Genomic DNA, 143,451 nt, shown 5'->3' on the forward strand with positions numbered 1-143,451 from the left:
TAGACCGACAAAACATGACAGGGTCCCTTATGTAGCACGGCTGTTCGGCCTTTCCTCCAGTGGGCACTGACACATAGCTCTGCCCTGTAAAACTCTGGCAGACACACACCAGGAAATTTGCCGCAGTGTCTCCTGAGGAGGCGGCTCCTGGGTTGCTACAGTAAATCCATAAATCCTATAGAGAAAAGCAGAGAAAGTCTGTCCTGGAGAGAGACTGGGGGCAGAGAGGAAGAAAGAGAGCTGCACTCAGGTGTAAAATAGGGTTTACAATTTTATTAGTCTACCAGTGAAAATGGAAACCAACTACAAAGTACATAATACACTCGTTTAGAATCAGAAATCTCTATCAAAATGAAAACTTTACAAAAATGTACAGGATTTTCTTTTTTTTAACCTTTTATTTTTACAGTAAAAAAAACAAACAAAACAAAAAAAAAATCGTAAACTAAAAGCCACAGCTATCTCATTGCATATAAATATTACATTTGGTCTGCCTTGTCGGCATTAACAAAAGTCCCTGAACTTTTCTAATAGAGGGTCCTGAGAGGTGGGTAGGGAGAAAGATTTGGCGAACTGGATTTGTCCCCAACACGCAGCTTCAGATCAGGCCAATAGTTACCAATACACCTGGACAGCTGCAGGTAAAATTACCTGCCACATGGAAATGAACAATAAAAGACTGAGCAGCAAAACCTGGGAGGACACACCTGTTCTGGAAAACAAAGATTTATTGCTCACTTAACTGTGGCCTGGAAAAAATGAAAACAAAAGAAAAAAAAACTGCAAACAAAGAATAAAAAAATAAAGTAAAAACTGAAAAACAAACAGGTAACAGGTTTGCAACACTTCTGTTTGTCGGTGATGTAAAACTGACATTTTCACATTTCACAACCAGGTTCAAAGTTTCCATTTATTTATTTTAGGATTTACTCAGATTGCACCACCGCTACTGAAAGTCACAGGTGAAACCACCTGTAGTTTGGAGTTGCCTCCTTTAAAAATAAAATCCTACAGATTGCACTCAAGACTGAGAGACAGAAGCTCACTAGCACTCCCCTCTGGATTAATTCAGAACTAAAATTTATATATTTTAATTATTTGTCAGGTTTCCAAATCAACCTGAACTTTCCAGGAACCTCAGGCAAGAGCCACAGATTCCATCTCAGTGTGGGAAAGCACAACATTGTGCACATAGGAGGATGGGCTAACTCATTGCATGCTTTGGCCTAACAGGCATGGGAGGGAAGACTCGTGGGCCTCAGAATCCAGGTCGTTGGAACAGCAGGATTCCAGATTAGGAGGAGGAGGTCATCAAGAACAAGGCCAAGTAGGCCTTTCTGGACTCTTGGCTGGGATGCAAGGCTGAGCTTGTCTGAGATGGGAAGGGTACAGTCACAGCCACTGAAGGCAGACCAGCACAAACTTACACTGAAGCACCCTTCCTCTGTAAAATAGCACCTGTAAGGAGACTGGAAAGGCTTCTGAGAAAAGTCTCCCCACTTGATACCCAAGAGACCAGAGTGCAGTAACTGCTCGCATCCCACACTACTACAAAAGAAAAGGAAGACCAACATAACCAAAGAAAATGGTCCTTCCATATTCTTACAACAACAAAAATGTGAAGGATGAGAATTAAGGTTTTGCCATTAAAATGTAGAGCTTCTACATAAAATAAAAATATGAAATAGAAATGTACTTATATATATCAACACCTCAAGAAGAATAACTCCATAATCCACAGAGGCAGCACTAAACCAAGCCTCCAGCACTCCCTGGAGATTCACCATGTGGCAAAAATTATATCTCCCACTGAACAGCTGGAGTACACAGAGCAGCCATCTAAGCTCGACCCAAACGGTCTCTGCGCAGGACTAGTGGTGCTGCAGACTGGCCACAGTGACAGGAGCTCGAAGTGGTGCTCTGTGGTCATGAGCGATGCCAAACCTGCCCTAGCTCCTTCTCTCTATTTATCTACCCCCCACCACCTCTCCCTACAGAATTCTGGGGTTCAGTTGCCAAAATGTAACAGTTAAAAAAGTCCTTCCTCCTAGTCACCCTGGGCTGGCAGGCCAGGAACAGGAATGTGATGGACAACACGCAGCACAAATCTTTAACCGGTGTGCAGACAAATCTTTCCCATCGATCCTCACTGTGCACATCAGCCCTTATAGTTACTTTTATTGAACAGCAAGGTCAACAAAGAGGCTAATATTGGATGAGCAAAGGATCGGGGAGGAAATGAGTTCCACGTGTTGACAAATAACTTCAATCTACCAAAGCCAAATCAAAGCTCCTTCCTAAACTCAAGTCGGCAATATTAAGGTCCTGAACGTCATCCAGTACACAGCTCTCTCTAACTCGGCCAAACCCATCAACAGGAAAAAAACCTCAATGCTTCCTCCCACCTCTTCTTCCTCCTCCTCCACAGAAAACCCTTAGCATACTCCCTGATTAACAGCAGACTCAATTTCATTTAACATTTAAAAATAACGACCGTGATAAAATAATTTTAAAATCACACATACATTAGGCAATGCAACAGTATAAATGCGAGTATATAATTAAAAAAACACTAAAATACAAGATCTGAAAGACTTTTCATAAGAAGTTCATATACACAAAACAGGGAAGAGGGGGAAAGAAAAAAAATGTAAACAAAGTGACTGTGACTGCGCCAACACAGGCTCACAGAGATTGCTCATGCTCTCCCTGCTCACAAGGGGCACCACCATTACCTGCACACAGCTGCCAGGCTGCTTCAGGCTTGTACACACTTGACCTGCTCACACCTGCTCGTGCTCTCGCTGGCAATGAGTAGCCAAGTCTCTATGCAGGAAAACACTGCTCTGGTTGCAGACATTGACTGGGCACCAGGCGGAGCAGACAGCGGGGACCGTCTACACAATGCTGTAGACTTCAACAGTATGCACACAACACACACACATGCTTTTACACACTGACCCCTGGACACACAGCTCTGCATCACTTCCAGGTCCTCCACATAGACTAGCTTGCAGTTGCACAACACACAGGCAACAGGAGTGCACTCTTAATCAGGTTATTCCTACACTTTCACAGCAATGGCCATCCCAGGCCTTCCTGTACACACAACTACTCTTCTTCTCATAGTGCTAGCTGGCTCAGGAGAGCCACACACACACACACACACAAATACTCTCACACTCACACACAAAGCTACCATGTTCATTCCTGTTCATTAACACTTAGGTCTGAAGAGGTCATTCTTGCACATGAAGCGTTGGTCTCTCTCCACCTGGCTTCACCACACAGCAGGGCTGACCGACTCCAGTCCAGCACCCTACACTCCCAAGTTTGCTGGAGTTGTGTGGTTTTTGGTTCCAACTAAAATCTGTCAATAATCTTAACTGAATGAATTATGTTCTTAAATTGGACACACTTCGTAGGGTCTTTTTTTTTTATCATTGGTTTATATATATTTCTTAAAAAAAAAAAAAAAAAAAAAAAAAAAAAAAAACTTTCCCAATGGTACAAGCCGTACAGAAGCTTTGAAGGCCTGTGCAGAAAGGTTATACTGATGTGAAGCAGCAAACAGGCTTGACAAATACGAGAGCTGGAAGTCAGATGAGACTAACTCCTGAGGTCTAGAGGCTACCTGCCCAAGCTGGGGAGAAGCAGGAGATCCTGTTTTTTCGCTGCAGGTTTACGACGGCACCGACCTGCAAAGCAACTGCAATGCTTGAGTAAGAGTCCAGAGGGAGGAATGCACTGCTCTGCTGGCAACAGCCTGAAGGAAGTTTAGTTGAAAAGGCCCAGCAGATCAGCCAAGAAAGAGAATGTGTTCAAGAACAGAAACACACGGCTCATTTTCAGCAAACTGAACAAAGGACTCGAGAGAAAGGAAAATCAAAAAACAAAACAATAAAAAAAAGCACCTTTTGAGGTCTTTAAACCACCTACACGGCACATTGAGAGCCTTCATTGTAAGGGTCTCATCTGCTACATCAGTCTCTACAGTAGAGAGAGACAGGGCTGTAGCTCGGCATGGTTTGACTGTTCATCATTGGAGTTGTACCCAACCACCCCAGCCCCTCCTCCCTGACACACCCTCTGTGGTAATTGCTGAGAGCTGATGAAGAACTGAAGGTAATGCTCTGTACACAACTGAAATTTAATTTGTTAATTGTTCATTTAATGCTTGAAGGATATTTAAAAATATATATATACAAAAAAAATATATATACAAAAAAAAAAAAAAGTGAGAAGCCCTGATCAGACAAATCTCTGAAGTTGGCACCATTTTTTTTTTCCAGAGTTCATAGATTCAGAAACGAAATAGGCAGTTTCAAATTGAAAACAATTATAAAAAATAAAAATAAAAAACGCTACAGTTTAAAAGCCCCTTTGTGGTGACAATTAAAAAAAAAAAATGTAGTTATTGATCACAAAGGTACCTGCCAGGATGAGATGAGTGAAAAAACTAAACCCTGAAGGAGAACCAGCCCAGAGCGAGTGCCTCGTCCTGCTGAGCTGCTCTTCTACTCTCCCTCCCTCCCCCCCAGCCTGGCTTCTCAGTGTCACAGCTGCCACGTACTACTGAAAATATTGTGCAAATGTCATTATCATTATTACTCTAGAAACAATTGCAACGTGTATAATACAATAGTGTAAAATATAAATATTTATATATCCAAAAAAAAAAACGAAACAAGTGTTATGCTTATTCTGATGAGTTCTGTAGGTATGCCGTGAATACCCACAGTGCACCACAGTGTAATGCAGACAAGGTCTAATTTCACTGCACAAAGAAAACATTAAAAAAAATCCTTTTAACTTCGGTTTCAATGCTTCAAAGTAGTTTGATCTCCAATCTCTTTAAACCTGTGGTAGGGCAAATACCTTTTCTTTATTCATTAGATGAGAACAGTCTAAATGGCTTTGACTGAACGACTATTGCATGAATGCACTCTGCTTTAAAAACAATACATAAAAAGACCCTAAAGCCAAGTTTCCATAGCGCTTAATTTGAAATGATTTGGTACGTCTGATTAAAAACCACAAGGTGCGTGAGAGAAAGAGAGAGTGGCCTTCACCTTGACAGCACCAAGACTGAAGACGGCAGGACAGCCTGACAGACTGCCACAGGGTCCCCAAGTCCCACGATCATCCCGGCACACAGACCGTCAGGGGCGGAAGTGACTACGGCCAAAGGGAACCGAGTGCCAAGCAGGAGAGGAGGCTGCCATCTAGATCCCACACATAGGCAACAGCTGATCTTATCGCGAGAAGTGGAGTTAGTATATTTGGTATCCCCACACTCCTTACGGGAGAAACGGGAAAACGGACAAGTGTACGGGCGGGCCAGAGGCAGCAGAGCGTGACATTGCGTCAGTGAGGGAGAGCGTGGAGAGGGAAAGGGGGCAGGGTCAGTGCATTTTAAGGCTCTGCAGTGGGCTAAGGCTTGTGTTTAGCTGCTGGAGGATTTTGTGAATGGGAAAGAGGAAGAAGTGCATCATTGGCAAGAACTGTAGAGCACCACTGTCAAAGTAGAAGTAAACAAATTTCCCACACCTGCATGCTTACCAAAAAAAAAAAAAAATGTAGAAAAAAATCCCTGCAGTATAAAACGTAGTAATTTTTCTTTTTTCCTTTCAAATTCCATTTAAATAAAGTGTCTTGTCTTCTAGTTTAAAAAAAAAAAAAAAAAAAAAAGGTGGCAGGTAGAAGAAAATAGATGAAGGGACTAAATACATTTTTTTTAAAAAAAGGATCAGTGGTTCCACCCCATCAGATGGCTGACCCGAGCCTTCTCCGTCATCCTGCGTACCCTGCCGGAGCGAGACATGCCCAGATTCAGGGGGTCCCCCGCGGGCGCCAGGGTGTCGTCCTCCGAGTCGTCATTGTACAGCACTGTCCGGCGACCCTGGTTTCGGGTGTTGATGCGCGATGCTTTGTGCTGCGCGGGACGCTTGCCACCGTCTGCCTGCGGTCGGCCTTGTACCTGCTGGCACTCCTCCTGTTCCTGCTCCTCTTCCTCTTCGTCTTCCTCTTCGTCTCCCTCTTCCTCATCCTCCTCTTCCTCTTCCTGCTGCTGCTCCAAGTTCTGCCTTCGTGAGCGTTTGGCCCGGCCGCCGCGTCCTGCCGCCGCTGCCTGTACCGCTGCTGCCGCCCCTTCATCCCGCCGCCGTTTTCTGTTGGTGTTCTTGGCAGTCTTCCCCCGGGCTTTGCGTTGCGGGCGCAGGAGGGCAGCTTTGCTATAGTCATGGTCGCCACCGTCCACAAAGTCACATTCTGACCCCTCGCCGCTGCTGCTCCCGGAGGCCTCACTGTCAGAGGAGGAGGAAGAGGATGATGATGAGGATGATGATGATGAGGAGGAGGAAGACTTCGAGGAGGAGGAGGAGGTGGAGCCCTGCTTCTCGCTGCCCGACACCTCGCCCTCCTCAGGACCCAGGCCTAGACGCCGCCTGGCCGCTGCGCTGAGGGACCGTCCGCCTCCATTGGTCAGTGGCCCGTTTATCAGAACATCTGCAGAGAGGGGGGACAGAATTTCAGTGAAGGTCTGTCTACATCTCACTTTCTGAAATCTAACCATAACAGACAGTAGAAACCTGAAAAGACTCCCATAATTTTAAAAAAGTTTCAAAGTTGCTAGGCTGTGCATTTATTGGAGGGGGGAGATACCCGTCTTGACTGGAGTGGCTCGACTGCGTGTCACCCTGTCTGCGCCGGGGGCCCTCTGCCTCTCCTCTGCTATGGAGTTGGAGGAGGAGGGCTGGCTGTCCGCGTCGTCATCCACCACCGAGCCGCTCGCCTCTGTGGGCTCCGAGGCTGCAGACAGAAAGTCACAGTCACGCCAGGCGCTCTAGGCAAATTAACAGCATTCCACTTTCCTCTGGGGGTAAAATCCTTGGAAGGTTATCAAATTCTAAAGGCCTCCATTTCAGAATGGCATGTTACCTTGAGATGACCTCCGCGAGCTGGTCCTGGTCAGAGACAGTGAGGTATTCTGGGTAGTTTTGGACTGAGTCTTGCCTTGCTTGTTCTTCCCTTTCGGGCTGGAGAGACCGGGGACAGAGAGGGGAGGTGGGAATATCAGAACCAGGCTTTCACACTGAGTGTTTCCATTTACAGAGAACCGGGGGGACAAAGATAGTTAAAGTGCAGAACCTAGAGACCCATAAAATGTTCAGGACTGCCCCCTCCGATAAAACGGACTGAATAACTGGCCGATCGATGACTGATTACCTGGAGGTGCGGCTGGTGGAGGGGGAGCTGCTGGTACTGCGCAGCCTCTTGCGGTAGCTCAGCCTCTGCTGGCTCCGGCGCTGGTTCTGCACCGCGGACTTATAGTCTGAGATGATGGACAGGATCTGGGTCTCGAAGAAGGCAGACAGGCTGAGAGTCATGCTGTAGATCTGAGGGAGATGCAGACAAACATACACAGGCCATTCATAACCAGGGAGGAGAGTGAGTGAGTGAGTGAGAGGACAAAAAGGAACAAATAGAAAGAGGCAGAGATGGAGAGAAAAAGGAGAAAGAGAAAGAGCTCTGGACCTGTACAGAGATATGCACAATGACTACTCCTGTCCTGAAAGCTAACCCCTGGTAATTGCCTGACTGCATCTTAGCTTCTCTGCTGCTAATGGCACTTTAAAATCAAGAGGCATGAGCACAGCTTTTATCTTTGATTCTGCAGCCCTGACACAGGCTATGGCAGCTGGACCTTCAGCCCACTACAGCAAAAAACAAATAGCTTCATGCATCTGCAAAAGCCTTTGATCCTCAGCCTGTTAATTTTAGGGTTCAAGACCATCAAAGAATACAAAATAAACTGAAAACTGAAGAAAAAAGAAAACCGCAAAGAATTATGAGTTGCGCTAAGAGGAAACGGCAACAGAATAAAGGTTATTTATTTATTAGAAACTAATAAAGACAAAACCCATGTACTGCTGGTGATCCTGTCTGTTCTATTTCATCAAATGATATGAAGTCCCGCATGGATCCAGAAGATCCTTCAGTTTACCTATTGGAGCTATCCTTGCCACAATGTCACAGAGCACCACTCCTCAACAAGGGCATCCTTGCCAACCAGATAAACAGTTTGATAAAAGGAAGATGACTGGTGATTCATGCAGCCAGGAACCTCCTGAGAATAAGTCTCTTCCTGCAGGTCCTGACCATGCACAAAACCGATGACGTTAACTTTGACCTCCTAGGTCCTGCTCTGGTCATTGCATTAAGCACTGAACTGTGAAGCCAGAACAGCGTCATCCTAAATTCTTTCGTAGCGGAGAGAAACACAAAAGAAAAAGGGAGGGAGGGAGGCTGATAGAGACAGAGGAGGGGGGATGGGGTGATGCAGCAGATTTCAGGCCTCACCCGGGATTTCTTGTTGGGGGTGTAGGCTTTGGAGTTGCTGAAGATGAGCCGGACGTCCTTGGAAAACTCTATGGGGTTCTCATAATTCCCAGCGTGCAGCGTCTCCGACACTGTGCCCAGGTCCATCGGGGTGTCGATGATGTCACGGTAATCCTGTGAGGAGAGAGGAAAGGCTTTGTAGAGACAAACACAGAGACCGCAGACATACAGGTGCAGACACGGCACGAAGGAAAATGGCAGTTTCAAACTACAGGAAGCAGTGAAAAGCACTAGAACATTTCTGACTCAAATGTAAATCAGAGAAAACTCAGGAGTAGCTCAGAACATTATCAATTAAATGGCAGCAGTATAAATAAGGCCATACGTGGTTATTACAGGTATCTCAGGGAGGTGAGTGAATGGTGCCAGTGATGGAGGAGAGGGAGAGGGAGAGCAGTGGAGAGTTACCGGATAGGCAAAGAGGTCAACAGGCTGTCGGAATGGCTCCGAGTCCTCGGACTCCAGCATGCGTGTCAGCAGATCCCGGCAATGCCGCCGCCATGCCCCAACGTCCAAGGGCACCCCCCGTCGCTTCACTGGGGGCTGTGCTCGCTGATTCGGGTGGGGGGGGAAACAACAGATCACAACACTGTTACACAACTCAAAAAGTCACAGTGCCCATTACATTGGCTCATGTCTGGAGAGAGCACCACACCAGGCTCTGAAGTACCATATTATGGTACAGGTCTCTGTCATAGGAGGGTCATCTGGGTCTGGACAATGGCAGGACCTGTGAGTTTTGGCTTCTCAATGGCCTACATGGAGGCCAATGAGGAGCCATTGTAAAGCAAGGGGTCAACAGACTGACAAGACCTGCAGGAGCCAGTGACCCCGTCATGCTACTGACGGGCGTACACTATGAAATACACAGATTAGTTCTAGGATCCCCCACACCTGACCCTCGGGACACTGTCCTTCTGACTTGCATTTTAATTTGCCCAATTGAAAGCTTAACTAAATGGCCAACTTCTCTTTTTTAAAACGCCACGAAACACGTGAAACATGGGAGATTAATGGCAGGCTCCAGACCCTGCTGGAGCGGATGAGCTAAAAACTGTACCTGAAGGATTTAAAATCAAAATTAAGTAACTGACAGGTCCGCTGGAAATAGGGGGGGGGGTGGTGGTGGTTGGGTGAGACGTGGGTTGTCAGTCTTGCAGGGTGGTGGTCTACTCACCCGATGTCCAGTGGAGGTCCCAGGAGTGTCCGAGTCCACGTCCACCTCTGCCTCCTGCAAACACAGACACCTTCACAACACTGGACCATACAGAGCACAGGGGGTGCACACCCCAATGTCAGGTCACTTTACGGACAGACTCCATTTACCCACACTGGATTGCCCGTCCCACTCCCAAGGACAGAAATAAACATCAGAAAGAAATAAGTAAAAATGTAGTGAATTGCACACACACCACTATACAGATACCAGACCCTCGCTTATCTGCTTTTGGCACATGCACCTTTTTGCCCGTTCCATTTGCTAAAACATTCATGCAGTTACAGATTTCACATGGGAAGCGGTTGTGCACAGGGAGTGTAGTAGTATTGATCTAAATTATGATCCACGCTCACAGAGTCCTCTCCTTTCCCCACCCTTCTCTCTCCTCTTCTCCTCTCACTCTTGTTCTCTCCCTCCCCTCCTTCCCTCTCTCACCTCGTCCTCCTCCTCCTCAGCGGCGCTGCTCATTTCCTCACTCTTCATCTTGTTGTACAGCTCCAGGATGTCAGTGCAGCTCTGGTCCCTAAATAAGGCACACAGCCCTCATTAAGGAAAGCAATGGGCGTTTGCCCTCATTCCCACTCCCCATGGATTACCCCCGACCCCAGCTCTCAGGAGCAATGTGCCAGCCCACCCTGCCGATCTCGTACCCAATGAACCGCAGCAGCACGTCGCTGACGGTCTTGGCGGCGGAGACAATGGGGCTCTCGGGCTCATTGAAGGTGCGCGCGTTGTGCTCGATGTAGCGCACCTCCCACATCAGCGCGGAGATCCGCCTGCCAGAGACACAGACATAGTCAGGGCTTGTTTGCTGGTCCCACAAGCTGAAATCACAGGCCTAACAATCCACACGGGGACCCCCTAAAAACTCCACATGCTCCACACAAACTCTCTGGAGGAGATCTTGGGCACAAGTCACTGGTTCCACGTGAATCTACGTTTTAGCGAGGAGCCGTGAAATGCTGTTTTATTGGGGCCCTATGCAGAATCTGGAAGGCCTGGCATTGTGAAGTTTGTTGAAGTCAAGTGGATCACAAGTAGATTATCCATTTCTTGTACATACTTATAGTTCTATAAAGTTCAATCAGGAGTAACCCACCATGCTTAGCCCACAAAGTGGACCCCCTCAACACAAGAGCGCCTGCAATCAGTGCAGTGCAGCCCTACCGCAAAAGAGCTGAGCGCCTCAATCTGAACACAGTCACTGGAGCAGTGTCGGGGGCAGGATTGGACTGGGCCGGGGCTCACCTGTAGAAGCGAGCCTCCAGCCTCTTGTGGATTGTGCTAAGGTCAGTGGGGTAGGCCACCACAGTGCAGTACAAGGGGTAATCTCGCAGGTCGACTGGGGAGGAGAAGGCCTTGACAATATCTGCAGAGAGAGAGAGATCAAGGAGAAAGTGGAGAAAGAGAGAATAAAAAAAAAAAAAGAATGAGCATGTGTCCCTACACAGCATTGTGATAAACCTCATACAGATCTCACTCACTAATATCACAAACATATCTATTAGAAATGCATCGAACACAAGCTTCCTTCTTAAGTATCAGGCTTGACGTTTATGTATTTAATGTAGCATAATACAGTCAACACTGCATACATTTCATGATAACAATGAGTTTGTTGTCTGTTGCTGGCATGACCGAACAAAATTGCTGAAGTACATGTATGAAAACAATATAATTCTCAGCAGTTGGGCTGAGTTTTTGTTTGTGGCCAAGATATAAAATCCTGAACACAAAGTGCATCTCCGCTGCAAAGGGAATGCATATCTAATCATCAGCTGGACGCTGTTGGGTTTGAATTTGGTGGAAAATTGAGCCAAGAGAAAGCCAGAGGAAGACAGCCACACCACTAACCATTAAAACAATTAAGAATCCAACACTTCAGAATTCAAAACCACTTCAGGGGAGTGAGAGTATCCTCCACAGAAGCACAACTGAATCTTAGTAATTTATTTATGTCACAATCTAATCAAAGTCACATCCACTCCTGGTCCTAGAGAGCCACAGAGTCATCAAGGTTTTCATTCCCTCCCTGGTCTTGATGACTGAACTGAAACTGATTCTGGGATATGCCCCTGATATGCCCAGGACTCATGTTAAAATCATGGCAGGCTGAGCCCCACACTCAAAGGAGCTGTGTACCACTACACTGTGCGCATTGCTGACAGATTTAGTGCAGAGACAGGGCAGAGCAAACGGGCTCTGACCTGGATGTGGAGAGGGAGGTAGAGAGAGAAGCACAGAGACACAAGATGAGGTAAAAGACCCAGGGTTGAGGCACAAGACACGAGATGAACAGAATGCATGTCAGACATTGCCGTGCCCAGTAAGAGGCAGTAAACAGCAGTAGTAGGAAGTGTGGCAGGTGTGGCATACCCAGAGAGAGCAGATCATCGATGGCCATGAGGACCCTGTCGCACTCCTCATCCCGCGAGCGTGCCCCCCACTCCCCCTGCTGGGGTGTGTACAGCAGTGCCTGCAACTCCTCCTCAGTCACTGGCACCCCGTCGCCCACCTCCTCTGGGAACGACACTGTGGAGAGAGGGAGAGAGAAAGATGAGATTTGGGAGGAGCAGGAAAAGAGAGAGCAATGAGAGAATGTGAGTGAATGTGAATGAGGAAACTAAGAATCACAGACTCCCAGCAGATCAGTACAGGGAGCTAACTGCTCAGTGTCTCCAGTTTTCACTCACCTTCATCAGGAATGGGCTCCATATCCCAAGGACTCATTTTTTCTCTCTCCCCATTGTCCCACCTGTAAACATGCAGCAAGCAGTTTGTCATTACAGACTGGAGTAAGGCACATTTCAAACATTAAATATATTAATGTCCTTCATTTAGCATACCAAACTGTACAACAAATTCTTTTAATACTTAAGTTTTGTTTTACAGTCAAAACAGTTCCTCTTCTCTAAATCCTCCCAAACTGTTGCTCCTGTGTGGGTCAGCCAGAAAACATAATGGAACATCCACCGAACTGTAAAAAAACACTGGCCTCACGAATTCCAGAAAGCTGATCATCAACACGTTTTTTATTTGTATAAGTCCACGCCCCCACCCTCCCGAAACACTGTACAGAAGAAGGGCAAATAAAGCAGATGAGTGTTCCTGCTCCCAGGGCAGCGGGAGGCCTTACCGCACAGCGTAGCACTGGAACAGGCTGTCAGGATACTCTGGCTGGAAGGGCTGCTGGCTTTCCACTGTACCGAACCACCATGCGTCATCAATAATACTGCGGAACCGCACGCCTGTCGAACACAACACGCACACGCACGCAAGCACGCACGCACACACACACACAGTTTAAATTTATAAGTTGCTGAAAACCACGCGTTGCATTTCAACTGCACATCATTATGTGACATCATTGCTGCAGCAGCATGACATCACTGTAGTGCAGGATTGCGCACACATGCATGCACACGTGTGCACGCTCACCAACACACATACCCACACGCACAAACGCCCCCTGTCCCTCTCACACTCCGACCAGACACAGTCAGTTGGCCTACTGACACTCGTTCACAGCCTGTCCTATAGAGAGGATTACATGCACTACATACCAGGCTGCCAGTTGCGTTCCTTGGCTTCATTATAAATCTGCTGCAGAACCAGGAAGTCGATGACATCGGGCATGTCGTGATACCTGCCAACCAGACACAGAGACACGTCAGCACAAAGCCTCAGACGTCCGGGGCGACAGCCATGTGAAAACTTCACCTTCAGACGCAACAGACTTTACACTACAGTCGGGATGCACAAAAACCACACAGACCAACACACACTGCCCCTACGCGGCTCAGGCATCTCGCAAAGCAGCACGTCTGGAATTCTGCTATTCCAGATGCAATTACATTCATTTTTTAAATCTTACTGTAGCAAGAAAGAAGGGAAAGAGAGGGAAAAAAGAAAGAAACCCTTATTGATGCAATGTACAGGGGAGACTCAGACTCACTTGAGAGAGAAGGACTCGCCAGTCATCTTCCCGGAGATGGGGTCTAGGAAGGCCAGCTTCAGGCAGCAAAGCGTGGGTGGCCCCACCTCGTACTTGATCCCTACCACCTTCACTGACTCCTGGTCCTGTTGCCACAGTGGACAGAAAACAGACTCATCAGCCAGACAAGGCAGGCAGGCTCCAGAACAAGGGGTTAAACCAGGATCAGAATCAGATTCAGATAACTGAAAAGGTTTGAAAAACTCAGTGGAAGAGCAGGGCATCAAAGAAACATTTAAGAGAAATTTTTTTCCAAAGAAAAAAGAAAAATGCATCTGTATTCTTGCACTCACCCTCAGGTCCAGTTTGTTCCAGGGCTGTTTCTGGGGGTTGATGACGTAGGACTTGGCCCTGCGCACGGCCCTGACGTATGCCTCGTGGCCCTGCCGGAAATAGATGAGCTGCAGAGAGAAAACACACACACGGTGAAGTCAAGAACACAAACGCACACAGCTGCACCACCCGGCAGGACAAGACTGCAGCTTGGCCGAGTGCAGGAGCATCAGCCCGTTATGGTCAGCTGCCACATCTCAGTGGGTGGAGGTACACTACATGTATCACCAGGCCACCATTACAGCTCAAGAAAACAGACTCCATTGTTCTACACCAGTTGCTGTTTAAACTGTGGTGCAACTGTTGCGCATTCTGGAAAGGGGTTGTGTTGAGCTGACACACCCCCTACACCCTGCATTCCCCTCAGAAACCTGCAGGAACCTAACCCCCCCGAGAACTGGAGCTGCCCCAATCCCGACAATGATGCCAAAAGACATAAGACACAACAAGGCAAGGGTATTGAGGACACAGCAGGAGACCGCAATGCTATACATTGATACAAACCAGCTACAGAAACCACACACAGACATCATAACAGCAGGCACAGGGTACCAACACCACCCCCCCCACCCCAAAACCTGCCTCACCTCATCTCCCATTTGTGGCACGAAGGGTGAGCGACGCGGGATGGTGTCCATGATCCAAGAAGGGGGCAGCCACTCCTCCGCTGCTTCCCCCGCCATCGCCAGCGAGGAGTTGGGTTTCTGCAGAGAAACAGGACACAAGTAAGCCAGTATGTATCAGAGAAGAGGAAAAGCCCAACAGGCAAAATTCCCTTCCTTCCATTGCCTTCAATTGAGCAAGGGCTGTTTTATTAAGAAATAATTCTGTATGTTGTTTTTATATAGGCGTGGGCTAGGACATACCCCCCCCCCAAAATTTACAACCTTTGCAACCTGTCTGCTGCCCACAGTCATTCAGCAGTGAGCCTGAGGTTAGCACACAGCTGCAAGACCCAGTTACAGAGAGATGGCACATACGGGGGCTCTGACACACCGAGCTGAGCACACCACACACCACTGCACAGGCAGGCAGCACACACAAACAGAACTGGGGACTCGCTCCTTGCACTGCAGCTGTTTTTGACAGTAGCTGCCAGAAACAGTGGGCCTTAGATGACAACAGTGCAGCTCCCATCTCAGGAGCAGAGTGGTAGGGGTTTGCTCCACACTATACAGCCAATGACATGCAAGGAGGTTAATGTGAAGACAATGCCTCGTATAGCCACTGTGGCCAAGTAAACTCCTTTTCCCACATTAGCCAGCCCAAGTCTTCCCCACCTTCTGTTTGGTCTGTTTGGGTTTCTTCCGTTTCTTGGGCTGCCTCCTTCTCCTCCTCTCCTCGGTGCCGCTGCCGCCTCCTTCCTCTTCCTCTTCCTCTTCCTCTGAGGAGCTGCTACCGGCCACATGGCGCGCTGGCCGGCGAGTCGGCCTCTTCGGGGGCTGGAGGTTGATCCCTGCATCCGCCGTCCAGTCAGAGTACTCGCTGGAAGAGTCACTGTAAGGAGCAAAAAGGGGTAAAAAGGGTCACACGGAGGTCACAGGGAATGTCAGAAGGGCTCCTGTTAAGAGACAGGAGCTCCCTAGCACCCCATCACTACTGTCCCTGTACCGATGGAAAATTTGCAGTAGTTTATTACACGGGTGGAGCGGCTGTATACATTCCACTTAAATCCAGCTCAAACTGTTCCTGACGCATACCAGCTGTGAAAGCATGTCTGTGCCAGCTTGTATCAGTGAGCGAGTGCATATATAGGTGTGCATCATTGTTAGTGAGCGTGCATTTGTGCAGTACAGATGCTCACCTGGAGCTGCTGTCACTCTGCCAATCTGGCTCTCCCTCCTCAGATGAAGGACCACTGGCCTCCACCTCGTCTTCCACCTGCTATACGGAGACACGTAGGAAACCATCAGAGCCACTCTCGTACCCTAGACTAGCAGAAAAACAACAATTCTCACAGGTAGAGTCACCTGGACTATATCACTCTCAAGTCGTCAGACTAAGTGTAACTCAGGCAACCAAACTACAGGGATGAATGCTAGCCCCCACCCCCCCCAATTCCCCACGGCTGCCTGCGAACGCTCGACTCATACCTCGTCCTCGCTGTCAGAGGCACTACCCCGGGCACGGCGTGAGGGGTCCTGGGGGTGGCGCTCGATGGCGGAGCGGGTCTGATAGGCGTGCTGCTGCTTCCTCCGCGTCCGGCGCAGAGAGCGAGGGGCCAAGTCCTGCTGCTCGCTCTGCAGAAACGCATACATGGTACAAGAAAATCGGCGACCAGCTATGGGCAACTCCAGAGCTCAACGTGACAAATTGGCATCTTAATTATTAGACAAATAATTAGATTGATAAGTCAAATCACTAGACATTTCCAAAAATGTATCAGTCGCTAAGTGTAAGGTAAGTGAAAACTAGAGCTGCTACAATCCCACAATGACGCAAATGTACACAAGACACACAACACTGGGTCACACAGAAGGCTCCATATGGCTCTCACCCTCAGCATGCTGTGGGGGGGCTTTTTCCTCCTCTCTGCGTTGTACAGTGCACACTCTGCCTCTCCTTTCGCCTGCCTGCACTCATCCATCACCCTGAAAACACATTCACTCTGTTTAATGCTGTGTGAGAGAGAGCTGGAATGTGAACAGGATAAAACTTCTAAAGTGGCATTTAATTGTATTTATTGGTAAAAGTCTTTGCAAGACTTATGAATGCCCAAAAGCAGCTCACTAAGAGCACTGCACATTCTGAATCACAATATATCAATCCATGTTTATTTGTATAGCGCCCTTTGCAGGGTAACCACAGAGCACTTTAAAGAGTGGTATATATAAGGGAGCATCATCAACACTAGAAGAAGCAAAAAACACATAAAAAAAAAAAAACTGCAGAACCGTCATGAACTCAGTAGCACAGGTGAACAAATATAACTAAGCAGCCCTGGGTATCTATGGGCGGGGACAGATATAGTGAATATTCGCTCTGGGAAGGGGGAAGAGAGGAGCAGGGCCAGCACTGGCTATGGTCATACCTGCTGACCCCTGGGTGAAGCTCGTTGACCACGACACGGCGGCTCCAGGCCATCAGATCTCGCTCAGTGGCCATCTGGCTACGCGGCGCGTTGTTGTGCATCTGCCGCACGCCCTCCACCTGCCCGCTCCGCCGCAACCCAACCACCGGGAATGGGCCCAGGTCCTCCACCACGCCTTGCCCTGCCAACACACACTGGGGAGTCAGGCCCCCACAGGACAACGCAAACAGAGCCTTGCCAATAGCCTATTTTTGGTTCCCCTCCGGTTTAATTTCCTGAACCTTTTCCATGCCACCCTCCAAACACCCCTGGCTCCCCCAGTCACACCCCAATCTCTCACCATCTGGATGGTCATGTGGTTGCTCCTCCCGGTCCTGCTCTTGCTGTAGCTGTCTGATCAGCCCATCCAGGGGGCTCTCCTCTGGCTCCTCTCCCACAGTCTGCTGACCAATCACCTGCTCCACCACCTCCCCGTCACCTACATCAACAATGGAACACGGCACGAGGTCACAGCAGGCCAGGGCCAGGGAACATTCCACTTACTAAAAATGTTTAATAAATAAATCAAGTAGAGATTTTGGGCTCTATTGGACACTGGGACATCTTGGCAATGACAGTTCTGTTCTGGTGTGCAGTGTTATGAAAATTCCAACATTGGTGCTGGAGAGGCCCAGGTCACCCTTAAATCCTCAACAATTTACACACTTCATTTCTGATGCGAGAATTTCGGTGGCAAAACAAGCCAGGCAAAGACCAATTGCAAACAATGCCTCACCAACCTTCAGAACCACAAGCAATAGGAGCTACTGAACAAGCCTGCTTACAGAACCAATAATCATCAGGCTTAGTGCCAGTCTTTACAACTAGCGGCTGATGCAGTGGTGACCTAGTACCCTGAACTGGGAGGACTGGGGCCTCTGCACAAACAGTACCGTTGGCCAGGTATCCTAGCTGTGGGACAAGCTGCTCCTCCTTGTAGTTCTCCCTGCCAGGCACCAGGCGCTGAAAGCTGGGGGGATGGGGGTTGCCATCGACGTCGACCAAGAAGGGGGGGGGCATGAGGTGGGGCGCCTGTTGTGTCTGCTCGTCTAGCACGAAGTTGTTGGCATCTCGGATGAGTGGGCGGAAATCCGTATGGAAAAACATCTGATCGGGAATCTAGGGGGCAGCAGGACAACAGAGACGGGGGTGTGAAGCGAAAACAGACAAACACACAAACACAGGTGTCAGCTACAAAGCCCAACTCTACCAAAGAGTGGAGGACTTATTTTTAGATTTTATTATTTCAATTAGCGGTACAGATTCTGCATTTTCATCAGCAGGCACTTAAAAGGACAGCTCGTGCAAAGTGTGGCTACTGCAGGCAATAGCACAGCCTTCTCCCTTCACAGAGACAAACTTTCTATGGGCACAAGAATCATTAGTCCATATCAAATCAGGATTGACAGACAAGCTGCATTAGTACTGGAGCCAATAACTGTACAGGAAAGGGCATAAGAGAGAGCAGGGGAAATAAAATCCAGTAGCTTCTATATAAAAATGTGACTTCCAAATATAACTCTGCAGACAGACAGACAGAGTCCAGAAGACAGCAGTAGGCTTATTACAGTACTGGGAGTTAAAAATAAAAAATAAAACTAAAGCATGAACTTCTCAAGGCCGGTTGCTCTAGGGTTACTACAATTAAACAAGGATGCCCAGGGATACAGGGAGGCTGGTGCTCACCTTCTCGTAGGGCCGGCTGCAGCCAAAGCCGAATATGAGCAGGTGCCCGTGGGAGTCGGTGCAGGCGAAGTGTTGGCCGTCCGGAGAGAACTTACAGTCAAACACTGCGCCATGGCCCTGGCCCTCGATCTGGGGGAAGGAGGGTGCGAGAGAGAGAAAGAGACATTAATATCTGAGCACTGCATGCACTTGGCAGAGAAGAGAAACTTAAGATGTGTTAAAATACCTGCATAGTACTAAATAATAAATACAATGAAATGAATGACAATATTAAGTTACATCAGTTTATTCAATCAGTGCTGCACTAACAGGATGAACTCCATTCCCATTAACAGCTGTTGCAATTCAACAGCCAAAATAACAATAACAAACAAGAGCAGCCTGGCTGATTTCACAACCCTCTCTGGACCGTGAGAAAGCCGGGCAGGACCGGGTGCTCACCATGTTGAAGTAGTTGCGAATCTTGGTGCCCTTGGAGAGGTCCCAGATGTAGATGTTGCCATCGTGTCCAGCCGACAGCATGATGCGCGTGTCGAAAGGGTGGGCCTCCAGCACAAACACCTCGTCATCGTGGCCCTGAGGCAAGCGAGATCAGGGGTCAGATACAAAAGTGTTCAGGTGGTTTGCCCTTTCTCGAATAGGGAGAGGGAAAGAGCATGCAGGGGCTTAGAGAAGGAGAGAGGGTGTGAGCAAAGGGATGGTGCTTGGAGGGATTGGAGAGAAGAGAAAGAGGCAGAGGGAGAAGCGAGAGCAACAGCAGCCGAACGGTGACAGGCTGCCTCACCGAGAGCACGTGCAGCAGCTGGCCGCTGCTGGAGCTCCAAACTTTGAGCAGGTAGTTGTTGACAGCGGTGATGACAGAGCTGTCCCCCCGGTCCCAGGCCACCATGGTGACGTTCAGCTTAGGTGCCTTGTCCTCCACGGGAACGACACTGCTCCTGTAGAGACAGAGACACGCGCTCAACACACAGCTCCTGCAGCACAGAGAGACATGCTCAAAGGAAGACAGCTACACACACTACTGAAGCACCTCGCTGCTGCAGTAAAGCACATTTGTCACGCACTCTCACTTTTACATATCAGGAGTGACCGATTCAGACGCACACTATTGCAATGTACAAAGCCCCGTGTTTGGGGTGCAGCGCGTCACCCTACCCTGGGAGTTTGCTATTCATGTCCAGCACGATGCTCTTCCACTCTTGCTGCTGGTAGTGCCACACTCTAGCCGTGCCGTCCCGACTGCCGCTTACAAAACGCAGCCTGGTGAGAGTGGAGGAACACAGAGACAGGTCAGAACTCCCCCCACTAAGGAGAAATGGCTTCTCTGAAGCTGTGTGGAAAGGTATATACCAGAGATACACAATACAGAACACAGGGACAGAGACGATATGAGGAACCAGGTACAAACATCTACACACGACACAGAGGGACAGATAACACTGGCACTAAGGGCACTGCAGTCATTGCAAACAAAAATGAAACCGCCGTCTTACCCGTCGTTGTTGTTACAGAACTGTACTGCGACGACTTTATCCTGCAGAGGGGGTCAAAAAACAAAGACAAAACATAAAATTATAATCACACAATGGAAAAAAGGTTAGTCCCAGTCCAATCACACATTGATAAAGGGATTTAGTTTTGAAGCGAACAGGGCTCAGCATACAACACGGCATGTGGTCTAAATATCTCTGCACAGACAGAGGGTGAGGAACATGTCTACTGCACTTCCGCTTTAATGTGGACAATCTGAACAAGATCCTGGAGCTGGCAAAACCCTGAAATTAATCATGCTAACAAAGTCTTGTTCCCATCCCTTGTGTGTTCTAGGTCTCTGTTGACTCTGTTGAGGAGAGGTTGGTATGTGATGTGGGTGTCCCTCTCCCAAGCTTGTCTTACCGTATGAGATTCCAGCTGTGCTAGCTTTATGGGCGACTCTGAGCCCAGGTAGTACACCCTGATGACATGATCTGTGCTGCCCGTGGCCAAGAACATCCCACCTGGGAGACAGAGGGAGAGGCAAGAGGTCAAAGGTCAAGGTCACATGGGAGGTAGAGGTATTAAAAAAAAAAAGTTTTAAAAGAACAGGCAGAGCAACAGTGAGACAGGTTTGATAAGGATTTTAAAACTCTGCTATCCAAAACTTAGGACACCCTCATACTTTTCATTTTACATCACCACAGTCAATAACTGACAATTAAGGTATTTCATAAACTCAACGATGGGCTCAGTTAACCCATTAAGAAGCTTGGGAGGAATGGAGGGGGATGTGCAGCTGAGAATTCTGCAACACGCTACGGATCGCCCATGAAACGTTTCCAATTCGCATGGTGGGGATTGTGAAAGCTGGGAATACCAACCACAGCTGAAGGAAGAGCAGGATATCTGCACCCCTGGGCGGGAGCGCTCCGTGAACCGGAAGGGCCGTTCGCTGTGGAGAAAAGAGACAGAGAGGAGATGTTACCAACCCAGCGCACGGCCCGGAGACTCACGCCCCAGGATCACCGTCCCGAGTGAACTCTGTCTCAGTAAACACACAGCCGTGCCTCCCGTGAGTACACTTACCAACTCCCCCCCACCCCTTTCATCACATGAGAAACTCACTTGAATTTCAGGGACAGAGAATGCCACTGCCAGAAGCACACCGTGCCATCCGCTCCTGTGGATATGAGGTATCGAACAGTCCCTTTCGCTGACGGAGAGAACTGGGAGAGAGCGGAGAGAGGGGAAAGGTTTGCCATACGAAAAAAAGGCTTTGTTAACCCTTTGCGTTGAGATCAAGTGTAGTAACATTTAGCATATTCAAAAGCTGTACTAGCTTCTTCAAATACGGCAGAATACTTTTTTTTTTAAATAGCCAGCACTCGGATATCGTGATGTCCCATCCACCTGCTCATCTCTTTCCATCTCTGCCTGATTTGTCACCTGTCTCTCTTCGACTTCCTCCCTGTCTGTTTCAGTAGCATGAATATCCACCCCTCTCTTTGCCTGCCTGCCTTCTGGTCTTCCTAACTGCAGAGCAGGCTCCTCTTTTCCTTGCACGCCTGCTTCTCTCTCCTCTCTGCCTGTGCTGCCTCTCCAGTCCCTGTAGCTACACAGCGATCAAGCCTCATGTCTCTCCCTCTGCTGATCTCTCTCACTTCTCTTTGTCTTCTGTCCGTCTCTCCCTCTCCTTCTATCCTCCATGTCCGTCTGTGTGTCTCTCCCTCCTACGGTCTCTCCCTAACTCCCTTCCCCTCTCCTTCCCCCTTCTCCTCCTGCTGCTGCTGCTCCTCTGTCTCTCTGTCCTCATCCTCCTGTCTCCAGCTCTATACGCTCACCTGTATGGAAGTGATGGAAGCAGCGTGGCCCTGCAGCACAGTGATGGGGGCACAGGTCCTCAGGCACCACACACGGATCACCTTGTCGCAGCTGGCGGAGGCGATCAGGTTGTTCTCGAAGTTCACGGCCATGTCGGAGATCTCTGCCGAGTGCCCCCGCAGCGTCGACAGCAGCCGCCCGTCATCTGTCGCCCAGATCTTCACCAGGCAGTCATCAGAACCCTGTCAGGACGAGGGAGGGGTTAGAGACAGATACAAATACATAGACTTACACAGATTCACATGCTTGCAAAAAATCACATTTACTCTATTTACTAAAATACTGTCACTTGAGAACAACATTATCCACATCACTTTCCAGATTCACAACCCTACAACAACGGCACACAACCTGCGAAAACTGTCAGAGACTCAGAAGCCAACAACAATACCCACACACACTGTGTTGAGCAGTTCTAATATTGAAATGCAGTAAGAGGGGGAAAGGTGTGGGGGCATGTACCGTGAGGATGCGGCGTCCCGTGCGGTCGAAGGCCACACAGTACACGGACGACAGGTGGCCCAGGATGCGGCGGTGCATCTTCATGTGCTGATAGGTGGAGGTGGGGAGGGCATGGCCGAAGCGGGCGGAGCCTGTGCACTGCCTCGCCCCCATGATGTGGACTGTAGTCGAGAAGGAAGGAATAGGGGAAAGTGCACGTCACACAAAACCCTCCATTCAGATCACACACAGCTCCCTTACCAGGTTACACACTCCGGCTCCTGGAGGGGCTGGGGAATCTTCTGGGTTTTGTTCCAACCAGTACCCTCACAATTACTTAGTGTAAAATGTATTAATTGGACATATTTTACAGGATCTGAAAGATTGTTGTTGTTTTTTTAACGTTTTTTTGTGCCACTTTCGTAAGTCGAGCAGTAACTAACAGTCAGCTCACCAACACTGGGGGGCTTCCCATAGATCAGGGGGGGTTCTGGCGGCCTCCCACGGTGCAGAGCTGCAAAGGCCGAGCCGCTCCATACTGTGTGAGAACAGCCTGTGGTGGGCGGACGGACAGACAGGGTTAGTGACAGAGAGGTAGACTGGCAAACAGGCTGCACGACACAGACCATTAGGGCAAGGACAGGGCATGAAAGTGAAAGTTCAAGTGTGTTTATGTGTAAACGTCAGAGAGCGAGTGCAAGTAAAGGTAGCTGCTGAGAAATAAGGGAAAAAAAGTGAGGACAGTAATGTGCAAGAGTATCTATAAAGTTCATAAATGTTTGTATGAGAGAGAGAAAGATTGTGCAATTGTATGAATATGTATGTGTGCACGTATGCCCATGACGGCATGTATAGTTTACCTTTGGTGGTGCGCAGCAGTGACTGCCGGCCAACCCCCAGGAGGGTGCGCACTCCTGGCACGCTGGGGGTCACCTCCTTGTCTAGGAGGGGGCCCACACGCTGGCAGATGCGCAACAGGTAGTCTGCTGGGATGTGCTGATTGAGGGACACCTAGACAAAGACGCAGTACACAGACACTCAGGGCTGTGGGGCACCGGCAAAGCTCACACACTAGAGACCAGTTTTACTGCATGGACCCTCGTCCTACCTGTTATTTCTACAACTGCAGGACTCTAGGCCGGCAACACTACAGGACTCCCCTGTTTAATCTTTCCACCTGGCTACTGCTAAAACCGAACATATTTAAATTAGTTGTATCACTTCTTCACCTGTGGCAATGATGCATGATAATAGTGATTTTAAGAGACCTAAAAACCCAAGCAGAGCTGTGCTTCCCTACACAGCGTTCTCTCATAATGAGTTGTATTTTATATAATTAAAGGGAGTTTGTCACAGCTGTGGTTTCAAGCAAATAATATTAAAGCACATGGCATCATACACAATGCATTAGGTTCTCAGTGTTGGTATGGCAGGGCAGATTTTCAAGTACAAACACATCTGACCTACTATTATCAGTGGGACACTATTTAAAAAACACCTGATCAGTCTCCTAGCAATTGATCTGAAGCAAAACTCCACAGCAATCAAAAAAAAAACGTGCTGCATTAGTAAAGAGAAATGGTTTACATGAGCCCACTATACCAAATAGATAATTCGTTTAAAATAGGAAATGCAGCCCCCTAGAAGCTCAGAGCAAAACGGATTCACACGTGGGGTCCGCAAGAGGTTAATTATATTAAATAATTATCATAAAAAAGAAGATGCTTGATCACAATGCAGTTGAAACATTCTAGAATCAAAATTACACTAGATCTAATCTAGTTATAGTACCGTCTGTCGTTTATAAAACCGGCTCTGATTTGGTTTCCACCATCATGAGAAATCTTATTGAGCTGACCGTTTAACTTAACTTTAGAAATTAAAACGGGGACAACTTTTTTTGTTTTTGCAAAACGTGTATTAAAAGGATAATACACAGAAGTAAACGTAAAAACAGCACAGCGCACTCGAAGAACTGTTGACAATATTGGTGTTGCTGATTTTTAATTATTATTAATAATAATAATAATAATGGCTCTCTTTGTGTCTGTGCGGGTCGCCTCCGCACCCCCACACAAACACCCCACCTCGCCGCATGAATATTCACACACGTACTGCGGCGCGGCGTCTCCTGGCCGTCCACCAATCAGCGAGCGGCTTCGATCTCAACCCCGACTCGCTCGAATAGTAACTGCCTCCCTATTGGCTACAGTCGGAGATCGACGTTCCTTCTGACCGCCCCTCCCCCGCTACCACCCTCCGCTCTACGTGCCCCGGGATAACCCCCCCCCGCCACTGAAAACACAATAATGCGTTCTTTTCCACGCAAAATATCACTTTCCTTCCAATATTCCTACAGATTACATCTCTGACTCACAAGTGTGATAAAAACAAAACACGCCCCACCGAAACACCGCGTACATACGACTACGGCCCCGCATTACGATTGCATTTCTAATGGCAAAAGTTACTTCAACACCTGACGGCGGACGCGAACTCACCCAGTCGGCGAAGCCGCGTCTGCACGGCGTTCCCTCCCAGTTCCATCTGGTCGGAATGAGCTGCGGGAGGAAGCGCAGCGTTACAACCCGGAGCTCTGCAGATACGCGGCCATGGGTGGGTTTCCCGTCCCAAAGAGTGCCCCCCACCACCGCGGCCGAGAATGATATAATATGAAATAAGACAAGCGATATCGCGGAAACGAGCAGTGTGTGCGTGTGTGTGTGCGCTGCCTACCTCGTACTCGTCCAGTTCCTCTATCAGGACCTGCAGAGAAACAACACTTTCTCGTTACTGTAACACGGGATAAACATGCCGGAATTGACAGTGTGCACCGCGGACCCCTCACTCTTACCTGGGCCGACTTCTTGCACGGTCCCGACTGCAGGAACCTGGCAATGAGGTAATACAGCTCTGCGAAGAATCAGACGGAGAACATTGGGAAGAGCCATTGGGACTCGTACACACAAACCCCTCTAACTAGCATCTCCCTGTCTGATAAAGACACTCAAACAAACGCGGCACGACACTCACCGGCTTCGATTTGGGAACATTGGGTTTCTGCCATTTCTCGCCCCGGCTGCCGGTTTGATATCTAGTATTGTTTTATTGGTGTCAATTTAAAACATAATCCTACAAAATAGCCCGTTGAATTGTTCCCCCCGGCTTTCGGCCTTTTCCTTTCTCAGGCTTCCACGGCATCGTTGTGCTTTATGAGCGCCCCCTCTCGGCCACTCGGGGAACTTGCAGTTACCTCTGCGACCGCTGGGAGTGGGGCGTTCATGGTTGTGAAGGAGGGAGAGCGTGGGGGTAGCCATCTTGGTGAAGGAAGGCACAAAGGCATCCCCCACTCCTCGTTAACGTCTCGCATAAATCCAAGCGTGTTCCAGCCCCCCCCCCCCAAAAAAGGTGAGGGGGTAAACTGTTCATATACATATATTACATCTTTAAAATAACAAAATCTATAAAATACAAATATAAAATAGCCTACCAAAAGAGGGAATAAATGTAAACCATTTACTTGGGGGTGTAAACATGTAAATATTGTCAATAATTACATAAGAGCTGACGACTAGCCTATAACGTCACCTGTGCTACGATATAGAAACAGTCGAGGGGGGACTGACAGGTTACACGTATCCCGTTTGATTAGTTGTGGGCATGATCGCAAAGATGCACACAGGCAAGTCTGAATTTTAAACCCGAAGTTGCTAACTCCCCCCAGAACGATTGCACGATACATCTATACAGCTTTCTATCCTGAAGTTATTATTTACCATATGAGAGAGAGGGGGGGGTATGTTTTCAATATAAACACAAATGCATTAAGCCCACTGATGATTTGAAAAGCGTGCCAGCAGCGTGTTGTGCAGAGCCGTATAATAATATAATAATACTGTAACACAGACCCAACTGTAGCTGCTTTATATTCCATCAATACGAACACCTGATGGCAGATCCGCCCCTGTGTCACGACATGGAAGCAGGCAGTCGCGTTGCGTGCAGCTGGGGGTGCGCAGAAGTGACGGCGCACAGGTACGAGCCGGGGGCACACAGCGCAGGGCGTCGTTGGCATAGCTTCAGCCAGGGGGCAGCCTCGGTCCACGGCTGCAGCCGCGATCGTCTCCTCTGGAGGCTTTGGCCAGCGGGTTGTGTTACAAAACATCCACCGCCTTGTGCTGCTTGCGGCGCTCATCGCCGTCTGCAAACAGGCCAGCTTTCCATTGCATCGTGAGAGGAACCCCCTGCCCGCCGCAGAGACAGCATAACCGCACTGTTACAAAAGTGCGTGTCCTTTCCACAGACCTGTAATGTGCACAATGTTTTTTTTTCAGTGCATCATCCGCAAGGGGGTAGTGGGAGTCAGACAAGTCTAGTCAGTCAGCCATCTGCTAGAGCTGGATGATATTTACACACACACGCGTCTTTTCACGCCAGATATTATTCCACGGCAGCCATAATCACAGCAGGGATTATGTCGTCTATCCCTGGACAAAACGCAATGCAGGGACATTTCAGGCCGCTCTCTCCCACGTTAAGGTCTGTGTCCATGGCCTCATCCCTGCCCCCCCCCCCCCCGCTTACCATAAATAGGTCATTTAAACTCTGACCTACTTTACGAATAATGCGTGCCAATATACGCGCACAAGCAATGATACAATGATCGTTTTGTGGCTTTGTTTCTCTCTGCCACCCTGTTGGCATTTTTCAGCCAGCTTTCTGCCTGGTGTCGTATTCAACCTCTGCCTCCTCCTCCTCGCAACTATGTGCAGGTGTTACGCAATTAGCAGGAAGATGAACAGACACAGCACCCGACTCCAACAGCAGACTGCCCAGATGCATTATTGCAATTATCCAATTAGTGGCACACAGAGAGGAAAATAATAATGATTTATCTTTTGATAAGCATACATTAGTCAATACATAATAATGAAGTTCGTAAAATAAAAACAAATGCTAGGTTGTATCGATTAACTTCCAAATCACTTTATTTGGTAGTTTGTTTATGTTTTAAACATATGCTGGACTTTTTCATTTTACACGCATGCATACATATAACTAACACGCTTAATCGCCAGTGTAGAAAATAAAGTGTAAAAGTGTGCTTCGCCAGGACCATATTTTCTACTGGATCAATCCAGATTTACAAGGGAAAAAATGATGGACGGTCATGCATGTACCAGGCCTGGACATTTCTAGTCTACATGGTTCACATCCCTCAGGTAGTCTGGGGACCTTTAGCTGGTGAACTGTCTTGTGATTTTGTAATAGTTTCCTAGGTGAATGTAATTAAACAAGAGGGTGGTAAAAATAAATGAATACACTGCAAGATCCTTATACTAGGGTACTTCAGAAGCAGTGTTAGCAGAAATTAGGTAGTGGTGCCATTGCTCCCAGCAGCGGGGATCCTGCTGCCCCAGGAATGCAGCCCCTACAGGGATGGAGGGAAGTGCTTACGGCCCCGTCAGTCCCCATATTGCTTCTGTATCTCTCCATCATTTGCTGCGGCTTGGACTGCACTGACGTATGGATGCAGCCTTCTGAGTTTCCCTCAGTGTTTTAATTCCTGTCATTGTAAGTATTTATCCAGGCCCGTCTGTCACAATCCCAATGCCCCCATCCCCCCATTTCTGCATTTATAATACCTCTCTTCATGCTCAATTGCTTGCACAGGGATTTGGCTGGGTTAAAATGCCTCTCAACTAGACCTATACACGGTATTGCCTTTAAAAAATGTTTTGTGTTCTTTTTTTTGCCTTCTCTTTGGCTTTCTTTTACCTTTATTTAATTGTGGCTCATATCGTTTCTCCCCAGGGGAGGTCAAAGGTCAGATGTCACTCCATTGTTCAGACAGACATCCCAAAGTGTTCCCTTGGAGAATGTTGGCCTACAAGCTGCAATGCCCCAATTACACACACACACACACACACACACACACACACTCCCCACCATCCTTTCATAATGTTTAGTAAATACAGTACAAAGGGCCTCCCCCGGCTGCTGTAAAGAGACTGGAGAGAGTGCTATTTTTAGATCTGCATAAAAAAAAACTAAAAAAAAAAAACTAAACGAAAAGACAGTCACAGAACAGTGAGTTGATCCAGGAGGAGTGATGGAATTGTTTTGACAGCCAGGGCGGCTGTGAATGAGAACATGTAGCTGCGTGTGCTGCACCAAGGTGGGCAGGGCGGGGATGCGGTCAGTGCAAGAGACACTGCACACCGGTGGGTGGGCACCAGTGCAGTAGTGGTGACTGAAAAGGTGGGTTTACTCTAATTTGACACAAAAGCAGAACCTTTTTTGCCCCTGGCCAATATGGTAATCACCAAAACATGATGCATTTTCTTAATCTTATTATTCACCACTCACCCTCCCCTATCCGCCGAGGAGGCCTTGAGTCAGCTTAGTTTTCAGCCCTGTGACTGTCCAGCTTGTCGCCTATGCATATATGCAATTACTGACAACTGCTGTGTTTGCTTCATAATGCAGTTGATTTAGTATTTTTGTACTTTATGGTGGTGACCATTGGCCCAAGATAGACATCCCCCGCTCTGACCAGAAAGGGACAGTTAAAAAAAGCCCAGCAGATTTAATAGGCAATAGTTATATGCATAGGCATAGCTAGGGGGGTAGGTATACTAGGCAATTGCCTGGGGCCCTGAGCTTAAAGGGGGCCCCAGGTAGCAACAGTTGTGTTAAGTGTTTAACCCTAGTCACTTATACAAGCTTTATAAATAGCTGAGCCTCAGTATCGACACTGATTTATCTAAGTTATATAAAAATAGCTGAATAAATTAATAATAATATATTTCAATATTACTCTTAATCTGATCATCATTGTGTAGCGGTGCTCAACAACACCCCTTTCTGAGTCCCTCAGTTAGCCAAGCTTAGATAATGAAACATAATTACCCAAGCAGCGCTGAAAAATGCAAACAATTAAGAGCTCGTGAGGAGAAAAAGTTGCAGGTATTGGTGAACGATATGAACTGAAATTAGTTTTAGGATATTTTCCATAGTCCGGTCGGTTTGTTATCACAAATTCTGAATGGAATTGTATGATTCCTTATAATAATAATAATAATAATAATAATAATAATAATAATAATTATTATTATTATTATTATTATTATAAATGACAATAGATTGCTTTTAACCTTATGAAACCTGAAAGGGTGAGGCATTGGACAAAGTATGCACCTGATTTTTTGTATTATTATTATTATGCAAATGTGTTTTTTTTTTTTACTTCTATGGCAAAACTTTACAAATACCATGATAAATACAGGTATATGAGTTAAATAAGTATAACGTAGAATTGAATACAGAAATATCAAAAGTATGCAGGATGTAATTCATTTTCAGCATACCATCAGTCATTGCAATGCATCACTCTGTCGGCTTGCGTGTAAGTCTGTGCAGAATCTGCGAGAAGTCATAGTAATAGTCATAATCATGGTCATATTCTGCACAGATTCACATCTGCGTGAGATGAACGCACCCCATGTAAACACGCCGACAGAGTGATGCATTCTGGCCATGGTAGTTTTCTGTAGGAACTGTTTACAGGCATGTAGCCGGAGTTACCGATAATAAGCAGTGAGATTAATGAGTTGAAAAACCAACTACAACTGTCGTGGGTAACTTTAGGATTTAATAAAAGCCTGTTTGGGAATCGATAGTATCACTTGACTGTAATTTTGAACAAAAAAATATAGTCCTACTGTAAATGCCTTTTTTCATGAATTTCTTAACTTTTTGGAAAGCATGACAGTCTTTTGAGCACAGTTGAATTTCAGGCATGGAATGACAGCCATTTGTTGGAGCAAGAGTAGTGTAAAGGGCACATACATGTATAAGAAAGACATTATTGCAGCTCTTGCAAAGGCCAAGGCCTGCAGACCTCTCTCATGCAGTGCAAGTGCGGTATATTTGCAAAATTCAATATTTTGATTTAGGTTACGTATACATCAATAAATTATAGAAGGGTATGAAAAAGGAAAAATGTACTTTCCTAAGAGACAGACTGGACTCTGCATTAATCAAACCTGGCCCTCACTTGCAGGCAGGTTGAAGAGCAGGTTTGCATACAGACAACAGCTGGCTACAGCTCTCATTCTCAGATAGTTTTCTTGCCAATCAAGCTTGCAGACACTTAGGAGTTGAGTGAAACTGTTGTTTCATTGCTTGCATAAATAACAAAAGACCCCTAAAACAAAAGGTATGTAATCTCCTGCTGTGATAGGAATGTGATGTCTGCCTTTGGTCAACCAAGCAAAACTTCTCCTAGCCATTTCTCTCTCTCACCGTACACCAATATCATATTATTGGTTCTGATCGATTAGACCATCCCAGGTCCCACCAAGTACAATGTGTGCTGCAAGTATATATTTGTCTGTACTTCTGCCATTGCTTTAAGAGTTGCTTCATCGCATCATGAAGGATAGGTGGCTTTTCCCTTGCATGCATTGAATAAAACATCCATAGCTGAGAATTAACCCAAGTCCTGAGTCTCTTCAGTTATATCTTCCCAGATTCCCTTTCAACTTAGATGGGCATATAGCGTATACCTGAATATGACCTTGACTATAGCACTGGCAAGCACACCAGGCTGCTCTGGGCCTGGAAGACTTGAGAGGCCGCTTCCAAGTCCTGTGTCTCTCCCTGTGCCCACTTCACTTCAGTCACCTGGCCTGTCTCTGAAGCCTGTAAAAACATGGTAAATAAAAATCACATGGTAAAACCAACAGGGAGTGGTGCTCCTGGTCCTTTGATGAGGTCTGAGCTCCCGGGCAGGGGGATCTGAGGGGCAGTCTGGGCCCTGTGTTTTATGCTTGGCAAGGTGTTGTCTCTCTACTTGAAAATACTCACACTTTCATTAGAAACCTTGTTCTTTACCCTTAGAACAGGGACAAAAATAGTATTAAGTATGTAGTATGTAGTCCAGTATGTAGTATGTACTAGAGCAGGGATTATCCCCTGTCCTGGAGTACCCCCTGCCCTGCTGGTTTTTGTTTCAACTCAGCTCAGATCTTAGTTACATAATTGAGCCTTTATTGCATTGTTAGTTCAACTAAGGATTCAATTAATAAAGCAATTAAGATCTCATTTGGAGCAAAATCCAGAAGGACAGGAGCTACTCCAGGACCGGTTTGGGAAACCCTGTACTAGAGTTTGTAGTCTGAAGATTAAGTCACTCTGAGCCTCAGATCCAGTTAAAAAAACATATTTAAAAATATGAAAATATGAAAAAAGACCAGCCATGAGTGAAGACTTGCCTGTGAACAAATTACACATATCTCTGCTGTGTGGCGATTTTCACCTGTAGAAAAGTTCATGTTTTACATTATGTTAAGGAAGAAGCCTATGGGTAAAATAGTTTATTTATTTAAATAATTGAGTATGTTGTCCTGTACCTAGGCAAAGCTTCAAAGACTGTGTCCTTGGAACATTTAAATAAAACCAAGTCAGATTTTGCATGGGACACAGGTTGAGTTTGCAGATGTCTCTACCAGCCCTTTGTGTGCTGAAGTCATTTGCATCCAAACTACTAAGAGGATTCATAGGAAAATGGAAAAATAACATTCGTTCACCGTATAAACCACAACGAGTGCCAGAATAACAGTGATGTATGGCAAGGCATGGAAGATGTCCTCTTACTGGCCTCACTGCCCAGGCATCTCACAGGAAATTGGAGGGAGGAAGGAAGGAATTTGGGCTTGCTGTAAGCTCCTATTTGCACTGCCATATAAAGTTGTGTAACAGCTTCTTCATTCCTCCGTCTCCTCACTCTCACTCTCACCTCCTCAAGCATTGTATTTGCTGTGTTTCTGTCCCCTCCCACAATACTGATGCAAAGTCTCTTTATCTAATAACCCTTGTCTTACATATCAGGACAGTTTTTTTATATATATTGTAGCAATCCTGAAGCCTCGCTGGGGGCCTGGAACTTTTAGTGAGGCGATAAGGTCGCTGCATTGTGGAATCTTGCTGTGGCCGGAATACAGACGGGAAACAAATTAAAGGAAAAAACAGAATAAATGACATAACATAACAAATGCAGATGCCTACAAGCAGGTGTACTGCATGATACAATTAAGCAATTAACATCCTATCATGCTCTGTGGCATGAATAAAAATGCTGAGCAGGCCCAGTTGACCTCGATTTTGGATCAAGATGGCAAGAGGAAAGGATCTATGTGACTTTGAAAAAGAGGTCATTATTGGGGCATTTATGGCAGGAGCTTCAGTCACAAAGACTGCTCAACTGGCTAGTGTTTCAATAGGAACAGTGACACAACTGTTACACAACAGACTAAAGTTACATCTGCATTTAGATCTATGGGAAAGACATCAGTAAATAGGGTTAGAAAGTGTGGTCAAAAGCTCACATTCGATGAGCGTGATGCTCGTGCATTCCTGCGATATGTAAAGAAAAACAGAAAAGCAACTCTTCAAAGGTGACTGAGAATGTCAATGCAGGACGTGATCAGACTGTGTCAGCAAGAACAGTCTGTCGAGAACTACACAGAGAGGGGTATTATAGTAGGGTTACAGTGCATAAACCCCTCATTACAAAGAGTCTGAGAGTTCAGTGGTCTACAGAGATGTGGAAAAAAGTGATATGGTCAGATGAGTCATTCTTCACCATATTCTCAACAAGTGGGCGAGTGCATGTGTGGCGACACCAAGAGTATGGTACAGGACTGACTGATTGACCCCTACAGTGAGGGGGTCTGGAGGCTCTGTTATGCTGTGGTGGGCATTTTACTGGCATGGTTTGGGTCCACTTGTCCACAATCCTATGGTGAATCATTTATATCCTGATGGGTGTGTTCTCTTGCAGGATGACAATACCCCCATACACAGGGCACAAGGGGTCACTGAATGGTTTGATAAGTATGAAAATGATCATATGCTATGGCCTTTGCAGTCACCAGATCTCAACCCAATTGAACACCTATGGGAGATTTTGGATGGACAGGTTAGACAGCACTCTCCACCACCATCATCAAAACACCAAATGAGGGAATATCTTTTGGAAGAATGCTGTTCCATCCCTCCAGTAGAATCCAGAGAATCTGTGCCAAGGCATTGGAGCTGTTCTGGCAGCTCAACACCTTACCGAGACACTTTATGTTGTTTTTTCCTTTAATTTGTCACCCGTCAATATATATCCTATTTTTAACACCCAATTTCCAATCATTTCCTGGTCTCTAAGACCACGTTCCCCTGGATGTTTTTTCCAAGGTTAAATTGCCCCAGAGTCTCACCCCTGCTCACCCCTGCAGAGGACTTTGTTTGAGTGAGGTCTGGAAGCCTTGGCTACACTGACTATCCTTCAAACAGTCATAGTTTCTGCGGCAAACAAACTACCCTTTTCAGGTCATCCATGAAACCTGCGGCTGGACTGTTGCTGGTCATGGATCAGGGACCAGGGTAGCCCACGTTGCACATGATGCACTGTGCCGCACATACAGGTCTGCATTGCATGAGGAGACAGATCCAGGCAGGCTCCATAACTGGGTCGCATTGCTTCTGCTCCAGTTCCTGGGTGGTGTAGTGTTGCCCCAGGGACTCCTGACAGGGGTGAAGGGGTGTCCTCTGTATCTGCAGTGCCGCTGTCACTCCCCCCTCTCACTCATTGGGCTCCTGTCTTTGTTGGAGACTGCTCTCCACTCCCACATGGTACAGGACACTCCAACAAAGCTCTCTCCTCTTCTGTTCTCTTTTTCTTTTCTTCTTTTATGGGCCTTTTCTTTTGGTACAGTAATTGTCTGGCTAAGAAATCACAGGCTGATTGAGTATGAGTGAGGAACCAAGCTGTAGTGATCTTTATAGCACAATGTGTTGATGCTTTGTAACTTTTTTTTCTAAGAAAGTAAATAATAATAATAATAATAATAAATAAATAATCACCAGAGCTGTCACACAACTTTCTCTAAGCACCATTGAGATCTTCGCACGTCCGGCTTTAGTTACAATCCTGTCACAAAGCTTGTTCTGAGGCTTGTTCTTGATTCAGAGGCTGTGCGGTGTACAGTGGCTCTCAAAAGTATTCACCCACCTTGGACTTTTCCACATTTAATTGTGTTACCACATGAAATCAGAATGGATTTAATCAGGAGTTTTTGGCATTGATCAACACAGAAAATGTCCATAATGTCAAAGTGAAAAATATAACTTGCATATTGTTCTAAATTAATTACAAATACAAAACAAAAAATACCTGAATGCATAAGTAATCACCCCCTTTGCTATGACACACCTGATAGAGTTGTGGTGAAACCAATTGTCACATAATTAGTTGAATGTAGTCCACCTCTGTGCAATTAAGGTGTGTCACATGATTTCAGGTTAAATACACCTGTCTCTGGAGGGTCCCATAGTTGGTTAGGACAATTCCTAATAAAAACTACATCATGAAGACGAAGGAACATTCAATGCAAATCCGGAATAAGGTTCTTCAAAAGTACCAATCAGGGGTAGGCTATAAGAACATTTCCAAGGCAATGACTATCCCCCAGAGCACAGTAAAGTCCATTATTAAGAAATTGAGAGAATAACTGTGAATCTGCCTAGATCAGGCTATCCTCAAAAACTGTGTATCTGGGCAAGACGGGTACTAGTCAGAGAGGCCACCAAGAGGCCCATGGCAACTCTAAAGTTGAGCTGGGAGACACTGTGCATACTGCAACAATAGCCCGGTTTCTTCACAAAAGTGGCCTTTATGGGAGAGTGGCAAAACGAAAGCCACTATTGAAAAAAACTCATATCAAATCTCAGCTAGAGTTTGACAGAAGACACGTGGGAGACTCTGAGGCCAAGTGGAGGAAGATTCTATGGTCTCATGAAACCAAAATAGAGCTTTTTGGCCTCAACATTAAGCGCTACGTTTGGTGCTAGCCTAACACCACACATCATCCTGAGCACACCATCCCTACCATGAAGCATGGTGGTGGCAGCATCATGCTATGGGGATGCTTCTCTGCATCAGAGCCTGGAAACCTTGTAAAGATAGACGGCACAATGGATGCAGCAAAGTACAGCGAAATCCTGGAAGAAAACCTGCTGAAGTCTGCAAGAGACTTGGGACCTAGGAGAAGATTAATCTTCCAGCAGGACAATGACCCCAAATATACAGCCAATATGGTCCTCAATCCAATTGAGAATATGTGGAAAGAGTTGAAAATTGCTGTACACCAAAGGTCCCTATCCAACTTCATGGAGCTTGAGTAATTTTGCAAACAGGAAAAGGCTAAAGTTGCTGCGTCCAGATATGCAAAGCTGGTAGAGACTTATCCACATAGACTCACGGCTATAATTGCTGCCAAAGGTGCCTCTACCAAATATTTACTCAAGGGGTGATTACTTATTGTCCAAGGGGGGTGAATACTTTTGTGAGACACTGTAGATGGGAGTCCTAGGGTCAGTTCAGGAGAACGAGGTGTAAACACTAAATTGCTCATTTACAGTTACTGGCTACAATACTTATTTCATGCTCTTGGCCTTTTGTATTACCTGTGTGACGGGAGGAGGAGGGAGAACAGCAATAGACAACATAATTCTAAACTGGTCCAAATTGTAATAATATTAATAAAGAGGGACACATGCTTTATCTGTCCTAGCATGTGCGGAGCAGCTCCTGTCCTTGAGGGTTGGGGATTACTGCAGATTCTCTGGGCACCTTTCAATTGACATTTAATTAAGACACTACAAAGAACAGGTGAGCTGACTTCTAAATCCAGTAGTGACTGCAATCATGTAATTAAAAGCTGAAATGGAATGAAAACCAGAAGAACAACTTTGGCCCTGGAGGACTGGAGCTGCTCAGCCCTGCTGCCCAGCGCAAACTGCCCATGTTGGGTGGGGGGCTGTCCTACTAGGACAGAGGGCAGAGTGCAGGAAGGACAGCGCGTCCCGGACACAGTTACAGGCTTTTCAACACCAAAGTCACTTCATCTGCACTGCCTGACGGCTGTTTATATTAAAAGGGGGGGAAAAACTAAAGAAAAACAAGTGATCTGCTCCCCTGAATATTACAGAAATTCCACTATAATACAATAAGCAGTCCTGATGCCCAATAAGGATGGTTTAATCACTGAACTGGCTTAGATTAACCCTGTGTGTGCTGTTTTTTCATTCCAGCTGATGTCTATTCCCAAAATTTCAAATTGAATGATACCTTTCATGGTTGTTTTCATGGTCTTCAACAATTGGTGGTTTGTTGTTTTTTTGTTGTTTTAAAATCAGTTATAATAATAATAATAATAATAATAATAATAGTAATAATAGTAATAATTATAATAATAAAATGTTGAGTAGAGCAAGAACAGCTGTCCTACAATTGTTTTTGATGGGAATCATTCTGAACATCCCCGAGTTAACACAAAGACATGAGAGACAATCTGATTAAGAGTTGACTCAGTACTGTAATAATATTATCTTGCATTAATATAGTGCCTTTCATCTCAGGCCTAAAACAGGAGAAAATTAAATCCGCATTTTCAACTAGCCTAAGGTGTCTGTTGGAGGGTTTGTTCCAAAGAATGCAGTGGCAGCCCTACTGGAAATCCACCAAGAAGGAACAATTGGCAAATTTTGCAACTGGCAGGCGTATTGAAGCTTCAATGCCATGGTACACTGGCTGTCACACAACTGTGCATCAGTCAGACAGTCCTGAGTATAGCCAGGGTTTCAGTGCACAGCGCTAGACTTTGGGGGAATTCATTCACCAAGATGGCAAGTCGTGTTCAGTCTGATTCTCTCTCTGTCAGTCTTTCTGAGGTGGCCATCTGCTCCCAACAAACACCTCTGTTTGTTGAGCTCCTCACAGTCCACTGCTCACAAGGTCACTCCCAGTAACTGCATCCTCTCTGACTGTGTGTCTAGTGTCTCTCGGTCTGCCCTGCCAGGCCAGAAACAGTAGCAGGTTATACAAAAACAAAATTAAAATAAAAAAAATATTGGGAGTATCCTCTCATCCGTTTCCACAATTCCACTATTTGGTTTTTGGATTTTCTCTCCCAGACTGATTTAATTTGTTTACAGATTCCCAATTTGCTACATTGAGTAGGAAACCAGTGCAAATTAAATTTACTTGTATTATTGTTATATACTTTTTTTTTTCTTTTCTTCTTCTTCTGGGACACAGTAAAGGGTGTTTCCTTCACAGCTGTGCAGAGGGAAACAGACAGAGCACTGATGTAATGTGTTTTGACAGATGGAACGGCTGTGACGAAACACATACAGCATCCTACACTCAGACAGAGGGAGCCCCGAGTACCGGAGCAGCAACTGAGACAGACCCATTCTTTCAGCAGAAACGCTGAGCGTATGAAATTGCCCAGGGTGCATACTGTGGGATTGGTGGAGAGGGGATGAGATGAACAGTATATGAGAAATAAGCCAGTTAGTCAGACCCAAGATTTCCCCCTGGTTCATCCCCTCGGTGACAGCGAAGAGTCTGCCACTGTGCTTTTGTCTGCTGAAATGAGCTGATAAATGAGCTTGCAATCAAACATACACACACAAATAAATAAAGCTAAAAAGTAGGCAAGGACATAAGCAAAATGTATATTATATATATAAAAATTGGTGACAGGTGCATTTGGGTCCTCTGTTCCTCAAGGGGTGTGGAAATCTGGGACCAGCCAGATCCCCACCCCTGGTTTTCATTCCAACCCTTAAACAGGTGGACCAGGAAGAGACAGTTGGATGGGATCCCTGTCATCTCTAGAAACTTATCACCCAACCTCCAAATAAAAATCAAGACCTGCCAATGTCCTTTATAACATCTCATACATGCTGCTGGCACAAGATGTACCTGGCGGATTATTTTTCTTCATACAGATGTCTATAGATAAGGCATTTAATAATTAAAGCAAACAAGAATATAATATATAATGATGTTCCATTTTTTATTCATATCCCAATATCACAACCTAAGAGAATTGAACAGTTCAAAGGATTTAAATTATCTTTACAGGGGTCATAAAATGTTTATTAGGGGCCGCTGCTCCCTCTGGCTTTCAATGCAACTCCTTCAGGTAACACTAACTCAATATGTGTTGATGGGCGGATTACCTGGATGAATTAAACAACTTCTGTACAGGCTAATATTACAGACAGTGGGCACCTTCAATTAAAAAAAACAATATTTGAAGCCATCAGTTGTAAAGGACCTTAAAACAATATTGGTTTGATAAAATAATTAGATTTAGTATGAGAGACAGAGAGAGAGCGAGCTCCAGCTGGTAGTCATGCATTCAAGACTACACCTACAGATCTGCCTGTCTGAAGCCCATTTTATAGGATTTACTGAAACCAGAAATTAAATAATATTCAACACATACATGCGCCTTCAGAGATATAATGCTAATGTTGTGTACATTAACGTACATGGAGAGCATCAGCTGTTTTGAGCAGGATGTTTCAAGTGTACTTTCTTTGTGGGTTCACCGAAAGCACGAGAAGTTTGTAAAAAATAAATAACCAGATCTGAAACAGAATGAGGAAAATTCCAAGGATTATTTTATTAAGAGACATCCAGAACTTACTGCTTAAAATAGTGGGGTAGCACAGACACCTGCATATTTCAATAGATGTTCAATTTTCATTTAAAAAAACTCTTATCCCATGATTAAAAAAAAAAAAAAAAATCTGCATATGTTGTCGCCTTCTACAAGTTAATATTATTATTTTATGTATTTATTTATTAACTTTGTTTTATCAAAATAATTTTCAACATGGTTTTAAAAAAAGTCAGCCCACATCATAAATCTGTCTGGAATGTTTTCAGTTGTAATTATTCCTCTGTCTTACAAACATCCATTTAAAAAGAAGAAAATAAAATTAAAATAAAACAAACAAAGACAAAGATCAACTCACTGCACATACAGAGGATCTGGGGGCCCAGCCTAGCCGGGCGTCTGAGCAGGGGAAATGGAGTAAAACTCTCACAGTTCAATTCTACCACCTGAAACTCCCTCCCTACACCAGCACAAGCTACGGACAGTCACAAAATGTCATAAAAAAAATCTTTTGCTTTCTTCCCATTTTTTTTTTCATTTTTCAGTTGTGTTCGTCTCATTTTTTGTTAAGTTTTTTGCAGACGCTTGATAGGACGCTGCAGAACTGCAAGGTCTTCCACTTAATTAGCTTTTTTGTGCTAAAAACCTGTACCGATATTTATAAAATCATTGATAAAAATATTCCTCTGATAACAATATGTCAAGGAGGGGGGACACCACACAACAGAGATTGGGGAATCTGGGGGGAGAAGAGAAGGGGAGGAGAGTGGGGTAGGGGAGAAGGGGTGTGGAGGAGATAGGCGGAGGGGAGGCGGTGGGGGGGTAGGGCAGTGTCGCTACTCAGACTTGGCTTCTTTATCCTCAGAGTCCTCGGGAGTCTCCACCTGTCGATCGAGGGGGGGGAGGGAGAAAACACGTCAGGAAATCCCCTAGGTAATCTGCACCACTCACGCAGGCGCATGCCCAGCCTTGGCCCCAAGGTGCCCCAACCCAGCCAGGTTCATATCTGTGAGCCAGAATCATCACTTTCGGCAAAATGCACAATCTGGAACACGTTTGCTTGTGATGAATGAGAAATAGATTGTAAAATAACAAACAAAACAGCATTTTGATTAATTAAGCCAAGTCCAGTTCCACTGTCACCTGCGTCCCAATTAAGCACCACCTGGTCCTGGAGGGCATTCAGACGTTTCTGTGGTGAACAACCTGTCAATCAATCCACCACACCAAGGGGGCGGAACCATTCCCCCTGTTGGAGGGCCGCAGGTGCTTTCTGCATCCCCCAGGTGTTAATTACTGGATTTGGAGTCCTCATCAGTGGGAATTAAGTCAAAATCCAGTTTTTATTACAGCTGTTCTTCAAAAATCTTTTGTGATTCTAAAAAGGCACTCTCCAAAATGGGCAGGCACCCCCCGAGCAGTGGAACTACCCCTCCCTGCTCTGCACTAATGCCTCCACAGCTCAACCCATGCTTTACACTGGTGCCCTGTGAGATTAAACATGCGGCCTGAGCCTCTCTGAGCACCAGGACTGGACACCCTAGAGACGCACCTGTTCCCAGGACTCCCATTACCAAGCCTGGGCAACTCCCCCCCTTCCCCCTGGCCCTGAAGTTACAGTGCCCCCCACTCGCTCCTTACACTCAGGCTTTCTATTACCACATCGCACTGGCTGAGCGAAGGGCAGGAGATTATTTTAATGTTCAACACTTATTTAAGCAAAATCTGATCAACCACGACAATAACATTATATACATATATATATATACACATATATATATATACACACACACATATATATATATATAAAATAATTAACGCAAATCTGAGCAGTTGATCGAGGCGTGACCCATGCCCAGCACTCTAGCAGTCACAACGCCAGACCTCCTGATCCAGCTCACGAACTCGGGGACTTGTTAATTACTTGAAAATTCACCGCCCAATTAGAAGACTGAAGAGGTACTTCTTCCAAACACCTGTGAGTCACCCCGACCCCACCCCCTTCCCCAGAGTATACACCACAGGGTGGGGCTGGGAGGCAGGGGTGACTCCAGTCCCTCAGTCCCACAGTATCTTCAGGTTTATTTTTTTTCCTGCTGAGCTTATAAATAATGGGCACAGCTTAGTGGTTGTTTTTGGTCTTGATGGGCTGTTAAATCTGAAGCAGGGGTTCTTAGCCCTGCAGAGCCAACGCTACATAATTGGACTTATTTTGAATAATCGTCAGTTCAGGTAAGGCTGTCATGGAGTAATGTGAATGGAATCAGCTGCAATAAGGGTGAAGACAGGGTTACAAAGTTTACCCATACAGCCCCCACCCTCTGTACCTCATTGGTCTTAGAGTCTCCATTTTCAGAGTGGTTCTCCTCATTGGCTTCTCCCTCTGCCTTGCCTCCCTTCTTTCCCTTGGTCTTCTTGTCCTCCTTCTTGTCATTCACTGCTTTCTCTTTCTATAAGAGAGAGAGAGATGACTTGGTGAGGGCCAGGCTGCACTGCACACTCATTCAGACTGACATGCATTAAGGAGCTGCTTTGGTTAGCACTGTTTCAAAAGACCGGAGAACACTGCAATGGTGAACTTCGGCAGACATTAGAACACATTACAGAGCACTAAAGAACTAAACACGCGCACAGACAGGTGGACAGCTTACCTTTGCTGGCTTTTTCGGTTTTGGTTCAGGTTTGGGAGGTGCTGGTTTCTGCAGGAGGAAATAGGACATTAGGCCACAGGACATCATTACAAAAATAATAATAGCAATAATTATAATGAATATCAAGCTCTTCCGGTTATGTGCAGTACTGACACTGACTGCAGCTTATCACCTAGACCACACTACACTGTCGAAACAGTTCCAGTCTATGGAGTAAAAACAGGAGACGTCCACTACGAGTGTGTAGCAGACTTATCTACCAACTCATCCACACACCCTTCTTGCTTGCGTTCTATAAACTTTACATTCCGAGTCTAACCGTGTGCCGAGAGAGAGAGAGAGGAGAGCGCATTAATGCCCTGTTGGAGTTCATTACAATGGAAACTGACATGCCACCCAAACTCGTCTCTCAGAGCGAGCTGCACCATGAACATCATAGAACACACATTCTATTTTTCATTTTTAAACGAGTGAGTATCTTATCAGAGAGATGGGGGTGGCAGGGGGTAGGGTAAATGGTGTTAAAGTGTAGAAGGTGCAACACTTACTGCTGATAGCCTCGCAGATCTCCTCTGAGGCTGTACAGTGTGATCAAGAAGAAAAAACAAAAACAAATATAAAATCAGTCACCATTATATATTTCGTATATTTTAAAAACGAAACACTATTTTATGGCAAATCGAAGGGGGGGATTCTACAGTCATTCTTCCCAACATATCTTTGAAACCAGTCCCACCCCCCAAAGACACCGAGCTGTAGAAGTCTCATGGCGGTGCCGTTTTGCGCCGTGTTTATTTATGCTGGTTTCCAGACTCCACGGGGGAAATGAACAAACCTGCAGTGACATCAGAGCTGCTCAGGCTCTTAAACTGAGACTTTGAAACTGCTACAGGACATGAGAATTTAAACATTGGGCGAAACATACGAACACATAAACAAGCCATGAAAACGGGAACAGCTCACCTCCTCCTTCGCCTCTCCTTCAGTTCCCTGTTGCTGCTGAGATAAAAAAAGAGAATGAATGAGAAAGAGAAACTTAGCAAAAGAGGGAGCAAAGGATGGAGAGAGTTTCATTTGTGAGTCAGCTGGATAACTCATCACTGATACCTTATTTTGACTTTAATCTGAAATGACAGTTTTAAGATCATTAAAACAGATCACATGCTTTTGTTATTGTTTTGGTCATCCACGAGAAGACCAAGTGTCCCGTCTTTGGGATATGGGAGGCGCAGCGATTAGGGAAACCCCATAATCTTCAAAATACAACAAGGGTCCATGCTTGGGCCCAGCAGGGGAGAAACTGCGCGGTCTGCCGGAAACATTCGGGGGTTGTTTAGTAACCGTACCACAATGCTGCTCTGGACTGGCGTCTAACCCAGAGCACAACAGTGCGCTGCTGCAGCTACACGCCTGCACAAACTGGACATTTATACCGGCTTCACTGGTGCCAGGTATACCCGAGACATTCCTCCCATATCAAACGCAATTACAAGCGCAAATCCATCAGTTGTGGGGAAGAGTCCAGTATAGTAAGGAGTAATGCTGGAGTAAAACACTTAACATAGTACAAGGTAGCAGGAGAAGTGTAACTCTTGATATACTTATTTCTTCTCATGGTTATTCAACTCACAGAACATTGATCACAGCAGGGCCACTGGAGTACAATATACAGTATAGTTAAATAGAAACGATATTCAATTATACTCTAAGTTTATAATTAAAAGCATTGGTTACATTTCAGTCATACGTATGGGCAGTGCGAAAGTATTCACCACATTTGATAAATACAGTGAATTGAACTATAGCCATATACTTATATATAGGTATTAGTTTGTTGAACACTGATTCAGCCCCATGATACCCTTCCCAGTTAACTGCACAAATCACTGCACTGGAAGGCAATCAAGTTTAAAACCCCTATGTGGCTGAAATTATACTCAGAAGTTTCCTTCTGGAGCTGAGTCCATGTTTAACAAACTGGGGAAATATACATATACATTGGATAAATAAGGTGCTCCAATATCAAAACGCAAATCTAGCATGGAAAAAAGACAAGGATATGCGAAACACGTCTATACATTAAAACCTCAATAACTGCTGTATAGAAAACAAAGCATAGTTTGTGGTGTAATTTAGAATATTTTATCTTTTACCCGACTCTTTATAATCACTACAAGCGACAAGTGCAATAACACGCCTGTTTGGACTTGCAGTTACAAATGTGTATCAAGTTTCACCACCACCACTACTACTACTACTACTACTACATTAGAGAAGTTAATTACATCATTCATTAATTAAGAATCGTATGCAGACATGGATACATCCTCCCCTCTAAATCAAAGCCCCGCTGTGTGCAATAGTTGGGGAAGCTGCCTCCAGTTTTTAAACTCTAATCAGTGACAAAAACGTGTTTAATCTGAGAAGCAAAGACAGGCACAGACTTGGGCGCCTACACCAGGGTCTTCCGCCGGATCCAACACGGAACAAAGAGATCCCGGCTTTTACCAAGCGGACCCGGGAGCCGCGCACAGTCCCTGCCCCCATTACGGACGGTCCCCCTGTCAGCAACGTCCGAGGGGGGGAGGGGGCAGTAAATACATTAACCGCTGCGCCATCTGGTGACGAGAGGCCGGCATAGCAGCCATCTGCCACCGCGAACAAAGAAAAATATATAAAATTATATCTTTAGCCGCCCGTGGAAGCGGATTCCGTGGACGCGGGGCGAAAGCAGCAACGCCGAGGGATTTTTCCCGCGCCCTCGCACATCTCCCATGGGCTCGGGCGGATACAAAAAGTGCATTTCGCCCTTTGCATGCTTTGTTTTTTGAACGCTGCCTTCCCAGAGCTGCAAAGTATGGCTGCTGGATCCTCAGTATGGAGATCCCGCCAGCCCGCTCTCCAGCGCCTCAAGAAAGCTGCGTGCGAGCGCTGCAGCCACATGGAAAAGCACAGCCACCCCAGCCAGCGGCCTTTTCTTCACACACACGCAAATGCTGCAATTAACCGACGCTTTCATCCGAGGCAGCCCGAAAACACGGCTCTCTGATTTCAGAAGAGAGATAAAAGTCGATTGGCGATTTCTAACTACGTACCTTTCTCTTCGGCATGGTAGGATCCTGAATGGCTTCTTAAAAAATTAAAACTAAAAATCTCTGGTTTAATTCAGAGTTCACAGCATGTAAATGGCAAATGTCCCCCTTTTTTCTAAATACTGTAGTAAACACACAGCAACATTAAACCCAGTGGTTGAATGGGGGGGAGGGGTGCGGCTAAGCTATGATTGATGTGGCGGCCGTCCAATCACAGGGCTCTATAAGAAGCCGCAGCAGAAATGGAATTTCAGCGCCGGGAATTTTTTACGCGCGAAATGCTGAATTGTAGGCAGGAGGAGGCTGGCTCGCAAGGGTTAGAGAGTTATTATATTTAAGGGAGGCAGGCAAAAGACACCATCTGTCTGTTTTTATTTCTACGCCGACAGAGAATAACTGTCTTGACTATTTGTATTGTTTTATCTTTTATTTTAGAAGCATGCATTGCTTACTGGGGTACCTCAGCCATACACATGTAATCATTAAGTCCACCCTCACATCAGCTGGACGTGTTTAAATAACATTACTAATAAGCAGGGGCAGCAGCTGGCTCGCCTCGGTCCAACATGGCGCCCCAGCCTACTTGACACATTCTTCTGTTTGGCGGCTTAACCAAATTCCTCCGTAGGGGAAACCTTACCAGCCGGCTTGAGACGGCGCTTATGATTGGCGCTCACAAGCTCTTACCTACCGCTAGGTATGTAACCTCTGCCGTGATTGGGTACTTTGCGGAACAGCGCCCCATGTGGCTGCGGGGTGGCATCACACTGTCAGGGCCGCTCTGTGTAGTGAAAGCTCGTTCAATGCAAATATTGTCTTCTATTCTGTGTTTTTAAAGAGCACAGATCCCTTTCAGCTCACGCACTTTTGCACTATTTTATATGCACCTGTTAACATTATATTTCTAAGTAAGCACTTTAAAGCACGACACTGGTGTGTGCTGGAGTTATTTCTACCGTATCAAGCTTTGGCCATCCAGTGCTGATGCGTCATGGTTTGCAATATCCCCAAAGTCACAGTCTGGGTGTCATATATTTTCCAATGAAGAACACGGCATTCCGCTCAGTTTTGGTCTCTATACTGTTTTAATCACTTGACATTTGCCATGGTTCTTATACTTCAGACTGCTATAGTTCGATTCAGCTTTTATTTGTCCTTATTTTTGTTACACCACTAACTTGTTACAGTTCTCTGTGGGTTATAACACAATTGTGTTGAAAGTGAGTCACCACAAATCAATAAACATCTAGTAAAAAAAAAAACTGGAAAGTATAAATACATTAAATGTTTTGTTTTTGTTGAATGAGGAATACTGGGTTCTAATTAGGCTGTGTTAGAGGACTGATCTAGGATTTTTCAATATGATTATGAATTAACGCCTAACGAGACATACCAAGCTTCCTACAGTTTCTACCTAATACAAAAGAGATAGGTTGTTTGTGCTTTATTGCCTGATATAATCAGTCATTATTGATGTATAATAAAATAAAAAGCAGATCAAATTATTACCTTGTGCACTCCATTGCCAACCAGCAGTGATGCAAACACTCAATATCCAATATGCTGTTTGAATTCTCTGTCTCTGCTTAGCAATGCACAGTTTCTACTGAGATATAAATGCAACTAAACAGTCTGAATGATCAAAAATATATATTTTAAAATATGGTTATACACCGATCAGCCATAACATTATGACCACTGACAGGTGAAGTGAATAACACTGATAATCTCGTTATCATGGCACCTGTCAGTGGGTGGAATATATTAGGCAGCAAGTGAACATTTTGTCCTCAAAGTTGATGTGTTAGAAGCAGGAAAAATGGGCAACGTAAGGATCTGAGCGACTTTGACAAGGGCCAGATTGTGATGGCTAGACGACTGGGTCAGAGCATCTCCAAAACTGCAGCTCTTGTGGGGTGTCCCCGGTCTGCAGTGGTCAGTACCTATCAAAAGTGCTCCAAGGAAGGAAAAGCGGTGAACCGGCGACAGGGTCATGGGCGGCCAAGGCTCACTGAGGCACGCGGGGAGCGAAGGCTGGCCCGTGTGGTCCGATCCCACAGACGAGCTACTGTAGCTCAAAAAAGTGAATGCCGGTGCTGATAGAAAGGTGTCAGAACACACAGTGCATCGCGGTTTGTTGCGTATGGGGCCAGTCAGGGTGCCCATGCTGAGCCCTGTCCACTGCCGAAAGCACCTACAATGGGCACGTGAGCATCAGAACTGGACCACGGAGCAATGGAGGAAGGTGGCCTGGTCTGATGAGTCACGAGTTCAAGGGGTTGACTTGGCCTCCAAATTCCCCAGATCTCAATCCAATCGAGCATCTGTGGGATGTGCTGGACAAACAAGTCCGATCCATGGAGGCCCCACCTCGCAACTTACAGGACTTAAAGGATCTGCTGCTAACGTCTTGGTGCCAGATACCACAGCACACCTTCAGAGGTCTAGTGGAGTCCATGCCTTGACGGGTCAGGGCTGTTTTGGCGGCAAAAGTGGGACCTACACAATATTAGGCAGGTGGTCCTAATGTTATGGCTGATCGGTGTATACAGCAGCTCTGTTCATTCCATATAGAGCAATGCTTATCTTCTCAGTATTCTCGTTCTACAGGGCGATTTCCCATGCAGGAAAGGGGGGGAAAGCAGTGATTGGGGAGAGGGGACCATGGAGGGGATAAATAGAGGTGCCCCTGTCCCTGTGGGCAGATTCAGACTAGTCTCAGAGCGAGGGTAGTGTACTGAGAGACAGACAGACAGACACTTGATGCTGTGCCTGTACCAATGATTTCACTGCCAATAAAGGTTTTGCTCTATCTGATTCTCCTCTGATTATTTATTGGTTTATGAGAAAAGGTGGATCCAGGTAGCAAAGAAGCTGGAAACCTTTTGGTGTTAGCAGTGGGATAGAATCCACGCAGCTGTGCTATGGACAAAAAAAGATTCACTGTGCTCCACAGGAAGAGAGGAAAGGCAGGGTACTGTCCTCTGGAGCTGGCATGGGAAAGACCGAGCGTGGGTGAAGTTTGAATTCTTCAGGCTGAAACAAAAGCCTGAGCAGGCCAATGGGGAGTACTTCTGGGAGCTCTGGGACTCTGGCCTATGTCAAGAAGGAGGAAAAGATGTTACTGAAACTCATCCTCTGGCAGGTCGAATGGGGTGCCAATGACGGACACCCACTAGAGGCAGCAGCCAAGACGGTGAGTGAGGCCCAGCAGCAGTGCAATGGCAGTGGTGCACCCCTGCTGCAGGCAACTAATGAGACAGAGAGCGAGAGGGACACAGAGCAGCAGCACGACCACAGTGAAGAGTCCCGGTGAGAGGGAGGCTACATAGAGCTGGTTTGCGAAGCCCAGTGGTGCCCACAATAAGCAGGCGTTGATAGCGAGGCTTCGCTGGAAGAGGCCTGCACAGTACAGAGGTAGCAGAGTGGAGAACAGGAGGACGGTGACCTAGAGCAGCAGAGAGAGGAAGACACAGAGCCGAGTGCGTACAATGCAGCTGGTGCAATCACAGCTTCTGCTGGAGGAGGCCAGCATCCACACCGAATGGTTGCTTCAGCAGGAGATGAGTGGTGTCAGAAAGAGGGGCTGACTCCATCACTCCTACCAGCTGGAGGTGAACTAGAGGAGTCCTCTGTCAGCTTCGAGGGCTGTGAATAAGGTAGGGGTGGCACAGCCCACGGAAGCCCTGATCCTGGGGAGATAGTTCTCTAATGACATTAATGGGGCCTGGGGATGAGTACAGCCACCTGAACAGACATTAAAGCTGAAAGTTGCCCCCTTTTCGTGTAGTGACTGTAGTGAGTCGTTTTCTTGCCCTATTCCTTCAGATAGAGACAATTTACAGATTGCAATGTGTTTGTGTGCCTGTCTGTGAGTTCTGTGTGTGGGAGGTGGGGCAGACCGTTTGTGGATCTCAATTATCGAGCGGGAACTTGTGGATTCCGGGGTCAAAGGTTGACTCCACATAGGAAAGAGTGGAGAGCAATGACTGGGGAGAGGGGATCACGTGGGCGAGGGAATGAATAAGGATGGCCTGGCAGATTCAGACTAGTCTCAGACTGAGTGTAATGTAGTGTGAGAGAGAGAGACAGCCAGACACTGTACCACTGATTTCACAGCCAATAAAGCTGTTGCTCTATCTGATTCTTCTCTGATTATGTCTTGTTTTAATGCGAGCTGGTGGACTCAGGTAGCAAAGAAGACGAAAATGGTACAACAGTTTAAACAATTGTAGTTGGGGACAGCCAAAATGCTTGCTGTACATTATTATTATGTACAAATATAAGTCATTATTGACTACCAAGTCTGTGACCCAAGAGAAGCCAGTTGATTTTGCCATAATATACTGTACTGTAATTAATGTAATATTGCGTACTATATTGTAATACACTACACTGAACTGTACTGTAATACACTATTTCTCTAATATAATTTGTACTGTAATGTGATGCATGGTACTGTAATACTGTTTTATAGTACTGCATTACACCATAGAATGTAGTTCACAACATTAAGTACATAACTTTCACTTCTTCCAACATCTATTTGATTAATTTCTAATTACCAGCAGATTTTCACATGCACTTTTTAAAGCCATTTTGTATTAACTCTCCTTCCGTGGAAAAGTATAAATTCCACTTTCGGTCGCAAGGGAGCGCCTTTCTACTTCTATACCACAGTCCTGCAAGGCTTTGTGCAGAACAAGAAATGAGTCTTTAGGCATCTATAGAGAGAAAAGTCAGCCACTTGTACATGATCTGAAAGGGTCGTGCAGGACCCCTCTGGATATAATGAGTCTGTTTCTTTTCTGATTATATTCTGCCCCATGTAAAGGTTCAGTCAATAGGCATTATGGCTTTAGCATATTTAACCATGCTTACAAGCTTATTTAAAGTTGCCTTTGTTCTGGTATACACCTCGACCTGCACTGCCCTGCTGAAACCCGTTGACACAGCTATGGGACACCCCTGCCCCGCAGCCCCGCAGCCCCGCAGCCCCGCACTTTGACGCGCAGCCGCTCGCTTTTTGCTTTTGCTCGTAGTTTGTGTTACTGTCGGTGCTCAAACGCGGGGTTGCTGCGTGGTTTCCGACCTGCTGTTCTGCCAGTGAGCACATCAATATGCACATCATTGTGTGGCTATTGAATGAAAAGCAGTTTGTTTCTGCTGCTGAAGTGACGAGCAGCGAGAGGGAGGAGGGGCGGCGGGACAGCTGTACCAATCGTGCGCCGGCGCCGAGCTGGGCAGTAACTGCGCCTCCGCCTGCGCCTCTATTCGTCTGGGGGACACGAAGAGGAAAAGTTGATCTTTGCATCCCAGTATTTACTGTATCTCTCTTGCACCTTTTTTGTATGCTCGTTGGGAAGGACCTGCATCCGGAGAAACGACTTTTAACCGATAAGCAACCATGGTCATCAAAGTGTACATAGCATCCTCCTCCGGCTCGACTTCGGTAAGAAAACTTTCTATTCACCGCCCGTGTGCCCCGTCTGCGCAGCTGCTGCACCCCGAACCGGCGAGCGCCTGCGTGTCTGCGCCGCTTGTGCAGTTTGGCTGTTAATTGCACGCAGCTAAATTGAAAAATCAAACCAATTAAACATGCATCCACAACTTTTTATTATTATTATTATTATTGCACAGATCTCGAAAGGTGAGTCACCGCTGTGAAGGCGTATTTGAATAATTTGAATGCCCGATAAATACTTTGGATTTTGCGCACACGAGCACTGCGTGCACTTTTGCGCCGTTGCTCGGATGTATCCGGCTGCGCATGTGTTATCAGAGAATAGGGTAGATAGCAGGCTGATTGATCGTGTCGCCCTCGGGCTCTCATGGATAAATGTGTGTGTTGGGACGGGAGCAGCGGCGCCGGCGGACACCGTGCAGAAGCGCCTCCAGGAGCTCGGAGGAGACCGGGCTAAATAAGGCGCTGCAGCTGCTGCGCTCCCACTCCCGCAGCGCAGCCCTGCCCGCCCGCCCCCTCCGGCCACTGCGCACTTCTTCTCCAGTGCCGTATACACGTCATAACTAGAGCTTTACGCATCTGAAGACACTTGGTCTGCACTTTGCGACACTACTTTCTGCATGGTAGATCACTTGGATATGGTTTACTGTGATGGTAGTTTGTAATCGAAGTAGTATAGGACAATGTAGGTTAGGATGAGTGTGCATCAGGTATAGCATGGAAAAGTAGTTTGGTAGCTATAGTGTAATAGCAGGTATGTGCATGTTCTGGATAGTATATTAGAATGTTATTTAGTATTTTCTTATTATTATCATCATTATTGATTATGCATTTGAAATAGTCTTTTCCTTATTGTCTCGTATTTGCATATTATAAAGGGGTTATGATGTAAGGAATTGGGCTTTTTCCATTGCATGATTAATAATACTTAAATATACTGAAGTTATAGTAACTTACATACTTTCATGAACAAAAATACCTGCAGCTACTAACCTACTTATTTTTACATGCTGTTACTGATGCATACTACTCCTTAGCTAGATTCTGCTACTACTGTACTACTTCAATTACAAGCTGTCATTGATAGTAACCTGCATACTACAATACAATAATACATATCCAGTTATATGTCATGCAAAAAGTACTGTTGCATGCAGACAGAGTTTAAATTCTAGTTTACCTCCAATGGCTGCTTACTATTTCAAGCCTATTGGAGATTGTGAACATCCACATTCACCGTCTGCACCCCAGACAGCACCGTGACTGAGTTATTAGGAAGAGGGGAAGGAGACTGGGGCCCGCACAGGCTGCGAGTGTGCTCAGCTCAGCCCCACCCTTAATAGACCTTGGTGAATGTCAGCCTCCAGCCTGGCAAGGTGACTTTGCTGCATGTGTACCGTCCTCTCAGTGCTAAGAAAGCATCTTGTATTTTTCCTCTTCATGGTCGGTTAAACGGCCCAGTCTCTGAGCCTGGGCTGGGAGTGACAGGGGGCGCACAGAAATACTTTTCCCCGTGTCTGCTGTCCTTGTCCTCTCAGAGTCCTCTGCTCCCACTGTATCTGTTCTGTTCTGGCTGCTGGCATCTGTCTGGGCCGTGAGGGGAAGTGTTGGTTTAAGCCAGAATAGGGAATGCGCTCACCTGCCTTTGTTACTAGGAACTGTGATGGTGGTCCGGTAGCACAAAGAGTTTCTACAAACAAGGTTCTTTACTAACATTTTATTTATTTTTGTGCAACTTAGCAGCACCTTTCCCTTTGGATATCCTCTGTGTAGTGTGTGTGTTGTCACAGCAATGCCCTCCAAATTATTTGATTGACGTTTTCTTATAAAAAATAGCAAATTCCTCTTTTTCTGGGAGCATTCCACTTTCTCAGAGGAGTTATCCCTGCAGTGCCAAGGGAGTAGTGGCACACTGACAATGGACGCTCTGTGCTGCAGGCTTTAATCCAAATTCCAAAGATCACTACCTTTTGACTGGGCTAGCATAAACTGGCCTAATAAGGAACTAAAATAGCTGGGGTTTATGCAGGAAGTAAATCCTAGAAAATGAGAAATAAAGACCGTAAATGAAAATGAGAGAACATAGCCTAAGCGGGGTCTTCCTCTTTTAAAAAAGAAAAAAGCAGAAGGACAACAAAGCATAACATATTATGATAGAGCCAGGGTGGAGCTTTGCAAACAGCGTTTCTTGTGTCGTTCAAAATGTATTTCCTGATGGGTGTTATGGGAGCCACTAGTGTCTGTTTTTTCTGTGCAATTCAGGTTCTGTTATTGATATGAGTTTACAAGATAAATAAGCAGGAAGTAAGCAGTAATATTAGTCCGAGCATAAACAGACCAAAAGCGATAAGCAAACAATCCAACCAAAACAAAGTTGGTCCCCTCAAAACAGTATGGAAAAGCGCCAGAACTGGCAATTAGCATGTGCAAACGCGGTGAGTGGGAAATAAAATCTCTCACTCTGGAGCGCTATTGTCACCTTTCTCGCTTGCGCTCCAGAGATTTTGTGAAACTCAATCCTTCTCTTGTGCACCTCTGGGGACTTCATAAAGAAATCCTGCATTGGCATGGCTGGTTTCTTAAGCATTCCTTAAAGGTACCTGGCGGTCTTTCTCTGTCACGCATGCACATAAAAAAGACATGCAGCCACGGGGGGGTGCAGTTATTAAATCTATAGATTACTAATCAACCAGAGTGTGCTGTGGATTGAATTCTTAAAGGGAATCTGGGGCTCTGAGCTGGGCAGATTGTCACAGTATATTTGTATTTGGGCCTGTATACCTGGTTTGCCATGATAAAATCTTTGTCCACTTATTGACTTTGTGACTACATTGTGCTAACCTCAATCCCAAGTGAGCTGCAGCTTTTGCGTCTTGAGTAAGTGTATGGATTTCTATCAGCCTCTGTCGGCCTGCATTTCACTGCCCATTAGCTTAGTGCTCGGCCCATTTTGCCTTGCCTCTTCCTCCAGATTGCTATCGTGTCCTCAAAGCTTTCCTGATGTATTAAAATGGAGTTTGTTATATGCCAGCTCTGTGATCCCCCCGTGTGACCCTGCCTGACCCCGGTGCTGAACTGGCTGGCGTCCAGGGCAGCACATCTCTGTGGAGATGGTTTCTGATTAATCTGTTTGCTATTGGATCTAGCGGCTGCTGTCGAGAGGTCGGGCAGCACTGCAGGGGCATCTGGAGCTGCTTCTGGTTAATATTACACAGCCTCACCCCCCCTTCAAACCACCCTGTTCCACAATGTTCCAATGAACTTTCCAAGCCTTTGAAAGGACTGACCTCTCTCACCCTGACATAGAAACCTGCCGGGATGAAGCAGTAGTCCTCAGTGGATCAGTTTGGTTGGGGTCCAGATGGTGTCTGGGTGTGACTATAGTCAGGTTCTGTAAGACTGAATGAGGTAGGCCATGCAATTAATTAATTAATTTATGTATTTATCAATCATTCATTCATTTTGAAGAGGAAACATGACATTATAACACAAACAAAACTAACACAAAAAGATACTGTGTAAAACAAACAAAACTAACACCAAAAAAAACAGAAATGGAACAATTTGCCTGAGGCAAATTTATAACGTCAGAGGCCAGATACACTGATCTTTGTCTGAGGTTTTCACTGTGACCCCCATCCCCCATCACACACACTGTAGGAAGACAGACAGAGAACAGTCAAGTTGGGCAATTGTCCTTAAAAGCAGCAGGGCACACTTCAACACCCAGTAATTACTGCACTGGGTTGTCAGTCGTCCTCCCTTAACGAGTGACTCTGAACTGATACTACTGCCTGATAGCCTAGCCACACCAGTCGGACGGATCCATATTCTGTGTGCGCACGCTCCAGTTATTCAATACGGCTGTCTGCTCCAAGGCCACAGATAAATGGGATTGATTCAGGAGAAAAGAGACTGGCAGCTTAGTCTCCTGCAGGATCCATTTCTAAAATAGAATGTGAGAGACACGTGGCTTCAGTAAATACCTGCTACAGCTGTGCAAGTACAACACTGATATTCCTGTCCTGACACTGACACACACATCACACACACACCTCCACACAGACACATGAGCCTTCCAACACGCAGACATCCCAGCACACACGCCCAAAACCTCAACCTCACTAAGACATCACTGCACTTAAAACAACAGATATCCTAGATCCTCCACACATCCAACCTATGCAGAACTGCACACACACACGCATTTAAATAAACACACATACACATTACTGTGATCGACAATGGTGTGCTTGAATCGCACCACTCCATACTTTGGTGCTGACATTTAAATAGCTTGCTGGATTAACACGACAGAAATCAGGTCCTGTGATGCCCAGATCCTCCCACCTTCTTTCCTCCTTCTCATCTCTAGAGTCTTTCTCTCTCTCACCATACAGAAGACCCAAAACAAAAGGGACACAGATAAATTAGCAAACTTCTCTAGGGTTTTGCACCAGTGTTGAGAGATCAGAGGACAGGGGTGGGCACAGCTCGGCACAACTGTGGCTCAGGAGAGGTAATCGCCATGCGGGTCATTACTAAACTAAACTAGACTAAACTAACTAAAACCGCCTAAAAGTATACCTGAGAAATCCTAACACCCCTACCCCCATACAAAAATAAATCAATACAATTAAAATAATAATTGACTAATACAATTTAGTAATAATTATAAAAACATCTGCAGTACTTCCACCACCCCACCCAGTGTGTATAAATAAGCAACCTCAGTGAGAGTATCTGAGTGGAAATTTCATATGGATTTTGTGGTATCGGCTCCAGTTTCAGTTGCAGTTTCATTAAGTTTGTCTGCAGTTAATAGAGCAGTGCTTGGTTTTCGGAAAGCAAAATTGATTTTGGTTTTCTGTAATACTGCTATAAATATATATTGTGTGTATAGATATTCACAATCAGGCACTTAGCTGGCCTTGGGTGCAGTTTCATGCTTCCCTCTCTGCATCAGCAGAATTTGGTCTGTGCGGTGGAGCGGAGTGTGTCAGGGTCTGCCAGTGCTCTGTGGTTTTTCTGTGCTTAGATCCAAGTGCTAGGTTTATCTTGCTTTACCATTCCTTAACAACCATCCTGTGCCACACAAGCTGAGCCCAGCCATGGCTGTTCCAATGAGAAGATATTTTCATAACAGGAAGCTGATCCAGCCAACGAGGAAGAGCGTGTGCTGCCCAGGGTGGAACTAAACGCCACCATTAATAAACAAACGCCCATTACCAACAGACTGGAGTAGCATGAGTCAATTAAGGCTTGGGCAATTAAAAGGAGATTGTATTTTCCTCGTTGTTAACGGTTCAGATGCAGCCAGTGGATGTTTTAATTGACTAGGTGACTGATGCCCCTAATTAATGTTGGTTGCATCTCGGGAGGAAGGGTAGAGGGGGAGGACGGAGGGGGATGTTGGGGCAAGTCCGAGACACAGAGCCTAATTAGGGCCTGACGGGCATGAGTGCAGAATGCAGTGCAGCCAAGCATTGCTGTGGACCAGGCTCGGTCCCCCAGCCCACACAGACCCCTGTGATTTTACATGCAGACGCTCCCTGTTTATTTTTGGTTCGAACCACAGGAGAGTGCGAACCAGGGCCGCTGCGAGTGTGTGCCACAGCGCATCACTGGCGGTGGCCTCTCCTCTCTGTCTCCGACTCCATCCTTAGCCAACACTGACGACTGTTTCCATGGCTACACCTAATCACAGTGGTTCCACTTGCCTTTAAATGCATTGCATCATTGCCCAGCACGAGCGAGAGAAGGCGGGACATACAGAGAGAGTGAGAGAGAAAAAGAGATGAGGGGCAGGGAGGGAGAGAAGGCGAGAGAGGGAGAATATGTCTGAATATGTTGTTGCTGCTGAGCCACTCAACAGGACTGAACAGAGAGTAAAACAAACAAAAAACACTGTACTTTACAATAGATTCCCCCCAACTGTGCATTATAATGTCCTGTCCCTGCCAAAGATGAAATACCAGTGAGAATGATGTATTTTCTTTTGAAAAGGGGCAGAAAAGAAAAGAGAATACTGTTTATTTGGTATAGTATTTTACATTTTACATGAAAAAACAATTCAATTTTTTAATACTTATGATTAAAATCTTTAAAATATCAATCCTTAAAATCACTTAAAATTTTTAAAATCTTTGTGAAGAAAAGAGAAGGTGGGAGACTCAGAGTGCTGGTGCCGGCTGTGCGGTGCTGTGGGTCCTGGCTGTGCGGACACTGTGCTCTCACTGTGTCTACAACCCCGTGGACTCTCAGACAAAGTGCTTGTGCAAGTGAGAGTGTGTACGTGGGGGGGGGGGGAGAGGGGGGTGATTGGCTTGGTTCCTTGCAAATTAATTTAGCTTGGCCTCCGTACAATGAGCCCTCTGTGGCTGGCAGCTCTGTGAGGGAGCAGGCTACAGGAAGTGCAGGCTCTTGGGGGAGTTCAGGAAGCTCAGGGAGCCCACCACCATTAAAAACACTTGTGCAAACATTACCCCTTGGACAGGTTCACCTGGGGGGCATGGGGTGTACAATTGTACAGACTAGAGCCCTGCCAATACTTAATTGAGGTCAATATGTTTTAATACAGTCCAAAAATAAATGCATACATGGAATTGTAATAATGCCTGTTTTTATTCCAAGGATTTGTTGGTAAAATAAGATTGTAGGAAAGAAAGGGTGGTGTAAGAAACCGATGCGTTGTCTCATGCCTGGCGAGACTCTGCACCTAGTCATTTATGGCCCTGCAGTCTGTCATTAAGGGGTTGGTTCCAAACAGTATTTAGCCCGGGCTTATCTTCAGGAACACTGTCTCTTTTAGCTTATGATCCACTTTTGGGGGAGGGGTTAATATGATGAGAGGGATGAGTCTGTACCACCTAGGTGCTTGTGCTACAGCAGTGTACTGAAAACATCACCTCATCTCAGAGCTTTGCTTCTTTGGGGGGGTGGGGGGGTGTTTTGAGGAAGAGAGAGGGAGACGCTGCATGCCCACTCCTCGTACTGACCCCTGCGTCACTGCCTGCACTGTAAAGCCTGGCCTTCAGGGAGGGGAGGGGAGGGTGATGGAGGCTGGAGGCTGGAGTCTGTGTGGGGCTGCGGGCGCTAGGCTCCTTGGCCTGCCCTATTTGGTGTGTGTTCGCCTGTCTCCTGACTGCTTGCTCCAGAGCCCAGGGCTTCCGTTTGCACTTATAAGGCCGTTCCTCTCCTGTCGTAGCCTGTGCTGTCCAATCACCATGGAGAAAAACATGGTTATAATGTTGTGATAAACTGCTTCCCAGAACTTGATGGCTCGATTGGGATTAAACATTTCCAACTTTTTTAATAATATAAAGATGCACCCTTTCTTTTTGCGAAGCTGGCTTACTGTTTCAGCTGACGTGTGTTTGGAGCACATCTGCCTCTCCCTGTCCTCGTCTCCCCTCTGTAACTCTGTGCTTTCAGCGTCTCATTTCCTTTTTGAAGACGGAGCTTGGCGCAGGCACTGTTTACAAAATACTGGAAAAATTAAAAAACTATTAAATAAATAAGATACAACTGCAAGTGAGAAGCTCAGCTCCAGCAGTTTCAAAAGCTTCCCCTGGGTCTTTTGTTTTTCTTCTTTTCTTTTCTTTTCTTCCCACTGGAATTAAGCCACAAACTTTATCTTGAAGTATTTAATAACGTGTCCTGTTTATTTGGTGCCTCTGCGTACAGTAAGAGTTCATCAGCCTTGCCTTCCCTTGAAAACTCTGTTCCTTCCTCTCTCTCTACCCCCCCGTAGGTCAGAACAGTAGATTACTACAAGAAAATCCTTTTTGTGCATGCCACCAAAACAAATAGAACTGGCCATACCTGCATAGAAACGTGGTGTGCAACATGTCCTATTTACTAGTTTCATGCAGTGTTTTCTTTCATGTCTTGCTTGTATTTTGTTGTAGTGATTTCAGTGCGTATCGGCAGCTGCACGTCCGAATGCCTCCCTTTTGTGAGCTTCCCCCACTGCAGACTACAGCCCAGCAGTTGAAATGCAGCTGGCTAGAGTCCTCTGGAGTTTTCAGACTCTTGGCTCCTGCTTTGGACTCTGAGTCCCAGCCCTGCAATAACAACTCCCTCCCTTTTGTATGGCTCAATAGAAGGGATTTCTGCCCCCTGGCTGGCTGGGCTGTTGTGCAATCCCACAGTGCTTTACATCAGTGGGGTGGGGCAGCTGGGTAGATGGGGATCCATCCCCTGTCAGAGAGCACATCGGTGCCACTTCTCAGTTCATGTTGGCTCCTGTTGGCTCCCATGTCCCCAGCTGCCTACTGGGGGAGTTCCTGTGTCCTAGATCCAATATCTGTGGTCACCAGTATGCAGTATGCCTGTCCTATGTCTGGTGGTTTGGTTATTGCTACTCCTGTCTGCAGTGCTTCTGGATAGTGTGCAGCCAGACAAAGAGGCATGCAGGTATCTGACCCCTATCCCCGGTGCGGTGCTGTTGCAGCTGCCCATTGCCTTGTGCAGTCCTGTCGTATCCTGTGCCGCTGTTTGACCCGGTCGCTCTCTCCTCTGTCTCCCAGATCAAGAAGCAGCAGCAGGATGTGATGGGCTTCCTGGCAGCCAATAAGATCGTCTTTGAGGAGTGTGACATCGCCGCTAATGAGGAGAACAGGATGTGGATGAGGGAGAACGTGCCTGAGGACTCGCGGCCGGCCACGGGCAACCCGTTGCCCCCCCAGATCTTCAATGAGCAGCGATACTGTGGTGTAAGATGCATTCCTCAAGGGGGGATAGGGTGTGATGGGGGACTACTGTGAGCTCCAAATTCCAGCCAGGGGAATTCTGTGGGGAAAGCTTCTTAAATTTTTGTTTGTGTAAATGTGAAAGCAAAAGTACATCTACTTAAATAATATCTGTATACATATGTATGCACATATCTGTATCACTCATATATAAAATATGTGTGTGTGTGTGTGTGTGTGTGTGTGTATCTATATACATACTTGTAAACACTGAACTGGAGCAGACTGCTTTGTACTGCCAGCCCTGTGATGCAGCCAGGGAATGTCCGTCAGCCCTCTCTGCTCACTGAAGCATCTTGTCTTGCAAAATGCTGAAGGTGCAACAGGATCACAAGAAACAAAGCAGTATTATTGCCTTAAAACCTTGTACTGCCCTCATGGAAAGGGATGCCTGTAACCGGCAAAGGAAAACTGTCCAAAGAGAGTTCACAGGTTGAGTGGGAGGAGGAGCGCTTGCATTGGCGTTGTCTGGGGTTTAAGAGTCCCTTGTGATGTGTTGACATTAGGATCCCGGCTCTGCTGACACACCGACAAATCAAAAATGAAAGAAATGATGGAGAGGAGTGCTTTCACAGTCAGTCCCAGTCTGTAAGATTCAGGCCAAAAGTAAGATTTCTGAAATCACCCTCCTGCAAAATGTTCTGTAAGAAATTAGTGAACAGATAAGTATGTGTTATGTGGTTCAGAAGAGCTGCTCCCGGTCCCTTCATTGCTGGGCCAGATACCTGCTGCCAGGGAATGTTAACACACTACACTTGGCAGACGCCGGGATCTCTCAATTACATAAATCGTCAGTGAAGCCAGGGCAATTGCAGACCTCCTGTTAGACTTAGCTGCTGTGCTTGGCCCAGCTGCGCACAGCTGTTAAAGACCAATTCCTGCCTCACTGGTCCATCCCCCCAGCCTTTGCCCCCCTGTACTGGGAGGAATAGGCTGTGCTTCTTGTCCCTTCTGCCATTTTAAGTCATGGCTAAAATAACCCTCAAAACACTGCTACTGCTGAGCATCCAGTACTGGGGGGGATATTGAAAGAGCGCTGTAGTGTTCAGTAACTATTCAGTAGCCCTGCTCTCCAGTTACACTGTATTTCTTTTGTACAGTGAGTATGTCAGTGTCTGTGCAGTGAGTGTGTGCTTTTGCTTTCCGTGACTTTTGCAGTGTGCAGATGTGCACATACTTTGTGATCTGAGTTTGTGTGAAATATGCTTGTTCTGTGTGTGTGTGTGTGTGTGTGTGTGTGAGCTTAACCAAAGTTTCTGACCTGACTGACTCTTGATTAAACAGATGTATGTGTATGTGCATTGTATATGGGTCTGTGTGTGTGTGTATGCACATGCATGCCATATTTGTGTGTTAAACTGAACATCTGAGTGACTGGTTGCAGAGGGAGAGTGTTGGGGAAGTGTATTAAAGGAAATTGGCAGAACAAAACCATAAACCCAAGTGCTAAAATTCCCTGACCCCCTGCACTACACTACACTGCACTGCTGCTGATAATACTGCAAAACAGGATTACAGAGCAACAGTGCAAAACCTGGGTCTACTCACTAAATACTGACATTCAGCTCCATGCAGAGGTTGGCTAGGTTCTTATCTTTCCTGATAAGAGAACAACACTATGAAGCTTTCAGCTTGCTGATTTTACATATTTTTAAGTCTCTTTACTGTTGGGCAGTTCAGACCTTCTCTTTCTGAGACTCTTGCCATTGGGAGACACAGATATATTTGTTTCCTTTGTCAGGAAAATGTCTTACCATGCATGTTTGCGTGTGTCTGTCTGTGAGATGAAGACACTGTAACAGCCTCTGCTATTCTCCTTGACAGAATTACCAGGCCTTCTTTGATGCCAGGGAAGATAATGCCGTCTACGCATTCCTGGGCCTGACCGCACCCCCGGGGTCAAAGGTGAGTCAGACTGCCCAAGATACTGTTCGTCTGGGGAAACTCCACAATATTGACTGCCTTCCTAAAGTCCATAACTGATTCCACACACTCACTAACCTTCTCCCTGCGGGCTGCCTCATGGCTTAAGGGCTCAGCTTCCCAAACATACATGCAGATTAACACCACAGAAACAGTCCAACCCATGTGGTTAATATGACACAGGCAGGCGAAGGGAGACTTGGGGCCCAGCTCTGCTTGGTTTTTGTTTATACACACACACACACACACATTTTAGGCAGGTGTGAAAAAATGCTGTAAAGTAAGAATGCTTTCAAAAATAGACATGTTAATAAATTATATTTATCAATTAACTAAATGCAAAGTGAGTGAACAGAAGAAAAATCGAAATCAAATCCATATTTGTTGTGACCAACCTTTGCCTTCAAAACAGCATCAATTCTTCTAGGTACACTTGCACACAGTCAGGGATTTTGTAGGCATATAGTCACATGTATGATTAAACAATTATACCAGACAGGTGCTAATGATCATCAATTCAATATGTAGGTTGAAACACAATCGTTAACTGAAACAGAAACAGCTGTGTAGGAGGAATAAAACTGGGTGAGGAACAGCCAAACTCAGCTAACAAGGTGAGGCTGCTGAAGACAGTTTACTATCAAAAGTCAGACACCATGGCAAGACTGAGCACAGCAACAAGACACAAGGTAGTTCTACTGCAGCAGCAAGGTCTCTCCCAGGCAGACATTTCAAGGCAGACAGGGGTTTCCAGAAGTGCTGTCCAAGCTCTTCTGAAGAAGCACAAAGAAACAGGCAACTTTGAGGACCACAGACGTAGTGGTCGGCCAAGGAAACTTACTGCAGCAGATGAAAGACGCATCATGCTTAATTCCCTTCACAATCGGAAGATGTCCAGCAGTGCCATCAGCTCAGAGTTGGCAGAAAACAGTGGGACCCTGGTACACCCATCTACTGTCCGGAGAAGTCTGGTCAGAAGTGGCCTTCATGGAAAACTTGTGGCCAAAAAACCAAGCACCACAATTATGCATGAAAACACAACCTGGGGTGCAGAAAAATGGCAGCAGGTGCTCTGGACTGATGAGTCAAAATTTGAAATATTTGGCTGTAGCAGAAGGCTGTTTGTTCCCTGAAGGGCTGGAGAGCGGTACATGAATGAGTGTCTGCAGGCAACAGTGAAGCATGGTGGAGGTTCCTTGCAAGTTTGGGGCTGCATTTCTGCAAATGGAGTTGGGGATTTGGTCAGAATGAATGGTCTCCTCAGTGCTGAGAAGTACAGGCAGATACTTATCCATCATGCAATACCATCAGGGAGGCATCTGATTGGCCCCAAATTTATTCTGCATCATGACAACAACCCCAAACATACAGCGACAGTCATTAAGAACTATCTTCAGCGTAAAGAAGAACAAGGAGTCCTGGAAGTGATGGTATGGCCCCCACAGAGCCCTGATCTCAACATCGAGTCTGGGATTACATGGAGAGAGAAGCAACTGAGGCTGCCTAAATCCACAGAAGAACTGTGGTTAGTTCTCCAAGATGTTTAGGCCAACCTACCTGCCGAGTTCCTTCACAAACTGTGTGCAAGTGTACCTAGAAGAATTGATGCTGTTTTGAAGGCAAAGGGTGATCACACCAAATATTAATTTGATTTAGATTTTTCTTCTGTTCACTCACTTTGCATTTATGTTAAATGATAGATATAATCTATTAACATGTCTATTTTTGAAAGCATTCTTAGTTTACAGCATTTTTTCACACCTGCCTAAAACTTGTAACCTTAATATATATATATATATATATATATATATATATATATATATATATATATATAAAGGGACTGGAAAAAAGTGGGATTCCTGCCGTTACACCAACTGATTTGACAGAATAATGGAAAACCCATTTAAAAACAAATTGTTCATTAAATGCATAAATTATTAACCGATAGTACAATAGCAGTAAATTACAGTGCAACCAGCCCACCCCAGTGTGCACAGGGCTGTCTGCTGTGGCAGGAGGTGACGGAGTGAAAATGCTGAGGCTCTACTCGGGCTGATGATAACACTCCTTATCTGAGCAGAGGTCTGACGTCTGTTTGCATTTCATGTATCAGCTGTTGATAAATCACCACAGAGCAAAACTGTGCTCGCTGCTGCCCCTAAATGAAATGTAAATTGCAGTTCTGATAAGGGACAATAGCAAATTAATAGAGGAACACGCCTAAGCCATCCTGTCGTCCTGTCACCTTTCTTTCACGCTATTTTTCTCAGGCACACTCATACAGAAGTGCAAACAAGCTCAGACAGGTGCACCATACCCACACACACACACTCACTCTGACACACACTCACGCATACATACTCACACATCAATACTCAGAAAGGCGTCTATGTTTTTCTCTTTACAAGCAAATTTTATGGAACTGAATTTGCACAGCAAGAACAAAAATCAAATGTAACCAAATTGAGGTACAGGGAAACAGTATGCATCGTAGAGATTGTAAGCTGGTCTGTAATCCATAGCTGTATGGCATGACATGCTTAAGACTCAGTGTGCATCTGATTTAGGATGCCTTTAGGTATAGATATATCGGGTTACACGGTCCTGTCTATGCCACTGATCACAGCCCTGAGTGGTCAAAGGCTGTTCCCTTCATACATAATGTCATTCATTGGTTCTATGAGCTATCCATGGGTGTGTAATTCAGACCCTCCGAACAAGCAGGTGTGTGGTCAGTACTTCTTAAGAGCTCCCCACTTTTTCTACCTCGCTAAATATATATCCAGACTCCCTCTATGGTTGTGGGCAGACAGACAATGCTCCCTGTGCCTCGTAATTGCCTGCACTGCAGACTAGTAAACCAATTCTTTCTCTCTCTCATCCAAAAAGGGCTTTATTGGCAGGACAAAATGTTGTTTTTCCAAAAGCGCTAAAAAACACATTGCATGACATAACAACACAACACTAATACACTCACTCACTCTCTCTCCCCAATCGTTTTGTCCAGGCAGGCAGGGTGCAGTGCGACTCAGAGAGGCAGATGTTAATTAAACTGACATTTCCCATCAGCTTCCTCACGCCTGGCTGGTCTTTATTGCTGATCTGACCTACAGTTTTCTGGGAGACAGATACAAATGACAGGGCCCCCTCCCCAGGGAACTGAGGTGGGCAGTGCCAGCACAGGACTTTGGGGTGGGGGCGGGGTGGTGGAGATTAAATATGATCCACTGGGAGTCTGTGATGTACAGCTTTGAACAGTGACACTTACACTGGTTTGAATGCATGCTCAATGTCTCCTGCAACTTGAAAAGGTACGATTAAAAACGGTTCCACTGACCACTTCCTCTCCCCACAGGAAGCAGAGGCCTTGGCCAAGTTACAGCAGCAGCAGCAGCAGTAGTTGACGAGCAGCATCCATCGGCTTGCAGCACCCTCTCCTGTTACTCTGTCAGTACTGCGGCTACAGCTGGGATGGTGGGGGCTGAGATGAAGAGTTTCTGAGCTGTTTCTTGTTCTGCTTCTGTTTTTTTATTATTCATTTTGCACTTTTTTTCTATTTAAATATAAAATGAGGAAAAAAACAACAAAAACAGGAAAAAAGAAAAACAAGCCAAAAATATATTTTTGTTAAAGAGAGGAGGGAAAATATATTGTTGAGTTATTGTTCATTTTGTATCTGATGTCTTAATTAAAGAAGTAAATAATAAGGAGTAGGTCCAGATGTTCCCCAAAGATGTAATCGTAACAATAACGGTAATAACATCAATAGCAATCTGCTGTTCATTTACATAGAGATAAACATAAAAAGCATAAGTATTCAGAATGAAAAACAGAGTGCTTTACTGCTCTTTATTGCAAATGATTTGTCTTCTCTGCTTGGACTTTTTTCTGGGTGAAATTTGTAATATGTATGAATGACTTTAAGGAACTGACCGTGCAGATATGTGTACAGTATAAACATTCCGCTGTGTGAAAAACAAAATTCATTGTTTTATTGAGTGTCCCAGATTTGACGGGGGCGGGGGGGAGTGGAAGTTTCTGGTAAGTGTCAAGTGTGAAAATGGTCTCGATACTTCACTACTTAAGGACTCTGACAGCAGGTTTGAGGGACTGCTGTCTGAGAAGGAAGTGGCTGGTCGCTCCTGGCAGACATGCCCACAAGAGAGCTGTTTGGATACAGTGAGTCATTGCTGGGATGAAGAACACAAAACACTGTTTTCACTGACATAACTAGAATAATATAAACCTGTGCTGTTGTGGAGCAGACAGAGACGACATTACAATGCAGGGCAACACAATCATAAAGCAGTATTACACATGCACACTAAGCTAAATGTTCTCTGTGGTAGAAGATGATGCCATTGTGCCTGGTGTTGCGTCGTTTAAAAATGCTTTCGGGTGCCATTTGGGGCTCCCAGTGGAGATGTTGCAGAGCCAGGTAGAGGTGTGTGTTGTGTCTGCGCAGTTAAGTTGCTCTGTTCTTCACAAATGCTGCTGCCTGGCCCCTCGCTGTGGCCCAGAGCATTAACAAGCTCCACACTGCCATCACATAATGCAGAGAGGCCAGTCTAGGCGTGCCGAGAGTCTCCTGCCGCGGTGACTGGCACAGAGTGTGTAACCTCGGTACAGCTCAATTTCCCCCCCTCCCTCTGTGGGCTAACGGTAGACGGCAGCAGACCAGTAATGGAAACTGATGTTACCAAACCAGGAAATTATAGTAAATATGGACTCAAATGATGCCTAACTACATTACATTTCCTGTATAGAGTTACATGCTCACCCCCTGGGGAATCCTGCTCACAGTGAGTTATGACAGCCTGCATGCAGGCCAGTAATGTCTAGACTGCAGGGCATGACCTGTGCTCATGGAGGCTGGTCCTGGGTGAGAGCCACTTAGCAGCTAGACTCCTATTTTTTAGCACAAGTATATCATGAATGAAACAGGGAGAGTTTGTTCTCTGTGTGTGGTAACTATAGGAAGTTATCATGAAAGAAATAGCCAACAAGTGGCATAAAAAAGAACAATAAACAGAGAAGGTTGCAATTATTTACAAAGCTGTCACCGTCAGCTGTGACAATACAGGGAACAGCCCCTGACAGAGAAAGCGCAGGTTTACAGCTCAGCGCAGGTCAGTGTTGATGGGTCATTAGGGGAACAAATGTCAACAGCTGCTGCAGGAATATGAGCTCAAAGCTGCTGTTTCAGCAGCAGAATGTTACTTTAAGCTAATTAGTTTTACTGTACAGAGGGAGCGAGCTTCCCTTGAACAGACAATTAACTGCGATTGGCCACGGGCTCCGGATCTGTAGGGTTGCATGGGTCTGCTCTTGTTCGTCTGTGATGTGCATGGAAGGGGGTGAGGGGGGTGAGGGGATGAGACAATTTCACCCCCCTGCAATGGGCTGACACACAACCTTTACCAATATTTGGAAGTGTGTGTGTGATGTCACCCAGCTGTCTCCGTGCACTCCTGGGAGGCCGGGCTCCAACTGATCATCTGCTAACCCAGGCAGGGGGAGGCAATAGCTGCATCAGTGCTTGTGTGTGCAGTGGAGCCAGAAGCTGAAAATCATAGTTCAGTCGCTCGTGCCACGATGTGTGTGGCAAACAATGAGCTGGTCGCAAAAGTAAAGCGAAGGACAGACATGTTTGGCAACATCATCCAGGTTAAGCATTCAAAACAAATACAAATAATCAATACAATCAAACGTCTTAACTTTGTTGGTACTCTCTCTCTCAATATGTTTAGTGACTACACTGGCAGCTTGGCTAGAACCCACTCCCCCCCACATACTTATTTTGCTCCTTCAAAATGTCATGTTGGCTTTAGTCGGAATGGAGTGCTATCCCTCCCGGATTCATCTGGTGGCACTGTTTCCACAGACAAGTACCCAGGCTAATGTTTGTACAGGCAAGGGAGGCCAATTCAGACCAAAGTTTCAGACAAAGAGCACAGTAAAGCAGAAATTAGCAGGTATGTGCTTACACTTCATGGTCCTGCATTTCCTGCAAAATTAAGGCACATTATAAACAGAGAGGAAAGGTATATAGAATATTCTACAAATACATCTCTATTTCATTTACTCTCCTGTGCTGAAGCCTTGATGAAAAACCTTGCGAGTATGTTGAGTGTATACTGTATACTCTGTGTTCAATGTATAGGACAGTGCATTAGGCAAAAACACACAAACATACACACACACACACACACACACACACACTCTGCTACACTTGGAATAGACACTTCTCGTTAACTTCAAACAATACATTTATGTTCCCTTATTGTTTTTTAAGCTAATTCAGAAAATTTAAGGAATTGTACAGAACCTTTCTGAAATGAGGAAACGATTGATGAAATTGGTCAATCTTCCCCTAGCTTTTCGGGATTTGATTAATACTGTTTTGAGACCAACTCTTGGGGAATGCCAATGCAATATTTTCCGGTGTAATGCCAACTTCCTTTTAAATCCCTGAGACCACAGGCAATGTCTGCAATGTCATTAAGACACACACACATACACACATACACACACACACACACACACACACACACATCATATATCACAATTGTTACATTCCATTGCATGTCATGGGATTACCAAAAAGCATACATACCCAAAATCAGTTTCATTATTGCAGAATGTTATCCATTATTGCAACACAAACTGACTGACCCACAGCCACTCCTGTTTCACAACACATCTGTCATCACATCCTCCTTGCTAGATTTACTCAGAGTTCAGACTGGACAGACAGTCGACCAGAAACATCCACATTCCCATCCACTCCATATAAGGAGTTTTCATTCACCACACGCAACAGCTGCACTGTTCACAGACCTGGACCTGGAGAGCCATGTGCGTGTATATGGGTGTGTGTGTGTGTGTGTGTGTGTGTGTGAGAGTGTGTGTGTGAGAGAGAGAGAGAGAGAGAGTTTAATCTGAAAACCTTCAGTTCTTCAGGCAACTTTGTTGAGCCAAAAGGCTTGCTCATAAAGCACTCATATGTTAACTATTGCATGATCCTGTTGGTTTGTGAATGCTGGAAATACATCTGGTAAAATACAGTAAATATGATAACTACATATTTCAGTAAGTAAGTAAGGCAAGTAAGCTGTAAATAAATAAATAGAGTCCTATTCTAAGTATCCCATTTCCTCTTCTCTCTCTCACTACATTTCTTTCACTTCTTTAACTGAGAAATGGAAAAAGGACTTTGATCTCATGACTGGACAACCCCTTTACGAAGGTTCTCCCAATGCTGTCCGCCAACCCAGCCCAGCCCTCGGCCACACATAGTCTGGTGCCCTACACAGCTCCCCCGATTCCCCAAAGCAAAAATACTCCGCACGATCCTTCACCACAACTAAATATGGATGTTTTTTTTTTTTTTTTTTTTTAGAATCGGTTATTTCCTGCTGCAGTGTATTAAAACACACTTCCCTACCCACAGAGCTGCTTTACGCAGAACCGCGTAAAGTTGTCCTGAGCACTCTTGTGAGCAGGAGTTCCTGTTTCCATGGTGTAAGAGTAGGCCGTCTTTTCTTTTTGCGGAAGTCAGAGGCCGTTGCTGTTACTCATCATCTTCTGTACCAGAGCGCACTTGGCTGGGGCTGCATCAGAGCAGCACAGTGCGCCCTCACTCACAGGCCCCAGGCTCCCACCGGTGGCGCACATACACCCATACAGACAGACCAGACACTGACTGACAGGTACAGCTCAGCAAGCGGGAAGACTGGGTGACCACACAGCAGAGCTTCGCCACACCCCTGTCCTCTTGGAAAGAGACATAATTCGCTCCACGGGTCTTTGCAAACACTTGCTGGGACAGGGGAACCACTTCTACTATCATCCTACAGCAGGTAAGTCACTATTAGCAGGTGAGGAGCCTGCAGTTTTGGGTACTTAAGGCAGTTTCTCATTGGCAAAGCTGCTCACCATGTTGAACGCTTTCCTGTCACCAACGCCACTGTTCCTCAAATGTTCTGATGTTCGACAGGGTTTATAGATGTCCCTAAACCATTGGTTCTTTAACTAATTAAAATCAGAAATGAAAACCAGAAATGTTCTAGCCCTCGGTGGCCGAGATCTGCAGAATGGTGGTGCGCAGTGCACATTATGCTGTTTGATGGATTCTCTCTCGGGGATGGGGTTGCCGGAGGGGGCGTATATTTTTTTGGCTCCAGGTAGGTTTGAAGTTTGCCTCTCGTTCTGGGTCGTGCTGCTCTGGTACAGCTGTGTGGATGACTGGTTGTTGTTGTTAGTGTTGTTCACTCTATTGTCTTTTCCACTCCCCCCCACCCAGCATCGTTGTCGTACCACTGGAAACGCCATGCTGGCAGAGGCCTTCATCAGGGTCAAAGCTTATCAGGAGGGCTGCTATGGCACTGCCACCGTGACTGTCCACCCCCATGCCCACTCCCACCACCGGCAGAGCAGCAGGAGGGAGCTCTGGAAAGAGGACTCCACATTCATCGAGCTCGGCGAGGGTAAGCACTGGGCCCGAGGACTTGAGAGGGGGTTTGCATGGGGTTAGCTTTCAATGTATTTATTTATGTATTTATTTATTTATTACTATGGACAGCACAACCAAAACCAATAGGATTGTTGTCCAGGCTGTGCTCCACCCTATAACAAATTTAAATGAGCAGCCCTGAACTTATAGGCAGTATGCACGTGACACAACAGCAAACTAAACTGCGGTATCTGGTGAGAGCCCAGGCTTGTGCACCCTGCAGGGCCTTGTTAAACGAGGCAAACTCAGTTCCGTATGTTCACTTACAAATAATTAACTTCAGGAAATAAACCAATGGCAATCTATCTGTGACAACATAATTCCCCGGAGAAATAAATATATTTACAGATTAAAAGTGTTGTTCAGAAGCTTTTATAGGCTTATTACTGTGTTGTGCATTGACAGTTGCAGGTTCTATGCAACTCACCCACACCTGTGTCCAGGCTGTGCCGCCTCACTCGTCTCTGTCCTCCAGGGGGCCTGTTTACTACAGAGCGACTGAGTCCATTCACTGCTGTCACTCATACATACATCACTATGGTAAAGCATAGTATACTGCAGTAAGGCACACTCAAAATATGACATGGATCCTTCAACTGTGGTAAAAACAAGGCACTGTAAAATCAAGGTGATTAGGTGCAGAGCATGGGAGAAACAAGGTTAAGAGCACTAAATGACCCTGCATATTCACTGCGGTACAAATCTTGTGTGTGCGGTGAAATCTTGCGGTGTGAAATCCTCCTCAGCAAGGCTTCTTCTCAGCATAAGCTGCTAGGATAGAGAATATTTAAGTATTTAAGATCTGATCAATCAGTACCTGTCAACAACAATCTCCAAAATAAAAAATAAAAAATAATGGACAATTGGAATTTATAATAATATACTTGATTGTACAATTCAGGCTGGGGGCAATGCCCTGAATGTTCAATCAGCTGGCTCAGTTCCTTTCTGTTGTGACTGTGTAGAATGGAAACTGATCATGCTTTGCTTTCTCTGGTCAGAGATGCAGGAGGAGACCAAGCCGGCACGGGGGTCACGGCAGCCAGCTCTGCCACAGAGCAGTGAGGCTCGGCCCATCCAGGGCAGAGAGCCACAGGAGCACATGGGGCTGGAGCTGTATCGCTCCTGGGGCTGCACCAGCATCTGCAAAGACTACCCTGACCTGCAAATCGGGGGTGACCACATCGGGGACAGGAGCTCTGCACACTCGGGACTGTACGTTGCGCAGATGGACAGCAAGACCCACCTGGGGCCTGTGCTGCAATCCGGAGACCTGGATCTGGGGCTGGAGGCACTGCAGCCTGGGCCTCAGCTCCAGGGTTGGGGGGAACAGGGCAAGGCCGGGAGGCTGTGTGAGGCTGGGGGGCTGGGGGAGTCAGGGTCTGATGATGGCTACCTGGTGATGGACAGCAGCATCAGCCTGCACAGGGAGCCACTCTCCAACTCCATGCTCAACAGCTACCTGGAGAACAAGCTTCTGGAGGTATACAAGCAGTACCTGCAAGACAGCCTGGTCAAGTGCGGCTCTCCGAGTCGTGCACTGCCCACCTCCTTCATCCAGGACAATGTCCAGCAGCTCAGCCAGCAGCTGTCCCAGGAGCAGGGCCTTGATGTGCCCCGGGCACGCAGCATCGTCATCAACTATCTGAGTGGGCTCCACGGCAGCTGTGGCTCCCACTTCAGCTCCCCCGTGCTGCGCATCTCCAATGCCGAGCAGAGGAAGTTCCTGGAGCCCCCCAAGAGGAAGGCCTCCCCCACCACCACCACTGCTGCCACACCTGCTGTTGCCCCTGCTCTGTAGGGCTGGCAGGGAGTGAAGTGTGCTTCTGCTGCATCCTGTTTGCACTTCAGTTGTTAAAACTTGATTAATGTAATGCTTTCCCTTTTTAAGTTTTAACAATATAAATTATTATATTTTTGAGACCATTAAAAAAGGGTCCCTTAAGTTCTTCATTTGTGCCTGCGCTTGTATGTGTTTTCTTTTAGAGAAGAATATTAGCAGTGTTCTTAGACGGGCAACCAGTGCGGTTCTTCCAGTGCGCTCTGGTCGTCTCACGGAAGCTTTCTGGTGGCCTCCTTATTAAAACAGTACACTGTGTACTGTACACTGTATGTCTCCAAGGACAGTTTAAACAGAACCAGCAGCCAGATTGTAAGCCTCAGGTCTGTATCTGTTCCGTTTTTCTCGACAAACAGGTTTTAAAAATAAACCTGTGAGCACAGTGGTGTGACTGTATCTGAGACACATTCTGTGTGTTTTTAAAGATCGGCGCTGCACCCGCCGCACTTCATCTGCAGTGACCTGGTCACTGCGCTGGGACCACTGGGCTGCAGGTGCCAGGCATGGAACCTGTACATCGATGCAATTCCGTTGTTCATCTGACAATAAGATCAATGAAACACACACAACCAACTTACTAATCAATTCACCAATTATTTTATTCAATTAAAATTAATTACTCCACATAACATACTAGAATGTCATATTTTAAAGTTTTCCAAGTCAGGTAAAACCATCTTTCATCCTGTGACTGATATGTAAATACGTGTTTTTCTTTTTGTGTTCTAAACCTACATTGTATTTCTAATTATTGTAAGTAAGTATATTAGTAGTTGGTGAAGTCCTTCTGTGTGCTACAGGATCAGGCTGGCATTGTAGCAGGCAGATCCTGGGGTTCTGAGGGAATCATGGGTTTCCTCAGCAGGTCAGGTCCTGCTTTTTTGCAGTTATTAATAATTTCGCTCATCACCATGAATGCTCAGCACAATATCCATTCTCGTCTGCTACAGAGGTGCAGGTGTGCAGCTTTGGCCTGAACCAAAGGCCAAAAAAGATCGAAACTATGATGTGTTTTGTTTATTTACCCTCTGCTACAAATGCTGTCAAATCCATGTACTGCAAGCACACAGCTAAACCGGAATCAACCCCCCCACACACAGAGAAAGAGGAACTGCCACTTTTAAAAGTGCTACTTCTATTTAAAAACTATTTCCCCTCCTTCATGACATGAATTGACAGCAGTCTTGTTTTTTAATATAACAGTAGCAGCCACTTCAGCACTGGGCCTGCAGCTCTGCCTCACATGAAGACTGGATAAAAACAGAGCAAAACTCCACTGACCTGGCTTGTACAGGTTTCAGTCACAATGTCAACTCTGAGCTCCAGAACTCAGAAACTTCAGATGCATCCTGGCCCACACACAGCTGGCAGAGGAAGATGCAGTTGAAGGTCGCCACCTGCTGTGGTGCCTTGGTATTGCTTGTGGAAATGCTTGTGCATGTAACACAGGAGTGTCCTGGAAGGTTAAACAGTTCACAATACTGTAGATGTATTCAGTGTTCAAAACAGTCATGATCCTAAAATAAAACTTCTCCTTTTAAAAGTTTACTTTCTCTGAAGGATTGTTGACCAGGGTTGGGGGTGGTTATGGGGGGGTGTACTCTGGCACTATACCCCTGGTACTGTCTATGATCACATCTGAGTCTTCATGGTGATTGTAATAATGCTGTAGCTCTGATGTGACTCACAGCCCAGACTCCTGAATGTGCTGCTCAGCGCTGGACAGCCTTAGACCTGCAGGGTTTCTCAGTCTCTTTCATATAAATGTCCAACTGCTCAGCAGCTGGACACAGTGATGATCAGTTCAGCAATACAATGACATCATAAAGTTATTGAAAAGCTTGGATTGGAGGAGAAAAAACAGAAAACCCTGTACTGCACTGTACTGTACTGTAGTGTAATGCACTGTACAGTAATGTGGTCCTCCAGGACCAGGGATGCTCACCCCTGAGATGCCTTCTCTGTGTGTCTATTTATTTATAATCTCTCCTGCAACACCATACCTGCATGCCCTGTGCAGGCCAGAGATGCACAGTAAGGAGGGTTTCCCCATGGTCACTGACATTATCTGCTTCTCTTCAGCCCTCTTCGGGAGGCCAGCATGCCTGGCTGGCTGGGGGCTCTCCTGTTTCTCCCAGGTCTCTCTCAGACCTGGAGGGCAAGATCAGGTCATGAATCCTCACCCTGTATCGGCTTGTTATAGACAAACAGTCAAACATTGATCACAGAGCATTAAGTATTTGTGCATATATGGTATACAGACACACAAACTATATATCTGTACATACAAAGAAACATACAAAATATTGAATTCAATTACATAATAAGCTTTGAATAAGTATTTGAAGCATACATATGCATCTTGAAGCACCTAGCTTTCCCTTGGTCTGATGCAAAAAAACCTGTTCCTTCTAAAAACAAAACCCAAAACAAAAAGCACCAAAAATCCCCAACAAAAAACAGAACCAATACAAGAACACAGAGCTGGAGAGCACAGAGCACGTTCACATAACTGAGAGCCACTGCCATTTGTCCCGGGTGAAGCTCAGAACACTGAAAAAAACACAGCACTTATCACCAGGGGTCAGGAGTCCAGGGTTTTTAATAGCCCGATACTGCACTGTGCTGTCAATACAAACAGCCTGCTCAGAGATTCCAGTGCACATTAAGCTTTGAGTGCATCAATTATCCCAACTCAGCTAGACACGCTGGGGAGCCGGCTCCCTGCAGGGGTGTGGTGGAGAGACAGGCAGATATAGTGAGCCAGTGCAGCTCTGCTCACTGTCCTGCCCACCCCTGCACTGCGCCCTGCCCAGTCTCTCCCAGCCCAGCCAGCAGAGATGCAGGCTTTCTGGACTCTCACTCTCCTGACCTACCTCTGCCAGGCAGCTCTGACGCTTTCCCTTGCCCAGGACCCCCGCCTCTCTCCCATCAATGTCAGCAGCAGCCATGCCCCCTCCGTGCATGAGGAAGAGCACCCTGTCTCCAGAAGGCTGAGGGTCTTCAGTGTGGATTATCACCATGTGCGGGCTCCTTTTGAAATAGGGCTCTGGATCACTCTGGCCTCTCTGGCTAAACTAGGTAAGTGATTGTTTGTCCATTTGAATGCCTCATTTAGTGTCTTTACAGGATGAGAATAACATAACATAAATAGAAATGGAAGTAATGGAAGACAAGACAAAATAAAAATATGAATGTATTAATGCAATTGTGAAGTTTTGTGAAATACTGCATTTTTTTACTGGGCCCCCTGAAAAACTGCATTGTAATCAAAATGGAGCTAATGACTATAATATTTCAATAACACTGTGGAAGTGCTGTATTACTTTTAAAAACAAAAACATTTACAAAGACTTTGTGTAATAGTGTGTATATCCTGTGTAGCTTTGTGGCAATGCATGTCGGTTATCATTTGATTGTTCCCACTGCCTCACAGAATGCATAACATTTATCCCCTGTCTGTCTCCATTGCCCACTCTCATTTGTGTCATCTCCCTTGCTCCCCCTGTGCCCTGGGTCAGGGTTCCACTGGTCCGGCCGCGTGCCAGCAGTGGTACCTGAGAGCTGCCTGCTAATCATGGTGGGCCTTTTGGTGGGTGGTATCATCTATGGGGTGTGGCACATGGCCCCGCCTGTGCTGAGCGCCGACACCTTCTTCCTGTACCTGCTGCCACCCATCGTCTTGGACGCTGGCTACTTCCTGCCCAGCCGGCTGTTCTTCGAGAACCTGGGCACCATCCTGTGGTACGCGGTGCTGGGCACGCTGTGGAATGTGCTTGGCATCGGGCTGTCACTGTACGGGGTGTGCCAGGCAGGGCCCTGGGAGCTGGCGGACCTGTCGCTGTTGCACTGCCTGCTGTTCAGCAGCCTGATCGCAGCTGTGGACCCCGTGGCCGTGCTGTCCGTGTTCGAGGAGATCCACGTCAATGAGCAACTGCACATCCTGGTGTTCGGGGAGTCGCTGCTCAATGATGCTGTCACTGTGGTGCGTGGGGGTGCGTGGGGGTGGAGTGGGTTGTTGGGGGTTCTGCTGCTGGGGCCTGACTTCCCTGAATGGGGCCTGGAGGTGAATTTTGTGGCTATTTCATTCCCTGGTGTGGAACATAAGGAGTCGCATGCTTGCAGATCAATAAATATGACTAATAGAATTGCGGAGTCAGATTTTGCAAAGCTCTGGACTGGGGGCCAACTCAGCTTTCATCTGGAGGTACAGAACCGGCACAGAGCGAACCATCCTTAATAACAATGCAATGATTACATCAGGCTAAATCTAACCATTATTTGCGAAACACAGTGCAGAATGAGCATTGGAACTAGTCCTCCATCTTCACACTGATGTCTTGGGATCGGTGGGATGTTTACAGTGCGGAGCGCAGAGTGAAGGGAGCAGGGGCAGAGGATGTGGTTGGCATTAGACAGGGGGTTGCAGAGCTGGGCCCAGTGCAGTCATGTCATTTCTCTCTCTCTCTCACTCTCTCTACATACATATATATATATGTATCTTTGTCTCTCTACATCTCTCTTCCTATGTCCCTCCACCTCTCACTCTGTCTCTCTCTTCCTCTGTGCCTCTCTTTCTCACTTGTCTCTCTCTTCCTCTGTGTCTCCCCATTTCTCTCTATCTCCACCTCAGGTCCTGTACAAATTGTTCGAGTCGTTCCTGCGGATGTCATCGGTGTCGGGGGTAGACGTGGCCGTGGGGGCATGCCAGTTCGTGGTGGTAGGGGTGGGGGGTGTGTGCGTGGGGCTGGTGCTTGGGCTGCTTGCTGCCCTCACCACGCGCTTCACCGCCAGGGCCCAGGTCATCGCACCGCTCTTCGTCTTCCTCTACAGCTACCTGTCCTACCTCACCTCAGAGATATTCCACTTCTCCGGGATCATGGCGTGGGTTGCTTCAGGAGCAGGCGCACACGTACACATGCACAGATTATTGACTCTCTCTTAAACACACACACACACACATTGTGACTCTCTCTCAAACACACACTCACACACACACACACACACATACACACACACACACACACACACACACACACACACACACACACACACAGTAGTCCTTCACACACAAATGACGAAAAGTCTTTTACACAAATGCTCTCTCTCTCTCACACAAACACACACACGCACACAGTCATTTCCTCACATGAGAACATTCAAGCACTCATTCACACACACTCACATACATGTAAACAGTAGTCCTTCACTCACCAAGGATGAAAAGTCACGCTCACACACACATACACACACACACACTCCGATTTCCACACTCAGGTACAGCGTGGATGACAACCGTGGGAAATAAAGACAGGCACCTCATTCACAAGACAAGAGCTCACTGACAACAGAACACGTTGAAAACGGGGGCGAGACGCAGGCTTAAAATTATAAATTATCAAAGCTGACTGTCTCCACTGTGCAGACCTGTACTTTTCCATGTTAATAACTTTTTTATCTCAGCCCCTATTCCAATCTGAAGATAAGGCCTCAGAAGCTGGAGAAGAGGCAACCACAATTTTCTTTATATATATATATTTTGTTTTGTTGTTGTTCTTTTCTTTGAGCCTGTAGGTTCTTTATTAATCATTTTTAAGCCTTTTACTGTTAATTTCATCAACATATATTGTGAGTTCTGGTCCATTTCTTGTTCACTGACTCAGCTTTGTTAATACAATTGCACCCAGACAAAATAGGTCGGTAGGGGTGAAAATGGTTTACAGACAGAACCTTTCAACTGGTGCCTCTCCCTCTGTGTTTATTTGTTTGTGTGTGTATGTGTGTGTGCATCTCAGGATCATCACCTGTGCCGTGACCATGAAGCAGTACGTGGAGGCCAACGCATCCCAGAAGTCCAACACCACCATCAAGTACTTCCTGAAGATGTGGAGCAGCGTGAGCGAGACGTTGATCTTCATCTTCCTGGGCGTGTCCACCATCCAGGATGTTCACATGTGGAACTGGGCCTTTGTCTCCTTCACACTCTTCTTCTGCCTCTTCTGGAGAGCTCTAGGCACGTGGGCACACACACACACACACACACACACACACACACACACACACATGCTCAGGCAGACAGACACATTCCCAGATACGCAGCACTACAGAGAAACACAGACATGAGGACACACACCCGGAGCCAAACATACACAGACACACACACTTGTGATATGTGAATGAACATTGTTGGTGTTGGTGTTGTTGGCACAGGAACCACTGCTAAATACTAATGTACACTGAGTATTATTATGGTGCCAGCAGGGCTTGAGGTTAAGACGTTTTGGGGTTCAGTTTGCAAATGCTAAAACACATTGAAAGTGCCTGAGTAAATAGCAGTCCTGTCAGCAAGGACTGACTGAGTGACTGACATTGCTCTTCTCAGGCGTACTCTTCCTGACTGCCATGGTGAACCGCCTGCGCAGGAACGCCATCACCTTCAAGGACCAGTTCATCATCGCCTACGGTGGCTTGCGAGGGGCCATCTGCTTCTCCCTTGTGTTCCTGATTGACGACTTCCCCAAGAAGAAGCTGTTCATCACCACCACCATCGTGGTGATCATGTTCACCGTGTTTGTGCAGGTACAGCCCCCCCAACACACATACATACAGCCCCACCACCCTCTCTCTCAATCCCACACACTCACACACACACACTTACACGCACATTCACTGACAGACACATACACAGCAGGAACAGACGCAGACCTGCAGTCAGGTGCTGTGAAAGGCAGACAGCTTGATTTTCCACTGGGTGAAACCCATGAGAGAGCAGAGTCCTGCAGATCTGCTCCTGGAGAGCACTGTGTGGTACTGCACCGGCTGAACCATGACCTCTCCAGGACCAGGGCCGTGGGACCCTGCTCTCTCACAAGTGCCATTGATGGTCAGCCCCAGTGGAGCTTAAGGGATTAATAACACAATCACCCCCACTTCTCCCATTTGCTGAGGCCTCCAGTAAGACATTCCTAACAAGGAATCGTGTTAATAGTAAAACTGGTGCAATTTATGAGCAAATCAAATGTTCTTGTAAAATTGCCAAAGCATTACTGTTCCACCTACCAGCAGAAGGGCGAAGCTCCTGAATGCATCTTTCAATAACTTTACTATTTTCCTCACAGCAAACACAAGCCATTTTTAATAAGTTGTGTCTGGCCTTCGTTTTTTCTTTTCTTTGACATTACACACAGATTTTTTTGCGTGTTAAAATGTTATGCCCTCATTTGCATGCTGTTTTTAGATGCTTGAACGATTTTAACAGACCCGTCATGCTGTAAGAGCCTGTAAATTAAAAGCAATTTCACCATTAGCACGTTTCCCTGTAATCTTAGAGATGCAGTAAAAAACTTTGCCACTCTGGCTTGATAATATGGGGATTCGTCGGCCAGCCCAGGCCTCTTAGGATGTACATTGAATCAGGAGTAACCCGATGGTATTCTGTAGCAAAGCGAACATGAACGTAAGCCCCTGCAATTAAAGAAAATTAAGTTGCTTAATTGACCTCATGAGGTGGGTTTAATGAAACCTCTGACTGCTCTCACTGCAAATATGTGCACACAGCAACGCAATTTCTTGTCTGTTTTCTGTGCCTGTATGATCATATTTTGGGTTTAATTTGTTAAAGGCATTTTAAAATCTGCTTTATGCAACATGTACATAGATGGTTATATAAATTTGAGCTTCCAGAGTTGCTTGACTGTATTTTAAAATCAACTGGCAGAAACACCAGCTTTGGGAAGGTGTGGCTTGAAGGGGCAACTTTTAATTGTGTTCAAAACAAAGCGCTTAAATTAAACATCTGCCCATTTCCGTTCTGTCCCACTATCACTCCACTCATCTGAAATTAACAGACCCTGCTAATGTCACTGTGTGTGAAATCTAATAAAGCAGTAACCAGCCAAGGTCCTGGAAATCCCCTAGATATTGATATACACATATTAATTCAGCTGCACTGTCCATTACTAGCCTGGTTGCACTGTATCCCTGCTTGTCAAGATACCCATGACTCACTAATTGGGACACCTTGAGGCCAGGCCCTGCAGGACATGTGAGGTGGAGAGACAGGCGTTGTGTGACATTCAGAGAGAGATAGCTCTGATATTCTTGCTGCTGTCACAGGGGATGACCATCAAGCCGCTGGTAGAGCTGCTGGAGGTGAAGAGGAGGAAGAAGGCCATCCCCACAGTCAGCGAAGAGATCCACAGCAGGGTGGGTGAGAGGCCCTGGGGCTGCTCTTGGCAATGTGTTGGAGGGGGCGCCGTCAACTACATTGTACAGCTGTGCAACACACCTTTAGAGACAGACATATCTCTAGAAAACAGGAGACACTTCTTCACACAGAGAGTTGTCACAATCTGGAACAAACTCCCCAGTGATGTGGTTGAAGATGAAAATTTGGGAACATTAAAAAATAGACTGGATAGGATCCAAACGAGCACGATGGATCGAATGGCCTCCTCTCATTTGTAAACTTTCTTATGTTCTTATGTTGTTATATGTATAACTAAGAGAACCGCTTTAGAGTGTGTGTGGGGAGGGGGGGGACCCCACTGCATGAAAGATACAGGCTATGATACCAATCCACTATCACACCTTTTACACTATATTCTGAATACAATACAAAATCAATGTCATTTCGAATCATACATGACACCCCAACCCCATCATATGACTCCTCCTGCCTGCAGCTTTCATAAGGAAATGGCTGTGCAGTAATAGCCAGCACCCCAAATAAGCACCCCACCTTTGGCATTGTTATTGACCAGTGGTGGACTGTACCTCTGCTGCTTTGTCCACAGCTGCTGAACTACCTATTGGCAGGCATAGAGGATATCACGGGGTGCTGTGGGGAGCACTACTGGAAAGACAGGTAAGGGGGTATACAATAGGGACACAGGAACATTGCTGGCATGGGAGGCAAACTGACAAGGGGGCATGAAAACTCCAGTGCTTTTCTCAATTTTTTGCGAGGAGGGGAGGCAACCATTATGCCTGGGCCTCACGCCCTGGGACCCCAGAAGTTTATTTTCTCCTATAACAGTCTCTTATATCCTAGAGGAGATTTTGGTTTTCGTTTCCTTTTTCTGTGGGAATCACCCTTTCAGTGGGAGCATGTTGGGGAGCTAAACTAAAAACACATTAAACTGAACTGAACTGAAGTGAAGGTAGATTTTTTATTTGATCTCTATGCCATCGTACCTGTGTGTCTTCGTCAGGTTTGAACATTTCAACAGCAAGTACCTGAAGAGGCTGCTGATCCGGGATGATAAGCAGCCACAGTCCAGTATTGTGCTGGTGTATCAGCAGCTGGAGAGACAGGATGCCCTGGGGCCAGAGGGACAGGAGGGGCCAGGGGGCCGGGACAGCACCAAGCCAGCGTGAGCAGAGCTGCAGGCACAGCGCCACACAGCACAGCCTGTCCCCAAGTTGTCACAACATTGCTCCTGCCCTGTGCTAACAACTCACCATCATTGTCAGTAAACACAACACTAATAATGTAGATAGTTCTCTGCTAAAAAATCTGACAGAAAGAAGTAAAACTAGAGAGCTCACACACCAGACCAACACAAACTGTACCCCAGGTCACACAGAGGTCAGGCTATACCTACTGTTCTTCCTCTCCCTCTTCCTGTTGTTGTGGTCACTGCTAGTTTTATTTTGTTGGCAGAGGAGGAGCCCCACCCACCAACAGACCACTCCTCCCAGAGGAAATGGAGATTATTAGGAGGCTGCTGTCCAGAAACCTGTACAACTTCAGAAACAAGGTGCACACTGAGAAACAGAGAGGGCCCGGAGAGGGGGCGAGGGAGGGCCAGTGAGGGAGGGAGGACAGCAGGGGTCGAGGAGGGAGGGAGATAGAAAGATGGGGACTTGGATGGGGAGATGAAGAGGGATAAGAGAGAGAGGATGGGAGGGAAGGTGGGAATGGGAGCGATGGAGACATGAGCAAAGAGATGAAGGGAACACAGAAGGGGAAAGTACAGAACTAAGCAGGGGTGTCCTTTTCTGGCCAGCAGACGCCAGCATACAGTAGACACACCCTGCACCCTGACATCACCGCTGACCAGCCCAGCAGGCCCAACATGAGGAGACATCACAGCCTGGGGGCCAGTGTCCTGAGGACTGACACACAGGTACAAATCAACACACACATCCCCTTTCCACATATTATACAGTATATCATATAAATTATACCATCTGGCCCGGGTTCTTTGAATGCACTGGGAGTTGTCTGTTCTGGATGATGGTGGTTGCTGTTTCCTTCCACAGAGTGACCACGGTGGATATTCTGACGGGCAGTTAGATAGAGGACTGAGCAGATCTCTCACAGGTATGTCCAGGTGCAGTTCTCCCCAGGTCCCCTCTCTCTATCTGACCTTCTGCTTCTGTAATCCGAAAGTCAGCGGTGCCTTCTCCATTCAGATGCTTAGTTCTTAAAATGAAGTTAAAAATACAAATGTTTTTGTTGTTAATGGATTTAGTATTTTTTAGAGTCCACTTATGTGTTGTGGACTCTAGTAATACTTGCCAACCCTAGTTTCTCTCTCTTTCTCTCTCTCTCTCTCTCTCCATTTCTGCACAGTGGACGTTAGTAACAGGCCTGTCTCCATGCAGGCCTGTGTCCCTGCTCTGTGTGCCCCTGCAGAGCAGAGAGGAAACGGGCTGAGGTCTCCCAGCGAGGGGTGGCTGGAGAGCAGAGCCACCGGGGCCCTGACTCTAAACTTCGCAAGAGCCAGAAGCCAGGACAGACCCCCCAAAAAACTCAGCTTCTCATTGGAAAATGAGAGGAAGAAGTAGCCACAGAACTATTGCCTCCCCTCTAGTTGCCTCTGATGAAGCCTGAGATGAGAACTTCAGCAACGGTGCCACAGCTGCTTCACAGATACTGGACAGGCACTCAGGCTGGACCAGTTTCCCCCAATAAAGCATTGTCAAAGACCAAATTTTTTCTGATGTTTTGACTTGGCTAATAGGATGTGGTATAAAATACAAGTTATATAGAATATAAATATATAGAAATGTGAAGGATTACCCAGAGGCAGCTGATGGGCAACTGCTGGGGTCTCCCAGGGACACTTGTGGCTTGAGGGAACTGAAAGTGACAGAACCTTGACCTTGTCAGCTGTGCCTGATGGCCAGGGAGGACACAGCGGTGTGTCTAGTTAAGTGGGGATGGTGTCTGGATAACCTTTCTTGGATGGTCTTGACTCTGCCCAAATCTTGAGGAGGACAGTGTTTGCTTGCGAAACAGGCCCACTTAACAGGTATAATGGCAGTAGATGCTACTTTGAAAAAGATGCAAACTGTATATATACACTGTATATCTACACACAGAGTGTAACTTTCTCACTGTCGCTTTTACATAATAATGAGATACATAAATCTCAGATAATCAAGTCTTTAAAGTCTTGTAGTCTGGTAGTGCAAATGTTGGATTGAAATATTGAGTCTGGGGGGTTTAGCAAACCATGATAAAACCCTGCTCTCTAGTGGTCATTTTATGTCATCACTAATATTTCTGAAATTAAAAACTGCCACTTTGAGAGCTCTTAAGTTAAAAGATCAGCTACTAACCAAAAACTAAATTACTGAACTAGGCATTGGCAGTGTTCAAAATGTTTATTTTAGCATGAAACTTGAAGATCCCATGACTGAAAACATTTTTTTTTTCATATTTCAGCTAGTACACACTATATGAAATTCCATACCTTTTTAATAACTGTAAATTTATTAGAACCTGAGTACTGTATTCAATTTAAAACTTGTATATTCTTCCCACCCTACCCCCTACTCTCTCTCTCCCCTTCTCTCTGTTTCCCTCCCTCTCTCTCCCCCCCAGTGTCTCGCACCAAAGTGAATAGTGGCAGGAAAAACACATGATGATAGTTGAGGTTAAGTGTTGAAATTATTCTGACACCCCAGGAGGGTGGGATCTATGGGGGTGCAGGGGACAAGGGTGGACCTTTAAGACCATGAATGGAGGAAAAATTAATAAAGCATAGCACAATAACATGGCATATGAAGGTAACCCTCAATCAAACTCTCTTAGCATCTGCGCAGGAGAACAAAGCAAGCTGCATCAATATCGCTCAATTAAGCAAGATCAAAGCGCTGTTGTGAACAGTCATTAATACTGTATTAATCCTGGATATCTGTCACTCAGCTGAAATTATACCCATTATAAACCTTATTCCCTAAGCACTTGTCCTAACCAGTTTTATCCACTAGGTGATGTTACTCAGGTCGATAAAACAGGACCTGTACGGAGTATACTTTGGGGAGTATATTGAGAAATTGTGTGAGGCCCAGCCCAGTGCTGTCTCTCAGTTTCAGGTTACCCTCTGTCTCCTAATCCTCTCCTGCATTACCTCCCTGTAATACATTTTTTAATTTTTTATTTGTGCTAGAATGAGCAGCACTGACACACAGCACAGGTACAGTGCCTTGCGCCATGCTGTACACACACGGGTCAGAGCGGACACCTGGAGCTTGGCCTTGGGCATCATGCTGGGGGGCCTGACTCAGACACTCATGCAGAAGGCTGATATTTTAGTGCAGGTTGTAACAGTTGTGCTGCTTCTGAGGGTATTCATATGAGGCTTCGTGTGGGGCCTTGTGTGAGGCAGAAGTCTTTTAGTCCCAAAAAAGTTAAAGAAAGGCAGCAGTCTGTTCTCTGTCAGAGCCCGGCACCCCCATGTCAGAGCCCAGCCCCACACCCTGCAGCTAGAATGCAGAGAAGGCTAAATATGCAGTTGGTATTTACTGCCTAATTTATTTTCTGCACCCATCACAACTTCACACACAGGGGCTAAGCAGTTGCCATTAATAAATGAAATTGCAAAACTAAGGCACCTCTGGAGTCAAGCCAGACTGGGTTAATTCTTTTGGCGAGCTGGTGTAAACACACACACACACACACACACATAAGGTGTAATCTGGGGAGATCTAATTGCCTTTAAACCACATGAAGGGGTCGGCTTTCTCCCTTGCGAGTTATCTTTGTTCATGGAGTCATCGCCTGCCTCCCAGTCCTGTAAGAAACTCATACCGGCCCAGCCTGCCCCCTGTCCGAGCTGCTGCTAATTCTGAGTCTCAAAATAGCCCCTCGACCGCCACCTCCTCCTCCTCCCCTCCCCTCTGCTCCCCCTGTGCTCTCAGCTCTGGCTGTCCCAGCTCCTCTTTTTACCTCACACAGCTCCACACTTCTTCATCTAGCTTCAGGGACACCATGAAAGCAGGCATTGCCGCATTCGTGGCCGGCGTCGTGGGCACAGCCGGCCTTCTGTGTTTCCTAACCGCGTTTGGAACTGATTACTGGCTCCTGGCCAGCGATAGCTGTGAGGGGAACGAGACGCCACAGCCTGGGAACAACACTGGCACAGCAGGCCCCAGTAATGGCACCAAGGTAAGAGGGCTTCGGGGGATATGGAGGGGGAAGGAGCCCTGCTCTTCTTCCTGGGAAACACTAGAGAGAGAAAAAGTGTCCCAAGTTTACAAAAATGTAACCACTGTACTGTGCTGCTGGCTGTTCTCAGTAGTATTAGTTATTTTCATTGTTTCATGGTCGGACAGAATATTACTTGAAAGATTGAAAGATTTTCCACCCTCTTGAGTGTAATGGGGAAGTTTCATGACTGAGAAATGACATTGAAATCAGCTGAAACTTAATCAGAAATTGAAGGAGAATTTAGGTGACTAGACAAACCTGTTCATTCATAATTTCCATTACGGAGACAAAACGTTTTATTTTTCTCCAAATAACACAATTGTTATGAAATCAAAGAAAATAATGCAATATGTGTGGCAATATGTGCTATTTATGTTTATGTGTAGCTTTTCTCAGGCCTAGGGGCTCATAAAAAAGAGAAGAATAATGCACACAAACCCACGCCCACACACACCTTTTAAAAACGACTACATTTGTGCATAAGGAGGCAATCAACTAAAAACATCAATACTAAATTATGGCACAGATTTCCCTGAGCGTACATTGAAATGTGAGAATCAGTTACAAATCCACAACAGAAAGATTTGACTTTTTGCATTCACTGCCCTGTACTGGCCTGACTCCAGTCTCAGAGCGAGAGAGGAATGGTGTGAAGGCGGGATCCAGTGCTGGGTGATCAGATTTTAATTACAGCACCCCCCAGTGACACACAGACAGTCTTGCTCAACAAGCGTTCTGCATCTCATTAGCGGAAGGTTTTCAATTAAGAAATTGATTTCTTAACACAGACCCAGACGTTGTCAGTGCTTTGCTGTAGTGCAGGGGTGACTAAACACCAAAACATTTCTGGCTCCACTCCACCACGAGGGCGGGTCTTTGGGGGGAAAACCAACATCGTCTCGATTGCAACTGAATGAGCAGATCAAACAGAATCCAATAATCTGAGTGAGTGGGGGTTGCAGCAGTTGTAGCCTTTTGGGAGGGAATTGCAAAAGCAAGGTGTGGCATTGCACTCAAACGCTGTCAACCCCTCCTCTCTCTCTTCCCCTCAAACGGTGAACCAGGAAGTCACTGTGACAAAGACGAACTCCACCCCCTCTCATCGCACCTTCCATCATGAGGGGTTCTTCTGGCGCTGCTGGTTCCGGGAGGGCAGCTCGTCTCACTCCGTCTGGACATTCCTATTCAGTGAGTCCCGCCCCCCCGTCCCCCTTGCTGCCAATCACACTACCCATGATGGGGAAGAGAGGGCAGTAATGGTCAGTCAGACAGACAGAGATTTAGTTTTGTTTAGGTCATAACCTATGGACACACAAACAACCCTTACTGATGATGAATGATTCAGAATGCACACACACACAAACTCATGCACGCAAACTCACTCACAAGGACACACAAAGGCAGTGAGAGACACTCACAGGCCGACAGTTATACAGGCCCTTACCAGTTACTACTGCAGTTTTAGCCGACACTGTGTGTCTAATGCAGCCTTTCCCGTGATCTCCTAGCAAACCAGCCACCCTCCAAGCTGTGTGTTCATGGGTACCTGTTCCCCCTGCCCATTGCCATTGCGCCCGTCCCACATCCCTCCTACGATGCCACTGCAGGTACGGTACACCACATATCTGTGGTTTTAAGAAGTACAGTAAAAAAATAGCAAATGATAATTTCAAGAAAATTTGATAGAAATATATGGTACTTGCAGGGCAGTGCCAAGAGGGAGGGGGGGTAAAGTGCTGTATAATTTAACCTCCCCCACCACCACATCCTCCAGATGACTCTGTCTAGCACCCCAGCCCCCGATAAGTACAAAGCTAAGAACTACCACTGAGAATCACTTACAAATAACAGAAAACAATTATCAAAAAGACGCTGTTTCCCCCTTCAGCATTCCTCAACTCTAAGGATGCTCCAAGACAAGCACCTTGCTGCCCAGGTCAAGGGCAAAGCTGCTGTGGTGTACTGTAGTTAATGCATGCACATTTAATACCAAAGTTACACCTGGGCCCCTCAGCTCTTCTGAAACACACCAGTATTCAGAGGTTGTGATGTCCATATCTAACTAATATGCGTTTGTTCTGCTGCTGCGGCGACATCTCTGCAGTGTTCAGGGGCTTCTGGACAGTGTTCATCGTGCTGGCGATGGCTGCTTGCCTGGCGGGGGGGTTCTTGCTGGTGTGTGCTGTTCCCTTCATCAGTGCCAAGCTCTACAGACTGGGTGGAGCCTTCCTGATCTCTGCCGGTGAGTGTCTCTGTCCTAGGAGTGTCAAGTCTCTGAGTTTGTCACTGCATTGAGCTATCATAATGCAGGCTAGAGATTATAGATATTATTTAAGTTTTAGGCTAATTAACTAACTGATGATTTGGTGATAGTACATTTCACATAGGATACAGATGAAGGCAGAAACATTCTGACGGTTACAGGTAGTGTTACATCTTCTGATTACTATTGTTACTACCTTACTTTAGTTTAAAATACATAGGTTGCATTAGGTTTTGAAAGGCAAAACTGGCACAGAAATAAAAAAAAAGTAATCCAACACTGACTGAGGCCTAGCTTGAGGATGCAGCCTAGGGAGCAAGGTTATTATTTATCTCAATTTAGATTAAAATAGACAGATGTCTGTATCCAGTGCAGAGGAACACTGCTTGTGAACCCCTACTACAGCACAAGTACTAGCCAAGGTACTGAGAGAGAGAGAGAGAGAGAGAGAGAGAGAGAGAGAGAGAGAGAGAGAGAGAGAGAGAGAGAGAGAGAGAGAGAGAGACAAAGGGAACCTGGGACAAGCCAATCAGAAAATAATTTTGCATGCCACCCAGGAAGACAGTGGTCTGGGAGCTGTGTGTTTAAAACAGCATCTCTGATATTGGCTGAATGTTTTTAGTTTTTTAAACTTTGTTCTAAGCTACAAAATAAACTCCAGGTACCTCACAAGCGTGCCCTGGGACCTGGGTCGAGGGAATGGGAGTCTGAGCCAGGTGAAAAGGGCTGTCTCTGCAGTCTGAAGAACAAAAGATTACGAATATCCTCACTAAGGGACAGGCCAACCCAGAGGACAATCTCTGGTTCGAGGAGACAAGGGCCTGAGGAGTTTAAATGGAGAATGTCTGTGTGTCCCGCAGCTGTCCTGTTCCTGTTGCTGGTGTGTCTGTTCGCCCTGTGGAAGGAGGTGGCCGCTGACGTGCCACGCTACATCCTCTTGGAGCGCAGCGAGGCCTGCCACCCCACCACGGTCATCGCGCAATACGGCTGGTCCTTCATGTTTGCTGCTGCTGGAATCCCATTGGTCCTCCTTTCCGGGCTGCTCTTCTATTTCATTGGCCGGTACATCGAGAAGAAAAGATGATAAGCCAATCAGGACAAGAGAGAGAGAACTATGGGGCACCAAATGTAAAACAGCACATACTTTCTTTTCTGTAATTCTTTCTTTTTTGTAATTTTTCACAGATTAAACTTATATCTTGTGTTTCTTTTCCAGATTTAGTAAATACTTAAGCAGTTTTATCCACATTTATAAATATTTCATTGTTTTATTTAGATACTTATAATAAATGCAAAATTTCAGTTTTTTAAAATATTTATCGTTTGATTAAATATTTAACTAAATCCTAAATCTCTGAGTCACAAAATAAATATATAGCTTTTAAATAATTATTTAGTCTAAATCTAAATGTTATAAATAGAAATGTTAAATATAAATATAAATGTCAAATCTAAATCTAAATGTTAAATATAAATATAAATGTTAAATGTGGAGTTTGCAAAATAAATATAGCTAACATGCAAATCCAGCCCCGCCCCTCTGGTCAGGTCAGCCACTCACATCAGTGGGCGGGGCTTCAGTAATATGAGCTGTTTCGGTGCATCGTCGGAGCATCAAATTGTCTGATTTTGTTTTCGTGATGCGGTCAGTGGAGCTAGTGGTCACTGATCCATGTGGACACTGGCTCCCAGTAAAACTGAATTAAAAACATTCACTGAACTGCATATGCGGCGGGAGGGTCAGGGCAGGACTTTATATACAGTGAGTGGCCAGTGGAAGTATAAACTCACAGATAATTGTTTCCCCCTTTGAGAGACTGGCCCACAATCACACCAGCATATTGGATTTATAATAAATAACACACATTCCTGCTCATCAGTGGTCACTCATATTGGATTTATAATAAATAACACACAGTCCTGCTCATCAGTGGTCACTCATATTGGATGTATAATAAATAACACACAGTCCTGCTCATCAGTGGTCACTCATATTGGATGTATAATAAATAACACACAGTCCTGCTCATCAGTGGTCACTCATATTGGATTTATAATAAATAACACACAGTCCTGCTCATCAGTGGTCACTCACTGAACCAGCGCACTGTGAGAGTGGCCGGGCATGCCTGCAACCAGATGCATTGTGGGATACTTGTGTGTAAAACACTCAATATACGAGAGATTGTGAGATTCAGATAAAGTTTAATTTAGAATGCATCATAAGATATGCATTTATGAAGTTTCAACATGTTTTTAATTTCCCCAAAGTTAATTTCATAACAGAAAAACTGAGCTTTGTGAGCTGTGCTTCCTAAGCAGTGATAAAGCTGAAACATTTGCTGCTTTTTTCTCTTGAGCCTGCATATTAGCTATATATTTATTTTGCAAACTCCACATTTAACATTTATATTTATATGTAACATTTATATTTATATGTAACATTTAGATTTAACATTTAGATGTAACTTTTAGATTGAACATTTATATTTATATTTAGCATTTACATTTATATTTAACATTTAGATTTAGAATAAATATTTATTTAAAAGCTATGTATTTATTTTGTGACTCAGAGATTTAGGATTTAGTTAAATATTTAATCAAATGATAAATATCTATTTTTCAAAAACGGAGATTTAGCATTTATTTAAGTATTTAATTTAAAAAATGAAATATTTATAGTATTTAAGTATTTACTAAATCTGGAAAAAATATTTAAGTTAAATCTGTGAAAAAAGACACTTGAAAAAAGGTGTGCTGTTTTACATTTGGCGCCCCATAGAGAACGGGGAGAGGATTTGGTTTGTCGTGTTCTTTTTGTGTTACTTGTTTAAGAATGCGGTTGAGAGTTTTTGGTAAATATATATATACTCTACAATACAGTTTGTGTGTCTGTTCTATGTATGAAAGTGACTTTAAACAAGATACAGACGAGTGAAGGGCCATAAAAAGTAAAACAAAACGATTTCATACGTGGGATTTCATACCTGTTTTTTGGAGATCTTGGTATAACAAGATTTCAGGATTTCATATGTGTTCTCTCATGATCACCAGACAATGGCTGGTCAGAACATGATCCTGAGATAAATTATGATGAGATAACCAAGGCTTTTCTTAATTTTTAAAATGTAAATGTAAAAAAAGGTAAAAGTCCCCAAACTGTTGCCCCATGAAACGTACTTGAGAAAGTCACTTTCGGATAAGCTATGAAAATATTACCTGATGCACTTTAGGTTTAATTTGGGTGATTTTATATTATTATTATTATTATTATTATTATTATTATTATTATTATTATTATTATTATTATTTCTACTAAAAATTGCTTGCTTGGAGGAGAAATAGATTGTCCCTAACTCAAGCTCACAATAGAAAAACAAATGCTGTATATATTTAAAATGTATTGGATATTTTTTATATTAAGCATAGGCACTGTAATGTACTTTAAAATTAAAACTGAGGAGAAAGCTGTACTTTATACTCAAAATAGAGCTCTAATCAGTAGCTGTGACAGTTCAAGAAGGCTGTTCAGAAACTGTACTGTACATATTACATTAAATATTAGCCATGTCAGTATCTGTATCTACCACAATTTTTTCAAAGGGGAGTTTAATGTATGCATGAATAGTTGGCAAATTTATATAAGCTATGCATCATTAATTTAATCTGTTCCCCGTGTGTCTTACTGCAGACGATTTTCTTGCAGCAGTCTGGGGAGAAAAATGAAAAAAGAGGAAAAAAGGAGACAGTAGATTAGAGTCTTCACACCTCATCCCCACAGGACTGAAAATTAAAATATGGCCTTCATAGTTTCACAGGGGTGCAACACAAAGAAGTAAACTTTTAACACTACATGGAGAAAGACACTGCTAAATTCCATCTCTCTCTCTCTGTAACTCACTCACACATGCACACACACATGCACATGCACATGCACACACACACACACACACTCACAGACTCACACTCACACATATACACACTCACACTCACAAAGAGAAAACATTGCACATCCACTACTGATTGAAAACCACATCAAACGGACGTGGCTCTTTGATAAATGAATAGCGAGCTGTTCCCCAGGCCTGCCTGCAGCAGCACAGAGGCCACCTGTCCCCCCCGCCCTGTACTGCCCCCCCTCCAGTCAGCTGGTTCTGTGAGGGATGCTCCTTGTGCATGTGTCTGCAATGGGGGGGGGGGCACGACACTGTCTCTGATCTCCCACAGCGCCCAGCAATATTTCCATATCAGAGCCAGGCGCTGTCAGCCAGTGAGGAGTCCTAGCCATTCATGTACATTTCGGCCAAATTAACAGTTAATAGGGGAGGAGGAGGAGGGGGGTTGACAGGCTGTGAGTGTGTGTGTGTGTGTGTGTGTGTGTGTGTGTGTGTGTTGGGGGGCCCTTGAAGTTTTTGATAGAAAGTCTACATACCTCTTGCACCTTATCTACTACAAGCAGCTTCCTGTTTCAAAGAGAACTTTGTGGATCTTTGTTTGTGAGGTGGTGGTGGGGGGGACCAAACTGAAATGACACTTGATAATCGAAATGATGGCTGGCTAAGAGACATAAATGAATAAATAAAGAAATAAGCAACATGAAAGCAGGCATTCTCCCATTGCTGTGTGTAGGTGGTGGTCAATTAGAATTGGAATTATCCACACAGGCAAGAAATCGGTTTTAATTGAAATTAATAAGACAATGTCAGGGACCGGCTAATAAAATTAACATCAGGCTTGTGCAGAAGACTGCAGACGCTCTCGCTACACGAGCCCTGGCTAAAGAGTTTCACAGCATTCCTTTTCCATTCAAATTCTGCCTTTTATCAACCAAGAAAAAGAAAACAACAGAGTGGGAACTGGGATTTCCAGAGAAAAGAAGAGAGAGAAGAGGAGAAAAAAATAGAGGAGATGAAAGGGAAGAGAAGTGGAGGTGAGAGGAGAAGCAGTTTTGTTTGCAATACCAGCAACAGACAAATAGACAGACACATATTTGAAAATGTATATTTTGTCACCCTGGCCAGGGGCATCTGATAAAAAACAAATAATGAGGTGCAGTGTGCAGAGAAGAGCACAGTGTACAGCTGTTTCAGGACCCCAAACCCCACAGTCAGAAGCTGAATTTCCCAGTCTACAGATTAAACTGTGGGCAGACTGCACTCATGATGATGAAGACCTTAATGAAAGTCATTACAAACTTCAGCGTGACAGCATGCCCAGTACAATGCATGTATCATTATAGGTGAGTAGATGGCACTCTGGTATTCGTCACTTTCTTCAAATAATACACAAGTCACATATAGCATGTACATATCTGTGCTTCTCTGTGACACGTCAAGTGCAATTAACTTGACTCATCAGCATAATTTCCAAATGGACTGGGGGGCCCCTGTGAACTGTATTAGTAAAACATTAAACCGGGTAAGGATATTAGGGGGAATGTTATCAGCTGTCAGTGATGTGTGGGTATCTGCCAGGGCTGTGTGGGTATCTGCTGTGACTGCATAGGTGCAACAGAAACGCTGGCCTCCTCTCTTTCTCTCTCTCTTTTTCCTTCTTCTTTTTTTTTGGTGCTGGCTGCAAGTCAGCATTTGATAGCATCATTAACGCTTCTACATTAAACCACTCTCCCCTTGTTTCTTCATAAAATGAGGCTGCAAAACCAGGGGAGGATTTATTTTAGAAAATCAAAACCTATTATCTTTTATTATCTTTTATCTACTTTTTTTTCTTTAAAAAAAATCAGTGCCTTCTTCAAAGTAACAATTGATCAAAAACATTGTCAGAAATGCGATGAAAGGCATGCTAATAGTGTGATGAAGAGCAGGTTTTAATAGGCACTCAGTGCAGCTTAAACACACGGCTGCTCTACCGGCTCCCACCTCATCTCAGGTGGTCAAGTGCAGAGTGCCATCAAAGACCACTGCTGATCGCACACAGGGCGTCCCTCCGCTCTTACTGTCCATTCTGCAGCCACTCCAGGGGAACAACACAAAAAGCACCAGCTGTTTTACTGTGTATCTGTTTATTGACAACGCAGCTCATTCAAACCACAACAAGCTCTCGCGACTGTCAGTCGTGAAAAATAAATAAACAAATAATCCAATGTAGATTAAAGGTAGCAAGACAACTTCAGGAAAGGCAGCTGGAGTTGGTTGTTGGTGCTTAATGTCTCCTCATCGCTCATATGTTATATGCGTGGTGGGAGGGTGGGTGGGGTGGGTGGTGTTGGGACTCATCAGTCTTCAAAACTGTTGCCTCAAAAGTGTTACACTCTGTTTGCCCCCCATCAGGGTCAAGTGCAATAGGCAACACGTCTGGAGTGTAGAAATCAAACTCCTACTGCACACTGCTTTGACAGTAGTAGTGGAGCACCTTCAGTTTATTTTTATTTGTTTGTTTGTGTGTGTGTTTTTATTTTAAGACTTTGTTGTGTAGTGGGGCAGGTGCTGTACTACATTCTATCACACATAATCGGCTCTCAGGGTTTTACTGTTTTTAAATTATTAATAATATGAAAAGACTAAAATAAAACCTGCTTGAATAATACAATGGGAAATAAATGCAAGATGTCTGGGTTATTGGAGCCAAAACTACACTGTCCGGACATGGTGCTAGAGCTCATCAAAGTGTCTGTTTGCAGCTGATGAGGAAGCGTTTTTATAAGCAGCTCAGTGACGGTCATGCAGAGGTGAGTGGAAGCCAGGACCTTTGCAGCAATGCTATATTTACACCAATGTGGCCTGGATGTTTGCAGTTTTTCTCAATTGCTTGAGCACATCTGTGAAAACAGAATTAACCTTTTCAAAACAATGAACACGCAGTTCCAAACTGAAACATGACCAACACCATAACCTAAACGAGCAGAACAGGAAACATTTTTACAAAACAGTAAGTAAGTTTTGGTTTCTTTCACACAAAATGTAAATCCTCATTTGCTCAATTGTTCAATCACCAATCAGTCCATAATCACATATACATGTGAGCTGGTGTTCGCAAGAAATGGAGCAAATCAGAAGGCAAAGATGAAAGACAGAAACAGGGGGACCACAACCAGGAGCACACAGAGGAAGAGGGGTGCGTCTATGTGGTCACACAGCAGCTCAAAGGGGAAAACACAGAACAGTTGTCTCCAATGACATATGTGCCACTATATCATTGACCATGTGATAAATCATTGCCTTCCATCGTGGCAGAGGGTGCAGCCCAATCTAATCAGGTCAACTGTGGCATCAGTACAGTTTTTCTCTGTTGCTAAGTCAATGTGAATGAAACTGTGGTCCACATGACCAACACCATAACCTAAATGAGCAGAACAGTACACATTTGGGCAAAACAGCAGGTCATTTATGGTTGCTTTCACACAAAATGCAAATGCCAAGCACATTTGTGCAAAACCGTAAACACAACTATCTACACAAGACACAAAAATCAACTAAGTCTTGTCAAACAAAATTAGAACATTTGTTCACAGTCAATAACACATACTCCCACATGTGTAAATCTCTACTGCACATGTGCAAATCCTCATTGCTCAATTGTTCAATCAGCAATCAGCTCATAATCACATATAAAAGTGAGCTGGAGTTGGCAAGAAATGGAGCAAGTCAGAAGGCAAAGATGAAAGACAGAAACAGGGGGACCACAACCTGGAGCCCATAGAGCACAGCAGCTCAAAGGGGAAGACTGAGAACTGATGTTTCCAATGACGTATGTGCCCCTATTGTTGACCATGTGATAAACCATGGCCTCTCAATGTGAGAGGCAGGGCAGAGGGTGCAGCCCAATCTAAACAGTTCAGCTGTGGCATCAGTAATTGGTAAGTGACCATAGATTACTTCACTGTATTACAGTACTGTGTTCTACACGTAAGGAGTTTTTCCGTCATCTTCCTTAACCATTTCACTATATCCATTTATAGAACAGAAAGAGTCTTCAACACTTAACAGGAGGCGGCCATTGTAGATGCAGTGGTTTCAACTCACTATGTTTTTGGGAGACCCAGACTACAAATATACAAGAACATCAAATATTTCCGAATGTACAAAGTATCAATCTGGCAACTACTGATCTTGAACTAAGGATGAAACAGCTGTACGGGTACCTTTGACAGGAACAGTGACAGAGTTAAGAGATTAGGTTCCAGTGTGTACAGGTCAGGGCTCATCACAGTATTGGATTTCCTTACAATATTTAGTGGCAGACAGTTAGAATGGCTACCCATGTTTAGTTTGCGTTTCCCTCGAGACAAATGTGTTGTCACATGTATTCATATATGTGGATGAAGAGGGATTCAGAGTGAGCAGACATGGGAGGAGCTCATCGCACAGACCCACAGTCAGTGTTCAGGCCAGAGAGGTGCGGATATTGCCATGTGTGCAGCATCTCAAGAGAAGGTGTTCTTTACTGTTGGCCCATAAAATACATCACACCTAACAATGTACCTACAATGATATGGCCTGATATGCCAAAATTTGTAACAATTACATTTGAGTTGTTTTTCTTTTTATGTAATATATATACTGATATATAGACTAATTTGATTTTGTGAAATGTAATTTCTATTTTGAGAGTCTTTAGTTTGGGTCTGTGTGTTCATTGTTTTGAAAAAGTGAATTCTGTTTGGACAAATGTTCTCAAACAATCAAGAAAAACTGTAACCAAACAACCCCAAACCTGACTCCAGTAAAGGCTTCTGAGGCACAGACAGTCTCGCCCAAGAGTACAGTGAATGTGAAGTGATATCCCTTGTAAACACACTCCTCCCCGATGGTGAGGTAAAACTGCGTGACACATCAGTCCAGAGATGTCAAGCTTCAAAATCAAAGAACAGCACTCCGCGGGGACAACATAAACACAACAGGGTTTAATGATTCAGAATCTAATTTACAGGAAAACACACAAGCCCTGAAACAAGTTGCTAAAAACCTTTGCTTTTTGAGAGCTCCCTCTCTCCCCATCCCTTCCAACAGCCTAGGAGCTACAATAGGAAAATGTATTTTGAGAGAGGAAGGAGTGAAGTCAGGGGGGGGGGAAGTGGGAGTGGGGGGGAAATTATTATTATTTATTTATTAGCAGATGCCCTTATCCAGGGCAAATCAAAAATAAAAAAAGAATGAAAAGACGCTAAAGAAGAAAAAATAAAAATAGCTGTCTGGAAGGCTATGAGGCGGCACCCATAATTGGATCAGCGTAGAGGAGAGCTGGGGGCCACTTCAGCCTCATTTCGCACTTGACAGGTTTCCTCTGCAGCCCCTCCAACCCAGCGCAAGCGGTTTGATTGTAGAGTGCGCCGAACATTTGACCATCCTATCTCTGACAGTCAGCCCGCGGCGGGACAGGCTTGATAACCGATGTCAGATTTGTGACAGCCGTTTTAATCTGAGCAGTCAAAGAAAGGCAACGGTCCACTGCGTGCAAATCCCAACAATAATACAGACCTGGCGTCCGCATAAACCCCCCCGCCACACATACACACGCAGCACAGGCGCCTATTTGCAGGAGGAGATATTAATTTATTTATCAAATTATTTATCTATTTGTTTGATTGTGCGTCTGTTGATTTGCCTGCATGCCTGTCTGCTGTCAGACACTGACACACTCTGGCCGTGCAATGCTCACTCTCTTCTTTTCACATTCACTCTACTCCTCAGCTCACTCACACTGACCTCTAGAAATGAAAATAACAATAACATAGTTCAAAAAGAAGAGGTGCAATTTGAATCTTGGACTGCCTCACAAACTGATTTTTTAACCGATTATAGATTACCTATTTGCTTATTTTAAAAAGAAGATCTTGAGTTTGTTAGTGTGTATTGCTGGAATTACAAATTTCTCCCACGGATTTAGCCTTTTCCAATACTGGTGATGATGGTCTTGTGTATTAACCTGTCATTTAAACTATTATATCAGGTCATAGGAAAAGCCACAGACAGAAGCTTGCCATTTAGCTCATCTTCCTCATAATGTTTCTGATCTGATTACTTTTTTTATTGCTTAACCTCCAGCGGCCGCTTTAACGAAATGGCTGGCTAATGTGTTCCAGACCTCCTCCATGATGCCTTACCCTAAAGTAAAAGTTTGCTGGTCAATTTGTTAATTAAAAAAGAAAAAAACCAAACAAACACTGCAGCCATCAAGACACAGGGAGTGCACATCATACTAAATGAGAGGGCTGTGAACACATTTTCATCACAGCCAGCTGTCTTGTTGGCGCAAAGTTACAGTGAAAGAGAGTTCAGTCCAGCCTTATTTTTGCTGCCCTAACAGGAAGCAGCTGTGAGAGAGAGAGAGAGAGAGAGAGAGAGAGAGTGTAACACTAATATGCATTTAACTTACAGAAACAACAGCTACCTTTCCTGTTTGCCCATGCCCAGTGTTCATGAGGACATTTATAAAATATTTTAATAGGGTTTTTAATTAACATGCAGGGATATCTGTTATTTGTGACACCAGTGTGATATGGAGGAGAAAATGAAATGGTACCAAGGCGACTAATGACTGCTGTCAACCCCTTTACAACCGATTATACCATTAACTAGGTATCTTCAATTACCAGGTAAGCAATTTAGCACAGTGCTTCTTCGGCGCTGTGCTGACGAGGACAAGCCTCTACGGTCCGCTTGCCGGTTAAACGTTCTAAGCCTATCCCTTTTACAAGCTTTCTGACCTCCAGGCAATTAAAACGGCGAGATATGTAAAATCTAACTAATGGATATTTTTTTTCCTACAGGATTCTACGCATGTTGATTTAATAAGACACATCGCGGGGGCAATTAGTGAGCTTTAAGTAGGAAATTATGTTGCCCTTCCCGTGACAGGAGCCACCTCGAGTGTGGTGTAATGCCCACAGCCCCATGGCTCTTGCATCACAGCTCACACAAACTCCCCCAGCTCCTCAGGTAATGTGACCAGGCACTGCTCTCTGTCTGAGGCAAGGCAGGTCCTGCTCCTGGGCTGTCATGGCCCAAGCTGGCCAGCTGAGGGCTCTCTTGCTCCTTATAGTGCAGTGCAGTGCAGGCTGTGGGCTTTTTATTTATGTTTCAGTGCTTAGAGTGTAAGCATGTGTGAATATATGTCTACATGCATTGTTTGTGTCTCCTCAGCAAAGCAAACTCCTCCAGGCTCAAATACAAACTATTCCATATCCATTTTCCGTTTCATACTTAACCAATAATAATACTAATAAAACAAATTATAATAATATCATCATCATCATCTGTAAATCATATAGTGTTTCTCCATCTGAAATACACACACACACACATTTCTCGGTGAGAGGGAGAGAGGTAAGGGAGAGCAGGCCCACCAGGCCTTAATGTTACTCTGATTTCTAATTTCTCTGACCCCCTGTTGGCACCGATGATTCCTGGCAGCCAAACTCCACTGCTGAGTTAACTGAACTTCATCAAATACCACCTAGACAAGGAGAGACGTGACTTGCCAAATTCCTCTCTCCCTCTTTGACTGTCTTCTGTTTTCGAGAGAGAGAGAGAGAATGTATTGCTTATTGCAAATTTTCTATTTGTCCCTTTACTTTTAGGACAATGGACACTAGATTATTACTTTATTATTCTTCCTTAGTGCTTCTCATCCCACAATCCACCCTGTTGCCTGGAGGCTACCAGCCTCCTTTTCCTCTGTCTCTCTCTCTCTCTCTCTCTCTCTCTCTCTCTTCTCTCTCCTTTATCTCTCTCCCTCAGTCTCTCTACATCTGGAGACCAAATGAAGAAGGTACTGGGCTGGAGTTAGTGGTGACCTCTCTCTGAGCCTCAACTGATTTGGGCACAACCCTTCGGGCCACACCCACCAACACCCTGACCTGACACTGCCCCTCCTACCCAAGCACCCTACCTGACAAATCAGACAGGAAAAGATATGCAGGGTATAATTTCACACGCACACGATTGGTTGTTGGCTAAACTGGAGGCAACCTAAGGAATAAAAGAATGGCTTCCAATGCCAATACATTTCAAGTAAATAGATCTATGAAGGCTGGCTGTGTGTGAAGTCACGTTTGTCCCCCAGAGGGCAGCAGTGGTACGAGGTGGCTGGGTGGCAACAGTCCCTGGAGGAGGTGTTTGTACACAGCAGCACAGGACGTGACACTGAAGCTCTTTAGCAGCCTCTGCTTCTGCCAGCAGGCATCCAGTGTTCATTTAGTCTGCTTTTGAGTAAGAGCGGCCATAGCTGTATTGAAGTACACAAACACAGCCTGGGTCTAACAAAGTCCTTGTCGAGGTCTGGCTGCCTGCAATGCAATCCTGTTTGTTGTTTAAGTTTAATTTCGAGCTGTCCCGCCTTTTTAATTTTTCCTCTAGAAAGAGTGATTGTGGCCTTAAAAACAATAAAACAAATACAGACTGAAATAAAGGTGCAGAGAGGCCGGACCTCAGCTCAGCAGGTGTCTGTGAGAGCCGGAGTGGTCTCAGTGAGAGCAGCACCACTCCTCCCTGGGACGCCGCAACCCTGCTGGTTGTGCTGCTTGGACATAGTGTGTGAAAACAGACAGACAGGCAGGCAGGTAGGTACGCAGGCAAGCATTATGTTTCAGAGAATGCGAGTGTCTGTCTTTGCCGCTTTTGTGTAGGGACGAGTGTCATGGGACAAGATTATTTAAAAAGGGCCCACTACAGCTTTGGGAGCAAAAAAAAGATGAGAAAAAATAACAAAAACTGTAATTAAATACATTATAACTAATCCCGTAGACGTCATCCAGTCAGTTCCCTCTTCATCAATTACCCTTTAAAAACTCCTGATCTAAGACATCTGCACCCAGAACTGGAATCGAGGTGTATCTCATTGCCTCCAATGAAGTCAGGTCAACGTTATTTAGAAGTTGAGAGAAAAGTAGCATCCTCAAGGCAGATTTCTACCTTCTCATATTCTTAAAAGGAGTTTGCTACCTCCTTCTTCCCCTCCCTCCCTGCCTGCACAGTACAGTACGGTTTTCTAAATGGCAGCCTGGCCTAAACTGTTGTGGATCTCACTGTGAATTCCTATTAAAAACTATTTAATTATCTTGTAAGAGGAATGAAAACAAGAACAACTAATGATATGTAAATAACTGGGATGAATCACTAAAAAAAAAAAAAACATGCACACAAAAAAACACACACAAAAAGAAACAATTAGGACCAGCCTTGAATCCTTGTGCTGCCGGGGTCTCTCACACTGAAGAGGTTTTCTGTATTTGTGTGCTGCTACACCGTCTCTCATGTCCACATGCATTCATCAATCGGTCTCAGACCCGTCAGCGTGTGAAGGTTTCTTCAGCGTCATGCTGCTCTCAGCTCAGCCGAGCCCCCCAGCACCCCTCCCAGTCTTCTCATCTGAGCCAAGCAAACTTCTGTGTTTGAACAAAATACCATCTTAAATCCGACAGCAAACTGGAATTGAACTTGCCTTCTTCTCAGCCTCTTTCTCTCTCTCGTGTACATTTACAGACTCTCTCCCCACACGGCCACACACACACACACACACACAAGTGCACACACGCGCGCCCACACACACACACCCCCAATAGTGACAGCATCCCCCCAATACTTATAACCCCCCCAATTCTGAAACACCCCTGTATACATTCATTTTCGTACCACTGTCTCAAATAAATATCTTGATCTGGTACTCTCAGGATGCTGACACACAGCGGGGAGCTTACTGTAATCTGGGGGAGTTCAGCCTGGCAGCGTGGGCTCATCGTTGGCCTGATGCAGGGCTGTGGCAGTGGTGAGTGGCTTTCAGTAGAGGCGCAGTTCCCAGTTGTCAAAACAGAGAGGGGAGAAAGAAGACAGGAGAGGGGGTTGCGGCACACAAACACACACAGGCAAACATACAGAGACCCACAGACACTTACACATCCAGACACAGACACACACAGATATACACAGAGAGGCACAGAAATGCAGGCAAACAGACCCCTCCACCCCCCCCACCACAACACACTGAAACACACACTCCGACACACTGAAACACTGAGACACCCCCCCGACACACTGACACTATGAAGAACTGCGACACCCCCCCAACACACTCAAACACTCACCCCCACCCCCCTCCCCTGTCACACTCAGACACCCACACCAGCACACAGCATGGAGTTCTCACCTCTGCAGTGGTTCCTAATTAACCTCCGACGCGTCTCACCATCACCTGCAACAAAAGGAATATCAGTTCATTTGTTATAAAATTACAGCGGCTGTAAGGGTGTCATTGATTATATAAAAAGGGTAGGCCTCAAAAATGAGATGTGAATGAGGAAATAATGTGACTTAATGATTCTCAAATTAACCTCAGCTGGTCTCTTAACGGCACTTCAGGGCATTAACAAATACTATTGTGGCACACAGATAATAAGTCCAGAGCAAGCACCTATAAACAAAGGGCCCGAATTACTTGCCACGGCAGTAATTATGCTGGAAATCTATCTAAATGTCTCAGGGCCAGGAATTTGTTTGTGGCACGTTCATTACCTGTCAAAAAAAAATTTGAAAACACAGGGGTACAGGCAGGGATGGAAAATGATGTTATTAAACAAGGATGGCATCTGAATCGTAAGGGTAAACAAAATTCAATTGTAAACACGGGCCAGGCTCAGCGCACCACGAACCCGCTTGGTCCTTGGGCTGCCGGGTATTTATTATCACTGTTCCTGTTGTTATTTATTCAGGTTTGGAAGGCATAATTCACATTAAGCAGCAGTATTCAAAGAGGGGGTGGTGCGGGTTTGGATCCACAGCTGTTGGTGGGGGTGGGGGGGATTGCTGGGCTACAATGGTGTTTCTGCATCTGTTTTGGATATTCCCAATTACAGGGCTGTTTGGACACTAGACTGCTCAACCTGCTAATACCAATCCCATTCACAGACGCTAAACCGCACCACTCTACTCCAAATTGGTATAGCAGGAAAAGAGCCATAGACAGTGGGCCACCGAACTAGCCTTGGCATCAGTGACAGCCTGCCGGGGGAGCACTGTGCCACTGCTGCTGCAGAGTGCAGGCCAGAACAGCAATGGGAAGCTGCCCCCTGCCATTCCAGTTCCTCCCAGAGGTGCTCGAAATGAGCGATCAGTGCCAGGAACTGAGCTGGGCCCTGACGTGATCAAGGTGTTGTTCTCTTTGAATCACTGTGACGCCATCTAGCCTGTTGATGGTTCAGCCTGGTGATGCTGTGTCGAAATTCCTTCAAGTCTGAAGTGTGCGTATAAAACTGAAAACCTAAACGTTGTGATTGTAGACTGGAACTGCAGTAACACAGTCTGCTTTGTAGTCATAATCATCAAGCTACAAAAGAGCTTAAAAGAGAGAAAAGCAAAGAAACAAACAGACAGACAGATAGACAGCAATGCAGCTCATTATTCTGCAAGTCAGGGAGGAAACTCCAGGCACTGAGCAGTCAGTCTCCTGGGGGTGGGGGGCACTGTGACTCAGTTCTTCCACAGTCTGCTCTTTCACCTTTAGTTATAGACCGTGTCATAGGATGGTAACTGAAGAGCCAAGTGGCTCCATTGTGCGACATTGTAATATATAGAATTTTGATACCCCTATGCATGAGAATAGAGGTGCTAGTAAATAACAGCAAGTGGAACAGTGGTGAGAGGTCTGTCCCTCTCCCTGTCCCCTTCTGTATCTCTCCCTTTCTATCCCTCCCCTCCCCCGTTCTCTCCCCCTCTCCCCCTTCCCCTGTCTCAGACTGCCACAGTAGCAGGACGCAGACACCTTGCCCAGCCACAGCACGCACAGAGCCGAGCTCAAAGAGGAGGTGGGGGGGTGGGGGGAGCGTGGCTCAGAGAGGGTCGGCGAAAACACACAATTAGCTCTCCACTCTCACACAGTGCAGCTCACAGCCCGAGCCCTAACATCATGCCAACACTGATTAAGAATGATACAGCACATCCTCATTGTCAAACACTATTCAGCCAACACAAACCTGAGCTAGAGGAGCACTTGTCAGAGTGAAATGTGTCTTTGATTTCTATTACGCCTTTGCAGTAATTGCTGTCATCACTGGCAGGTTATTATTACAGCTGAATAGAGTTTCAGTAATTACTTTTTGCATAGATTCCGATGCCATTGAGATTGAAGGATATTCTGACAGACTGAATAGTTTGGGCATTTATTTATTTTATTATTTTTTTTAATTCATAAAAAGGAAAAAGAAAACAATTTATTCCTTTCATTTTCAATTTATTTATGAAATTATTTATTTATTTGTTCTTTGTATTTTTTTTTTTATTGTTTCCTGTAGGGTCTGCAGCTTACCGTTGCTGTATCACTACAGAAAAGAGAGAGAGAGAATTAGCTCAGTGCCACTGTGGGAGAATAGAGTGGTTGGTGATGCTGGGGTTTGCAGTTATTATATTTTTATTTTACTTGATCCGCTCTAATTACATGTGCTGTGCAGGGAAGGAATCTGAAATTCAACTTGCCTTTTGTGTTTTATTTTTATTCTTATTGATATTTTGTTCTCTTTCATTTATTTATTTATTTATTTGCAGAACTGTCCTATTGCAGTCACTTTCAAATAAACATGTTTTAAGCTGTTTGCAAGTATGCAGCAGCATTACGGTAGTCATTGCATCAGTAAAAGCATAAAGACTTAGGCCACGAACATGCATAGGGATTGACAGCTCGGTCTGCAGATAACTCCAGAAGCTATACGATTCAAAGCAGGGATTCTAATTACAAATTATGCATTCCATAACTCAATAACTCAGTCATGATTTTTAACAGGAACACAGTGTGGCAACAAATGTTTTGCAATCTGTCTTCCCTGCAGTGTTGTCCCAGAAAAAAAAAAAAAAAAAAAAAGCAACTTGCGGTCCTACCTTTTCTCATCTTGGTGATCAGAACCCCCCACCCCCGAGAACTTCTGATTATGTACAACTCGCCCCATTAATTATTTCACATTTTAATCACATTAATCTGACAGTTCAAGGGAACAGATACTGAAATATACGCCACTAAACATACAAGCGTGATCGGAAGATTTTCCTTTCTGTTCATTCTTCTCGCTCTCCTGAAAAAACATAGAACACGAGAACCAGGGACATGACAGTGCATCAGATTAATTACCTAATAAAACGAATATGCTCAACGCAGAACAATCACTAAGATTAAATTTATCTTAACGAGCAGGTATCGAGAGTAATTGAGCTGTAATTGTTTCTGATCCCAGACCAAATGTTCAATGCGTTTCTACAAGCGTTTTACAGTCTTTAAGTTGGCGTGGGATGACAGGCAGGACAGCCTACTGACTGAGGCCCTGTTCTTAATGGGTTAATTAAATAAAAGAAACAATATCAAAAGAAAGAGAACAAATAAATATAAAAAAACAATACATATCAATCAATCCAAACAAACAACACAGGAACTGTCTCCTTTATCTTCTGTGTAGAGCAAAATAAGCACCTGCTTAGACAGACAGACATACACACCCAAGTAAAAATAACTCTAGAAAAACATTTTTTTTTTTAGATCTAATGGATTGTTCCAGCTTTTAGGAACTGTTCTCCTTCAATCATGTACTGTAGGCATTTCAAACTAGAAAAAAAAAGACTTTGTGCTGTCATATTATAAAGATGAAAACTAGTTTTAAATCCACAGCCTGTAGAATTGCAGGTTGCTACAGAGCCCTCATATCTCAATGCAGAACACCAAGTGTGTGTGTGAGAGAGAAACAGACAGAGAGAAAGGAGAGAGAGAAATATAAATGGTAAGAGAGAAAGGAGAAAGAGAGCAAAAGGAGAGAGAAATAGAAAAAGTAAGAGAGAAATGCAAAAGAGAGCGAAGGAGAGAGAGATAGAGGGCTGCCAGTTGTAGGAGCGAGGTGAGTTCAATTCCAGTTTGCTGTCGGATTTAAGATGGTATTTGTTTAAATGAAAAAGTTAACTTAGCTCAGATTAGAAGGCTAAAAATTTTAATATCCCTAAATGTCAAGCGCAGGATTCCAGAATAGAAAGTTTAGCTCCTATCACAACGCTGGTATATTTACAGAAGACGATTAGAGTGGTTGAAGATAGAAAAAAAAGGAAAGAAAAAAGAAAAACCTTCCTTGCAGAAACGTTGCGCCTCCCTCCTTTGCATTCCTATCCACAGCAAACTAACAAGCGGATGTTAATAAAATATTTCCAATGAGTGTTATCTTTGGATTTGTAAAGTGCTCAGCACAGGTCAGTGCAGTTAAATACAGCACCACTTTGGTAAGCCATGCATATGCAAAACGAGGCATGCGTGTGGAGGTGCAGGAGGCTGAGCTCACCCGGTGATCGAACTGGAACATATATGTTCAGGTGAATAGCAGGGCAGTGCTGCACGTGCAGTCAGAGTGAAAGGGTTAGCATGATTGCCAGAGGGGTGCACTGCCTCTGAGCCAGCCCCCAAGAGAGGAGGCAAAAAGCAGGGCAGGGACACACTGCGTGGCCCTCCAATGACACGCTTAAAAGGAAAGCCAAACGTGTTTATTCTGCGGGCAGCTTGTTAGAGATTCCTCAGAACAACTGTTTGTAATTAAAGACAAATAAAGCAACAAAGCAAACAAAGAAACAGCCAAGAAACAAACCGGATTAATGATCCTCTTAAGCGCAAAAAATATATATAATTAGTCTTTGTTGGAAAGCAATTCCTTACTAATGGTATTGGATAACCAGACAGAACACAATGGGATAATTTCAAAAGTGGAGCGGAGGTGTAGAAGGTGTCTTGAGCAACATGTGCTTGAGATCAAGTGAAATAAAATTAAAGATTCAAAAGAAGAATACAATACACTCTCCTCACTCTGTGGTCCCGGAGAGCCCTCATCCTTGAGGTTTTCCAACTGTCTTTAAACTCGGGGGTTGAGGCTCACATTCATCTTGAATAATTAAGCCAGAATACATGACATTCAGAGCTCAGCTGGTTGGGGAGCCCTGGTCCTGGTTGGGTATTAGAGGAAGGAGGAATCGGCATCCAGAGTTAGGCCAGGGCAAGGGAGAGAGACCACCACTGCCTAATACATCACTGCCACACAGGATTAAAATGAATGAATCAAATCTGCACAATTTAAGGAGTTTACCCAAACCCCATTTCCACTATGTGACATGATAGTTTTGCAGAGAAAAGAGTCAGCAGTACTCTGCCTTCTCTCTCCCATGCATAAATGTCAATTTTCCTGCTTTTTTCTTTTAAGATTCTTCCCATTTCTGTACCATGCTCTGACATGCTGCACATTTATTTTGATGCATTTATTCATGCAGGCCTTGATTTACAGCAAAGAGGGATTTTTTTTTCATGGAGCCCTGGCACACTGAGGTGAAGGGCTGGGGAGGGGGAGAGGGAGATGGGGTGGGGGGGAGTGTAGGAGTTTAGGCCTACAGATTGTAGTGAAGGGTGCTATAGCTTGCTTTAGACTGATCTACCACATTTGGAGGAAATCTGAATGGAAAGACCTGACATACACCCCCCTTCTGCTGTTCTGCATCACATTGTACAGGAAATTGTAAACAAGCCCATAGATAATAATAATACAAATAATAATAAAATCAATCAATTAATCATTAATATGAAATGGACCAGACTGCTATACAGTGGCAGGGCTCAATCCCACTGCAGCCACAGGATGGAGAGAATTTGCTCATGCCTTCTTCCCCTGCATTTCTGTCTTTTTAATATTCAGAACTACAGCCATTTAAAGTGTTTGCCTAGAACCAGCTCGCTTCAACCTAATTGGGAACAAACAGAAATCCACAAACAAGAATCACTTGTGCGTTTTTTGTTTGTTGTTGCTGTTTTTTTAAGCTAACAAAGCTGGAGAGGAAGAATTGAGTTAGGGGTTCTGGAGTGTACCAGAGATATTTATGGAGCCTAGGGTGCTGCTAAAGCACCTAACATACGCCGCTCTCGTGGATTGCTTATTACAGAGAGCGGAATGTCATTTGCTTTGCGATAATATAGTTATCATTGGTCAAATGGAACAAAAGGGCAATAATGCATTCACAGCATAATAAATCCAGTTATTTCCAGATAGGTAGACTTTTCTTTTTTCCCCCTTTTTTAATAAAACCATTTACGTGTCAACACCAATCTACCTTTGTATGGAAATAACAGCTTTCCTTTCTCCTCTCTCCCTGCCCCCCCTCCTCTCCCTCTCTCCTACCAGCACTTTAGCGTTATAGACTTCCCTTATTGTAATACCTATGCAAAGTGTATTGCCTTTTATTAGTCCTGACCATGTGGCACAAAGGCAGATTTAGCTCTTTCAATGGGTTGAAAAGAAGCAATCTTTTACATGACAAAATCCAACATTACGATGTGTAAACCTCATTTATAATGCAATAGCACACCGTTTCCAGCTCATTAATTGACGGGAAACCTATTTGCCAATTTCAGAAGCCACTGCAGATTCCCATCTATCGGAGAATACAGCACCCCTATCAACCTTCCCCCCCCAAAACATTCCCCCGACACCACCACCAGATAATTCACAAAATGGCTCTAGTCTGAGCAGTAAAGTCAACAGCCACCATGGAAATCTACTTACAACAAGGACTGGATGCCAGAGTTGGGGAACTATGGAACTGCTGTAACCCACGACAATAGATCAGATTTTGTAGGTTTCAGTGTCTAATAATCAGAAAAATATAGTTGTAATAACAATAATAATAATAATAGCCCCAAGAAGGGAGAAATGTATCAGGGTCATGATATCTGTGACTTTAAAATGTAATTAATGTAAGTAATTTATTTTAAATATTTTGCGCTCAAACACCTTCCCCGTTTGGAATTGGCCTTTGCAAAGCCACTGGGCTTGGCCCCACAGCTCCAGGCCCATGGGAGGAGAAAGATGGGCAGTCTAGCATCGTTACAAGAATCCACCACATCAGCCCTGGGACCCCAGCGCAGCAAGCCGGCAGATGACGGTCCCTGTCTCACAGCAGTCTTTAAGAGACCAAACCGTTTGCGTTTGCAGCCCCGGAGCGCCTCTCTCTTCTCCACAGTGTCTGTTGTGCCATGGAGAGTGGAAATGCTCCCATCTGTCTCCTGGAGCGAAGCAGCTTTCAATTATAAAGCATCCCAAGTGTTTCAGGGAGTCCAAAGCCTGGGTCTTTTTTCCTCCACAAAAAATTAAGCACACAATCTGCAGGACAGATCATCAAACTGCAAATACACATGGACAACAGTCAACACACCACATTGCAAACACCATCTTCCATTAATAATCCATTCTCCTCACTGCCCTACCAAAATCGTTTCACTGGGGGGTCTGATGTGCATGCATGCAAAGTCAGGCTAATGCATGATGCAAAACATAAATCAGCATAAATAAATGAATATAAATAAATGAATAAATACATATACAACAATATAAGAGTTATTAACAATTAAACCTGACCTTGAGTTAGGGGTCCAAGTCAACATGGGCATTGACTGGGCTGGACCCGCCATTCAATCAGTCAATCAATCAATCAATTTTTATTTTCTTGGGGTAGCCACAGAGCGCTTTACAGATTGAAAATAACCAGACATATAATTTTTTTTACAAATAAACCATTAGGTATGGAGGAGAGAAAAACAAAAACTCCTAAAGGGTGGCAAATTGTTATAGGAGAAAATAAATCTCTCTTGGTCCATGGTTTAAGACCTAAGCCTAATAGTTGCCTCCCCTCCAGGCAGTATCATTTCTTCACAGGCAGTAAGAAGATCTGAAAGTTCTTAGGTGGTGCTGCTAGCTGTGGTCTTCCCTTTAGTGGGGGCCCCTCTGCATTTCATTTTGATATTAATGCAACCTGCAATGCCAGTCTGTGATGCGAAAGTGAATGTGGCGAATGTTGCGCCCCTTCTGAGTTACCAACATTTGCCCCACTGCCCCATTCAAGAGAAAATGCCCTTCAGGATGGCACAAAAGGCAGCATGTAAAGGTATTATGTGAAATCAGAGAGGGGCATAGCAATTCTCTGTTACTTTCTGAAAACCTGGAACAAAAGCAGAGGATTTGCATGGGGTCTGGCTGGACGACTCCAAAGACAACCCCGGAACGCTAAATCAACAGAGGGCTGTCGCAACAGACTCTGCTAGAGGGGAGTAAGGAGACAAACCTCGGTTATCCTAACGGCATCCACAACACCCCCGTATTGCCACCGCACCCCCATCACCCACCCACCCCCTACAGAAGGGAAATGGAAAATTGATGAGTTGGGTGATCGCTCTGCACGCAATGCTGTCTCATTGTGTTCCATGCAGCCCTGACACGAGGGCAGTCAGGGAAGGAGGGAGAGGAAGGGATGGTATAGAGAGAGAGAGAGAGAGAGAGAGAGAGAGAGAGAGAGAGAGAGAGAACGGGGGGAAGGCAGGAGTCACAGCAAATGCTGCTAAATCTTCGCCCCTAGGTGCGTTCCCCTCTTCTCCAGTTATACGATTACCTGCAGCTCAGGAAAATCGCATAAAGGAGCCATGGGCAGGCAGAGCGGACTCCCTGATTAAGGTTTGCAGCCTGTCTATACATCGCGCCAGATAAGAGCACATGAAAGGAACTCGAGGAATGATGTCTCTTCCCTTCTCCCTCCTTTTTTTCCTTTTCCTTTTCTCTTTTTTTCACACAGAATTCCATTTCCCTACGCAAACATGTCAAGGTCTCTGCCAGGCTCAGTCTGTGGCTTAATCCAGCCCCACCACACAGAGAGATGGGAGAGGGGAAAGGGGAGAGGGAAGAGGGCTAGGCAGTACTTAGGAAAAAATACTTACAAGGTGTAATTAAAAGCTGTACACAGTCCTCAACCGGCCAGATTATTCTTAACTCGCCACCCTCCTGCCTGTAATTAAGTTAACAAAGGAGAGATCAGCTCCCTGGTCTGAAAATGAGGTAGGAATGGCATAAATTACAGAGCAGGAAAATGAGGAGGAAACAAAAGTCACTTAAGGATTTGTATTTGTATTTGTATTTTTTATACATATAAATTATTTTAAGAAAATATCTCCATAAACTGAGCAAAATCCAGGGAGGAGGTGTTGCTTTGCTGCCTATAAGTCTTAGATAACAGCCCTCTTTCACTGTGGGCTTTTCAGTACTTTACCTGGGTGACGTTTTTTTATTTATTTATCCTTAATCCAAGAAAGCTTAGTAGCAGGAGCCTCTGCACTGCTGATAAACAGAGAGATCTGGCTGCACTGATAAGACTGTTTATTTACGTGTTTATTAGTGTAGTTTGTTTCTGTATTCGTTTCGCTTAGGGTTAGAGCATTTTCAGAGTTAAAAAATACAAGCAAGCGAAAACTGGAATTATAAAGAGGCTGTGTGTGTGGGTAAGTGTGAGTGTGTGTGTGTGGAGGGGGTTCTGAGAGCGCATTGCAGGACAGAACAGTACAGAACTAAGTACAGAACAGCATGGCATAGTATAGTACAGTACAGCACAGCAGTCACACAACACAGCACAGCACATAGTACAGCAAACCAAACAGACCAACTCGCTGCTGATGATTCCTGTCCTCCTACTGAGCTCTTGCTGGAGGGCAGAGACTTGGCCGGGCGCAGGGAGTCTGATTTAGCGAGTCTGATCTGGTCTGGGCCAACATCCTTCACTGTCACCAAATCTCTGTCTCTGTTTCTCACCTGTCTCTGCATCCCCCCCCCACACACACACCTGCAACCTACATGCATACCCCTACAACTATCCCTTTCCTCTGCAGCCAACTCTCCTGTAGTCTAGTCCTACCTGTCTTCCCACCTTCACGCCTCTCCCCCAACACGCCATTGCGTTGTTGCCGGCAGCTGCACTTTTAATACAACAGCACGCAGCCTGGCCTGGCCCCAGTCAGATACTCTGACTCAGCCACACTGCATTGCACCTGTGAGCCAGCCAGTCCACTCTTAAGCCAAACACAGACAGTTCCTGATTGCATTATATTAAAAGTATATATTTTTTAATCGCATTATTAAAGCTCATGTTAGAAATAGACTTGCTGTTTGCTGATCATTATTAAATGAATAAATAAGACACAATTAAATGGTTGTAACAAATAACAAGCTTTATATCTACATACCATACTATAAAAACATATATATATTTTTTATCTTGTTTACAGTTAGCAGCACCACCTAAGAACTTTCTGATCTTCTTACCGTCTGTCTCATAAAATTATACTGCCTGGAGGAAAGGCAACCATTAGGCCTGGCCTTTAAGCTGTGGACCCCTAGAGATTTATTTTCTCCAATAACAATTTGCCATTCTATAGGAGGGTTTGTTTTTCTCTCCTCTGTGCCTAATGGTTTATTTGTTTATTTGTTTATTTGTCTGGTTATTTTTAATCTGTAAAGCACTCTGTGGCTACCCTCCGAAGGGTAATATACTAAATAAAAATTGACTGATTGATGGATTGACTGATGGATTGATTGCTCAAATTAGTGGCACAAATTTCAACAACTTCTCCCGCTTTCCTCCGGTGGTTTAATCATTTATCTGTGTACATATCCATACCTCTAGCTATCTGTCTCCATATAAACACAAACACACACATGAACCTATCGTGACGCTGAACGTCTGTCCATCACAGGGGCGGTGGCAGTGACTGGTGGGTCGAAGAGTCTATAGGAGGCGATGTACTCAAACACACACATTCACACACACACACACACACACACACACACACACATATACCTACACAAACTGCAAGTCATCCTGGCCCCTGTATGCATGGTTGAAAGGCCAGAGGACACTCTCTCTCCTGAGGTCTCTGTCCGTCAAAGTCTGTTTGTCTGCCTGTCTACCTGCCTGTCTGTCCATCCAGGTGGAGCCAGTTCATCCAGGAGCGGAGGAGAAGAGCAGATTCAAGGAAAGGAACCCTGGCATGAAATCACCACAGAAATAGGTCTGCAGCACCCTGAACGAGTGGAGAGGGGGAAACGGACGAGTGCACAACTCCCACCTCACGGTTACCAAGGGAACCAAACAAGAGGGCTAATGTCAGAGGCAGGCAGCATGACTGCACATATAAACACAGGTAACAGCAGCCAGAGCAGTCCCAGCCCAGCTACTGGCAGTGAGAGAGAGGAAGACCAGAGCTCCAGAGAGAGAGTGTGTGAGTGTGTGTATGCGTGCATGTGTGTATGTGTTTGAGTGTTAAAAATAGAATCACTCAGGTTTCATGTGTGCACAGATATGCATAATGATGATGCTTTAGGTTGGAATTTTTATATATAAGAAAAGCTTTGATGGGAAACAGGAAGTGGCAAAACCCTTTTTAATTATATTAAATAATAATAATAATAATAATAATAATAATAATAATAATAATAATAATAATAATAATAATAATATACTGTATTTTTTTTTTAAAGCTACTTTTTAGCATCCTGGTGTAGAGTTGATTGACAGGAAGGAGCATATGGAGTGGAAGACGAATCTAGCCCACATTTAGATCTAACGAAACAAATATTTGCCTGAAGGGAAAAATATTAATTAGTTTGCCTACACACAAGAAGATAAAAGTCTACGAGACACATCCATCAAAAGGCAGCGAAGTAACCAGTAAAATGGAAATTATTCGTAAATTGACAGTATCCAAACTTGGCAAACACTGAGGGGTAAACAAGTTATTTGGCATGCAAGGCACTCGGAAATCACAGGCTCTGTCGGAAGGCATCTGTGCGTGCATTCAGTTATTCTGACAGAAATTAACATTTTGCGCAAATCTTTCTCGCATGATAAAGATTTCTTTAGCCTCCCTAATTATTTTTTAATTACCATCTTAGGTTGCTCTCTACAAACATTAGAAAGACAAATTAAAAACATTAAAGTGTTACAGTGAATATGAGCGGCACTCCCCCACCTCTTCATGCACTAAAGGGGGGGTACTATCATTTGGAGCATGGCAGAGGCTGTCAGTCCCCTTCTGTCCACACAATGTCCCCTTGTGGGACAGACAAGTGTCTGTCTTCTGTTACATATGCAGGAAACCGAGACAATGCAACGACCTATTATTATTATAATTGATTGTTGTTAACATGCTTTCTTGATAATACATTTGCATTTACAAGGTTTATTTTCACTTAGCTGTGTCCTGCACAGGCACAGCTCTACAACTCAATACAACTCAAACATGTACGTTTAGTCTTCTGCCTGCTGGGCTCAAGCCAACAGCCTGAGTACCTTTCTAGCTCTCTCTCTCATTTTCCTTCTCCCCTTAACCCAACTTCTCCATCTCTCTCCCCCTCTCCCTGGCAGTGGTTGTGAGTGGTGTCCCACACGTTTAACTCAGGTGCTCTGTGGTCATGCATCCACGCATGTACAGTTATGAACACACACACACTTGCTAGGAGCTGTAATAAGGGGAGCGTGGGCATGCACACAGTGTCACACACACACCCTCCCTCCTGAAGTGCTTATACCCAGTACAGGCAGCGCTCTGCTTTAACTGCCTCTCAGAATATGAAGAGAGTGGTGAAATGGCAGCAGCTCTCATTCTGCATATTGGATTAGACCGTTGAATTTGGATTTCTTTTGTTGTCTTTTAAAGCTTTTAAAAAATAAAAATGTTGCCCCTTGGGGCAACATTTGCACCAACAGCATAGCTAAGCAAACCAATAGGATGCTGAACCAGGGGTGTCTGTCTGACCCCTTGCAGTTTGGTCTGGGCTTTTATCATCCATGCAAAATGAAGGTCCCTGCCCTTGAGAGTCTAGTTGAGTCTCTAGTCCACTGATAAAACCCAAGGTACCAAAATGAGAAAAGGGGATTAAGTTTTGACATACAGTGGTCTGAGCCACTGAAAATATCTACTACCTACTAACTAGTTAACCCCCTACCAAGAAAAAGAGAAAGCAACTAAGAACTAAAGAAGGATATTAAAGCTTCCTGCTCCAGACGACTGCCAGCTCCATAATTCACAAGCCATTGATAATGATGCAGGATTTTAACCAAAAAGCAGAAGAAAAATGAATACATTTGCAAGCAAAAGATACCAGAGATTTTGTCAGCATGCAATAAAGGATAGAATTAATGCATTCTTTTTTTTAATCTTCTAGCAGGGAAGAGGGTCATTTCAGGTGGAGAAAAAGGTCAGGAATACTTGGCATCATGGTGAAAAGGAAAAACTACAAAATGTTTTGATTGGAGTGCAGATGTGCATGTGACAGAGTCTCTGCTCACCCTCACTCTTGGTCTCTCAGCCTGGCCCTGAGCCTGCTCAGCGTTACAGCGTGCAAGGAAAAACGCCACTGTCACCACTGCCTGCAAAATGAGCAGCACTTAGCAGAGAGAGCCCATTAACTTCTATGTGTGGTAATTACTGACTAGTGAAAGCTTTACTCAATAGAATGGCAGGTGTGGCACCAGTTTGGACATACACCTGCTCAAGTCAAAATAATAATGAAGAAGAAAGTACTACTATGTTCCAATTCTAGCTAATCCCACCAGTCAGGTGTTCAAATCTCTACGCTATTCATTAACTGGCCCTGGACATTCATTATGCCATTGAGTGTCAAAGGATTGAAGAATACTTGCAGGCCCCAGCTGCTGAACCTACACCGAACACAAGTTTAAAACACAAAGGGATATATATATATTTTGTTTATCCATTTCCTTTTGACCACACTAATGTATGATTCCCTGGCAAAGATGTCTCAAACAACGGGATAGAAAACATAATAATAATAGTAATACATGACAAGGATTACACCACTATCTGAATTCAATATTCTGAAGCTTCAAGATTCTTACAATTATGTAATAGATTACTTATTACATGGTAATTGAAAGATACAGGACAGACCTACACCAAATGTATACAGAACTAAACTGAAACTCCTTCAAGAGTGAGACATCAAATTAAGACCAAGAAAACTAAGCTTTGGGGCTTGCTTTTGTTCCTCCTACAATAAAATAAAGACGTCTCTCACAAAGAGACAGGGAGCGTGCCTGGCATCAGCCCCAAACAAAGCAGTCAGATTCCTGGAAACTTTATTTTTATTTTTTGTTTTTTTGTTTTTCCAGTTTGCTTGTTTGTCTGTATTGTGGGGCTTAGCATCTATCCGCCAGAGAAAGAGAGGAGAGAAAACAGCAGCAACAAAAAAATCCCTTTCAATGTAAAATAAATAAATAAATAAATAAAAATAAAATAAAATGCAATAAAAAAGAGCTTACACACAATAGACAATATTCTTTGTAGGTTCTCTTTTATGTCCTCTGCAAAAAAAAAATTATATATATATTTTGTTGTATCCATTAATTAAACAAGGTGTCTATCTTACTTTGTTTTGCCTATTTTTGGGACAGATTATCACCTTATTTCTAAAGAATTAACGCACAGGAAAGGGCATCCCATTCTCATGCAAATTGCACCAGCTGTTTAGCTGCACTGCCTGTGTGCTCCAGGCAGGAGGATCTGCATGAAAATGGAGAGGCCTGATATGACAGCCCAGGAAGAGGCTGACAATCCCATGCAAATACAGATCAGCCTCTGCGAGAGAGTGGGCTCATTTTCATCAAAAAGAATTAGCTGACAAAACAAAATACCCCATTGTGAGCAAAAGTAGCGATCGCACTCGCGCTGGGGGTTTCTGGCAGGAGGGGCTGTCGGATTTCTTTGAGAAACAAACAAAGCGGATGATGATAAGTTGTCATAGAAGGAAAATGATAGCTTTCCATATTCTCATTGTAATACGGTAATATGTGTATGTGTGAGTGTGTGTATATATATATATACACTCACCTAAAGGATTATTAGGAACACGATACTAATACTGTGTTTGACCCCCTTTCGCCTTCAGAACTGCCTTAATTTTACGTGGCATTGATTCAACAAGGTGCTGAATGCATTCTTTAGAAATGTTGGCCCATATTGATAGGATAGCATCTTGCAGTTGATGGAGATTTGTGGGATGCACATCCAGGGCACGAAGCTCCCGTTCCACCACATCCCAAAGATGCTCTATTGGGTTGAGATCTGGTGACTGTGGGGGCCAGTTTAGTACAGTGAACTCATTGTCATGTTCAAGAAACCAATTTGAAATGATTCGACCTTTGTAACATGGTGCATTATCCTGCTGGAAGTAGCCATCAGATGATGGGTACATGGTGGTCATAAAGGGATGGACATGGTCAGAAACAATGCTCAGGTAGGCCGTGGCATTTAAACGATGCCCAATTGGCACAAAGGGGCCTAAAGTGTGCCAAGAAAACATCCCCCACACCATTACACCACCACCACCAGCCTGCACAGTGGTAACAAGGCATGATGGATCCATGTTCTCATTCTGTTTACGCCAAATTCTGACTCTACCATCTGAATGTCTCAACAGAAATCGAGACTCATCAGACCAGGCAACATTTTTCCAGTCTTCAACTGTCCAATTTTGGTGAGCTTGTGCAAATTGTAGCCTCTTTTTCCTATTTGTAGTGGAGATGAGTGGTACCCGGTGGGGTCTTCTGCTGTTGTAGCCCATCCGCCTCAAGGTTGTACGTGTTGTGGCTTCACAAATGCTTTGCTGCATACCTCGGTTGTAACGAGTGGTTATTTCAGTCAAAGTTGCTCTTCTATCAGCTTGAATCAGTCGGCCCATTCTCCTCTGACCTCTAGCATCAACAAGGGATTTTCGCCCACAGGACTGCCGCATACTGGATGTTTTTCCCTTTTCACACCATTCTTTGTAAACCCTAGAAATGGTTGTGCGTGAAAATCCCAGTAACTGAGCAGATTGTGAAATACTCAGACCGGCCCGTCTGGCACCAACAACCATGCCACGCTCAAAATTGCTTAAATCACCTTTCTTTCCCATTCAGACATTCAGTTTGGAGTTCAGGAGATTGTCTTGACCAGGACCACACCCCTAAATGCATTGAAGCAACTGCCATGTGATTGGTTGGTTAGATAATTGCATTAATGAGAAATTGAACAGGTGTTCCTAATAATCCTTTAGGTGAGTGTATATATATATATATATATATATATATATATATATATATAAATTTACATCTCAATATGAGTGTGTGTGCAAAATGCATGAACACACGCACACATTCTTTATTTATATAAGGGATGCAGTACATGGGCTGTATACACTCACCTAAAGGATTATTAGGAACACCTGTTCAATTTCTCATTAATGCAATTATCTAACCAACCAATCACATGGCAGTTGCTTCAATGCATTTAGGGGTGTGGTCCTGGTCAACACAATCTCCTGAACTCCAAACTGAATGTCTGAATGGGAAAGAAAGGTGATTTAAGCAATTTTGAGCGTGGCATGGTTGTTGGTGCCAGACGGGCCGGTCTGAGTATTTCACAATCTGCTCAGTTACTGGGATTTTCACGCACAACCATTTCTAGGGTTTACAAAGAATGGTGTGAAAAGGGAAAAACATCCAGCATGCGGCAGTCCTGTGGGCGAAAATGCCTTGTTGATGCTAGAGGTCAGAGGAGAATGGGCCGACTGATTCAAGCTGATAGAAGAGCAACTTTGACTGAAATAACCACTCGTTACACCGAGGTATGCAGCAAAGCATTTGTGAAGCCACAACACGTACAACCTTGAGGCGGATGGGCTACAACAGCAGAAGACCCCACCGGGTACCACTCATCTCCACTACAAATAGGAAAAAGAGGCTACAATTTGCACAAGCTCACCAAAATTGGACAGTTGAAGATTGGAAAAATGTTGCCTGGTCTGATGAGTCTCGATTTCTGTTGAGACATTCAGATGGTAGAGTCAGAATTTGGCATAAACAGAATGAGAACATGGATCCATCATGCCTTGTTACCACTGTGCAGGCTGGTGGTGGTGGTGTAATGGTGTGGGGGATGTTTTCTTGGCACACTTTAGGCCCCTTAGTGCCAATTGGGCATCGTTTAAATGCCACGGCCTACCTGAGCATTGTTTCTGACCATGTCCATCCCTTTATGACCACCATGTACCCATCCTCTGATGGCTACTTCCAGCAGGATAATGCACCATGTCACAAAGGTCGAATCATTTCAAATTGGTTTCTTGAACATGACAATGAGTTCACTGTACTAAACTGGTCCCCACAGTCACCAGATCTCAACCCAATAGAGCATCTTTGGGATGTGGTGGAACGGGAGCTTCGTGCCCTGGATGTGCATCCCACAAATCTCCATCAACTGCAAGATGCTATCCTATCAATATGGGCCAACATTTCTAAAGAATGCTTTCAGCACCTTGTTGAATCAATGCCACGTAGAATTAAGGCGAAAGGGGGTCAAACACAGTATTAGTATGGTGTTCCTAATAATCCTTTAGGTGAGTGTATGTTCATACTATCTGCTGAGGTAACGTATCGGCCAATTTATCAGATATCAGTCAGCCAGGTAAACTATGAAAAGGTACTGGTAGATTAACTCTCCATACACCTCTCTGCTAATCTGGAAGTGGGGCAGAGCATCTCCTTGTACTCAGGGTGGAGACAACATGAGGACACTGAAATGTTGGCCTGCTATTGGACTCCATGTAACCCCACCTATTTAAAACCAGCAGGCCACAGCGAGACAGTCTGCGTGCTGAAATGTAATTCAGCTTGGGTTCACAGCCAAACAGTCACATGTTTTACCCATAAGCCATACATAAAAAAGGAAAAAACAAACTAACTAAGCAGCAAAGACATCTGCTCCACGGAGATCTGGGGCTTGTGTCTGTGTGCGTCGCAAAATCTCATTAACCCACGACCTGTGGCACACCTGCTTGAGAATAACATCAGAGCTGCAATTCTGAGGTCAGCGTTATGATGTCACTGTTCTGAACCCTGGCTGCACTGTATTGGCTGTCTGGAGGAGGGATTTGCAGAGATCACCCGAGGGGAGCCCCAGAGGATGCTAATGCAGGCTAATGTTCTGTGGAGCAGGGCACTGAACCGCGGCCAGGAAGAGCTCAGACCCACACAGCAATGATGGAAAATAAACAGGCAAACGCACAGCCTGGAATAAACAAATACACACATAAATATTCTGCGAAGGAAAAACCAACATGTATATATCAAAACAGAATAATGTGCAGAACAGCACTGTGCATAGTAATACCTATTAGAGAACTGCATGTATATATATGTATAACTGCATTCGGGCCTGCAGTTGTTGAAATGGGAAATGGTTGTTCATGGTAATGTATCCTGTAACTGCAAAAATTCCTCAGGAATCCAGGAAAACAGTAAGCCTGCCCCCACCCTCCCCACTTCCCCCCTCCCTTGTTCATCCTCTCCTTTCCTCATCCCCCAACCCCCCCCCACCTCACAGAGAACAGCGGGCAGTCTTTACCCTTCACTGGAGGGCATGTCATCCAGTCCTCTTTTCAGCACCAAGCCGTCAGACTGGCAGTGCTGACAGATGAACAGCTTACCATTAATTTCAGCCCCCTTTCATGCCTTCAATCCGAATGTGCATATGCTCCACAGGGAAGAATCAAGGTCTTTGCCTTGCCTCCTTCGCCTGCGTACTCGCTTTGACTTATAAATCAAGTGCAGATAAGAGAAGAGGGCAAATATCAATCTTGCTCGCCTCTCCTTCATTCTCTCTCCCTCTCTCTCTCTCTCTCTCTCTCTCTCTCTCATGCACACACACACACACACACACACACACACTAACTCACCCCCCTTCTCTCTCCCCTGTTTCTCTCTTTTCCTCTTTCCCTCCCACCCTCACTTCACTCCTTTACTCACAGTATATGCCCACTGGCACTATAAAGAATATGCTCTTCTCTCTCTCTCTCTCTCTCTCTCTCTCTCTCTCTCTCTACTCATTCATCCCCACTCCTTTGCCCGCTCCCTTACTTAATTTCATTATATTTTTCTTTCCATCTCTCTCTCTCTCTCTCTCTCTCTCTCTCTCTCTCTCTCTCTCTCTCTTTTTACACCCACTCACCCTTTCCTTAGCTCTCCCTCGCCCTGTCTCTGTGTCTCCCTCTGTCTTCCTGTCTCTCTGTCTCCCTGTCTCCACCTTCCCTCATTGAGATTATGGATAGAAAAAGATGAAAAAGAGTGCAAAAATTATTTAGATTGTGCCAATGTATGATTGTGAGTGTGTTGTGTGATTGTGTACATAATTTTGTGTTTATGTGTGTACGCATATTTGAAAGTGTGTGTGTAACAGTTTGTGTCTGTTTGTGAGTTTGTGTGTGTGTGTTCCATATTTTGTTCATAGTTTGACTTCTCTCTCTCTCTCCCCCCGTATCTGCTCCTTGCTCTCCCTCTCCTCTCTGTGTTCACTGAACCAGCACAAATCCAGGGGGTTTATTTATTTATTTTCCAAAGGCTTCATATCACAGCACAGCAAACGGCAAAACTTGAATTGCATGAGATCAGTATAATTAAAGAAAAAAAACCTGAGTACACAAGAAGGAGAGATTAATGCAAAGTTATTATTATTAGTATTATTGAATGTTATTAGATGCTGTATAATATTGCTTTAGATGCTTTCCATTTGATTGAAACCTGCCAATATGAAGATAAATAAACACCTACAGCCTCATTTTCTTTGCACCATTAAAACAAATGGCTCTTAGACACACGTGTATACAGTAAATATAATGCAGCAATTGAATTCAAGAGCAGTCACTCCAAGTCACCGAATTCTAGTTGACTGACATGCCTACTAACTTCGCAATAAAGCCAGTGGATCTCCTGCTCCCTCTAAAGCCCCTTATGTTGCTTGCGAATCCATTCTCTTCTGTTCTTTAAAATAAGCAGTTCTCCACGAAAGTCTAGCGATATCAGTATTAGAGAGGCTCTGTAATAAAAATAAATAAATAAATAAATAAATAAAATGCGCTATGCGAGAGCTCACGATAATGCTGAGCAGGTTTCCCCATCTGATACGCGCTCTATGGAAATAGAAGCAATTTGAATTGAGTTTTTAAGAGTGGTGGAAAATGTGCGGAAACAGTGTACCACGAAAGCAGAGAGCCCCCAGACGGCATCAGGAGCTTAATCCCACGTACCACAGCAGGGATGAGATGGGGTTTAGCACAGCACTGCATTTGCAGGTCAGGGCTCCCCTCATCGTCCCCAGTCTGAAAGCGTGACCCCATAAAATGTACAATAACTCTGCTGGGCGCTTGATCGTTTCTTGAAGTTTAATTCTCAGGCTTTATAGGATTTTCATTGTTGCTTGCTAGTGAATGCTCTTTATTATTATTATTATTATTATTATTATTACTATTGGAGTAAGGGCATACAGGGAGATATCAGGCTCTCCAATCCATTCCATCACAGGATTTTGGCACAACCATGTTTCTGATTGGTTGATTAGATAGTGAAGACCTCAGTTTCATCATTACAAAGCTGGGTGTGTCAAAGAGCCGTCCTGACCCTGATAGAAAGAGTTGGTATTCGAATGACCCAGTGGGAAGAAGTCCTTGCTTTGGATGTGACAGTCAAAAGAGATAGGCTGCTAATGTGGGGGGCTCAGTTGTGAGTGTCATCAAGAGAGAAAGAGAAAGGCAGAGATGGAAAGAAAGAAACTGATAGGGAGAAAGAGGGAGAGAAAGACTAAGAGAAAAAGAGAGATCGAAAGGGAGAGTTGGAGAGAGAGAGGGAGAAAGAAAGACTAACTGGGAAAAGAGAGAGGTGTGTGTGTGTGGGGGTCATAAACTGAAACAAATGTGCAGCCGCCTTCCCAGACACAGTGAGGTGCTGCTGCAATAAATAAACTGGCCAAAAACCTGGCAACAGAAAGGGCAACACTCATGCTGTAAAACACAGCACATTACAATCCCCACATATGAGCAATCACTCTGACACCTGTGGGGGGGGGACTGGCTGGGGGATGGGGTTGGTGTGTGGGGGGGATCTTACACCAGGTACTGCTGCTACTGGAGCACTGCACCTGAGCTCTGAGTGATATAATGTAACAGTTTTTTGGCTTCATTAGTACAAAATGCATGCATTTCAAGGCCTATGTGTAATGGGGCTCATTCAGTATAATGAGCATGTTACAAGTGACGTAATCCCTCAGTAAAATCAGTACAGTGAGACCAGTTTTTGTGGTGTAGCAGGCTTAACCCTCTACTGGGTGGATTGCCTGTGGTGCACAGTTTGAATCCCAAGTGGGGAGCTGCAAGTGTGTCACCGCCTACTGGGTGATTAGGGGTGACATGCTGCGCGACCACACCACCTCTTTTGTTGGATGAGAGAGGACCTCGTTCACCCACACTAATTATCTCCCTGGGCAGGCTCGACTGGACCCCAGAACACCACCACACAAAAAGGCAAGTTCTCAACAAATGATAGTTTATTTCTTGTATAGCTAGGACAAGGCACGAAGACTGTACCATAGCAGAAACACAATAAATGAGGAATTGGGACGCTAAATGTATAAAACCTAAATTTAAAACCGCCTTTAATAAACTGGGAGATAACAACAAAAAATTATAAAGAAAGGAGCTAAGCTAAGAACTAAAACCCAATTTCCTATACAAATTTACCATTTACAGCAACCAATAATTTTCAATCTCTTAATTCAATTGTTCATTCTCTTTCTCCATTTACTTGTAGGCACAGATCCGCAGGGGCTATAAAAGAAGAAAACCCGATGACAGTTTCTATAACCCAGCACAGGGACCCTTCTCTGTCCAGGTAAACAACAGTACGAGGAAATAACTGTCCAACAGGTCGCAATAAAGAAGATTTAATATTCCCTCTGTGTATGCTCCTTTTCTTCTAACTATATCCTCTCCCAAGAAACAAAGTAGACTACTTAATGGTCCGTAGACTTCTGATGTCTCCAGCAATTTAAGCCTCTTTCTCCTTCATCAGCAATCTGTCTCCAAAGGATTATTTTTGTAATCCTTCTTCTGGGGAGGTCTTCTCCATTCTCCCTGTCTTTCGCCACCTCTGCCGGTCTAACTCTCTCCAGCCCTGCGCCTTCTGATTTGGGTGTCAGTCGGGAGGTCGCTACACCCCGTATCCCCTCTCCGTGCACTCAGTCAGTTGGTTGCTCCCGAATGACATTGTCTCTGCACTTTATTAAAACCCCTTTGTCCCTGCATTCAATGCCAAGTCTTTCTCTTCCTTGTGTTGACATTCTAAGCATTATTCCCAGTATTTTCCTGCGCCTTGTTTACGACCTTTGCTTTCCTGCCCCGACTGCTGCCTCTTGGATTTCCTCTTCTGTCTTGTTTGTACCATCGCCCGACCTCCTGCCTGACCTCGACGACTCTTCTGCCTGTTCCCTCGGATCCTGTCTGCCGGCTCTTGACCCTCGCCTGTTTTCGCTCTTCTCTGCCTCTCCGCACCTGGGTTCTCCCATTCTGTGCCTAGTCCTCAGTAACAATTATTAGTAAGTAAAGAAACACACTTCATAAGTGAAAAGACAATTGTGATTAGAAAAAGAATAAGTGCACACATCTAATTAATAAGTGAAATAAATCATAATAAATCAATTAAGAGTAATCAATTAAATGCTTAACTGCCTGTCATGTCCTGCCCGTGACACTCCCCCCCATTGGACCGATGGTTGTCCCCAAACATCTCATTAATCTACAGTGAATCACCCCTTTCCTTATACCGTTGAGGTTTTACCCCAAAATTTTCCTACTGAGAACAGCACACCCCCTCCCCCAGGGGAGCCACAGGTAGTTCTCCCACAACTGGTGCCTCTAACCCAGGTGCTTCCCCTCCACCTACCTCTGGATCCGGGGGAAGAGGAACAGGTCCAGGCAAAGGTGCAGGAACGTTAAATCAGGCATGCAGGGGAACAACTATGGGGGCGTGGCTTCCCTTGGTCCTATACTGTCCTGAGTGACTAGCAGGATATTACCCTCATCTATCTTCCCCCCAAGCCCGGCAAGACCTCAAGTGATATTGGTGAATCATATGAACAGGACCCTCTCTACCCTCCGGGTGTAGCTGTACACTGGGCCCCCGTCCCGTAGACACGACACTACCACAAAAGGGTCGGGAGCCCAGTGCGGAGCTAACTTGCCTTGTGCCCTGCGATGGAAATTGCAAATGAAGACCCTTTCTCCCGGCAAAAAGCAGGTACTTACAGCTCCTCAGTTATGACGGCGCCCCTCCTGTTCTTGCCATCGTCTAGCCATCTCAGCCATGCTCAGTTAACCGGCACTCAGCCGCTGATGATGGCCGGCTACCTACCCCTCCAACATCTGGGGTGTCATTGATGACAAGGTCCCAGTTGCTACAACCACTGGGAGGTGGGTCTGCCAACCAAACATCAGATAAAAAGGCGAATAACCCATCGCTTCATGGACTACATTATTGTAGGCATGGATTAACTTGGGGAGTTGATCAGGCCACCTACTCTGCTCAGCCTAACCCAATGGCCCCAACAAGGAGAGAAGAGTCTGGGGCCCTCACTTCTGGCCCAGGAACACTGAGGGCACTCCCCCACCCAGTGCTTCGAATCCTTGCCCATCCCATACCAGAAATCTCTTCCACAATACGGAGAGCATATGAGCCCTGCCAGCATGATCGGTGGCCTAGTGGTACCGGACCCACACCTGCCTCCCCTTTGCTCTGGGTACCACAATCTGCCGAACCTGTTCCCCCATCAGTGAACCTACTAAGTAATAACCACAGAGCCTCTGGGGGCCACGTCTGAGAAACTTCTTTTGGGGGATACTGATTCTTCTCTAACCACACCCGAACTTCTTGGAGTACCGGGTCTTCTTGCTGCCATTTAGCACAAGGGAACTCTTCACTAAGTGTAGGATCACCTACCGATTCCCTTGCACTACCCATTCTCTCCTCCGGGTTTTCCCCAACTACAGCTCGCACCTGACCAAGCCTTCAACGCTCCCTTCCCCTTTCAAACACATAATTAGCCAGTTGGGTGGCCCATCGCTGCTCGCCTGCTGCAAACATAGCCATGCTAAGGTGCACCAAAGGATTATTATCAGTATAGACCGTAAAGGTCATCCCCCAAAGATACTTTGAATTTCTCGGTAATGGCCCACTTGAGGGCCAACACCTCCAATTTAAAGGAACTATAATTCTGGTCATTTCGATCTGCAGGATGCAAGCTGCGACTAGCATAAGCAACAACCCTTTCCTTCCCTTCCTGCACCTGAGACAAAACTGACCCCAGCCCATCCAAGCTGGCATAAATTAAAGGATTTAGAAAAGTCTGCATAGGCAAGAATAGAGGCACTCGCCAATCTAGCTCGCAACTGCTCAAAAGCCGTCTGGCACTGCGGTGTTCACAAGATGGGGGTATTTTTCTAGGGTGTTGCTCCCACCAACAACCCATGTAGAGGGGCGGCGATCTTGGCAAAGGCAGGGATGAAATGCCGATAATATCCCATGAAACCCACAAAAGACCGCACCTGCCGCAGAGTCCTGGGAACAACCCAATTCTCTATGGCCGCGATCTTCTCTGAGTCGGGGAGCACCCCCGCCTTACTCACCAAGGTATCCCACTTCCTTCTGCAGCAAGCAGACGGCACTTCTGGGGTTGCAACTTTAACCCATATTCATGGAGTGTCTGAAAGACCTGTTCTAGGTGAGACAAGTGTACATCAAAATCAGGCAAATAGACAATAATATCGTCAAGATAAATTAACATAGATTTAATCACCTGATCCCCTAAGCACCGTTGCATCAGGTGCTGAAAAGTTTCTTGAGCATTACATATGCCAAACAGCATCCTCTCAGACTCATACAGCCCGATTGGAGTCACAAAGGCTGTCTTCTCTCTATTCCTAGGGTCTACCGGCACCTGCCAATACCCACTGGCCAAGTCAAGGGTCGAGTACCACTGTTCAGAGACTCATCGATACGCAGGATAGGCTTCCTTGTGGGTTACTGAATTTAGGCGTCGATAGTCCACACAGAAATGAAGCGACCCATCTTTCTTTTTAACTAGAAGGACGGGGGCAGCCCAGGGACTGCTGCTCTCAGAGATGACACCCTGGGTCCTCATCTGTTGGATCAGCCCATGAAGTTCCTGAAACATCCCTTTCCCTCAACGGGGGGGAAGCTCCCGTCGGGATGTGATGATATACAGCCTCTGTTCAGCCGAAGTCCTCATCACAAGCAGCAAATACACAACGCCACCTCCGTAATAACATCCTGCTGTTCAGCCGACAACCCCTCAGCTCCTCAGGCCCACACCACCGGGCCCCCCATTCTCAGTGGAGTGTACTGGGCACACGTCCACGTCCACTACATCATGAGATTGGTAGTGGAACATGACCTAGCGTTCTTCATGTATCGTCATTGGGTCAATGAAGGACAATTGGGCAAGCGGCCGCCGCTGGGGCACATCAATGGGGTAAGTACAAAGATTAAACAGTTTTACAGGAACTTTACCCTGACGAAACCATGCCACCATCCACACCACTTGCCACTCCTGCGTATCGTCCAGTGCCCACAGCACACAACACCATCTCGCTACAAGGAGGAATCTGTATGGGGGCCTGACGAGTCAATCAAGCCATCCCAACCGCCACACAATCCTTGACACACTGCAAACACCTGTTCCCACATCCCAGTCCTTCCAGCTGCCCCTTGGAACTTAGCCCACTCGGTCGTCTGGCCCTCAAACAGTGGTTTCCAAACAGGGCCGATCATGTTCATCCCCAATATTCCCTCAGTGGAACTGATATTTTTTTGCGGGACTGTCACCCCCCCCAATCTCAAAGTCCAAAAGGGTGTAGCTAATATAGGGGATTTACAAACTGTTCATGGCCTTCAGCTTCAGCCAGGCCATCTCCTCACGGTCCCCCATACCATGGGATCCCAAATATTTTTTAAAGAAGGTCTCGCTGAATAAAGTCACTTGACAGCCTGTGTCCAACACACAAGGGAGACAGGCCACTTCTACAGTCACCTAAACCCCTGGACAGTCCCTCACCAAGTCGGGCTTATAGACAGCTGCGTTAACCCTGGCCTGGCCTCCTCCCACATGCCCTACCATAAAGGGAGACAGAAGGGGGTCGTCTTCCTACTGACACACCACCGGGGGCAATTCTGACATCCGTGACCTTCTGGAGGGTCCTACAGGTCCCCTCGGCATCACCTAAGGGTCCCTTCGGGTTCTGGCTCTAGATTTCCCTTGAGCCTGGCCAGTCCACCTCCTCCCTCAGGACTCGGCCAAGCTCCAGAACCTGCCTTTGCAGCTCTCCATTCGGCAAAACTCAGAGGCACCGGATCTCATGAGGTGGCTGTGGTCACCAACCGGATGGCCACCTCCTCGTCCCATGGTCGGATTTCCTCTTCCAAGGCCTGGACCTCCTCTCGGACTTCCAGGAAGGTCAGACCCGGATTGCTGCTCACCCCTCTCTGGATTTCCCGCTTCACCAGGCACGCTAACACCTTTAATAAACTGGGCGATAAAACTAATAAAAACCCTACCCAAAATAATACAAAAAAAAAATAAAGAAATGAGCTAAGCTAAGAACTAAAACCCAATTTCCTATACTAAAACACCATTTACAGCAACCAATAATTTACAATCTCTTAATTCAATTATTGACAGGTGCAATCATGCAAGACGAAGTCCCCCTTCTTCTTGGAGGAGATTACCCCAGTCCTGTTCAGCGATAACCAGAGCCCCGTCGGCCAACTGGGACCTACACCAGGCTGCAGGTAAGAACAAGTATAATTATTAACTGTTAAATTGCACAAGCCCAAAGTAATAGTTCACTCTCTTTCTCCATTTACTTGTAGGCACAGATCTGCAGGGGCTATAAAAAAACCCAGCACGTGCTGTCCTTCTCCGTCCAGGTAAAGGACAGCACAAGGAAATAACTGTCCAACAGGTCTCAATAAAGAAGATTTAATATTCCCTCTGTGTATGCTCCTTTTTTTCTAACTATATCCTCTCCCAAGAAACAAAGTAGACTACTTAATGGTCCATAGACTTCTGATGTCTCCAGCAATTTAAGCCTCTTTCTCCTTCATCAGCAATCCATCCCCAAAGGTTTCATTTTGTAATCCTTCTTCTGGGGAGGTCTTCTCCATTCTCCCTGTCTTTCGCCACCTCTGCCGGTCTAACTCTCTCCAGCCCTGCGCCTTCTGATTTGGGTGTCAGTCGGGAGGTCACTACACCCCGTATCCCCTCTCTATGCACTCAGTCAGTTGGTTGCTCCTGAATGACACTGTCTCTGCACTTAAGTACTAAACAAAGAGGTTGGGGTGCAGGTAAAGGCAATCAATGAGACAACGTGCAGGTAAGTCTAGGTGAGAATTCAACCGGCGGCGTGCACTTGGCAGTGAAAGCAATAAACCAATAAATCAATAAACCACAATGAAAAGACAATTGTGATTGGAAAAAAAATAAGTGCACACATCTAATTAATAAGTGAAATAAATCATAATAAATCAATTAAGGGTAATCAATTAAACGATTAACTGCCTGTATGACAGAAGACCAGACGCTTCCACGGGGTGGATGACCTCTGAGCAGGACTATGTCTCTGCCGGGCTCTGCGTCTCTATCTGTTCTCTCAGGATGCTCTCTTCACTGGCACCACAGTCCAGATCCCCCTCCACCCCATCTCTCACCAGCTGATCCGCAGATCAATGGCACAATTAAACATGAATCACAGTCAGCACTACGTCCCAGGCATGAAAAAACTGAGAAACACAGAGACCAGAAACTGCTGGTTGGGACACAGGTAGACATTGTGTTGGCAGGCCGAGTGAAGAAGACCTGCTGGCTTCATTTGTTACGCCCATGTGCTACCGGTGAGGCGTTAATGTTTGCTAAACAGTTTCAGCTGCCGGGGTGAAGGCGCCCACCTCTGGGCCGATCTGAGGTGTCACATCAGGGGAGGCGAGGCTCCCTCATTTCCTCCCTGGTGCCTGAGGACTCAGGGCTGCTCCATAAATTACCACTGATGACATGCATGGCAGCTACAGTGGCAAAAAAAAAAAAAAAAAAAAAAAAAATTAGGCCCAAAGGCAAAATAATTATTTATACAGCCTGTAGCGGCAAGGGGGAGAGAGAGAAAGCCATCAATCAGGACCCAATTATTCACTAGTTAATCAGTCCTGCCCTTCTTTTATTGAGGGGTTACAGTGTAATTAAGTTGGCAGCATCCTTTTAATTCATCAAACACACAACACATGGCGGGGTGTATGTGTTTTTTTTTTTGCAGTAGCAAAGCAGGGGGATGCCGTATATCTGACCCCTCACTCCTCGCAGGGGCTGCTGGGTGATGGGAGGGGAGGAGACAGCAGGCATGACAACACAACACGGGCTCTGCTGCATGCTCCCAGCATTGCCCTTTTCTGACAGCTTGTCTGCCTGTGTGTCTGTCTGTCTGCCTGCCAGCATGGCGTATGAAACTAAGGCATACAACTATACAACTATACAACCACCACCACTACCTTCTATTACTGACCCTTCCCACAAACATGCATGCCTACACACTCCTGGGGCCGGATGCATAAGACTATATTAGACTAATCTAAACCATTAGACTAGTCTTAATTTGACAGTTAGAATAGTCTAATGCAACTTAGACAGTTGCATAAAAATTAAGACTTAATAAGACTTGAAAAGTCAGCTTCATCATCCCCAGGCTAACTTAGAATTTAAGTCTACCTTTCCACTGAAACAGTTTGCCTGAGACTATGGCGGCACAGTCACTGATGCTGACAGGCGAAGCCTCCCACTGGCTCCGCTCTCTCGCCCACTGACAATCCCCCAAAACATTAGACTCCTCCCTAAATATTAATAACCAATTCTGTGGTCCGTTTAAGTTTTGAGGGAGGTCCTTCTCCAGTACATGAATGTTTCCTCTTAAATATTTGTTTTAGCATATTCTCCCATCGTTTCTGTGTGTCTTTTACAGGCCGCACACAAAGCAGCTTGATGCTGTTAACTTTTTATTATTTTATGTCAAGCCTTGTGTATATATTTTTCTGCATTATACTTCAATAACTAGCACAGATTTTCTAGACTATCCCCTGCTTTCATGTGTCCCTCTCCAGCACTGGTCAGACACTGGACCTTTGACCACCATCTTTCTCTCTGCTCAGTCTCTCAGCTGCATCTGTGCTCTATGTTTCCCTGCCTCTATCATTCTATCACACCAATCCACCACTCTGTCCATCTGTCTGTTGGCCTGTCTATCTGCAGTATCTGTGCTCCTCTCTGTCGGTGCACCTGACTGCATTTGCTCTGTGTATGAGGTTCTTAATTAAGTCCTCGATCTGTAGGCTTAACCATACCTTCACCCCCCCCCCTCTATTCGTTTGTTTGCAGGGGGGAGGCCTACCATACATTCCTGTCCCGGTCCACTCTGGATATTGAATGAGAGGATCAATCAGAAGATTAATCAATACAAAATCTATTATCCTGCACATACACCAATCAGCCATAACATTATGACCACTGACAGGTGAAGTGAATAACACTGATAATCTTGTTATCATGGCACCTGTCAGTGGGTGGGATATATTAGACAGCAAGTGAACATTTTGTCCTCAAAGTTGATGTGTTAGAAGCAGGAAAAATGGGCAAGCGTAAGGATCTGAGCGAATTTGACAAGGGCCAAATTGTGATGGCTAGACGACTGGGTCAGAGCATCTCCAAAACTGCAGCTCTTGTGGGGTGTTCCTGGTCTGCAGTGGTCAGTACCCATCAAAAGTGGTCCAAGGAAGGAAAAGTGGTGAACCGGTGACAGGGTCATGGGCGGCCAAGGCTCCTTCATGCACGTGGGGAGTGAAGGCTGGCCCGTGTGGTCCGATCCAACAGACGAGCTACTGTAGCTCAAATTGCTGGAAAAGTTAATGCTGGTTCTGATAGAAAGGTGTCAGAACACACAGTGCATCGCAGTTTGTTGCGTATGGGGCTGCGTAGCCGCAGACCAGTCAGGGTGCCCATGCTGACCCCTGTCCACTGCCGAAAGCGCCTACAATGGGCATGTGAGCATCAGAACTGGACCACGGAGCAATGGTAGAAGGTGGCCTGGCTGATGAATCACGAGTTCAGGGTATTCACTTGGCCTCCAAATTCCCCAGATCTCAATCCAATCGAGCATCTGTGGGATGTGCTGGCAAAACAAGTCCGATCCATGGAGGCCCCACCTCGCAACTTACAGGACTTGCTGCTAACGTCTTGGTGCCAGATACCACAGCACACCTTCAGAGGTCTAGTGGAGTCCAGGCCTCGATGGGTCAGGGCTGTTTTGGAGGTATTTTTCTTCTAGTACCTCCAGGGAGGAGAATTACAAAGAATGTGGGGCAAGTGAGCAGAAAGATAGTTTGCCCATCAGTCTGTGATGCTAGGGCATGCCTCAGTGCAGAGCTGTGTGGTGTTGCCCTCTCTGTGCTAGAGAGGAAGGTAAGGGTGGAGGTCAGATGCTGTTCTGCACTGAAGTGCTACAGGAGGGGTCAGAGGGTCAGGAGGTCAGACAGGGGTCAGAAGGTCAGACAGGGGTCTGAAGTCATAAACCTGCAATGGCACTGCTGTGATAAATCTAGAATTATAATAACAGCATGGATGTGTTTATTTTTCACATTTAAAACTATGATTTGGTGGACTGTACCCTGGATTTCTCTATAAGGTCAGAAAAGAGTGGAGCAAAAAGTGTAGCTGAGCACCATGGGGGGGGCTAAAAATGCACTGAAAACACACACATAATCCCCACTTTTGCAGCACTGATAGCACCAAAGAAAAATCTTAAAGCTAAAAATTCCCTTCTCACTGCTAGTCTAACACCAGCCCTTGTAGGATTGGGCAACGGTCTAAGGGGCGGAGGTGAGGAAGGGAGAGGGAATGACGAGGGGGGAGGGGGTATTTGGCTGTGCTGTGCTTGGGTGAGGAAGAGCAGAGCCACATCCTCTCTATCTCTCTCGGGGGGGCACCCCTGCTGCTTAATCACAAAAACACTCCAGACTCCCTGCAGAGACCACTGAGCAGCAGTCTCACTGACTGAGTGCACAGACACACTCCTGGAGGGGCTGCAGACTTAAAACAAAAAATAAAAAATAAAAAGGGGAAAACAAAATTGCAGCAGAGAGCCCTGATCTGGCTGCCTGTGCTTTGTGAAGGAGGCAGGGGGTTAATTTGGGTTGGGCTGGTGAGGGGGGTTGAGCTGGGTGAGGATTGATTGGAAGGTGGCGGTGATGTTTCTTTTTCGTTTTTTGGGGGAGGAGGGGGCAGAGCGGGGGTGGGGGGGTGGCTGGGTTGTAATCACGGGCAAGGTGCAGCGGAGCAAGGAGGCAGGGGAGGATTTGGGGGCAGAGAAAACAGCGCTGTCAGATATTGAAATCTCAGCGGGAGATGCACATCCATTTAAACTGCATACACAATTACCTCCAGCCCCCACTCTCCCTCCCTCCCTCCTTCCTCTCTCTCTCCCTCCCTCCTGTGCATGTGTAACTAGGGCCTGGCCGTTTCACATTTTTAATGCCCTTTGTGGCAGGGAGGGAGGCAGGGTGGGAGCGAAGGAGAGGGAGAGAGAAGAAAGCAATTGGAAATTAAAAAAAATAAAAATAATTATAATGTAAAACTAGACACCAATTACACATCATAGGTCGGCCATAAAAAAGGTAGCGTGGAAACAGGCCGCTAGCAGCCAGCAACCCCTCAGGAGAGCTTTTCTGTTTCATTAGGAGCTTTGGGAGCCACAGTTCACAGCAGTGGAGTTCACAGCAGCCTCTGCCATGTTCTACAAGGGCATGTTAACCCATACATTACTGACAGCACTGCAGGCAGCTCTGTATCTACACACACACGCACTCATGCACACTCACACACAAACACACACAATATATCTTAAAGTTAATGCTAAAATAAAAAAAACAACAACAAAAATACAACCCTTTTCTATACAGTGAGGGAAAAAAGTATTCGATCCCCTGCAGATTTTGTACGTTTGCCCACTGACAAAGAAATGATCAGTCTATAATTTTAATGGTAGGTGTATTTTAACAGTGAAAGACAGAAGAACAACAAAAAAATTCAGAAAAACGCATTTCAAAAAAGTTATAAAATGATTTGCATGTTAATGAGGGAAATAAGTATTTGACCCCTTCGACTTAGTACTTGGTGGCAAAACCCTTGTTGGCAATCACAGAGGTTAGACGTTTCTTGTAGTTGGCCACCAGGTTTGCACACATCTCAGGAGGGATTTTGTCCCACTCCTCTTTGCAGATCCTCTCCAAGTCATTAAGGTTTCGAGGCTGACGTTTGGTAACTCGAACCTTCAGATCCCTCCACAGATTTTCTATGGGATTAAGGTCTGGAGACTGGCTAGGCCACTCCAGGACCTTAATGTGCTTCTTCTTGAGCCACTCCTTTGTTGCCTTGGCTGTGTGTTTTGGGTCATTGTCATGCTGGAATACCCATCCACGACCCATTTTCAATGCCCTGGCTGAGGGAAGGAGGTTCTCACCCAAGATTTGACGGTACATGGCCCCGTCCATCGTCCCTTTGATGCGGTGCAGTTGTCCTGTCCCCTTAGCAGAAAAACACCCCCAAAGCATAATGTTTCCACCTCCATGTTTGACGGTGGTGATGATGTTCTTGGGGTCATTCCTCCTCCTCCAAACACAGGTCTACAATCTTGTCCCTAACATCCTTGGTCAGCTCTTTGGTCTTGGCCGTGTTGGAGAGTTTGGAATCTGATTGATTGATTGTTCTGTGGACAGGTGTCTTTTATACAGGTAACAAGCTGAGATTAGGAGCATTCCCTTTAAGAGAGTGCTCCTAATCTCAGCTCGTTACCTGTATAAAAGACACCTGGGAGCCAGAAATCTTGCCGATCGATAGGGGATCAAATACTTATTTCCCTCATTAACATGCAGATCAATTTATAACTTTTTTGAAATGCGTTTTTCAGGATTTTTTTGTTGTTATTCTGTCTCTCACTGTTAAAATACACCTACCATTAAAATTATAGACTGATCATTTCTTTGTCAGTGGGCAAACGTACAAAATCAGCAGGGGATAAAATACTTTTTTCCCTCACTGTACATGCAAGCGATTGACAACGCATAGGACTTCTGATACTAACAACACAGACATACAGACAAAGAAATGCAAACACAGACATTAATAAATAAACACACCGAAAGAGGACCATCAGTGTTTGGCCTAATTTTCCCACACATAGTATCACAATCACTGTGGGAAGACATGGAAACTCTATTCAGCAGCTCACTCTGAATACAGGAGTCACTTGGCGAGAGCTGAGGCTCTAAAACTTCACCATCTGAGTTTGTGTTCCTGCCAATCTAACTAAAATCTAAGTACTCACTACAGCATCAGATATGGCATACAACACCCCAGAGAACTCAGAAGCTTTCACAGCCGAGAAAAAACAGGGCAGATCCACAAAGCATGGAGTCACTGAGATGCCGGCTCCAGGACTGGATTTCTGAGCTGAAAACCCTGTTGGGTGCCTGCTCTACAAACAGATACCTGCGCACAACACCAAGCCATTCTGCTTCAGTAAAGACCTGCACCAGAAATGTATGGAGATGTTGGACTACTGCAGTGAGGCATGCTGTGGGGTCGGAGGGAGGAAAGCAGACCACCTCAGTCACAGACGGCCTCAGACTCAAGGACATGCATGCTACTACCAGGAACATCACAGGGCCTTGAGCCAGAATGGTTCACAGATAAATCAGTTCTGTTGCTTGGTATGTGGTGTGGATCCCTGGAACTGTGCTTAAATATCATACACATGTCACGCCCTAGTGGGTGGTTAGGGGCGACATGCTGCGTGACCACACCACCTCTTTAAAACGAGAGAGGACCTCATTCACTCACTATCTCTCTCCGCGGGCAGACTCAACCGGACCCCAGAACACCACCACACAGAAGGTAAGTTTTGCAACAAATAACAGTTTTTTTTTAAACAGTGCTCAGACAGGGCATGAAGACTGTACCAGAGCAGGGAAAACAAATACAAAAAGGGAATATGAGAAGGGTTTGAGACCTAGGGTTTGAGACCTAGGTGGAGAGTCTGTTTGGTAGCATTATTCTTATTATTATAAGTTAAATAACTGCTAAATTGAATAATTGAAATAGCAGGAGAGCTGTTTTAAGCTGTTTGAAGATCTAGTTGTCTGCTACACTTGATGTGCTCACAATAAATTGCCAAAAGGAAATGAACACTCATCTTAGACTCTTGCTTGAGACCACTCTCCCACTTTTACTTGGTGAGACTATCACCAACAACCCATGTAGAGGGGCGGCAATCTGTGCAAAGGTGGGGATGAAACGCTGGTAAAACAGCACAAACCCAGAAAAGACTGCACCTGCCGTAGAGTAACGGCAACGACCTCATTCTCAATGGCTGCGATCTTCACTGGGTCAGGGGCCAAAGTCAGAGTCAGGCGAATAGATGATGATATTGTCAAAATAAATTAACAATGATTTATTCACCTGATCTTCTAGGCACTGTTGCATCAGGTGCTGAAATGTTGCTGGAGCATTACAGAGGCTGCACGGCATCCTCTCAAACTCATACAGCCCGATTGGAGTCGCAAAGTTGTCTTCTCTCGATCCCTAGGGTCTAATGCCACCTGCCAATACCCATTGACCAAGTCAAGGGTCAAGTAACACTCGTCCCCGGTCAAGCTGGTTAAAGACTCCTCGTTACGTGGGAGGGGATAGGCATCCTTATGAGTGACTGAATTTAGGCACTGATAGTCCACACGAAAACTAAGCGACCCATCTTTCTTTTAACAATGGGGACGGCCCAGGGACTGCTGCTCTCGGAGACACCCTGGGTCCTCATCTGTTGCATCAGCCCATGGAGTTCTTGAAACATCGGGAGTACGGGCCAGTAACGTTCCCTTGACGGGGGGCAGCTCCAGTCGGGATGTGATGATAGACGGCCTCCATTCGGCTAAAGTCCTTGTCATGAGCGACAAATACACAACGCCACTTCCGTAATAATGTATCAAGGCGGTCCTGCTGTTCGGCTGACAACGCCTTGGCTCCTCGGGCCCACTCCAGCGGGCCTCCCATCTAAGTTGAGCAGACAGAGCACATGTCCACTTCTACTACATCAGGAGATTGGTTGTGGAACACTACCTCATGTTCTTAATGCATTGTCACAATGTAGGACAGTTGTGCAAGCGCCCGGTACTGGGGCATATCTATGGGGTAAGTAAAAAGATTAAGCAGTTTTACAGGAACCTTACACTGGTGAACCCATGCTGCCATCCACGCCACTTGCTACTCTTGTGTGTCATCCAGTGCCTCAATCAAGATGCAGTGTTCCGCCGGGTGGGAAAATTCAGCAACATGAGCCCACAGCATCATCTCGCTACAAGGACGGATCTGTATGGGGGCCTGACGAGTTAATCGAGCTGTCCCCACTGCCATGGCTCACTTGGTCTCCATCTCCAGTCGCCAACACACCGCGAATGCCTGCTCCCATGTCTTGGTTCTTCTGGCTGCTCCCCGGAACTTGGCACACTGGGTTGTCTGTCCCACGGGGCCAATCACATTCATCCCCAAAATGCCTTCAGTAGCACTCAAATTACCATCAGTTATAATAACTAGTCCCTTTTGGGGGACAATAACCCCCCCAATTTCAAAATGGAAAAGGGTGTAGCGGAAATAGGGAATTTGCAAACTATGAGCAGCCCTAAGCTTTAGCCAGGTTATCTCTTTGTGGCCTTCGAGCATAAAGAAAAATCAAAAGTGAAAAAGAACCTAAAACAGGCAATTAACTAATTAGTGAGCTAATTAAGTCCATCACGCCCCGCCCATGACACATGTTAAATTACAACCAAAATAACAAATCAACACATGACTCCAGCTCAAGCAGGTGCAAAAACCAAACACACGAAAAAGACTTTGTCCTGCATGCGAGTAGCCCAGGAGGAAGGTGGAAGAGGGGACGGATTTGGACGACAGGCACAGAGGGGAGACAGAGGTGGAGAACAGTTTCTGCTAACAGAAGCAAGGGCCTGCTGAGCCTAACCCAAGCTCTGGGCTACAAAATGGCTTTGATACACTGGTGAGCTCCTTTCACCAGCCAGGTCTCACTCGGAGCCCCCGCTGCTTTCTGATCTGGGGGGGTGAGGAACACCAATACAGCCAGCAGAATCCTGCCCACCTATGCATCAGACAGCAGAGAAAGCAGAGACAGAGTCAGAGAAGAGAGAAATACAGAAAAAGCAGGGGAGGAAGAGAGAGGGAGGAGAGGATGGGAATGAGAGAGAGAGAGGGAGGGGAATCTGACAATCGCCTGCGGATGAAAAGAAGTGGTTTTGGTGCTGTCAGTGTTGCTGTGGCCGAAAGCTGCACAGATGGGGGGGATCAGGGGCTCAGAGAGGCAGTAAAACAGCAGGGTGGGTGAATGCGGGACAAGATAACGCACATCAAATGCTCAGATTTGGAGTTAATCTGGTGCGGATCTGTACTGTGCACCCCCCACCATGCAGTTGACTTATGAGGTGTCGCTCACAAGCTCAATTTATTATTCAGGTAAGTTCTTTCAATCAGGCAATGTATAGGTATCACTAACACCAGGAAAAGTAAGAATTTCCATGTTGTATGTCTGATTAACTTCCATTGGCAGCTAAAGAGACAGTGAGTAAATTCCAAGGGAAACTGAAACTCCTTAGGTGACTGTCATTACTATTGTTAAGTTTGGCCAAAGTGTCTCACAGTCAGCAAAGAACTGTAATAAGTTACACATTGCTCATGCTGCATGAAATAAACCTGTTCGGACGATAACCTTCCCTTTGGACTGGTAGAGGGTTAACCCCATACCCCCCATGTCAGGTGACTGTTGCCACAGTGTATGGGGTTTGTTGCCCAGCGGGTGTCCGAATCCAAGCAAGGATCAGACTGTGGTCTGCTACACAAGGATTACATATTGCAAGGAAGTATAACTAAAACCATAGAATACATTGTGAGAACCAAGTGAGTTATAGAGAGCAACAACATGCAGAACCGGCAGTACAAGACAACAATATAGCACATGGAGCATAGGACTACAGCAGCTTGAAGAGCTGTGGTTTGATTTTCTGCAGTGGGCAGCGTAAGGTGCTGTGCTGGTGATTGCAGTCCAGAGATGGTAAAGCAGAGAAGATGCAGAGCCTGCAGGTGCAGTGTGAGGAAGGGCAGTGTTCAGTTTCAGGTTCTGAACAGAGGGCCTGTGTGGTTGGGCACTCAGGTCCCATTTTTAGATGAGAGATAGAAAATAACACTAGAAAGGCTTTTAAAACTTGGTGGCGTTTCTTTTTTCTTTTTCTGTTTTGTTTTGTTTTCCATTCCTTACCCCTCCTCCTTGTTTTCTTTTTCCTAGCGTCTGGGCACCAGTACAGGTGGCCAGCCTCGCAGAGTTCCTGCCAATTTCTCTGGTTTCGCTTTTATCCCCTAAGAAAGCATCCTGCAGGGGGACACAGAGCCAGCCGCTCACCGGGAGCCCCTTCGAGCGCGGATTAAATATCCCCGATTCCACTGCCTTCCCCCGGCTGGCCTCGGAAACCCCACATCCACCAGTATCTTGCCTCTTTCCTGTAGGAACTGGCTTTAGGTAATGAAACGTCTCTGGAGAAAATTCCCTCTTGCACAAAACTAGAAAGAAAAAGACTGAGAGGGGGGAGAAAAAAAAGACATCTTTCTTGTAAGAAGCTGCAGTGCACATGCTTTTATTTTGCAGGAACACATGTTCAGCACATTTTCCTTTTGTGAAACGGAATATGGTTTAAGTTCCATTTAATTTGAAATGCGTCTCTCTCTCTCTGAAGAGGACGTGTCAAAGTGCAAGAGGTTGTGCACACAGAGAACAGAGTTTTATTTCTGCTGGCTGTCAAACAAACATTGCCTCAAGAGTTTGGTGAGTGGGGGGGGGGGGGTTTGGGGTTCGTGCTCCAGCCCTTCTCCATCACCACTCTTAAACATGCAAAACAAATAAACTAATTAGTGTAAAATTTCACCCCAAACTACCTCCCTCCCCCCCACCTGTGATGCAAAGTACCACTGGACCAATTAATAGTGGAGAACCATAACTCATTGGAATATCTGTGTGGCAACAGGGGCAGAATCCACAGAACTGCTTTCACTGAAGCAATAGTTGTTAGACGTGGGAGCAGACGATCCATGAAGCCCATCCATCCTTGCCGCTTTGCAGCTGTGGTGCATTACATCAAGCTTCTTACGTGCCTCCATGAACAATTCAGCTCTGCCTTAATTTGGTAGCTGCTGCTCTCGCACACGTTTTAGTACATCAGGTGAGTGACTGTAGGAAATCCATCAGCACGAGCAAATTCAATCAGAGATTACGGTGCTTAAACTGTCTATCTCCTTTCTCCAATGAGTATTTGCCATTTCTTCCCCCGCCCCAATTAAAACTCAACACCTCTCCCGAGGAAAGAATGAAAGTGCTTGTGTTCAACAGTTATCTTCCCCTAAACTAAATCTTATATTTCCTTCACCGATGTTGTGTAGCAAACAGTGGGGTTGTCCCTTTTGCCTGCCTTATCTCCACTGCACTGTGGACTTTACACCCGGATATGCATTGACTAGTCTCTGACCATTTAAACTTCACTGACCACAAATAAAATAAATTCACGTGGTAAAGTATAGATTACCATGGTAAAATATAGGGTTAAACATGATAAACTGTAGTGTGGGGTACCATGGTAAAAACATGGTACTATGTCGTAAAGTGTATTATAGTGTACCATGGTAAAAATGTGTCAAAATCATGATACAAAATAATTAAAAATATGGTAAAATCATTTCAAAAACCAAAAGTAAAAACACTGTAAAATCATAGTATAAATATGTTAAAAATGTGGTTAACTCATGGTAAAAATGTAGTCCTCTACAATAGTAAATTGTGGTGTGGTGTACAGTGATTAAAACACAGTAGGATGTGGTGTGGTGTACCATGTTATAAATGTGGTAAACTCATGGTAAACCACTGGTAAAACTTGGTAAAATCAAAGTAAAAACATTAAATACATTGAAGAAGTGTGGTAACAATCTGATAAAAACATGGTCAAAATATGGTAAAAAATTGTAACAACATGGTGAAAGCATGGGAGAATATAGGATAAGCATACTTATAGGGAATGGGCTATGGTGTGCACTGTAGCTTACATGTTTCTGACAAAGCAGACTAATACATGATGACTAATAAATATTTCCTTACTTTAACCGCATCTTTGCGGTCTGTGAAGCCTAGTGAGAAGAGATCCCAGACTTCATTACATACAGTAACTCAAGGTTGCACAGGGCCTACCCTCATTAAGGTGCATGAACTGCACTCACTAACTTGCCAAATGAAGATTGAAATACGGAGTGACGCGACTTTTCAGAAGCAAACAGAGGAAGTCATAGCCCTGTGTAAAAAAAGGGCAGCAATAAAACTCTACCAGGGCACTTGAGTGCACTTCCTCTCCCCATCAGCACCTGACACCTCTCATAGTTGCCAAACACACCTCACACGAATGCAAAAGAAAGAGTAAAAATTGGAAAAGAAATTAATTATATAAATATATATAAAATTTGTAAAACTGATATCTCTTGGCACCCCAACTATGTACATTCATAAAAACAAAAACAAATAATGTTTTAGTTCTTGATTTGACCTCGCAAGAATCCTTCAGAATAATTCACCGATTCAGGGTTATAACTAAACAGATAAATTATCTTACCACAAAACCCTCTGAAACAACAGCAAAAGTTCAGTGGTTTTGCTGGCTCTCAAGACCATTGAGAATTTAAACAAACATAGAAAAACAAAACATGAAACAAAAAAAAAGTGAAAAAAAACATGCTTATTTTCCACTGAGCATCTGTAAGATGTTAAATAATCCTCAAAAACGGGGAGACCGGTAGAGGACATATTTTGTGTGTGGAGCAAGCCAATACAAATAACTGTGTTGGGAACTGCACAGCATCCACATGTTACATATTTATACTTCTGTGGGATTTTTTCTGATGTCTTCTGTAGTGAAATTCACTAAGCAATGCATTCCACAGCAAAGTAAGGGGAGATAGCTGGTCTGTTTCATTCTTTTGTTGTGTCTTTAGTATTACACATACACACACACAGGCACACACACTACAGTAGAAATCATTTCAAGAACATTATCTCTACCTTAACACAGAACTCAGGTCAGCTCTCTCTAACAGAGGTTAATGCAATCAAGATTACCATTTCCTGCTGTTTTCCTGCGGGGGGGGGGGGGGGGGGAGGGAGCTGAGCCTAACATGACATTGACAAATTGCCCCTGTATTTATTTAAATAATGTAATCCAATCTACCGGTAGTCTTGTAATGTATGTGTTTAAAGCAGTTGACCCTACTGACTAACAAAAACAAATTAGCCCTCTGGGCACCACAACCGTACATCTTGGAGTTAAAAGACTGGGACTCTCTGCATCACCTGGAATGTGCAGTCCCAGCCATGATACGCACATGATATAATTAGCGGTTTATGTTCTGCACCCCCCTCCAGTCATGCAAATACACTACCCCACCCCCCACACTCATATGCTGCCTCCTCTCCCTCAGCCAGGCTCGTACATCTGTGAGTCAGACCTTCAAACCTTCCACAAAAAATTCCCAGCATTGGGAATGCGCTCCCCCAGTCTGCAGTAGAGCACCAGCCCGTGCACTGTACCACCACTGCTCAACAGCACATGGAGTGAATATCCCGTTTCTCACAGGAGGCCTTCTGCCTGTGCTGAAAAGATGCTGGTCTCTCTCCTGTGTCCTCCGCCAGTAAAAAAAAGCTACACACCTGAGGATTCTACATACGATTCAGGCCACACACAGCCTGTACTGTTCAGCGACAGCAGACCCCAGCCGGTTCCATATCATGCTTGTTTGCAGTGCCGACCACAAAGTATTGGTTCAAGTCGGTCCGCACTGACCTTCAGAGCAGAGGGCCAGAGAGGCAGACCCCCAAGTGGCCGGGTCTGACTAGCATGGCCTTTTGGAGCGAAATCAGTAGTTGGCAAGTCTCGATGCTGTAATGGAGGTGAAGGTCAAAAGCATTGCCAGAAACACCTCCACTGCTGCCCCCCTCCCCAATTCAGTGAAGCTATTTGTGATGGACAGTGATTATTTATTCGCCAGCATCAGGCAGGTTTCTAATACACTCATAGCCACACAATGCACTACCCCTCAGCCCTGAGCTTCATAAGCACTGGTTCCTTTGTAGCCCAGGACTAAGCCACTGAGCCACTGAACACACTGCAGCGCAGCATTAAGCCAGTGAACACACTGCAGCCCAGCACTGTGACACTGCACAATCGATACATAATCGTGTAGATTAGCTCCCTAAAGGTTGCATATTTATGGTTCACTACATCCCATAGGGCACTGTAATTTCCTGAGGTTTTTCCATGGCTTGGCTGTAACATTTTCCAATTATGGACAGGAGTTTCTCTGTATCATGCAGGTGTGTTGCTGTGTCCTTGCAAATACCATCCCATTCGCATGTGTGTGAGGACACTGTTGTATTGTTCCATATGTATCTTTATTCCTACTTAGAGGAGTATGTGTGCCTGTGTGTGTGTCTGTCTGTGTATATTATTATTATTATTATTATTATTATTATTAATTTCTTAGCAGACGCCCTTATCCAGGGCAACTTGTGCATGTGTCTGTGAGTGTGTCTGTGTCTGTGTGTGTGAGTGTGCATAGCGGGGAGGGAGGGGGAGAAGAGACAAGTTAATGGTAAAAGCCTTCCTTATCTATCAGCTGTGCAATGACAGCAGAATGCATCAAATTATAATCTACACTCTACTTCCCAGGATCTGCAGTAAAGCCCTCATCTCGCTTGGTCTTCTCTTCCCTTCTTCATTCTTCCGATTCAGGAACATTTACATTTTTCAGTTGTGATTTCTTTTTTTTTACTCCTTTCCTTTTCCCCAGCTACACTTGATCATCGCCAGACACCGAATTGATGGCCTAATTCTACACAGGTCACAGGTGCTTTTCAATAATGGACGCTGAAATCATTATAAATGACCCCTAAAGCACTTCATACAGTGAAACTGGCAAACTGTGAGCGGGAGGCGAGCCATGCACATGCTAATAATGATGTAATTCGGGTTGCATGGTTTATATCCATCCTAGATGACACAGTGGGCTTCCTGTACCATAATGAATCACAGTGAGACACTCAGAGCAGGAACTCTGCGCAGTTTTGCTCTTCCTGAGCCATCATTCCAACAAGGGCTTCACCTCCTCAACCCCCACTGCCACCCAGATGCTGTTCCTCCAGTTTGCACTAGGTGGGAGCTGACTAATGCCTGGGAGGTGCAAAAACATGCAGAAAATAAAACACGAGGAGAAAACAAAAATAAATAAAAACAACTCTTTGGGTACCCAGTGTGCATTAATCTGTGGACTGATGGACAGCAATCCTGCTCATGTCAAGTTGAGGGGACAGGCTTGTGTGTGAACCAGCGTCTTTGCGCTGTGGCCCAATAGAGGCGAGCCAAGATTCCCATAATAATTATAATAATAACAATAATAATAATAGTACCAATCCCTCTCCTGTTCTATAATGCCACCATCTCCTGCACACAAGCTTGGGCCACATGCATAATGCAAAGATAATTTTGATTATGCCGTGCAATGCTTTGCTTTTTAAT

General features: G+C 45.3%; 6 protein-coding genes and 1 long non-coding RNA gene across 8 annotated transcripts; 4 read left to right on the forward strand and 3 right to left on the reverse strand.

The window, feature by feature from the left end:
* Window positions 1-253: 253 nt before the first annotated feature.
* On the reverse strand, window positions 254-25,733 carry brwd3 (bromodomain and WD repeat domain containing 3). Its single transcript, XM_066715315.1, has 40 exons — window positions 25,534-25,733; window positions 25,355-25,413; window positions 25,237-25,266; window positions 25,002-25,061; window positions 23,361-23,511; window positions 22,955-23,053; window positions 22,522-22,682; window positions 22,020-22,241; window positions 21,304-21,404; window positions 21,060-21,130; window positions 20,599-20,699; window positions 20,196-20,236; window positions 19,858-19,962; window positions 19,487-19,640; window positions 19,144-19,278; window positions 18,703-18,831; window positions 17,910-18,135; window positions 17,318-17,455; window positions 16,978-17,158; window positions 16,444-16,537; window positions 16,040-16,186; window positions 15,751-15,830; window positions 15,227-15,443; window positions 14,534-14,650; window positions 13,907-14,014; window positions 13,575-13,699; window positions 13,183-13,265; window positions 12,756-12,867; window positions 12,313-12,374; window positions 11,996-12,151; window positions 10,868-10,988; window positions 10,270-10,395; window positions 10,055-10,142; window positions 9,578-9,631; window positions 8,809-8,952; window positions 8,362-8,514; window positions 7,228-7,397; window positions 6,940-7,037; window positions 6,664-6,810; window positions 254-6,507 (listed from the first exon to the last, which is right to left on the reverse strand). Exons 1-40 carry the CDS (start codon window positions 25,565-25,567, stop codon window positions 5,750-5,752), a joined length of 5,358 nt encoding a protein of 1,785 aa, XP_066571412.1. The 5' UTR covers window positions 25,568-25,733; the 3' UTR covers window positions 254-5,749.
* A 13,278-nt stretch (window positions 25,734-39,011) lies between these two features.
* Window positions 39,012-44,966, reverse strand: hmgn7 (high mobility group nucleosomal binding domain 7). 2 transcript variants are annotated; one of them, XM_066715317.1, is made up of 6 exons: window positions 44,779-44,966; window positions 42,647-42,679; window positions 42,232-42,261; window positions 41,684-41,731; window positions 41,360-41,482; window positions 39,012-39,916 (listed from the first exon to the last, which is right to left on the reverse strand). In XM_066715317.1, exons 1-6 carry the CDS (start codon window positions 44,791-44,793, stop codon window positions 39,869-39,871), a joined length of 297 nt encoding a protein of 98 aa, XP_066571414.1. In that variant the 5' UTR covers window positions 44,794-44,966; the 3' UTR covers window positions 39,012-39,868. The 2 variants fall into 2 exon arrangements, with proteins under 2 accessions (XP_066571414.1, XP_066571413.1); XM_066715316.1 differs by having other exon boundaries at window positions 42,647-42,682; window positions 44,779-44,964.
* Window positions 44,967-50,019: 5,053 nt separating this feature from the next.
* Window positions 50,020-64,897, forward strand: sh3bgrl (SH3 domain binding glutamate-rich protein like). The gene is made up of 4 exons (XM_066715318.1): window positions 50,020-50,227; window positions 58,771-58,956; window positions 60,817-60,897; window positions 64,271-64,897. The coding sequence occupies exons 1-4, from the start codon at window positions 50,183-50,185 to the stop codon at window positions 64,313-64,315; spliced, it is 357 nt and encodes a 118-aa protein (XP_066571415.1). The 5' UTR covers window positions 50,020-50,182; the 3' UTR covers window positions 64,316-64,897.
* Window positions 64,898-68,347: 3,450 nt separating this feature from the next.
* Window positions 68,348-72,818, forward strand: LOC136760073 (TLR adapter interacting with SLC15A4 on the lysosome). Its single transcript, XM_066715319.1, has 3 exons — window positions 68,348-68,777; window positions 69,221-69,404; window positions 70,432-72,818. Exons 2-3 carry the CDS (start codon window positions 69,248-69,250, stop codon window positions 71,229-71,231), a joined length of 957 nt encoding a protein of 318 aa, XP_066571416.1. The 5' UTR covers window positions 68,348-68,777; window positions 69,221-69,247; the 3' UTR covers window positions 71,232-72,818.
* A 1,259-nt stretch (window positions 72,819-74,077) lies between these two features.
* Window positions 74,078-82,210, forward strand: LOC136760074 (sodium/hydrogen exchanger 2). Its single transcript, XM_066715320.1, has 12 exons — window positions 74,078-74,351; window positions 74,792-75,255; window positions 75,904-76,154; window positions 77,066-77,283; window positions 77,653-77,849; window positions 79,386-79,475; window positions 80,066-80,136; window positions 80,483-80,644; window positions 80,935-81,031; window positions 81,284-81,400; window positions 81,537-81,597; window positions 81,850-82,210. The coding sequence occupies exons 1-12, from the start codon at window positions 74,111-74,113 to the stop codon at window positions 82,062-82,064; spliced, it is 2,184 nt and encodes a 727-aa protein (XP_066571417.1). The 5' UTR covers window positions 74,078-74,110; the 3' UTR covers window positions 82,065-82,210.
* Window positions 82,211-84,419: 2,209 nt separating this feature from the next.
* On the forward strand, window positions 84,420-88,181 carry LOC136760075 (transmembrane protein 182-like). The gene is made up of 5 exons (XM_066715321.1): window positions 84,420-84,672; window positions 85,779-85,902; window positions 86,223-86,321; window positions 86,819-86,956; window positions 87,838-88,181. The coding sequence occupies exons 1-5, from the start codon at window positions 84,496-84,498 to the stop codon at window positions 88,059-88,061; spliced, it is 762 nt and encodes a 253-aa protein (XP_066571418.1). The 5' UTR covers window positions 84,420-84,495; the 3' UTR covers window positions 88,062-88,181.
* Window positions 88,182-100,052: 11,871 nt separating this feature from the next.
* On the reverse strand, window positions 100,053-101,131 carry LOC136759610 (uncharacterized). The gene is made up of 3 exons (XR_010820068.1): window positions 101,084-101,131; window positions 100,638-100,713; window positions 100,053-100,325 (listed from the first exon to the last, which is right to left on the reverse strand). It is a non-coding gene; the product is annotated as an uncharacterized LOC136759610 (long non-coding RNA).
* Between the last annotated feature and the right edge of the window lie 42,320 nt (window positions 101,132-143,451).

The sequence above is a fragment of the Amia ocellicauda genome, chromosome 10 (genome assembly GCF_036373705.1).
Source record: "Amia ocellicauda isolate fAmiCal2 chromosome 10, fAmiCal2.hap1, whole genome shotgun sequence".
Classification (NCBI taxonomy): Eukaryota; Metazoa; Chordata; class Actinopteri; order Amiiformes; family Amiidae; genus Amia; species Amia ocellicauda.

Bases quoted from the DNA above. Each gene is read 5' to 3' on its own strand.
- LOC136760075 (XM_066715321.1), top strand. From the start codon at position 84,496: ATGAAAGCAGGCATTGCCGCATTCGTGGCCGGCGTCGTGGGCACAGCC. The intron at 84,673-85,778 runs GTAAGAGGGCTT...ACGGTGAACCAG, and splicing joins GCCCCAGTAATGGCACCAAG to GAAGTCACTGTGACAAAGAC. The intron at 85,903-86,222 runs GTGAGTCCCGCC...GTGATCTCCTAG, and splicing joins CGTCTGGACATTCCTATTCA to CAAACCAGCCACCCTCCAAG.
- LOC136760074 (XM_066715320.1), top strand. From the start codon at position 74,111: ATGCAGGCTTTCTGGACTCTCACTCTCCTGACCTACCTCTGCCAGGCA. The intron at 76,155-77,065 runs GTGGGTTGCTTC...TGTGCATCTCAG, and splicing joins CACTTCTCCGGGATCATGGC to GATCATCACCTGTGCCGTGA. The intron at 80,645-80,934 runs GTGAGCAGAGCT...TTTTGTTGGCAG, and splicing joins CGGGACAGCACCAAGCCAGC to AGGAGGAGCCCCACCCACCA.
- LOC136760073 (XM_066715319.1), top strand. From the start codon at position 69,248: ATGCTGGCAGAGGCCTTCATCAGGGTCAAAGCTTATCAGGAGGGCTGC. The intron at 69,405-70,431 runs GTAAGCACTGGG...TTCTCTGGTCAG, and splicing joins ATTCATCGAGCTCGGCGAGG to AGATGCAGGAGGAGACCAAG.
- brwd3 (XM_066715315.1), bottom strand. From the start codon at position 25,567: ATGGCAGAAACCCAATGTTCCCAAATCGAAGCCG. The intron at 21,131-21,303 runs GTGAGTTTCTCA...TTTTCTCCACAG, and splicing joins TCTCTGTCCCTGAAATTCAA to CGAACGGCCCTTCCGGTTCA. The intron at 10,143-10,269 runs GTACGAGATCGG...TGCCTTATTTAG, and splicing joins GTGCTGCTGCGGTTCATTGG to GGACCAGAGCTGCACTGACA.
- sh3bgrl (XM_066715318.1), top strand. From the start codon at position 50,183: ATGGTCATCAAAGTGTACATAGCATCCTCCTCCGGCTCGACTTCG. The intron at 58,957-60,816 runs GTAAGATGCATT...TCTCCTTGACAG, and splicing joins ATGAGCAGCGATACTGTGGT to AATTACCAGGCCTTCTTTGA. The intron at 60,898-64,270 runs GTGAGTCAGACT...CTCTCCCCACAG, and splicing joins CCGCACCCCCGGGGTCAAAG to GAAGCAGAGGCCTTGGCCAA.
- hmgn7 (XM_066715316.1), bottom strand. The intron at 41,732-42,231 runs GTAAGTGTTGCA...TTCCTCCTGCAG, and splicing joins GATCTGCGAGGCTATCAGCA to AAACCAGCACCTCCCAAACC. The intron at 39,917-41,359 runs GTACAGAGGGTG...CTCGATCGACAG, and splicing joins GAGACTCTAAGACCAATGAG to GTGGAGACTCCCGAGGACTC.